This window comes from Musa acuminata, chromosome BXJ2-8, assembly GCF_036884655.1.
Source record: "Musa acuminata AAA Group cultivar baxijiao chromosome BXJ2-8, Cavendish_Baxijiao_AAA, whole genome shotgun sequence".
NCBI lineage: Eukaryota > Viridiplantae > Streptophyta > Magnoliopsida > Zingiberales > Musaceae > Musa > Musa acuminata.
The window spans coordinates 9,895,984-10,036,816 of NC_088345.1; the positions used below are offsets into that span (position 1 = coordinate 9,895,984).

The window sequence follows — 140,833 nt, forward strand, 5'->3', positions numbered from 1 at the left end:
TAAAGGATTAGACTTGATGGAGACGGCATCTTCTTCTTCTTCTTCTTCTCCATTCTCCTTACTTTCACTTTGTGCAGGCAGTGAAAGCTGTGTTCAAAAGCCATTGCAAGAAGCAGAAGCCTAAAGCAATTCTGACTCATTGTTGAAGCCCAGTCGCTTATGATTGGCGATCACTATCATCCAGCTTGTTTCAGCTGTGAGTTGTGATCAGAGTTTGCACGGCCAGAAGACACAAAAAAGCTTAGTGTTTTCTTCCTCTTCTTTCGTTTCTTGAACTGCTGTTCCAATTGCAAGTACATGAGATGACATGCCAACACTCACTCCTCTTCTCAGCAGTTGGATCTGGAGACTCCTCCCCACACCAATCATTATTTTTCTTCATTATAATCTTCCCCAATCGCATTATTACTCGAAAGACAACAGTAAATCCATCTAAATTTTGATTGCTTGCATTCTTAGTGGACGAAACAGGAGGAGAACAGTAGACTAATGTAACCTCTACGTAGCATCGCCTCCACAACTTGCAAAGATCCGATGAGCATCTATCCCTATCGCAGCCATTGTCGTCGAGCACAGTGCTTCCTGCTACATTTATGGAGCCATCGTTGTTCTCTCCATGGGCAGCGAGTGGGCGCACTTCACGCAAACAGATGCGTCGTCGTCCCCACATCTCCCCAATCATTCAAGCTTGAACAGTAGTAGTCTTCTGGCACTCGGCGGTACATTGCAGGAGCGATGTGGAAGACACGTACACAGTGTTGGCTCGAGCAGCTTAGTCAATTTCGATGATATATCCATCCTACTATATTATTGCTAGTAGGAGATTTATTTCCTCTCTTATTTAAGTAGTTTCTTGTAACGATAAGATAAACATGACTAATTAAAACTAATATCGAGTGGATTTTAAGTTAGATAAATTAAAAATAAAAATAAAATAGGGTCTAACATCGATCACTATATAGCAACAACTATATATTTTTTCGACAACGACTTGCAATTCTCAGCCAAAAAGCTTTTTCGTTTGAGCAGAAAAGTCATGAAAATTGACCCACTTTGACATCTCATTGCCCCCTTAGAACTGGTATTATCAGCTACAACATGTTTTTTTTCCACAGACACGTAGAATTCAAAGTCAAAACCTTGTTCGATTAAGCCCAGAAGTCATGGCAAAGAAACCCATCATCGACTTCGACATCTCATTCCCCCCTTCAGAATTGGTGTTAGCAGCTACTACATGATTTTTCTACAGTGACTTAGAATTCCAAGTCAAAACCTTGTTCATTTGAGCTCACAAGTCATGGCAAGGCAACCCACCACCATTGACTTTGAAAGGTGATTCCCCGCTTAGAATTGATGTTAGCTTCGACTGTATGTTTGTTCCACGTTGACTTAGAATTTGAAGTCAAACCTTTATTCATTTGGATCGAGTAAGTCATGGCAACTGCAACCAATACGACGACTCCGAGTGCTGCAAGGCCGGGAAGCAGTACCCCAGTACCGTTGCTGGCCGCCGGACACCCAAGCCACAAAGGCTCACATGACCATCGACGACTTCGGAGTGCGTCAGATGCACGACAGTGAGAAGGAAGCGTGAGTGTCTTCTGCAGTAGCCCGTAAGGGCAGGCTCAGCTCACAATAAATGGCAACTCTTGTGCGAGTCGTCAGCATGATTTGAATACACGATTGAAAATTATCTATTGAAAAATATCTCTTCCTCAAATCTGTATAAATATATATTATATTAATAAATAAAATCATTAAGCTTTTATAACAACTTCTTCAAATATAACATAAATCTGTTTTTGTTTGGAGGTAAAAGGCTAGTAAAGAGATAACAAGGAACGAATCGGTCCAACTAAGGCCCAACATAGGCCCAAACGGAGCAACCCATACTGTTTCTTGTGCTTCTATTTTTATTTGAATAATCACCTTATTAATTCAGGAAAATTTGCATTTATCTCCCTCAAAAGTAAGTGATTTTTACATGTTTAATCTAATTCTATTCCCAATGCTTAATGGCTGTTAGTTGTCCATTGTTTTACTATCAACCAAAAAATTCAAGTCTCTTTGGATGTTTTTATATTTATTTAAGTTTTTTTAATTTGAAATAGTAAATAATATTTTTTTATGAGACATATTGGTATAGTCATATATAGTGTTAGGATCGAGTTGGCACCTAGGGGGTTTAATTAGTTCAGCAAAAAATAAAATAGTGCTCGGAAGGTGCTTCACTTTAGAGTAAATAAACTAACAATTAACTTAGAAAGTAATAGTGGTAATAAAAAATAGAATGAAAATGAGCATATCAGAATTTATAGTGGTTCGATCGTTGTGACCTACATTCACTTCTGATTCCTTCTCCTTCGAGGTCACCGATATCCACTAATAGTCTTCCTTCAATGAGCAAATACCAACCATCCTTTTTATAGTACTTTTTTATTTTTATGGGTTTATGAGACAATCCTTATAAGCCTTACACATCTCTTGAATGATCATAAGACTTAGAAAGGAATGGATGAGAAGGACTTTTAGTACTTTTACAACACTTAACAAGACTTCAAGATATTGTTCATTCTTTCGTATCCTTTCATATAGAAAATGATGAGGTATTTATAGGCTCCAATAGCTTCAAAATTGGAGTAAAAAAGTGTCTCGTCTCGAATTTTCTGGGTACTAGAGATACCACTGTTATTATTGGACGGTATCACCGTCTACATACTGACATTGGATGGTACCACCGATTAGTTTAGGCGGTATGATCGCTTGATAAAGCTCGGAGACCGAGCTCTGGCGGTACCACCACATGACAGGGTGGTATTATCGCATGACAAGGCGGTACTATTGCCTTGTAGCATTAACTGCTGGTAGTACTATCGCCCAGTCTGGGCAGTACCACCGCCTAGTCCACTTGGGAGACTGAGTCTCAAGCGGTGTCACCGTCGGCTGTGACTTCAAGTGCTGAATGGGCTATTCAACCAACCCAATTCAGCCATGTTAAGGGCCTAGTTGGCCCCTAACTAAATTAGTGAGATTACCTCCTAATCCTAACTTAACTTATGGTCTAACTATGATAATTAATATATTTAACTAAGTCATCTCTGTCCGGTATGTCAATTGTTCTCTCGACGAACTTTCGACAAACTTCTCGACGAACTTCTAACGAACTCACGACGAACTCTTGGCGAGCTTCTGATGAACTCTCGGCGAGCTTCTGATGAACTCTCGGCGAGCTTCCGATAAACTTCTGACACATAATTCTAATCTTCGACATATTGTCTGATCTTTTACTTCGGCCTAACATATGTTTTATGCCTTATAACTATCGTAGTTAATCATACACACTTATTTTAATATATAGATTAGATTAAATAATTTATCAATTGATTTGATAGTCAAAATCCTTCATTCCACATATAATACTTCCAAACTTTGAAATATTGTAGTGATAAGACCATAGTTAATATATATCAACACTAATTCAACCAACATGTATCAAATCAAACAATAATTCAACCTAAAAATTTATACTTAATATTCTATGGGTCAAAGATGTTATATGTGATCTATCGCTTTCAATCGCTAGCAAAATGAGCACATCCTCTGAGCTCATCTCTTTCATTATTTTTAAAGATTCAAACTTAGTCTATATCTTTCTAATATTACGAGACGTTTCACTCGTTCGTATCTATTCGTTGCAGTATGATTCAACTTCGATTAGTCAAATCTTAATTTAACTAGCTCATTTCTTTTTATCCACCTAGTTCAAATATTATATCGTATAATTAAGAAGCGATGAGCCTGAATCAAATTCATTAGAGTTAATATATAAAAAAGATAAGGCTAATTAAATCCAAAAGGTTAAACTTCTATATATATATATGACTTGAGCTTGTTAATCCTTAGCAATATATGATTATCATCTCAGTTAATTTATCTTAAAAAACAGTATGTTGTCTTTTTGACCAAAGGAAATCTTATGATTTCAGCTTAATATATACATAGTTCAAAGGAAGGCCAAGTGGTTCTCGGATGAGTCTAATCACAGTGGACCTCTACCTTAGCTGTAGCATTGAAGAAGATGCTGAGTTTATAAAGGATCTCTTCCTAAGCCTTGAATGTTTGGCCATTCAGTCAAATCTCCAATAGCGTAAAGACATTCAAAGGAAAGAAGGAAGAAGAGAACTATAGAAGAAAAAACAAGAGAAGACAAATATATGGATGGAGACATTCGGATTGCATTTAATAGAATGATTCATTCGTATGATAATATCTCCAACTATACAAGAATTTATAGGATGTCGTCCTCATATATCATGTTATCATCCTTCAAGCCAAGCTTACATGCACAAGCATCTAGCCATTACTGTTCTGTAAAGATTACACACAGCTGGTCTTGTTTGTCCTTGAGTTTGAGGGAGAAGAGAGAGGGAGGTTTAGTGATATGCAATGGTGTCAACGTGAGAAAAGCCTCATGATCATCATCAACTGTTCTCTGTTCATTAGGCTCGTTTCTAATCCAAAACATGAGCTCTGTGCACTCTTGCCGATCTATTTTACACTGGTCTACAATCCGAGTCACATATTAGATCTGCGAGATGCATCTCCCATGGCAGGCGATGGGTCTCCTTGCCAACTTCAGTTCCTCTTTCCACATACTGCCGATGTCGTCGGCTATCCTCACTGCATCCGAGGAAACGCCAGAGAGGCCTCTCCTCGTGAAACCGACAGTGTAGAGTCCACACTGTCCTTTCCACCCGTTTGGGAATGGCGTCTTGGGAAACCCATCTTTGGAGAAGAAATCACATCCCTGCAAACCCAAACAAAGAAATGTAGGTCAATCTCCCGTTCTTCTTCTCAAGCCGACATCGAGGTGTGTCGTCATGTTCGTGCACTCACTGTCGAATTGAAAGAGAAGAGAATCTTTGCTAGTACCTGAAGCCACTGAGGGACGTTGCTGCGGTATCCCGTCGCCAAGATGACGGAGTCAATGTGGAGGATTCGGCCGTCGACAAGCTCGACTTTTCCCGGGGAGAACCTCTTGATTCCGGGGACCACTTTGATGTCACCGGATCTTATCTTACCGAGAGCTCCTACGTCCAGAACAGGGGTCCTCCCCTCTGTGTTCTTGAGCTCCACAGGACCGGTTGAAGGCCTCCTCAGGCCGTACTTCTCTACGTTGCCCAGCACAAGCCGCGCCAACACCAGCAAAGTCTTGTCCACTAGCCACAGCGGCAGCCAATTCATCAGGAGAGCGGCCAACTCGAATGTCGATTTCCCGAGAACCTCCCGCGGCAGAACATGAACCTGTAATCACGTTTCATGAACAAGCTCGATCCACGCTAGGATATGTTTGGGGTCGTACGACAATGGCCACTTACCGAATCGCGGACCACCATAGCCGGGAAGGCACCGTAGTCGCAGAGATCGAGGCAGATCTCCATGCCGGAGTTGCCACAGCCGACCACCAACGCGCGCTTCCCGCGGTATGCCTTGCCAGACTTGTAGTCGCAGACATGCATCACGTCGCCGCCGAACTCCCCCAGGCCCACCAGCTCGGGGACTACCTTCTCTGCATTCTCGCCGGTCGCCACCACCAGCCACCTGCTAATGTACTCTACCTCGTGGCTCCGGCTTGCTGCCGCGGTGCCGGACCCTACAGTCCTCACCAGCCACAATCCGTACGTTTCATCGAACCTCGCCGACTGCACGGACTGGTTGAACCGCGGGCGGATCTGGAAGTGCTGAGCGTACGACTCCAAGTAATCTATGAACTGCTTCTTGGTAGGATACTCGGGTAAATCATCGGGGAAGGGGAACTTGGGAAGCTGGCAGAACTGCTTGGGGAGGTGGAGCTTCAAGCGGTCGTAGGTACGCTTTTGCCAGAGGGAGGCAATGCAGTCGGACCGCTCGAGGACGACGAAGGGCACGCCGTGCTCCTTCAGGCACGCTGCGACGGCTAAGCCGGACGGGCCAGCTCCGACGATGATCGGACCGTTCACCCACACACATCTTGGGGGAAGGCACTGTACTCGATCGGTCATGCCGGCCATTCTTGGCTGTTTACAGGAAACAGGACAGAGCTGGAGAAGGTTTGGAAGTTGTGATTGGAATAGTCGTCGGAGTACCAATGGGATTTCGGATAGCGAAGGTGATAGTGAGTGGGAATTAGAAGAGAATGAGGCAATGGAGACGTGCTGAAGTGGGGAAGGGTGGGATGATGGGGAGGGGTTTAAATAGGGGAGGTTCTCAAATGATGACCCTGCAGCATGCTGATCTCTTCAATATCTAAGACGAGGTTCCCAGCAAGATGCAAGTTTTCTTTCTTCTATTCTGTTCATGAGAATCGAATGAAGTGATTTATCGGTGTACAGAAATGGTGGGATCGACCCCCCTTTTTTTTTTCTTTTTTAATGTTTATCCACTGCACAGCACCACACTCGAGTCTTGACGGAGGATCCATTTCGAGCACTCATTGGGAAGCAGTAGCTGTCTGATCCATCATTAGTGAGATCGATAGGGGTTATCGTTGTGATTTCATGCTGCATTAATGTCGATCGACAGCGTTCTTCGCCTGATCCGCAGTGTTCCTCCCGAGAGCCACAAATACACTTTTCATGCCTTGCTTGTTGGCCAAAATTGCTTCTTGGCGTCGTTTAGTCAAGCGGTGGTCGAGATCATTATTATTGCCCGATAGCGAGGATAATGGTACAGCTTTGTCCCTCATCGTCGTCGTCGTCGTCGTCATCATCTCGACGCGAATGGCTCTGATGCAATGATCTGCTACAGTATACGCTTCCTCTCCCGGGCGGTCAACGCCCGAGCCATATCAATTAGATCCGCGGATGCGGTGTGGATCCCACTGGGGAAATCTGACGGCGGACGGGACCCACACGGCCTCATTGGTCATCCGCCCTGGATGTAGTCGGCGCTTCCTCACCACCCACAATATTAACTCCGGTTGGATGCACAATTATCCACAATTTTCTTCGAAGAAAATAAAAGAAAAACTCTATTCCAAAGTTAATTTAAGCGGTGGCCGATTCACAAAGCAATTTGGATCGCTCGCGTAGTGCCTGCCAGCTTTGGTTGGGAATGATGGAGTAGGAATTCTTTCATTAATGGTGAAGGCATGTGCACGAAACCTCGAGGTTTCGTGAGCAGCTCTTCTTTTCAGGCATGTCATGAGGAGACGAAGAACTCGCCGCCCTTAACTAAGTTCTCACTCCATCTGCCTCGAAATGAGCATGAGAATATTGGTCACCACCACCGTTCGTCGATGTGCATTAGTTCTGCGCTAGACAAATGGAGGAAGAGCGCCATGGCCACGTATCTTAATGCCTTTGTTTAAGCGTTTATCAGCTCACCAAAGCTCGATGACACAACTTTCCGGCAAAACATAAGCACGCGACTCGTTTTTGTGGCTTCCTAGGAATGTGATGTATGCTTGTAGCAAGGACGGCATACAAGATTTAGCATCCATTCTCGATCATCGCAATGTAGTAGCAAAAATAGTTTCTCCCTCTTCAAAAGAGGCCTAGTAGTAGAACAAAGGATATTACAATGGTGCTGAGATATAGTTCTTGATCGTCGTTGATGATTAGAGAGGACCCGTGCACAAGATCTCTGTGAGAGGTTAGGTTATGCTAACTCATCGAGAACATTTTCTGATCGATTCTAAATGGATTAGTTGCTCCCACACGAAGTTTGATGGGTCCATGTGATTATAAATAATCCAATATAAATGATGATCGAGTTAAATTAGATGGCCACTAATCATGCTCGATAAAGTTAACGTACTTCGTCTTCTTAATATATAGATCGAGATGATAAAAGATTATAGTGACATACTGACATATGAATGAGGATGACTTCATGGCTTACGCTCTACTGAGTTCCCTTTCTTGCGGTGCTTTCGATTAGTCTAAAACCAGTTTCCAAAGTGCACCATCACATGGTAAGTGAGTATATGATACTGATACGCTTAAGAGTAAAGCACATTGGAAAGCTGCTTGCACCGGTTTCTACAAGGCTTCGTGGGGTTTCACCAGAGCTTCCTCTTCCTCTCGTGGAGCATCTTGCTCCACGCATGAGGAGGACAGATGTTTAGGGCAGCAGTCCTCCATTGTAATGTGTGCCCTCATGTTTCGAGGGCATGGTGTTGATGCTACGTTGCACTGTCTTGGAATAGTTGCATGGATTTGGGGAATGACACGTAAAAGGATTTGATTCACCTATCCTGTGACATGATTCCCTAGGAAACCAAATGTAATGTGCTTGGAGGTTTGTGCTAAGCTGGTAGTGTGGTATCAAAATCTCATACTTCGTGATTGGGTTTGTGCTAAGCTAATAGTTTAGTCTTTGTTTTCAAACGGATCCTATTATTTTGGACTTCATTGTTGCTCATTCCGGTACATTTAATTAGATGATCAAAGAATACCCCTCATCTCTTTGAGATTCCCAATCATGATTGTTATTTTGGTGATCGAGTCTTTACTACATCTGAAATGTGCTATGAGGCGCGATCCATATTTCAAATATAAATTGATGTTTAATAAGATTTAAAATAAAATTATTTGACTTGGATGCTACATTATAAATACTTAAATATTGATATTATCTTAGGATAATATTAGTATTTTAGTATTTACATAATGTTAATGAATTTTTTTTTATTTTCAAGGTACCCTATGATATTCTCTAAATCACAAGATTGCCAATATATAATAACCCTAACCCTTGTTTTCTCTTGCTCTCATAAGGCTGTCACTTACTTCATTGGTTGCTTACTTTGTCGGGTAGCTTGCTCCATACCACTACTAATCTCAAGAATAATAGCAACTCTAGTACCTAATTTTTAACATATTTTTTTTATATGTCTTTTGATTTATTCCCTATAAAATAATTTTATTCGGTCATTGACTTGAGCATCATAATGATCACGATGAAAAATCCTCTCAATCTTGATTTTTATATAGATCGATCATCAAACAAGCATCCGAATATCCCTTAGCCATCGGGCAAACATTCTTACACCAAATCTGATTGATCTAGATTTTACTCACATCTATCACACCATGCAGGAAAACATGCCTGTACTGGTCACATCTACTGTCGATATGTTATCGAATTGAATGATGTATGCCTCATTCTACTATCCGGATGGATGAGGATGGGGATCCAAAAACTTTGAGAAACTCAACTCTTTGATTAGGGTTAATGCACTAGCTTCGATCGTCGAATTAATACTTCAGATTCAAGATTTCTAATACATTCGCCATGATTCAATTAATGAAGAACCCAATCAAGTCCCAATTAATTCCTCAAGACCATGAAGTCTATGCATCCACACAACGGTGCTCGTTTTGGGCCTTTTAGGGTTTTAGCACTTCGTACAATGTGGCGATCTAAGTCACGATTTTGGTAGATCATATATTCAGTAACATACGTTTTCTGAGGCCCAAACAATCAAAATGTTTCTTTGAAATTTATATAAACCATATTATATATAACATTATTATAAAAATTATGTATTAAAATTATATTTTCCTATAAACACCTGAAATTCCCAAGAAAAACTTTAAGTTGCATTATTCCTAAAATATCTTCATAAAATTAATACTTTATATAAAAAATAAGATATTAAATCTTACCAAATTAGATTTATGTCGTTTGGATCATTTCTAGAGTCGATGATGTACTCGTGGTGGGATAATCCAACTCAGAAACCACGCTGTGGTCCAACGCAGGCACGCGCTCTCGGCCCCGCGTCACGTGGACTCACTCGCCATCCCTGATCCGCTGTTTGGTGGTCGTTCAGAAAAAACGACTTTTTGCGTCGACTATTAGTGGCATAAGATGGGTCCCGATGAGGACAGAGCGTTTGCCTCCAGCAGTTGGATGCGGCGCGTGGAGAGGGGTGCAGCAGAGCCCGTCTCCGCGGGCCATACTCCCTCCACCCCACGTGGACTCCGCGTCGCGGCGTACTCGACGGGTCCCGCCCATCTCGGATCCTACCCACGTAGCTTCGTAGCGTGTGACCCACTGCCTCGGCCAACACCGTGATCGACGCTTGTGGTTGCACGTGTTCGACGCAATTGCATGCAAACTTTGTCCGGCGTTCAGCGCACTTAGCGGACGAATGGGAAGTCCAGATTTCGTGGGACCACCGCGCGAAACCATCGGTGATCGATGGATTTCAGCGGGCTATGCATGTAGCTTGCTGTTCCACCGGGTCGGCGCTTTTAAAAGGAGCTTAAAATGGTTTCAAATCTGTAGATCCGAATGCTTATCCCCTAAAACATTTGGTCAAATACTCGATCATCAACTTGGGTAGTTAGCCGATACCACATCCGATGGTGGAAGGTGAACTGTCGTGTGCCGTTTCGAGAACGCTGCACCACCAAGCGGACGCAAGGAGGACGAAAGCCCATACTTATCTCACTGCTACTATGAGTGTCATCACTTGCTCTGGATTGCTTGCACTCATTGTGCTGTTTTCAAAGCATTCCTTACTGTCAATCTCACTGCTACTGCGAGTGACCTCATTTACAATGGATTACTTGGACGCTTCGGGCTTACTGGTGTGCTGCTGTTCTTGAAGCATTCCTCACATACTGCTGGTTTTTGTTTCGGAACAATGGAATGCGACGAACCCGATTTGGCTCCAGTTATGATCTATCCGTTTAATGAACAGCTTCGATCTATCCACCCCTTCTGTCGATTAGGTTCCTGTCAAAAATGATTAGTTCTTATCCGCAAGCTTACCATGTTTCCTCCGGACGTGTACCATTAGAATTGTCATCTTGCCGAATCGCCCTGGAAATTTGCAGTCGACGACAAGATTAGACCGGGGGGGAGGAAGACAGTAGTACATGTGAGGTGGATGCAACGAACGAGCGCGAAGAATGGGCAGTATTGACCGTATGAGTGGATGCAGTCTCCGTCACCAGTCACAAAAGAATCTTACTAACAACTTTTCACTGTTCTACCGCTTTGGTGCATCTTTGTCTTTTATACGGCCACGTCGACTAGAGTGGTGTGGGTCCCGAATAGAGGCCAATCGACGTGCGCCTACGTCAGGGCGGTCAAACCACCGACGGGTGTCGAGAGTACTGCCGGGACTTTATTGTCGAAAGGCGACCGAAGACTCCGCTGGCTGGATGCGCTGACGGGACCCACTCCCCAACGCCGCCGACGTGAAACCTGTGTACGAGCGCGGGTTAGATGCTCCTCTCGTCCAACGGTGTGCGAACTAAGAAATCCACGTGGCAATCTGCCGCTCGCGGGCGACGCGGGCCCGCCGCGACAGATGCCTAACGTGGCATGTGCACAGTCGATCTGGGACTCCGAGGTTGAGTACGCTGCTCCGGGGATGCAGCTGATCTGCGCTTCCTCCTTTTAAACCGTAGTACCCACTCGGATGGCACGTGCACTTCGATAGCCCGAGCAGTTCGTCCCGCCTGGCTCAACCTGCAGGTGGTAGCCCCGTCTCATAGCAGCCTTTCCTTCGAACCAACTGTAACCGATCGTGGTCGTTCCACGTGTTCGTCTATGTATATCATGCAAGTCGGAGGTCCATTTATGCATTCTCGAAAGGCGAACTGTGTTACTACATTCGGAATAATGCAATACACCGAAACCCCCCAAACGGAGGCAGTTGTGTGACTCACCCGGCTCTTGACCCCACCACATCCTCGATTTTCGTTGGCCATTTTTATGTACGGCATCCCGTAGTATCCACCCCATCTGCTATGTCGTCATCGCAAGAACCATAAACCTGGAGAGGTTTTAAAGCCCTAACCCCTAGGGCTCATCCGCACAGAAGCAGTAGCTATGGCTCAGGCCTCCCTTCGCGTCAGTCGCTCGCTCCACTCTCCGCACACCGAGAGTACTCCTCCTCAGAAACCCCTCGTTTCTCCCTCTAGGAGGGACCTCCTCATCTCTCCTTCGAAGGTCCCAGTCCTTGAAGGGTTGACTCAGAAGAGAAGAATGTCACAATTGCTTCCTCCTCTAGAGAAGCCCAGAGGTCCACCGCTATCTCATCCACTAGTTAGCAGTGCCCCTCCACTGAACCCTGTACAGAAAGTGCTAGCTTCCATTCTCGACGCCGTGGAGAGCGGTATCGTTGCAGGGTTGGAGGGTAAACGTCCTCTCCCTCGCTCTGTCGACCCAGCCGTGCAGATCTCTGGCAACTTCACGCCCGTTCCTGAGTCGCCGCCGGTCCACGGGCTGGAAGTCACCGGTCGCATTCCGCCAGTGCTGTTCGGCGTTTACGTGCGCAATGGTGCCAACCCGATGTTTCCACCAGCTGGCGGGCACCACCTCTTTGACGGCGACGGCATGATCCATGCCGTCTCGCTCTCTGGCCCTGCAGATGCTTCCTATTCTTGCCGGTACACCCGCACGAGCCGCCTCTTGCAGGAGGCAGCTCTCGGCCGGACCCTGTTCCCCAAGGCTATCGGCGAGCTTCACGGTCACTCGGGAATCGCTCGACTTGCTTTATTCTACCTTCGAACCGCGGCCGGGATCGTAAATCCCGCGAATGGCACGGGCGTGGCGAATGCCGGACTTGTGTACTTCGGCGGCCGTCTTTTGGCCATGTCAGAAGATGACCTCCCGTACCACGTGCGCGTCACCGCCGACGGAGATCTCGAGACGGTGGGACGGCATAGCTTCGCTGGGCAGCAGGTTACTTCGATGATAGCGCATCCGAAGATCGATCCGGTGAGCGGCGAGCTGTTCGCGCTGAGCTATGACGTGATCTGCAAGCCCTACTTGAAGTACTTTTACGTGCACCCGATGACAGGGAAGAAGTCAGGCGACGTCGCCATCACCCTCCGCCGGCCCACCATGATCCACGACTTTGCCATCACCGAGAACTACGCCATCATCCCCGACCAACAAGTGGTCTTCGAGCTCTCAAGGATGTTGCATGGCGGCTCGCCCGTGCGGTGCGACCGCAGCAAGACCCCCCGGTTCGGGGTGCTGCCTAGGTACGACGCCGACGAATCCAGGATCCGATGGATCGACGTGCCCGGCTGCTTCTGCTTCCACCTGTGGAACGCGTGGGAGGAGACGTGCCGCGAAGGGAAGGGGCGGACGGTGGTGATCATCGGGTCGTGCATGTCACCGCCCGATGCCATATTCTCCGATGTGGAGGACGCGGCGGCGCCCATCCGGACGGTGCTATCGGAGATCCGGCTCGACTTGGAGACGGAGGAATCGAGCCGGAGGGAGATTGCACCCGGGCTGAACCTGGAGGCAGGTCAGATTAACCGGGCTCGTCTCGGCAGGAAGACTCGGTTTGCGTATCTGGCGATCGCGGAGCCGTGGCCCAGGTGCGGCGGGGTGGCGAAGGTGGACCTGGAAACCGGGGAGGTCAGGCGGTTTGACTACGGGGATGACCGGTTCGGTGGCGAGCCGATGTTTGTTCCCCTCCGCGCCGACGGAGGCGGGGAGGAAGACGAGGGGTTCGTGGTGGAATTCGTGCACGATGAGAGTCGAGGCATGTCGCAGCTTCTGATCGTGAACGGGCGGAGCATGGACTTGGAGGCGACGGTGAGGTTACCGTCGAGGGTACCGTATGGATTCCACGGCACGTTCGTAAGGTCCGATGATCTCCGTCGGCAACAGCAGTAGTGTTCCGTTCGTCCCTCAGTTTTGAGATTTGCTCTTCGGTCGGGCGATGGTGATCGACCGGACTACACGTACTCTTCTCTGCAACCTTCTCGTTTCTGTTCCTCGCCGCATGTACACATCTGTCATCTAGTAGATCGTTGCCTTTACACATACACACCTGCCATCAAGTAGAAAGTTTCGATTGAAGAACATCAATTTTCCTCACAAAAAATACGTTGACTGGATATATATATATATATATATATATATATATATATATATATATATATATATATATATATAATTCTGACATAAAATTACATGATAATAATATAATTATAATTTTATACTTATAAAAGTGTTAGTGTAAACAACTTTAAGCCGTGGTCTCGAGGCCGACGTGGCTTGGTTCGGGTCCGAATGTCGGGGATCTTGCTCGGAGTCCCTCGGGGGTTGCCGATGCGACCGTGCGGATCGGATCACGTCGAGGCTCGTTGGGACGCCCCGCGTGGAAAGGTCCTCTCCTCGGCATTGATGGGGAAGTAGCTCCGTCTTTGTACCTGCACACAGGTCAAGTCAAAGCTTGGCCCGACCCCTCCGATGATCCAGTTAGATGATGTGAAGAGGCCTTTTTTTTGTGTGTCTTTTTCCCTCCCCTCTCGTTTAGAACACGAGGGTATTTATAAGGGAGTTTAGTGTTACCTGATGCGCCTGCCCGCAAGGAGCAGGATTGTACCTCTGATGGCGTCTGACATCGCTATTGGCGTGGCGTGAGGGATCGAGTCTTAGCGGTCATTAATGGGCCTCGGCCTGCGTTCTGGTTCGTTTGACCAGGTTCTGTCGAGTTGATCGAGGTGTGAGGCGTCGTTTGGGACAGTTGACGTCAGCCCGAGTCTTGTCGCCATTTGTTACCCTCATCAAAAAGTAATATAACAGATTATGGCACCAACTACAACTTGGCAAAACATATGTATCCACTTCTTCCCGACAAAGGAATCATCGAAGAAAGAACTAAAAGGTTACACAAGACGATCAAATGTGGTGTGTGCCAATTATATAAGTTGGAGGTCGCATCCCTTTCAGCTCCCATGGTGAATCTATGAGAATATCCGAAGACAATGACACGCCACCAACTAATAATGCTGCTCTCCGTACGAATTGTAGTTTGTTATATGTAGCATGATGAAGCACACTTTCTCTAATACCATGCAGCGAGCAACATATAGATATGTTTTTCTGCCCAGTGATCTCAGAAAGAAATATTAGCATAAAATCTGTAATCATGCTATTTATAATGCAGAAAAATTTTTATGTTAAGATTGAAATCAAATAAATTGGATCTAACAATATTACGATACGTACCTTTCTTATTGTTCAGTAGAATAAACTTATCTGATCTATAAGAGCTTCATCTTCAGATATGAAATATCAATCTGCAAGAATCTGCAAGGAAAACTAGATCCTTCTCCTCTCTTATCTTTTTATAGGACCACCTAGATTGATGGATTAGGGGATTAGAGGAGAGGGAGATTTAGAGAAAAACCTTAATCTCTCAATTGCTAAGATGCTACTCAGATGCACTCTCGAAGTCCTGTCTATTTATAGGTGAGAGCAGAGGGTCTAGGATAAGTTATTAGGAGAGTTCCTCCCATCAAGGTTATCTCCTAAGGAATCCTAATTTAATATGGACTTCTTTTCTATTGGTCAATAACCAGAATCCAATCATATTTATAATATATCTTACCTAATTAAATAGGACCACATAATCTAACATTCTCTCACTTAGCCCAATAATTGATAAGATACAAAAAGACTTAAAATCAAAAATAAATAAACAAAATTTATTTAAAAATAATTTGGCTAAATTGGATTCTGAAATTTTAGAAAAACTATATGCACGCGTAAAATTTTAGAAAATAGGCCAATAAGTTCAATAATAATAATAATAATACTACATTAAGTCTGACTAACAATATGAGTCATAGCGGTTGTATGCCATCAGTGTCACACTTCCTTCTATGTACCACAATACTATTAGCCTTTCCTAATGCAGTCCAAAATGACCCCTATAATTTGTCTTGTCAAGACAATTATGTCATCACATTCAACCATAATATGTACATACATAATTGTGAACAGGATAGCAGAAATAAATAACTTTAAGTATGTAAGTAAAAATATCAATTATAGTATCCACTCAAACATACATCACCATATCCTTTATGGGTTGCTCACAAACCAAATCATAAAAATATGTTCTTTCAAAATACTTTAGAATATAAGTCTTAAGTGAATGGATCAGCAATCAATATAGTGGAACTCAAGTAATTAATTGACATTTGATGTTTCTGGACTCATCTTCTCTAACCATCAAGTATTTTATACCATAATGCATATAGATGTAATAGTACTTGTCATTCTTAGAGAAGAAAACTACTACAATGTCATAAAATATCTTCAATGACTTGATAATTGAATCTGACTATATCAAGTCCTGAGATAAAAATTTTACAGTAAAAAATTTGATTAGTGGCCTCAAAGCATGCCACAAAATCAACTTCTATTAATAATAATAATAAATTACCCCTCTAATTGATATAGATATTAACCGTAAGGTGGACTTCCTATTATCGAGGTAATTTATATAATCAACATATGAAAAATATCATTATTTCAAGCTGATATAACTTCATACATCTAAGCATATAATCCTTTGTCCCTGTAGTCCTTTAGTGTTTTTACTTCTAGGTAACTCCAATATATACCCAACATTTTAACTGTGAAAACTGATATATTTTCTAATAGAGGCTTGAGCATAGAGTTCCAATTGCACACATACAAAGAATATCTTTTTTATCTGATTCTTTTCAAATTATTTTCAAGCATTTACTATTGACTAAAATTTTGCTTTTATGATTGACTGAACAAAGCTGTATATTAAACTCTTTTCAAGACTCGATTGATATATCATTTTTAAGACAATCTTCATAATCATTGAGGTCTATCCTTGAATTACTCAATGTTAATAATATAAGATGTCTTATTTATATCAACCATCTTAAAACTCTTAGTGATAGATTTTTGATTTAGTATAATAAATTAAGATCACTATTGGTAAGACAAAATATTATCCATATATAAGACCAATATAATAAACTTGCTTCCACTGATATAAATACTGATTAATAGTATTTGCCTTAAATATGAAATAATGATATCAACAACCTTTATATATCATTATCTTGAAGCTTGTTTAAGGTCATAAATGGATTCCTGAATTTGCATACCAAACTTTATATTTCTTTCATTTTTCTTTTTAAATCATTTAGAGTAACCCATATAAAGCTAGATCTTAAAAAATATATATATTTTTCATATCATTATGATATAACTCAAACTCATAATGAATCACTAATGTCATGATGATTCTTAACGAGTTTATTAAAAATCTCGTTATGATCGATACATTCTTTATAAGTAAAACTTTTAACCACAAGTCTAATAATTATATTGTTCGACATTGTCCTTTGAGTCACATTTATATAATACTCTTTTACTATTATTGGACAATTCGATAAATTTATCAAACACCATTATGGTTATTGATTTTAACTCTTCTTTTATTGCATCATATTACTTTTTAGAATCAATACTTTTTATGACACGTGACAACAATAAAAGATTCATTCTGATTCCTATATCATAATATAATTCTTGTAAATATACAACATAATAACTATAAATGATATGATTCCTTCCCTTTGAGATATTCTCAAAGTTGTCAATTATGGTTGTTCTACAAGACCATTAATAATGATATCAATATAATGTGGGAGTTTAGTAATGTTATTTTGTTGTTCACTTTTATCAAATCATTTAATGATTTGAGTAACAACAATCTCTTGAATAATAAAGGAGTATTAACTTGTATCTCCTCTATATCAAAATTAAATTTCGAGATTTTCACTCCCACTGATTTACTATTTTATAGGACTCTTACATTACCAGATTTAATTCTCCTCATACTATGATTAGAGCAATAAGATATATACCTCTTTAAACTTTTCTGAATAGATAATATAATATTCAAAAATAATTATTAAATCTAATTTTCTTTTATGTGAGTTGAAGATACTTATCTCCGTAGGATAATCTCAAATATGTAAATATCTTAAGTTAGGTTTCCTATCATTTTATAAATTAAAAAAAGTCATGTAATTTACTTACTAAGAACACCATTCAAGATATACATATGTGTCCTTGGAGCTTCTTTTCACATTGATTTGGGTACAAAAGAATAACTTATCATTGGCCTTAACCACATCTATAAGGTACGACGATATCTTTCAGCAATCATATTCTACTGTAACACATCTGATAAATCATATACCTTATTTTTCTAAGAATCTAGCAAAATAAATATAATTGGATTCATCATAAATATCATAAAATTTATCACCCTTGTCAGATATGATGATCTTGACTTTTCTATCTAATTGTCTATCAACTTCATTTATATACACTTCTAAATGATCATAGACTTTACATGAATTAGATATATTTAATCATATCTCAACAGATTATTTATATGGTGATAAAATGTCTATCTTTAATGAGACGAAAGCATAGAGTGATAGACATAACCTCAAGGAGTTTATAAAATTATATTTCACTTCAATATTTAATTATGTGATCATTATAAACTTATGATTCATATTAATTCTATATAGACTATTATACAGAATTCAAAGGTTAATTTTATTGAATCATAGTAAGTTTACAACCACTAAAAGGAAATTAATATTATAATAATTCTAGGTAAAGAACTTAAATTCCCATAATTATAAGAACACAACATGGATTCTCAAGATTTATCAAATTGAATCATCTTTAGATATAAGCGATAAATACAAACTAATATCGCTTTCACTTTAAGATGATTCCCTATAATAATAAATATCTCATTCTCTTTTGGTTTTATCCCTCTTCATTTTCCTTTTATTTTAATGAATATCTATTATTGGTAACATACGATGAAGCATCAAATTAATCAATCAATAATATCTATAATATTTGATTTGAACCATATAAAGGTTATATTTATATCTTTTTCATTTTAAATCAAATCTTATAGTATATTTCTTCTTCACATAACTTTATTTGCTACAAAAGTAACACTTTATTGTGAAGATATTCTTTTATGAGTTTATATAGTAATTATAAACTTAGGTAGACTTACGCTTCATCCTTATTTTAGTGTTACCTACTCCTTGAGTAATACTCAAAATATTATGAGTCTTGAGCTTACAGCTTTATCATTTATTTTGAGGATATAATCTTAATTTCCTCAAATACTATCATAGTAAGGTGTCAACTAATGACTTATCAGATAATTTAAATTGATTATTAGATACTCTGATGCGCTAGTTGTAAACTGTACTAAAGTCGAAGTATCATAAAATTGAGTATTTCATACATTTCTTGATCAATCACCTCAATTATTTATTTCACAGAATTTTCAGTAAGTAAGATTATGTTCTATTCAATTAATATGATCAAGGTCTCACTCACTCAATATAACTTGTACATGCTCAAGCCATTTATTTCACAAAGTATATGGACATTTACATAAATACAATAAAGGAAGTACCACTATAATAATATAACATTGATGTTTTGAGTTTCCAAAATATGATGAACTATTAATATCATCTATATTTCACCTTTGATAAAATATTAACATATCTAGTGTTCACTCAAGATCACTTATGGAGGACTGATACCATCCTTGTGGGATAGTGTTGTTACCTTTGGGTATACAACCCTAAACTGCAAGAATATCCAAAATAGTATAATCCTACCCCATCATATAATTATTTGAAATATATTTTCCTTTAGGATTATCTAAATCTCATAATTATATGTGCCATCGTGAATATTATTTTATTTAATATCATTTAGGATGAATTCCATAATGTATTTTATAAATTATTAGTCTAGGTCACTTTGGTGGCTGTAAGACCAATACAAAAAGATAAAATACAATCTAAAATATCTCATGAATGATATGAACTTTATTATAATTCATATCCCATAAGCTTATCATCCCAGGCTATTTTGGTAGCTACCGATCAGATAAAACTTAGGAAGATAAATTACAAATAATATTCACTAAATTTCTTTATCCTGATTCATACTATCATTGTGAATATTATTTTTATTTAATATCATTTAGGACTAATTTCATAATGTATTTTATAAATTATTGGTTCAGGTCACTTTGGTGGCTGCAGGACCAATACAAAAATATAAAATATAATCTAAAATGTTCTATAAATGATAAGACTTTTATTGTAATTCATATCACAAAAGTTTATCATCCAAGGCCACTTTGGTAACTACAAGTCAGATAAAACTTAAGTAGATGAATTATAAATAATATTAATCAAATTTTTTTAATTTATGCTAAGCAGTTCAATAATAGAATAACAACCATAATAATTATTGAACATTAATCAGTAAAAGAAAACTCATATGATAATCATGATAACATATAAATCATACCTTCATGTGAAAGGTAAACATTATTTCATAATTTCAAATATATACATGTGAATAACTAAATAAATATTCAAGAACAATAATTAGATTTTATTTATCATATGTATAATCAATAATTCATATGAGAAAACTATAAAGTAAATCATAATTTATAGTTTTTTAATCAAAAATTAAATCCAATCAAATAACCAAAATATAATCATGATTAAATTCAATCATAATTATAATAAATCATATTTATCAATTTGATAATTATGAATATAAACCAAAATTTTCAATTTCATAATGATAAAACTGTAAATATTTGATAGGATATAAATCAGAAATATGCAATTTATGAATGGCAGAAATGTAATTTGGTAGAAATTAGACCCGAGGGTAAAATTATAAATATGTTGACTGGAATTACGAAATTTACAAAGAGCAGAACTGTAATTTTGTAAAACCCTAGCCTCGAGGTTAAAATCGTAATTATGCCAAAAACCCTAATCTGCCTTGCTGCCGCCGTCGCCTGTGCGTGCGGCGCTGCCGTTGCGGTGCTGCGTGCGCGCGGCTGAAGGGCTGGCCACGGCTGTTGCGGCGGCACGTGCCCGCGCGCGGCCGCTGCCTCTGCCCACGAGTGGTCGCTGCGGCGGTTCCTGCCCACGCGTGGCTGCTGCCAGCGCGCGGTTGCCACGCCGCGGCGCTGCCGGTTCCGCCCATGCCCGTGCACGACCGCTACCACTACCTGCGCGCGGCTGCCGCGGTTCCCGCCCGCGCTTGGCCTCCGCCTTTACGCCTCTGTCTACGGGGGGCAGCGGCTACCGCCATCTGCGGCCACCGCCCTTCCACAGGCACCTTCTGTGGGCGCCACCATTATGCGTGAGGGCGGCCGTCGCCTTCACACGGGGTGCAGCCGCCACTTTTCGCGGTCACCGCGTTCACAGGCGGTGCGGGATGCCCGTGGTGCTGCCACCGCTCGCAAGCGAACCGCTGCCCACACATGACCGTGATGCGCGACTGCGGGGTGATACACGGCCCTTCATTGACAACGATCAATAGAGATGATAGTCTCAATAACATCGATGATAGTAAACAGTAAATTTATCGATCAAACATAAAAGTATACATTGCTCATAATCAATAATAGAGCAAATCATATAGAAAAAACAGATCAATAATATCTGACGAATCATTCAGACATCGTAAACAAAAATAATAGATCTAATATATTTGATCTCAAGAACCTAGCATACCAATTGTTAGCATAAAATCTGTAATCATGCTATCTGTAATGCGAAAAAACTTTTATGCCAAGATTGAAATAAAATAAATTGGATCTAACAATATTACGATACGTACCTTTCTTGATGCTACTCAGATGCACTCAGATGATGCACTTAGCCCTTAGAGGTCCTATCTATTTATAAACTAGAGCAGAGGGTCTAGGATAAGTTATTAGGAGAGTTCCTCCCATTAAGGTTATCTCCTAAGAAATCCTACTTTAATATGAACTTCTTTTCTATTGGCCAATAACCATAATCAGAATCCAATCATATCTATAATATATCTTACCTAATTAAATAGGGTCACATAATCTAACAAGAAATGTTTATAGGTTGGGATAACATTGTTCCATCAGCATAGTAGAGAGATGGATATCACAGGACTCGCTTGCTATAAGTGGTGATCCTCGTCAGATGACTGATGCGCTTGAGAACGCATAACAATGAATAAGACCATTGAATCTGGCTCCGAATGCACCACTAGTCAAATGAGATGATTTATAAAAGAGGTAGAAAATATGAGGTGATAGCACAACTGTAAAACAGTATTACCGGAGGGTCATTATGCTTAGGGGTCATAAAACAGATTTATCATTATTTTTGAGAGGTCTTGATCGATATGTATTACTATAATAAATAATTGATAAATTAAGCTGTGGTTAGCAATTTATTTTCTCATTGTTTATCTCATTATCTTTGGTTTATAGCATCATCATTATGTCACGACTCTCATTGATCGCGTACAAGATGTCTAATTCTATCAATAATCCTTCATAATCGATAATCTTCAAGAAAAAGTGGAGGGCCGAGAGAGAGAGGAGACCTTGCACTCCTTATGAAGACAAAGACTCGAGAAGTCAAGTTGACGAGGAAGCTAAATAAGGTTGAGCGATACCTTGCTGATTACAGTAGTTGAGAGGGGTCTGAAGCAACAACCGAAACACGGAGAATAAGTTATTGGGACTTACTTGAGAGTTGGATTTGATGAGGGCCTATAACTCAGAGCTCGTCAAGTAAATTGTCATAAGTCATGAGCAAGTCATGAGCATTACTGAGCAGGTTCGAGGCCTGAAGGAGGCATTGGAGACCGAGCAATATATGATATCAGGATATTGGGAAGAGACGATTGTCAACTATAAGACCTTTGCCTGGTTCAAGAGGGGCTTGGGGAGATTGAGGGTAGTCTCATATTAATACAGGTACTATATCGCCTTAGCCTATTTCAAGACGAGGTATCTTGAAATGGAGCTCGAGGAGGATCCGTTCACAAATAACCCTAAGGATCAGCATATCCCAATAGTGCTCGAAATATCTTTTAACGAAAGTCCTAACTTGCCACCTCGTCACGATGCCTAGCCTGCTACCTCATACTATGGTGGTCTAAGTCGCCAAGTTTGTCTACCCTACTTGTTCCTTGTATCTTCTATTTATGGTATCTTTGAGATTGTTTGTTCGATTAGTCAATTATCTTGGTAAGTTGGAGCCTCATTTTGGGATGTAAAGGCTCAACGTAGTCAATACAATCCTTTTTAAGGCAATAAAACTTTCTTTCTTTAGCTTGCAACTTGCTTCTTGATGATTCACACTAATGGCTCGACCTCTACTTATTTTGTAAAATAGTCAACTTCAATAATAAGGAACCTCCGTTGGCTCAAGGCCGACAAAAAAGGCTCAAGGATGTCTATTCCCAATTGGGCAAAGGACTATATGTAATCGATCAATGTTAAAGGAACTGCTAGTTGATGTTTTATCCATACAAACCTCTACCACTTGGGGCATTTTTAGGCATAAGCAATTACATCCTTATATAGTATTGGCTAGTAGAAACCTTATCGAAGTACTTTGAATGTAAGGGCCCGTTCACCAATATGTTCCCCGCAAATAACCTCGTGTATCTCGATAAACACCCTCTTAGTCTCTTGGGGTTTCAAGCATCTGAATAATAGTTGACTAAAATGTTGAGAAATCGTAGAGAGCATCATATGCGTAGCGAAAAATAAAAACAAAATTTGGTTTCCTAAATCAATTTTATCGAATCATCGTATAAATATCGAGAGCGTAAAACTCAAAAGCGATAAAACTGTGTAACTACATAAAATAGTTGAGATATCCTCACATATGGGAGATTGTATATCTTCAAATATACAGATCTCAATCTATGGATGAACAAACTCTCACAAACTCCTCTTTAGCAGTGATCCACATAGTAGATGTGGCGATGACGTACCTCCTCTCACAGGACATTCTTTCCTTGCATTCGTGTAGCACCACAACACAACAACTAAAGAGGGATTGATCCCTCTTACTATCCTCTCGTACCAAATAGGGGATAGTTGCCTAGAGGAAGGGGTAGAGAGGAGATGAAAGAGGTGGTGATAATAGAGGTCTAACCTATATAATCTCTTTAAGCCCCAACTCATATATATAAAGAGCCCTCTTTACTTACTCTAATACCTTCTGCCTTAATGGTATTGGATCTCTATCAAATTATCCTAGTTTAATAGATATTGGATCCTCATCTAATAACAATTCTAAGCTCTATTGGGCCTCACTTAATAGATCCAATAAAATAGTGACTTATTGGATATCTCATATCCAATCCTTTACCCATTGCGTTGTACACCATATGTGTATGACCCTCTAGTTATACTTATTAGAACTTATTCTAAATCAGTGAATTATTATTCACATAATAATTTACTAAACTCATTTATTATGGATGTACTAGGCCACTACGTTATAGTCCCTAGACGACATAGAGAGATCTAATCCAACTTGTCCACTCTTAGTTATCGTATATCTATAGTCTCTCATCCATCTAATATCTTATATATCATATATCATGATGTTATCAAGCCCATACGAGATCTATCTGAGTCTCACTCTTAATCGGATTCTCCTAAAGAACTAATTTCTCAATCTAAGTCTCATGCTTATTAGATTCATCATGATTCGATTGACCATAAGAAGGGATTTGCTTGAGTGAGAATATACGAGATATTCCTCTCATGATACCGAGAGTGGATGATCCTCTATTAACACTCAATTGTCTTCGTAAGGTTGACCGTTATTCATAATAATTATTTATACTAGACCCGAAACCTCTAGACCTATAAGTCTGGTATCAAAGAACGGAGTACTTAAACAAAGCATTTTTGGTATCTCAAGTCTAAGGACCAGATATACAATTGAGACTACAGAATCGTTGTTTGATAATAAGATATCATTAACCATCTAGCATTCTAAAAGCGGATCATTTAGTGAACTTATTCTCCAATGAACACATGTCCTATATCCCGAGTGTTCCCACATAAAAAACTATGACTAATTATCTTTAACATATGGACAGATATATAACACATCAGTCTGTCCGATTATCTCGATGTCCCTCTCGAGTAACCTATGATCAAGAATATTTATGATATGTGTTTAAAAATAAATTAATAATATTATTATAATATCGTGATGATCTAATTCTTATTATATATATACAAGAATATCACAATATATATATTAATCAATCAATATAAAATAAAAAAATAACATAATAATAATAATAACAAAAAATATTATGCCAACGTATCACACGTAACATTACTCATAACAACAAATACATCAAATTTATAAAAATGCAATACTACAACATTGCATCAAATCATCTTTATCCAAACGTCACTTGTTCCCAAAGGCAATAAGTGAAGTGATAAGGTAAACTATAGATGACCTAATGACAAAAATATGCAGCTAAATTTAAAGTACAACCCGAACGCACTTATGTAGAACTAGGATTGCTAATGATCCTGTTTATAAATGGCTACATAGCATCCTTGGACAAGAAGCTATTGGACTCGACCTGCCGTGCATTGGTGAGCTGATCCACGACGTCTCCACGCTCAAACACAGCTGCAGCTCCCATACCAGAACCTGCCATGGTTTATGAAGGAATTAGATACATTGCTTTAGGAGCACAAAGAGATTAGGGGCATAGGCACGATGTGTTAGCCTCACCTATGCACATTGAAATGACTCCAAACCGGCAATCCTTGCCTCTTTGCTTCATCTCATTTAGAAGTGTGCTCACACATCGGGCACCTACAACATGGGACAAGAAAGTAGAGAAAAGATGCGTTCAATCTCCACAAAAGAAAAAGGAGTTAAGAGCATCGCAAATGATGTGGGCATATATGCATTAAGTACCTGTAGCACCCAAGGGATGTCCAAGAGCAATAGCACCTCCATTGACATTTACTTTCTCAGGATCCAACTCCAGTTTTTTGCAGCAATACACAAATTGAGAAGCAAAAGCCTAGAACAAAAAAGAAGAGTTTTTTGCCTCGTAGTTTTTTACAATGCGTTTAGATTTAAGCCCTAGACTATTACCTCATTTATTTCAAAGATGTCGATGTCATCAGGCTGAAGGCCAGCAGCCCTCACTGCAGCAGGAATTGCAACAGCAGGACCAATGCCCATTACACCAGGTTCCACTCCAACTGCAGCAAAACTCCTGCTTACGCAAATTCCATCGCTTATTAAAAGGTTGAATCACTTGAATTAGTGTACCGAGTTAAATGTCAAAATGATAAGCTAGATACAACAAGAATTTAACTTACAATGCAAATTTCGATTTTACATGAAATCAACTGATGCTAAGGAAACAATTGATTCTTAAAGTACCATGTGACCTGTTACAATATTTGAAACAGGCCAACCATTATGTTCCTTATAAGGTTGCTATATGATCAATATTTGGTAATGGAAAATGATGGAATCAAACAGAAACAGAATCAATATTAGACAACACCCCCACTAGATCAGACACACAAACAGAACATCTATATATTGAACTATATATGGTCGGGGACTAAATTTTTCTATGGCAATTTAATAACTTGGACAAACAAAAAATTTAGCACATGGTGACACTGCATGCAGTATCAAAGAACAAACCTAAATACACCCAGTATTGGGAGCCCCTTTTGCATTGCTACATCCCTTCTCATGAGAAGGACTGCTCCGGCACCATCACTCACTTGACTAGCATTGCCTGCACATATGCATCAATTTTAAAATGCACAGGGAAAGAGTAGGTTAAGGAAACAGTATACACGGAATATATGCTAATAATACCAGCAGTAGTGCTTCCATCCTTCTTGAATGCTGGTTTAAGTTTTGCAAGGACTGACATCGATGTATCCGGACGAATTCCGTCATCTACAGAAATTGTTACTCGCTTGTGCTCTCCAGTTTTTGGGTCTACGATCTTCAGAAGGAAATAATGTGGAATCAAAATTAAGACTAGTGATAACATAAGGAGAAAATGGTTATGGAACCTGAAATAGACGTGACAAATTCAGTACTTCATTGTTTCTATAACAAGTACAATTATTTTTCCCTATTATTCATGTTAAAGGTCAAATGCTATCGTGGCATCCTATGTTTCAGCAAAATCCATTTGAATAATTGGCCCTTTTTCCTGCAAAATCTTTTTTATTCTCGACTTCTTATTCCTTTTTTTTTCCCATATGGTGTTAAACTACTTATAACAGAAATATATTCTGTTTTGGGTACCTTTGTAACTACAGGAATGATTTCCTCTTTAAATTTCCCAGCAGCAGTTGCTGCAGCTGCCCGCCTATGAGATTCAACCTAAACATAGAACAAAATTATAAGAACAGAACTTGACATATGGAATCTCTTAGATGGATAGTAAAACAATAGCCACAAAACTCACAGCAGCATAATCTTGCTCCTGCCTTGTTATGCCATAACGGTCTGCAACATTCTCTGATGTAATGCCCATTGGAAGTAGGCAGTCTCGGGCTTGTGGAAACATCTCCACCTGAAGCATATGAAGTAGATGTTTGATGCAAAAGGATCTTCATAAAGTCTATTTTTTTGAAGTGCTGCTAGAACATAAATACAAGAAGCAATTGCAATCTAGTGCAAGTTATACTTTGGGGTTAACAGGCCCATTCAGACCAACTGAATTTACGGTCATTGATTCCAACCCTGCACCAATGCCTGCATAAGTAATAAAGTGTCAATAAAACTAAAAGATCAGCCAGAAATTTTCAGAATCATGAAAACCACAGGAAGACTTACCGATATCATAAAAACCGGCTTTTATAGCAGCAGCAACATCAGCAACAGCCTGAAGGCCAGACGAACATTGCCTGTTCACAGTTCTGAGTGGGACGGTATCTGCTTTTCAGGAAAGAAAATTGTAAGACGGGAAAATTTGGTGAAGCCATGACAAATGTAAAGCTCATGGAAATCAAACAACCAGGAAATCCAGCATAAAATGCTGCCATCCTGCACTCAATTGCCCTTTGAGATCCTGGTGCCAGTACAGTGCCAACAACAATATCACCAACTTCGCTTGGGTTTAGTTGAGTTTTATCCAACAATGCCTAGAGTACAAAATGTGGAACTCTCATCAAGAAAATTCGTATCTAACTAAAAGCAATGCTTTCAATGACATCTAAATGAATCATTTTCTATTTTAACAAAGTCATTTCATATCAGCAATTAGCATGGCAGGGGAAAAAACTATGCATCAGACCTTAAGAACAGGTGCTAGCAGGTCCTCCGGGTGTGTATCCTTGAAGCCCCCTCTTTTGGACTTGCAAATAGCAGTTCGGCAAGCACTATCTTGCATGAAAAATACAAAAAAATAAGGAATAAGCAAGATAATTGAAAAAGTTGTGATGAAGAGCTAAATGATGTAGAACAAGGTTGAATCTTCTCTCCCTATACATATATTATGTTTGCTGCATATCATGGTATAGAAAATTCTATCAACCCAGATCTGGATCAGTCCATCGGTATAGGGACAAGCCAACAATGAATCACCGAGCCAGTGATTTATACTAGTTCACCAATCAGAGCTTTCAAGACCACAAGCATTAACCAGGTTGTTGTTAGTCTGCTATGGACATTTAGCTTCCAAATTTTCCCAGATGTATAGTAGAATTATTTGAGTCAAATATCTTCGCCTTGTTGAGTATCAAAATAATATTGGATTTCTTACTATGATTCACACACGTTACCTCTCTCAGAAATTGAGGTCACAGAAAACACTTTTGTAAGAATAAACATTAATGAAAAGTCAGCTTGACTAAATTGTGTTGTTGTTACTATCATAAAGGCACGAACATACTGGAATAATAACAGGGCATCTTATAGAGGCATACATTAAAGCCCATGCTTGAACTTTGTTTCAGAAGTCCTTAAAGGGAAGCATGCGCGCGCGCTCACACACATAAAGGAATCTTCAGACTAAATTGGGTTCAAAAAACTAGGTAGTAAAAGAAAAAAATGCAAAGGTGATCAGTAAAAGAGATGAGACTTTTTGTCAATCATGATGCAGTTTCTAATTAACCTTTCTCGTGTATTATGATGAATGACCAATGAAAGATTCTTCTTTATCCAACAAGGACAACACAAATTCACATTGCCCCTTGAGCAAAACAGAGAAAAAGAGGGATTTTTAGGGCATAACCAAAGCGAAATCCAGAGAGTAGGAAGCCTTACGCCACGATAACCACATCGTCACCGAAGCAAGAACTCCTCTGGTATTTTGCGCTATCACCGGCAGCGCAAACGTCAGCCTGCGAAGATGACGAAAACAAGCAAGAAAGAATTAGTAAGGGAAATCTCTGACGTAGGTATCGAACCAATCTACTCTACGCTGAAACCAAGATCTAACATTGCAAGAAAACTCGAGACCAACGAAACCCTAACTTTCCGAAGGCTAGCCAAAACCAGAAGTTAAGAGAGGATACCGAGAGGATAGGAGAACGGAGGGGGGGCGAGGGTTGCAGGTGGTGGAGGAGGACGCGCTGCCTCTCGATCGCCTTCTCCATTTCCTCGATCTCTCTTCCTCCCCGATCTCAGTGGTGTCTGGCCGCTGTGGGTGCGGCTGGAGGAGGTGGAGAACCCTGTCTTAAATGCACGAGCAGCGCAGAGCTGCAGAGGCGATGAGGGGGAAGTTTCAGATCCATTTCAACACCTACCGGCAGTAAGAAAACGGTCCACAGAGGGAAAGAGGAAGTCTTGTGGGTTCACACTTGTATCTCAGTACTATTGGCCCTTTATTCTCGTGCCGAAGGAGAAGGAAGATTCATGCTCAACACATTCCGCGGGCGAAGTAAAATTAGTCGGACGGGTAATTGTGGCAAGCAATGATATATGTAGATCGGCACTTCCCACAAAGAATTTAACTCGACCAAAATTTCCATGGAATCTTGATGGTTCTTCGCTCGCAATCTCGTGGAACTCGTGAATGTAGAAGAAGAAGACGAAGAAGAAGAGGGAAAGACTTTGACTCCAGCGTCAACGCCTTGGAAAGTTGTCGTGCAGGTGCAGGGGACTACGAATCACGCGTAGCCCTGCACTAAAGAAAGACGAGATGAACGGTCTACAACAACCGGCCGTCTACGAGCTGATCATCACTCGAGGCCGCATGGATTTCCTGATTAAGACAAGCACTTGATGTAGGGATAAAAATACCGTCGATATTTTAGTAATTTATGACCCATATTTTAACATGTTTAATATCAAGTTGATTAATATCTCAATATCATGTGATCGACACATAGATACTTATGAATGATATCTTAACGTAATATGATCGATACATTAACATTATGTGCTAAGCACATGACCAATGTAATAGGGTCGGAACATGATTGATACATTAGTACTAGACTAAATTAATTAAATATTATTATATATCGAATTTAATATATCACAAATCGTAATTAAGCTCGGAAGTGTGCAACCCTCTCTATAATCAATGTTAATCATGGGAGTAACAGTATTAAGAGCCTCCTATCAAATGATTCCCCGAGTACATCTCTATATATTACTTCCAATACGACTCAAAGCATAAATTGAACTATTTAATTTTAAAAATTAACTTAGGTATCGATGGGATATTTTTTAGGATGCCTTCGATTACTGTGTTCGATATTATTGAAGTCGGACAAGTATAGTATCAACCAAAATTGATTTGAGACTAGATTAGCTCTAAATCAGCATTCAGTTCTTACAATCAAATTCTAACTTAATAATTTTAGAAAACTCAATTGGTTTCAAGTCAGTATTCAATTCAGATAATCAAATTTTGACTTAACAATTTGGCTCTAAAATGAGAGTCGTAAAACCTCAGTTCTTGTATTGTATTGAGAATGAAAACTAATGCCTCATAAGTACTAAAATTATCCTCTCCTATCATACATATCTTTTAGAGCTCACCTAAAAGGATAAAATTATATATGCTCACTAAAAACAGAAAATTCCTCATTAATCTTCATGCTACACCTGTGTTGTATCATCAGTTATCTAACTGACAATGGAATGCATGAAGTTTCTATCGACATGCGGTTAGAAAAAGGATCTTTGACGTACATTTGCAAGCAAATAAAGAATTTAACCATAGGAGGTGGTGGTTGAGTTGACTCGAGCTTTCGAGCTTTTTAACTAATGCGATAAACATGAAAGAGGAGAAAGAAGTCAGTCCTGCAGACAAAGACCTTCCATTTTTGTAGGTTAATTTCTTGTTCTTGGTGGAGTAATTCTAGAGGATGATCCGAGTAAACTCTTGGCTCTGTGCATCGGGTGGATTTAAGTCGAACACTAAGGCCGTCATTCCTCATGTTTCGAGTCGAGTACAGACTGCACCGAGTTGGCTCTTTCAACCATCTTCGATCCCCAACTTCTTCTACTGAAATTATAAATTAAAATGTACATATGAACATGTGGCATGTCAATAATAAATATTCTCTTCAGTATGCATTCATCACCCATGGTAGCTCATTAACACTTCTTCTGTGAGATCTTTTCAATTCTACTGATTTTTTTGCTAACGCGAGTTCGAACCAATCAGATTGATCGAGATATCATCAATATTTCTAGTATCTATTACAACAAGCTACCGGAGCTAACCATAGATATTAAAAGATGAGAAATTAGTAGTACATGATATTGCGTAGTAAGTAAAATGCACTATAGAGACAAAGGAGTTGCAATGGGGAAAGAAAAAAAAAGGAAGAAAGGAAGAAGAAAACAAAACAATCAGCAACGCTGCCACCTGATCCACGGACTATGTTATAGCGGAAGCAGGGGAGGTTGAGAATGGGTGAAGGGTTTGGTGCAGCTCTAATATGACGGGTTTCTTTATCCTCTATCGTGAAATAGAAACCTTAAATCATCATCATCATCAAAGGTATTGCATCAGCAATGGGAGCCCCTGCGGCAGTTTAGAGCGCCCGCATCAGAAGTGATGGAGCCGACCATGGACGAGGACTTGGCTCCCAGGCTGGAGGCCTTGGCATAACTCGCAGAGGCTCCAGCTCCGGAGGGGGTGAAGTAGGCACCGTTCAGCAACAGGTCACCCTCTGATCTCCAATTCCAACCCTTCCACTCACTTTCATCCGTGTCCACCCTCTTGGTGACCTGTTCAACGCAAGAAACCCATGTAACATACGGATCGACTCGAGGAGTGTAAGACATCGATGTTGTCTACCTCCTTGGCAGACTGGTCGACGGGGGCAAGGTATCTATTGCCTTGGCTGTTGATGGTCGGGTCGGCACTTCCACCGATGGCGTACATCTCCCAGTGGGTGTAGTCGTTGTTCACCACATGGAAGTAGCCATGCCTGCACCTGTAATTAACTTGGGAACTCCAGTAAAACTTGCAGACTTGTGGGTAAAGCTGAAAGGTATGTCTTGGCTAAGAAGGTTTTACCTTGGCATTCTTTGAATGAGACCTTCGCCGAAGTGGTTGTAGGCGATGGTAACTTGCATGGCCTTGTCCCTGACATAAGAATCACTGTGGCCCAAAAGCATCACCTGCATCAGGCGAACAGAGTTGGCTGAAATTAGAACAACCCCCGGAGCAGCTTTGCATTTTGCGAATACAAAAGGGAGGGATCGAGGAGGGTACCTCGTCGTGGTGGGTGAAGTAATTGTTGGAGATGGTGATGGCCGTGGATCCCATAATTGCATCGACGAGGCCGTCGGCGCAGTTGGACAGAGAGTTGTGGTCGACCCAGATATGGCTCGCCCCGAACATGGACACCGCGTCCCCGTCGGCCATCGTCCTCCAACCATAGTGGGAGGGGGAGCTGCGGACCATGGCGTTCCCGGTGGGCTTGCAGTCGTGGATGTGAAGGCCGTGGATGATGATGTTGGTGACGAACTGGATGGTGATGCAGGCGCCGTTAGCGATGTGGACGTCGACGCCGCGGCCGTCGATGGTCTTGAAGCTGTTCATGATGAGCTCCTGCTTGAGGGTGATGACCATGCTGCGCTTGAACACGATCCAGAGGGGCTCCTCCTGGATAACCGCGTAGCGGAGGGTGCCGTGGCGTGGGTTGACGGGGTCGTCGTCCCCGGGGTCGGTCACCACGTAGAAGCGGCCGTCGCGGCCGCCGATCGCGTTGCGGCCGAACCCGATACCGCAGTCGGCCAGCCGCTTGCGGTGGCGGTGCCACTCGGGGTCGCAGCGCCAGCAGTCGTCGATGGGGTTCCCGGTTCCGCACGACAAGTATCCGAGGGCCCGACGGGACGTGCTGTTGCTTATCATCCTGTCCCAACAAAATCATGATTTTGATTTCTTAATGCTAGTGTTCATCCATGGTGAATACAGAGGGGGTGTTGATGGATGGGAGGGCGTAGGGGTTAACTGCAACATTACTTCTCGCCCGGGGGAGAGTGCGGGAAGCAGGCCATGTTCCGCTGACATGGTTGCGTGGGGGCGACGGGATCCATCCATGGTACCACCACATGGTCGAGGTACGGGCAAGAGGTTAACTAAATGGGGAGGTGGGGTAACACTTAGATTGGCGATTGGCGAACTAGAAATGGGATTAGTATCTGGTAGTCGACATAACAGATTTCCATATTAGCCTTCCATTTAATGGCCCGTACAAACCCCAAAACCTGGATTGATTTATTTATTTTATTTTAATTATTGTATCTTTTTATTTAATAGTAATAATAATAATAATAATAATAATAATAATAATAATAATAATAATAATAATAATAATAATAATAATAATAAATGTGGATTACTTAACGTGGAAAAAATGTGACCTAAATTTCAAGAGAGTTTCGGCTCGAGATTGAATACGGAAAAAAGAAAGTCCGATTAATCATAATCATGGCTAAACTTGTAAATTACTGGGAAAAAGAGTGAATTCGAAGGAAGGTGGAAACGAGAGGACTTACATGTCCACTTCGGATGCGACCAGTTCTGGATCGTCCACGGCTCCCACCCCCGCTTCTCGCCCAGCAGTACTGTTCAAGAAAAAGAATCCAAATGATTAAGTTGATGTTTCTATACGATCGACAAAAGTAATGCGTCCGATTTGGGAGAAAACAAAGAGTTAAACCGCTCGGGATGGTGTCCGTCGTTCCGAATTCCAACGAGAATGAGAACGACGGATATAGAAATTGTGCTGTGGATTCCAAGAAATGGACCAAAAGAATTCTGAGTTCTGGTGGTGGTTCGAGATCTTGGAGGAGGGAAGATTCGACTTGGCTGCGACTTGTTATTCTCAATAAATTGATGTCCTAACTTTCCTCCCAAAGAAAGCGAAAACAGGGGATTTGATCAAGGGATTCAAACGGTTTTGGCTTTGCGAATGACACCGCCTCTAGCGACAATGGCGGTCCAGATCTCTTCTCCGGCGACATCGACGGTCCAGTTTAATTGAAACATGATGAAGGTGATGTTGATTCCAGTACTGACCTCCTGGCCGCAGGGAAGGACTCGTTAGCCGCCTTCGCTCTCGAGTTCTTTCTCGCCACGGCCGTCGCCGCTGCTCCAATTCTAGAAGAGGAAAAGGTGGTACATTAACGCTTTATATTTAGCTACAGTCGATCTTAGTTACTACAGAAAAGAATGTGGAGGATGAATGGAGAATGGCGAATCTTGAAGCTTTGCCTGATCCCATTACAACAATTAATAGTGACATGATTAATCGGAGATGAATCGCTACGGGATTTTACTCTTCTAGATCATTATATCAGAATCTCTTTTCTGGAAGGTGAAGTATCTTCTCTGCTCTTTCTTTTCTTTTGCCCTGTACTGGTGGCAACACCTCCCAATTTCCTCGAGAAAGTAAAGAACGTGGAATTCATGCTGGAAAGGGCCGTGGGAAATCCTCTGTTCCATGTACATTGCTTTCGTTTCGCCTAAAATCCTATCATTAAACCTTCTAATAAAGCCAAAACCAGAACTTCTCGATTTGATTCCTCTCAGAGCACAAATATCGTGAGATTACTTGGAACAAGAAGCTCTTCCAGCAAATGAAGGAAGACGAGAAGGGAATCTACCTCGAAGCGGACACGGTGTCGCCTCCGAGCCACCACCCCATGCCTCCGGCAATGATCACCAAATGCCCAAGAACTAGCAATAGGGAACACCGCATTGATCCCACCGCCATTCCTCTGTTAGAATCTCCTAGATCTAGTCGGGGAAAGAAGACGGGCGAGGGAAGAGAAGAGAGAGGAAGACTATTAAGAGAGCAGAGGAACTGCCGTCTTATAGAGAAGTCGGGCGTTCCGCTACTTGCCATCACCGCCACTCCTAACTTAACCACAGTCACAATGGTTCGGTAATTACCAGCACGAACTATTCTAACTGCCGCTAACGGAATCGTCAGGAAGGGCACCGACGGGGTGGCGTCCGCACGCGACATGTGCGAGCGGTGTCGGTTGGTCACGTGCGAATCTGACCGACTCCGTTATACTTTTCCTCGCTTCCGTTATTTAACGTCTCGAATTATACTTTTAAATGATCAACCAAAGTGGGGGAAATAAAGGGGCTTTTTGCCCGTAGGTGCGGTGGCCGGAACCATGCAACGCTCCACCGTCATGGTGTCGCCTTGGATCAACTCGATCACCATCCCATCTGCTTGTGAGTCGCATCTCAGACGTGGAGTGTCGGTCATTCAATTCGATGTCGACCGTTCTCTTCCCGGAACATATCAACGTCTGTCTCGAGACTCCGTCACCAGTAAAAAGCGAAAACAGCTCGATCTACATCGTTTTTATTACTTATTACCCGATAGTTCCAGGACTCATGTACCTCAATTTGTGTCGACGTCATTGAGCAATGATTTGTTTGTGACAACTCGGCGCAAGCATTCTCGAGTGCCTTGTAAGACTGTAAGTCGCAGGAAGCATGTGAATCCGTGAAAGAAACAACACAGTCTGCACAGACCCATGACTCGGATCGGCGCCTCAAATAATTCTTGCGTCCATGTCTTCTGATGGGTGAGAGATCTGAGAACGTCAAGTTCTGTAACTTGTTCTTGCGGCATCCTGATGGAACCCCAGTAGTCCTTTATGGGGACACACGAGCAAATGAAAGGGGAGCATGGCGACAATGAAAAGGAAGTTGATGAACCTTTGCTTGTTCGATAAGCAGGTGGAGCTACTGTCAGTGCTGTGATGATCGCTTCGGTTCACGATGGCACACAAAAATCAACGTCGCACCAAACATCGATGAAGAGATGGCACAAGCAGTAGTAATTGGTTCGTCGAGCTTTGTTTCAGATTGAGTTATTGCTCCAACCCCAAGTCAAAAGGTTTTAGTTGTAGTTCTGACCGACTCCCGCCATTAATGACGGGGCCGAGCTTGATTACCGGGGAGCCAATTGAAGAGGGAAGATTGGAGTAGAAGGTGTTCGGTGAAGCCTACTCTAGTCTATGCAATGATACCCACCAAAAGCTTGGAGCCCACAGAAAGAATTAGATGGATGCATGCTCACATGGCAAGTAACGAGCATTAAGGCTGGATTGACGCCCCAGAGCTGGTGACCTCCTCCTTTCTTCATCCTTTCCTTTTCGCTCATGAGAAGTCTGTAGATTTAGTAGACTTTGTTCAGAGAATCTGACGGTCACTGCCGAGTCTCTTTCTCTGTTTTTGAGCACCACATGGTACGGAAAACCTTTCCGATGCCATGCTACCTAAACCGTACTGCTAGCGACATCAAACCGTCCGTCTTATCCTGTCATCTCTTCCTTCTCCTGTATGCTACAGCATCAGTGACAGCACTGTGTATGATCGATGGGACTGTAGACTTTCTTAAAAGAAGAAGAAGAAGAAGAAGAAGAAGAAGAAGAAGAATGTGTAAGTCTGCATTTAATTGCATAGCGCTGTTTAGCTCTCTCTCTCTCTCTCTTTTAATTTTATGTTGATTCACACTGGTTGTCATGAGTCGTAGCTTCATGTGGGAATGAAACACGAAGATTGGAATGCGACATACAGGATGCTTAAGCCTGAACGAGTCCACCAACAAGCAAGAGATCAGTGGGATCCTAAAAGAAGAAAGTGTGTGGGAGAGAGTCACCTAATTTGAGAAGAGAGATTCACTCACTCCATTTAGGCGCGTAGAGGATTAGATCGACCTAACATATACGGAAAACATTACAAAAGCGTACGAGCTTTGGTTAGATTTGGAGTAACGAATGCTTCGAAGATAACCAGTAACATGATCAGATTAGCTACTTTTGGATGGTGACCAGCTTTTCTTCCATCTTTCTTCCTTTGAGAAAAATGTACACAGAAAAGATATCAAAAAAAGCTGCCAAAGATTCAGGTTTGTCCTTACGAAACCATCTTCCACGACCAAAAGGAAAGCATGATTGCTGGAAATGGAACAAGTTCTCACGTCTTTGCTGGTAATCTTGTGCACATAGTCGATCCTATCCCAGGGTCAAAGGTAGAGAGCTTTTGAGAAGGTCACTCCGTAGAGAGTGCTTCTACTACTGCCTCCTGCGTTCAATCTTTCACATCGTGTCCCGAGTCTTGTGGGCAAGGCGAGCCATATGGATCCATTTGCTCACAAGAACACAGTTCGTATGACTAACATGATGAGCATCTTCCACCGGTAGTTTCAGAGCTGGAAATACAATTTGAGTCAGAGCAGCTGCTGGGTGCAATGGATCATCAGCTGATCCATGGCTTTCATACTTCATATCCTTCTGAGTGCTAACCCAAATTATGATGCTACGTATGAACCTGACAAAAGCCTATGGTTTGGTTTCGGCTAATTTGGCTCGATTAGTCCAACCGGTTCGATCCAACATGATCCATTTGGCAATTGAATTAATTAGGTCGATCTGCTTAACCCAAACTAACACGTATTGACACATCTAAATCTTTAGCTCGATGCAAACCCAAACACCTTTCTGGCCCACATAAACGGGCCACGGGCGCAGGTGAGGGACGGAGACTGCGGCCCATCTCCTCATCACGCGATGGCGACGTGTAATTGGCGGACGAGGCTCGTCGTCGTTCGCGGCTGCCACTGCTGCTTACTCGGAAGTGCTTCCGACGATCTCGACCGGCCAGCGCACACGCCACCTGTTCACCTGAACCGTTGCTTTCCTGCGATCACGGGTGCATCGATCTAAATCACGTCCCCTTAGTAGAAGCGTCCTGCCTCTCCCCTTGGGTAGTTCGGAGGTCGATCATGGCTTGCAGCATCCCTTCCCAGGGAACCCTCTTCCTCCGCGTCCCCCTCAAACCCTCCCTCAGATCTCTCTTCTCCTCCTCCGCTTTAACCACAAGTACTTCTTGGAAGCCTCTTTTCCGTTCCTCCTCCTCCTCTGTTCTATCCAGGAACGATCGATTTCTCTCAGCCTCCGCATCCTTCGCCGACGACCTCCGCCCGGACCTCGGCGAGAATCCCGAGGGCATCATCTCCGGGGAGTGGCCGGATAATATGTCCCTCATCAACTACGACGATCTCCGCGCCTACCTCGAGACCCAGATCATCAGCCATAAGGTCTCTGTTTTTCTTTCTTCTCTCCTCCTCGTTTCTTCGTTTGGTTGATGTCGATGACTTCCTTCGACTTGTTTTCCTTTGGTATCGACGCAGACGAAGCCGTCGGCCAAGTTGGGGACGGTGATGTCGACAGAGATCCGGACGGCGAGGCCGGAGCAGACGCTGGAAGAAATCAACCACAAGTTCGAGGTCGTGTCCGGTCTTCCTGTCGTCGATGATGACCTGAGGTGCATCGGTGTCGTCTCCAAAAAGGACAAAGCCAGAGCATCCAATGGGGTTTGTTTCTTCCCTGTTCTTATCCCGCCCTTTTTTCTTTCTATAGTCCAAAAATAGGGTTTGCTTTGTGCTAATCGAGTGAAATTGATCTGCCTCAATCCTATCATGTTCTGGCTAACCCTAGGAGGAGTCAACAGTTGTCACCATTGGAGATCGTTTCTCATCCATGGAAAGACAGTCTGACGTTCATATCCCTTACGCCAAGGCATTCCAAGAAGCTAACATTTAACTCATAAATTTGAGGATCAATCACGTTTGTCGAGCATAGTTAATTTCTTGTACTTAATTGAACTTCATTTGGTTGGGGAAGGCATTTAAGACTGAGACTGAGCATCTGAGACTTACAACGAGGAACTCATAACTTCTCTTCTTGAAAATGTAGGATTGATGTCATGTTTTTTGAGCAGAAAGAAAGGAAAAAATTATTCTATCTGGTTCATATAACTTTCTTGCCATCAACATCTTATCTCCACACTTGTCTGAAGATATTTCCCTGGACGTTGATAATAATGTTTCTAGGATTACATGGCTTGAACAAGTTTGTCCAGAGAACTGCATCATTGGTAACCTTGGTTCAGTCATCATTCATATATGACTCTGTATGAAGAAGCATTTATTTGTACTAAATAGTCATCGGATACTCAATTTTTAGGATAAAATTTTGTTGTGAGCATATTTGATACTTGTTCATTACCGGAGCGGGTGACAGCGGGTGCCAACTTGAATGTATAGCTTACTGATGATGAGGATATTAACATTATTTTGTTTTTTCATTCTCCTCAGACTCTTCTCAGCTATATTTTGTGCTAACTTCCAATTATTGTTTAAGCAGTTGAAATCCAAAGTTGGTGAAGTCATGTCTTCTCCGGCAATCATGCTATCGCCTGAGAAGACAGTTTTGGGTAACCTTCTTTACCAAGCATGGTTCTTTGCATGCATTTCTATGGTCAGATTTGGATCAAAATGTTTCCTACGTTCATAATTGTGCAGATGCTGCGGCTTTAATGCTTAAGAAGAAGATCCACAGGATACCAATCGTAAATGAGGAACAGAAAGTTGTAGGTAAGAGCTTCAAATTAAGAGAAGTAACATTTAATGTTCTTTGAGATTTTCAATGACGTACATGATTCTAATTAAGTAATTTGAATTTTCTTAAACCAGGAATGGTTACCCGAACCGACATATTCCAAGTGCTCGAAACATAGGAGGTATAGTCCGTCCTTTGAGCGTGCCCTTCTGTTATGTTTATGAGGAATAAAGTTAAGGAGATGATTAGAAGACTATGTGGCTCCGACTCGTGGGTTGTGATGTTGTTATTTACTGTGATGAAACTATCTATTGCGGTTGTGGTTGTTAGGTCATAATTTTGTAAAGCTTACCATGCTGTTTCCCACTGTCCTACAACTGTTCTTTCAATTGGTATTGTTATCTGATGCTTAGGACAAACCCTTTGTATGTGGGTCCTTTTGCTGTCATTGAAAGCTAAACTTAAGTGCAGCATTAATCGAAACCGACATACATTTAAGAAAATCCAGAAACTAAGCATTTTGGCTCCATCCACTTAAGTCTCCATACTTTGAAGTAGTGATTATATTGTTATGTGTGCCCTGTTTTTTCTCTCTTGCATTGTTGGTTTAGCCATGAGGTTGTATCGTCTGATCTAAGATCTTTATACTAATTGATGTGGTCCGAGGGCAGTGCTTAATTTCAGGCTTGTTTTATGAGAACTCTATATGTCTTGTGATAAATTATACAATATTGTATTGTTGTAGAGCATCTAGAGTTGTTTAGGGGAAGCTTAACAAAGACCTCGTGAAGGGACAAAAACATGAGGACAATGGACCAAGTTTTCTTCATTGGATGAGCTGCAGGTTCTTTTGATTGAGTACTGTATCACAAGGATAGATAGCCAATCATGAACCTTGTGGTTAATTGTTCTGATAACTACTAGTCATAGACTCAGTGGATGCTGATGCTGCTGGTGCTGGGTAGCTTCAAGGCCCAAATTATATAACGAGCATGTCCATTAAATTGGTTGCCTTGCAAAATTATTTTACATTTTCACTTGGTCGGCTGCTTTCATAAGCAACGAAACTCGCCCAGAGTGGCATATGCTGTTTGGGTATACTTCCTTGGCTGGCCTTTTATGTTTCTAGAGAGGAATAATTCATATTTAAGCCGCTCTCTACTTAAAAGCAGAATCATAGCAAGCTAATATTGATGGCATTCTGTAAATTGTCAGCCGACGGCCGGGAGCTTCAGCGGTAGCATCGCCACAATGCTGTTCCGGCCGGCATGGTGTTGGAAGACCGCATTGTTTCTTTTGCGTTCTGAAGTGAAACAAGGACTCAGGGGAAGGATAGAGACGGGTAAATAAATGACAGTAAAATTTATAATCATATTTATTCGTCGAGCCCTTCTTTGTTGGTTTGGTAGTCACCTCTGTAGCTCAATCAAGGAGCTCTTCTTCACATCGTGTCTTGCAGATGCAAGGCAATGCTTAGTAGAAGAGCATAACAAAAGAAGTAGAGCAAATTACAAAGGTAAAAAAGAAAAAGGAGCAGAACGAAGAGGTACAAATTGTTGTCAGGAAGGAGAGGCCGAAGGTGATTTGGACTTGGCGGAAGAGCGGATGCTGGAAGCAGATAAGCCGGAATTGTTACCGGCACTATGACCCTATTGGCACACCCAACGCACTGCTTGACGCCGACGTCGTAGCATCAACTGCCGCACTTGGTTCTGCCTTCTTGAGGAGGAAATCTACCTTCGCATACTCCTCCCTTTCATGGCGGATCTCTTTGAGCATTGCGGCCACGTCCTTCATGGTCGGCCGCTCGTCCGGAGTGGCGCTCACGCACAGGAGTGCCACGCCGAGCACCTGCAGCATCTCCTGCACGTCCGTCTCCGGCCGACCTTTGAGGCTCGGATCGAGCACCTCCAGGCTCCCCCTCCGCCGCTGCACCCAGTCCACCACATGCAGCCCCTCGGGGATCGTGGGGTCGATCGGCTGCTTCCCAGTTAGCACTTCCAGCATCACCACGCCGTAGCTGTATACGTCGGTCTTCTCCGTGATCTTCATCATGTATCCATACTCTGCAAACGATTCACCGCAATCAGGCATTGGTAGGTATTCCCTGCAGCAACGAGACAGCAAAATTCGAAACAGATACCAACCAGGAGCAATGTAGCCGTAGGAACCCGCGACGGTGTTCGAGGACCGAGCAAGATCCCCGTCCTCCACGAGCTTCGCAAGCCCGAAGTCGGCCAGGTAGGCCTCGAAGTCGAGGCCGATGAGAATGTTGTTGGCCTTGATATCTCTGTGAACTATCGGCGGAACACAATCATGGTGGAGGTAGGCAAGACCCTCGGCGGCCCCGAGGACGATCTGATACCGCAAGTCCCACTCCAGTGAGAACCCGGTGCGCTCGTGGAGCAGCCCCCCCAGACTGCCGTTGGCCATGTAATCGTACATCAGCAGCCGGGTGTTCTTGTTCCAGCAGCACCCGAGGAACCTCACGATGTTCTTGTGCCGGATGGAACCGAGCGTCCGCACCTCAGCCGAGAACGAGTCTCTGACTCTGCTGCTGTTGCAGTCCTCTTTGGCCGCCATTTTCCCGGCCGATGCACTCGTTGGCCATAGCTTCTTCACGGCGATGGCTTCCCCGTTATCCATTTGGACGCGGTAGACCACTCCGGAGCAGCCTTTCCCGATAACGTTGGCATCCACCAGGCTACGCACAACCTGGTCCACCGAAAAGCTCAGCTTCTGGAAGGGAGTGAACTGCCATGGCCAAGACATCCCGCCGCCCATCTCGGAGTCATCGTCTTCGCTGCCATTCCCTGCTGCCAGTCTTTTCGCCCTTATAGTTGCGATCAACCCGAGAAGCATCGCGACCGTCGAAGTGATCAGCAGTGCTATGGCTAACTTCAACCTGTGCACTCTTCTGCTCTCCGCCTCTGCCGTCATGATTGGCCGCCCGTTGGCGTCCAAGGTGACGAAGCACACGTCTCCACCGTGGGTGCAGAGCCCCTGGTTGCCGGCAAGATCGGAGGCCGAGAGCTGGCGAAAGAGCTTGGTGTCGGGGAGGTAGCCGGTGAAGTTGTTGTTGGAGACGTTTAGTGTGACCAGGTTTTCTAGTTCAGAAAGAGGTGCGAGACTACCGTCGAGCAGGTTGTACGATACGTCGAGAACCGATAGTTTACTGAGGATAGAGATCTTCTCCGGGATCGGTCCGGTGAGCGCATTCCTGCTGAGATTTAGAGCAATGTCGAGCCCCTCGATGAGGCAGAGGTCAACGGGGATCCCGCCAGTGAGTTGGTTGCTACTAAGGTCAAGCAATTCGAGGTTCGAGCACCGGCCAAGCGAAGGTGGTATCGGGCCGGTGAGTGAATTCCCACTAAGCACCAGCTTGTTTATGGAAGCCAACTTGCCAAAGCTACCGGGGATCGGCCCCGTAAGCTGGTTGAGCGACAGATCGAGTACCTCCAGTCTGGTGATCCAAGATAAGGAATCGGGTACGGCACCGGAGAGCGTGTTGTTACTGAGGTTGACCATTTGGAGCTGGGAGCAGTTGCCGATGGAAACAGGAACAGGGCCGGTGAGCCGGTTGGCGGAGAGGTCGAGGAAGTCGAGGCTCTTAAGCCCGCCGATCTCGACCGGGATGGGGCCGGCAATGCGGTTGTTGGCGAGGCGGAGTCGAATGAGGGAAGTGCACCTGCCAATCTCGGCGGGTATCGGGCCGGAGATGTCGTTGGAGAGCAGCAAGAGCTTGGTGAGGTTGGGAAGGAGGAAGAGGCCGGGGGGCATGGGGCCAGTGAGGTGGTTGTGGGAAAGGTCGAGTGCCTGGAGGTTCGACAGCGAGGCGAGGGAGAGAGGTATAGCGCCTTCGAGCAGGTTCTGCCACGCGAAGAAGACGGCGAGCGACTTGAGCCCCGCGAACTCCGCGGGGATGAGGCCGGAGATCTGGTTAGTGTCTATCTGGAGCTGGAAGAGCGACGTGAGGTTGGCAAGAGAAGGCGGTAAGGATCCGGAGATGTTGTTGTCACTTAGCATGAGATCTTGGAGGTTCGAGAGCGCGCCCAAAGATGGCGGGATGGCGCCGGAGATGGAGTTGATGGAGAGGTCCATGGATCGGAGGGAAGAAAGGCCACCGAACTCGTCCGGGATGGGGCCGGAGAGCACATTCTGCCACAGAAGAAGCCTCTCGAGCTTCGGCAGCCGCCCGAGCGACGGTGGCAGCGGACCGGAAAGCGAATTCTCGTAGAGGTAGAGGTTGACGAGCGACGAGCAGTTGCCGAGCTCCGGCGGGATCGACCCGGACAGCATGGTGGTGTAGATGGACAGCGTTTGGAGATTGGACAGCCGGCCAAGCGACGCCGGAATGGGGCCGGATATCTTAGTATCGGCAAGGCCGAGGACAGATAGGTTGGCGCAGCGGGAGAGGGAGTCGGGTATGGATCCGGAGAGGTCGCGGTTGCCGCCGGCACGGAGGGTCTCGAGGAGGGAGAGGTCTCCGAGGGAGTCCGGGATGGGGCCGGAGAGACGGTTGTCGAAGATGATGAGGTGGCGGAGGCTGGCGGCGGCGCTGAGCTCCTCCGGGATGGGGCCGGAGAGCTGGTTGGAGTTGATTATGAGGGAGGCGAGGTATGGGAGGCGGGAGAGGGCGGGGGGTATGGCACCGGAGAGGGAGTTGGAGCTGAGGTCGAGGAGGGTGAGGAGGGAGCAGGCGGCGAAGTCGGACGGGATGGTACCGGTGAGGTTGGCATCGGAGACGACGAGGGTGGTGAGGGAGGGTAGGGCGCTGCACAGCCCGACGGGGAGGGGGACGGTCAGGGGAACGGATTGGATGGTGATGGTGGACACGGAGCCGGCGGCGTTGCAGGTGATGTGGCTCCACTTGCACGGCGTCGCGTGCGCCGGGTTCCAGTCAGAGAGCGCTCTGGATAAGGGGGAGGAGGAAGAGGAGTTGATCCACCGGTAGAGCGCAGTGACTTCTTGGCTGGCAGAAGCTAGCGAAGAGGAGGAGATAGACGGCAGTAAGAGTAGCAGCGGCAGGAGGAAACAGAAGCGGAAGAGAGGGAGGAGGAGGCAGTTGTGGCATGGGAATGATGGAGGGTGGCCAGCCTGCCTCGACCTCGACCTCGACCTCGGCATCATCAAAGCCCCTCCTCGGCTTCAAATCCCAACTCGCTCTCCTCCCCCGGTGCTCTCTCACTTCTGGTTTTGCATTGGGTATCCCCTCTTTGTTTGCTCTCCCTCCCTCCGCTTCCCCTCTTTTAAATCTCTATTCCCTGAGCACCTCAAAGCCTTTTTCATTTGGGTACGATCCACCGAGTTCAATTATTCGGAAGGGTGGGACCCGAGTCGGGCGCACTGGGTTGCTTGCGACGTCGGATCGCATGACGCGCGGGGCAGCAGCAAAGTGACGACGTGCCTTGGTGGGAGGAACTGTTGTGCAGGTGGCTACTGTTGCACTCCCTAAACAAGTTCTATGGATTCGCGCGGTGTGTTGAAACGGGATGCTCTCTCTCTCTCCCCCCCCGGTGGCGAGTGTCGTTTCGGAAGACACGGAGCATCTCAACGGCAGTGTTTCGTGTGGGATAGATAAAGAAAGATAAACACAGTAACGACACGAACAAAACGTAACTTGTGAGAGTTACTGATATGATTCTTCGATCTTGCTCCTTGCGGTTTTTGCTATTGTCTCTTCCACAGCGAGACGGTGCTGAGCTCAACTCACCCTTCTCTCCCTTTCTTGTGGCTGTGGCTTAGATGGCTTGTTGGGATAGGCTCTGAGCTCCCTCGTTCGAAGCTCCAAAGCCTAATAAATATGCAGTGCTTGCGACGGTGAAGCGTGTCGCTATACTTTTTAGAGGCCGGTCATGTTCGCGTGGGTGTGTCCTTTTCTGGTCAAAGTAGGTCATGATGTGTCCCATACAGATAGATCATATTGTACAGAACAAGGTTTGGCCTATAGCCTTAGGACTCCATGAACTCTGACTTCCTTCTTACGATGCATACAGAGTAAACACTCATAGTAACTACACACTGTCTTTATTATGTTTGTCTACTGATAAGAACAGGCTGATTGGTCTGTGGCTTCACATGCACTGCACGTGCTGCACACTGATATTATCCACCATTACAAGGGCCAATGCGAGAGAAGAGAGATAAAATAGAATACCCGATGTCCAAACTCTCCATAGTCATCCATGTTGAGCTCACACCCCATGTTCGAAGTTACCAGTGCATTTACCCACATCCCAAGGCCTAGACCACATGGTGGTGGATTCCACCGTTTCCCCTCCTCCCTCTCTGCTCTAACCTCGTCGATACCGCAACGCAAGAAGCAGTGAGGTTAGTGGATGCAATGCAAAGGGGGGTCAACTTCAGCTACAGTTCCTTGGCCCATACAACATAAAGCTAAGCGGCGGTTTCCGGTGACGCCCTTGTTTTAAGGGTCTTCCGCCTCGGGCCACACACTCCCTACTCGAATCTATTGGGACCTCAGTAGGCATATTGAAAGAATGGGGTTCCTCGCAGGATACTGGTGTGGGAATAGGAGGATCCATGCATATAAAGAGTCTCACGTGACCGAGACTTAAACAAGCGATCCATCTACTTAAAAGCATACAAAAAGAAGATCGGATAAGCTAAAAGAAAACAGAGGATGGTCCTTTTCGATAGCTATAAGCCATGGGGGAAGGTGTGAGGTGGGAGAACAAACCTGATCTTGGTCCAAGTATCCCGGGCTAAAGCAAAGGAAGCATGGACTGGAGCTGCAAGCCGGAGAGAGGGTGTTATTATTAGCCAGAAAAAGCAGCAAGGCACATGGTGGATCACTTGTGCTTTCCTTGACCACCATGGCTGATGTGATGCTGCTTCATCGCCAGTCTTGCCGCTGAAGCAACTCGGTAGCGGTTGGTGGTGGTCCGTGACATGGTGCATGAACTACTCCCAACTCGCTTGACCCAATAATAGCATTCGATTGGGTTCGAGTCCATCGGATGGTGGAGGAAGAAGACCCACCAAATTACATGGGTCAATGTCGAGTCTCGCCAGCCTAGCGAGTAGAGTCTGCTGAGAACGAGGCTTAGGGACAAAAAGGTTTCCTATATTGCAATCAAAAACAGAGCAAGCATAAAGTATTGATCGAATGATGAATGATTGCTTCCGTTCTCGCACGCACAGATAACAATTTGGTTGTTTATCTCCTTTGCACTCACATATATGACTACTTCGAGTCAACGAATGCATACTCCTGTTCTGTATCAGGCTCCTTAATGCTTATTAGTAATTGGGAGGCAACCAAACATGGTCATTGATCACGCAAAAGGGCATGATTGGGTGGCCAACAGTGGGTGACAGGGTGCAGAATTGGCCATGGTTGGATCACAGCTTCAATATCTTGTAATATTATTAAGCTCAGAGCTGTATTCGTGCAAGGAGAGGAAATAGCAGATAAGATTTCCTCAACTGCACGAGGAAATCTCTGAGCAGTTGAGGAAAATCCTCTCTGCCTGCTATCCGCCAACGCTGCCCACACCGAGCTAACGTTCCGACTCAACGGAGGACAGTTCATCGCTGCAGTTCATCGTCACAGCAGCTGTCGCAGCAAGGCAACTCGCTGCTCACGACGCCGGACTTCGCGGGCGTCGTACGTGTCGTCCGCCTCGGAAACAAAGGCGCTGGCCACACTGTCTTCTTCCACCGCAGCGACGCTTCCACCGCTGGTTCCCCTGCTCCACCACCGCCACTGCTTCCCGGACAAGGCAACTCATCGATTCCTCTTCTTGCGCCACCATAGCTTCCTCTTCTTCCTCACTGCTCCGAGCGTTCTCTACCTCAGCAGCTAACCTCGCATCCCAGCAGTAGGGATCGAGATAGGCGGTGGACGTGTGTGGGGCGACGTCCACGGAGCCGTTCTTCTCCCTGACTCTGCAGTTGGCCATCGGACACATCTTGATGCTGTCGATCTCTCACATTGCTCCCAGATCTGCAGCCATCACCGCAAAGCACCAGATCTAGCCAATCCGGCGACTTCGAACTGCTACCTCGGAGTTTTTCTCTCTAACAGTGACAGCCTGTGAACAACACCAAAGCTGTTATCTTCATCAGCCACCCCAATCTCGGTAGCATAGAACATTGGAGATCAGCATTGCTGCAGCTCTCTTGAGCATTGCTATATCTCTCTTCAGCATTGCAAACCGTATTGCAGTCCTGATCTACAAAATTGTAGCAACTTAGCCTCCAAATGCAGCGATCCTACAGCTGACAACTCCCTCGTATACGTATCTTCAAATGTCTTCGTCGTCTACCTCTGATATCCCAATTGTTGTCCCTGTAGGGAACCAGAGCACTTTTCAATCTACTGGCCTTATCACTATCAACGTAGCAGCACTCATTCCATTCAAATTATCCAAAAGCGGAAACTATGCATCTTGGCGGGCACAACTTTCTAATCTTCTATTTGGATATGATCTCCTAGGTTACGTTGATGGCTCTCTCCAATGTCCATCTGCAATGGTTAATATCCCAGGAGAACCAAGTCCAGTACCAAATCCAAACCATAAATTATGGTTACGTCAAGATCGACTTATCCTTCAAGCTATTCAAGCCTCCGTCGCTGGGTCCGTTGCTCCACTGATATCTTCATGTACGACTGCTGCAGAAGCATGGTACAAGTTGCAAACCACTATGGTAAATCACTCCCGTACAAAGAACTGGCAGCAGCAGCACAAAGGTTTGGTTATGTTGCCTCCTGACTCTATGGGTCACAAACCAAACCCCCTTCATCCACATCATCAACACTTCAATCATCACTATCAAGATGGAAACTTCCATAATCATCAGCCCTGGAGTTCTAACCTTACTAGCCAACAAAGAGTCATTTGCCAACTGTGTGACAAAGTTGGACATTCTGCGAAGGTCTGTCGGTCTCGACCTACTCCTTCACGATGGCCTCAGGCGAATCTCATGACTACACCAACTACTCACCAACCTAATTGGATTATGGACTCTGACGCCTCTCATCACATTACCTCTGATCTTCAAAACTTGTCCATCCACAACAACTATGACAACAATGAAGATATCATCATCAGTGACGGTAAAGGAATTCTCATTACTCATACTGGTTCCACATCGCTTAGTTCACATAACACAACATTTACACTCAATGATGTTTTGTGTGCTCACATCAAACACAATCTTATTTTCGTTTCTCAATTTTATAATTAAAATAATACCTCCGTTGAATTCTTTTCTAACTCATTTCTTGTTAAGGAATTGAGCACAGGGGCATCTTTGGTCTGAGGCCAGAGTAAGAATAACATTTACGAGTGGCCATCAGTTACACAAATCACCCCGCCCACTGCCTACTCTTCCGTCGCAGCTCCAATTGATGTGTAGCATCGTCGTCTTGGTCATCCCTCATCCTCTATCTAGTAAAAATTATTTTCTCATTTTTCTTTTCCTACTATTAAAAACAGTAGCATTATATCTGATTGTGATACTTATTTAAGAAATAAAAGTCATAGGTTTTTTTTTTGAATCTCCTCCGTATCATGCTCTAGACCTTTTGAAATTATTTATACTAATGTTTATGATCTTGCCTCAATCACTTCTTTTGATAAATTTAGATTTTATGTCATTTTTATATACTACTTTATCAAAATATACATAGCTATACCCTCTCCATCATAAATATGAAGTTTCAATAATTTTTTTCAACTTTAGACGATTAGTCAAGAACTTCTTTCGGTCCATAATCAAAACAGTTTACTCTGGAGATAGTGAATATCAATCCCTCACATCCTATCTCTTAGCTTGTGATATACAACATCTTAAGCCGCCCTTAAATACTCCTCAATTAGTTGGTTTTGCTAAATACAAATATTGATATATAGTTGAAATCAACCTCACACTCCATCAAGCTTCTATGCCAATCATATTTTGGTATGTAGCTTTTCAAACTGTCGTCTACCTCATCAATCGTATGCTCACTCTAGTCATTCAATACCGATTACCATTTGAAAAACTGTTTCATAAATCTTCAAACCTTCAAAAACTCAAAGTATTTGGTTGTTTGTATTATCCATGGCTACGTCCCTATGCCTCGCATAAGCTAACATCATGATCTAAACCTTGTATTTTTATTAGATATTCTGTTGAACATAACGCTTTTCATTGTTACGAACCCCAAACTCAAAAAGTCTGTATATCATATCATGTTATTTTTATAGAGTCTATCTTTCTGTTTCAAAATCTTGAGTCTCCTACTGTCCGCCCTTCTCCGACAACTATACATCACTAGAGTACATTGTCGATCTCGTCAAACGAGTCTCTGACTACACCACTCGATCATTCTTCTCAAGATCCACACGCTATCATGTAATCAGTGAAGTTGGTGGCCAATTTCCATCGACAACAATTTGTAAGCCGGTTGACCGGAGTAAAGATCTAGCTTTTTCGATTGTTGATGATGCTCATGCAACCAGAGCTTCCTATGGGCATACAAAAAACCTAGACAAATGAGGGAAGTGAAAGTTTCCTGAAGACACAGAGCAGATGAAATGCAACCTCCGGTGTTTCACAAGTGAGACCATTGCAGAAAAAGCTAGATTTGCGGAATCGGAATCGAATTCGAAACATAATAACATAACCTGAATGAGACCAATGCAAATCACACATCAACCTTTCATGCTCACCACTCAACAGTTCGACAAAGATGGACTGAACTTGTAAAGCTCTACTCAAGAATCAGAACCCTCCTCGCTATCATAACATGGGGCTCTGGACTGAATGGTTACACGAGCTCCCGATGTAAGTCTGCAAGAAGCAAGTACAATCTATCAAGTGAAGAAGCAGCACTCGATCACAATAATGGTTGATTAAGGGCAAGGAGAAACATAACTTTCCTCGATCATAATCACCTTCTCCTTTCTTTCTTTTGTAGATTCTACACCAGTGGATGATTCATTGACTGACAAGGTGATCCTTTGGTTTTCACTTTGAGATGCTTCCCTGCAGTCTAGTCCAGCAGAAGATTTCCTCGAGCCATCTGAGATAGATGACATACTTGCTTCACTTTTAGGTTGCTTGTTAATCGTCCGAGGGAGACACTTCGAGGGTGATGAATCCATTAGCTTAGCCGTGCCCTGCTCTGAGTCTGGTGTCTTGCAATTCCTTTGAATTATCGAGTTATATATATGAAGCGCTAATTTAGCAGCATCATCAAAAGAGTAAGAAGAACAGTGCAAGCTACTACGGAGACTAAACACTTGGATGTATGTGTCTTGCTAAATAAAAACTAGGATAAGAATGTAAGAATAAGAATCAAATACACAAGTAAAATTCTTCAACCGTATTCATATAAGAATATGACTTCTTGTCAAATCCCAGCTTATCCTGCCATATTACTGACAGCATTTGCTTCTTTGGACTCAACTTATAATGATTTTAGTTCATCAAGTCAAGAAAATTTATAGTATGCAGTAAATACCCTACATTTAGATGATAATGGAAATACTCGCACCAATAAGTGCTTGACATGTGGTAACCTAGTCAACATGAGGAGATTAAGAGACAAATACTAAGGGACTATTTTGCTTATATCTCAGAATATTTTTCAGGTAAAACCCATCAGGCCATAGAAATTGAAGTCGGTTATTGTTTACTAAATTTACCCCACCTCATTGATTATTGACTTGAACATCGAAAGGACAGTCAAGAAACCCACCCGACCCCAGTCTTTATATAGATTAGGAGTGTGCACACACCTGAGACCACCTTAGCCCCCGAGCCAGAGTCCAAGTCTCCCTTTTGACTGCATTAGACTTTTTGCGCACGCGACCGAAATCGAGTCGGGCTAATTTGGACATCACCAACATCACTACCATTAATTTGGTGTTAGAAGAAGGGCTCATGCCATAAGAACATCATTTAGTTAACCCACTCAATGGTCACTCTAACAAGGGTCCTCCCACCCCTCACCCACAACGTGGCCGAAATGACCCAAAGTGCTACTTATGATGATAACATGGCTCGAAGCATTCTATATGACGATAGCTCAATCAACACAACCCGAAGCACTCCCCTACAATGAAAACACAACTAAAATGGCCTGAAGTGCTCATATGACAATAATATGATCAACACAACCCAAATTGCTCCTCTATGAAAGCAACACGATTGACACGACCTGAAGTGCTCATATACAAAAACAACATGACTGACACAACCCGAAGCACTCCCTAAAATGACAGCTTAGTCGAAATGACCCGAAGCACTCTCTATGATTACACTGTGGCCAACATGGCCCAAGCGCTCCTCTACGATGATAGCATGACTGAAATGGTCTAAAGTGCTCCCTGTGATGACAGCACAACTGATATGGCCTAAAGCACTACTATATGACAATAGCACAATCGACACGATCTAAAGCACTTTCCTGTGATGATAGTGCAACCAAAATGGTATGAAATGCTCCATACGATGACAGCATGGCTAACACGATTCAAAGCGCTCCTCTATGATAACAGTGCAACCAAAATGACCTGAAGTACTCCCTACAATGACAACGTGACCAACACGGCTTGAAGCACTCCTCTATGATGTCAATGTAACCGAAATGGCTCGAAGCGCTCCACTATGATAATAACACAAACCAAAATGGTCCAAAGTGCTCCCTATGATGACAGTATGACCAACATGGCCCAAAACACTAACAATTTCGACCAAATGATCAAGGTGCATAACTCGACGAGTGCCCAAGGCAACCAGGTTGATAGGTGCCCTAGGTGCCTTGGTCGGTTGATGCTCGAGATGGCTAGATTAGTCAACACCCGACGTGGCCAACTCGGTCGAACGCTTGAGGCAACTAGGTCGGCCAGTGCCCGAGATGGCTAGGTTGGCTGATGCTCGAGGTGTTCAGGTCGATCATGTTCAACATGACTAGGTTGGCCGATGTCCGATGCAACTAGATCAATCAGAGACAATTATAAGGGTTTGACATGTGGTAAACAAATGATATGGGATCTCTTAAAGAGAGTTATCGAAGTACAAATGATATGAGAAATATTTACACCAATAATGAGCTCTAGATGTGGTAGCCTAATCAATAGGAGAAAGACAAAAGACAAATGATTAAGGAATATTCTACCTATGCTTTAGAATATTCCCCAAGTAATACTATTAAAAGTCTATCAGGCCATAGAATTCGAGTTCGTTACTATTTGCTAAATTTACCCCACCCTCATTAGTTATTGATTTGAACTTCAAAGGGAAGTAATTAAGAAACCTCTCCGACCTTGGTCTTCATACAAGTTAGCTATGGAGCACGCACCAAAGTCTACCTTAGCTCTCGAGTGAGCATCCGAGCCTCCCTTTTGATCACATCATATTTCTTACACATGCGATCCAAAATCGAATCGAGCTGATTTGGACATCATCAAGATCATCACTTTTCAGCTTATCACTTGCCCACTACAAGCTTCAAATATCAAAATCCAAGGGCGTTGTTCATTATAAAAAAAAAACAATCTCATAACACAATTGACATTTGCCACTGTGGACACAAAGATTAGATGATTTCAAATGGATGTAAGTAATTTTTCTTTCTTCATTTTGATAACCAACACAGCTCATGTCAGAAAAAAAAAAAACAGTTTAAAACTTGCTCAAGGAGTAATCAATACTACCATCTAAATCGACCAAGATTTAGATCGACCAAGATTCTCTAGTTATCTAATTCAGAGTGGACTAAGATGTAACATTAAACTTCTCCTTGAATAATACCTATAATAATAAAAATAAATAAATATGGCAGTTCAACTTAAATATGCATTTGGACACAAGAAAAAGCCCAGAAGTACCTATCTGCATTGTATGAAGAAGAGCGTTTTAGAGTGGGCAGCATCATTTCTCTTACTATATTCTTGTGCTTCTTCAGCTCAATCAAGCTCCCACTGAAATATTCCTTGTTTTCTACTCTCGATCCCATTAGCCTCGGATGCTCCGACAGGTAGTCAATCTCTCCAAGCATCATGGATCCACCAAACATTGGCGAAGATAAATTTACATGGGAGAGTCTCGGCCTGTAGGTCGGCACCAGACCAAAGCTGTGGTGATCCTTCACAGAGATTGATCCACATGTAATTAATTGCATCAACACATTTGTTGGCCTTAACTTTGGCTTTGCATGAAAGAGGGCCTCCTCTTCCTCCTCCTCCTCCTTATGCATCCGAAAGCTCTTTATCTTACTGGTATCAGCTCTAATTAAAGATTCCAAGGTCTCCATCTTCCCACTAGAGGATGAATTGCTCCACGAAGTTGGTGCCGGTGAAATTGCATCCCCACCAGTCTCTAAGCGCTCTTTGGATCGCTGGTCATGGCTCCGCAGCCTCTTATCGAATTCAAGATCCACCGAGCTGTCATCAGTTGAAATTCCTCGGGTGAAGATGGCACGACCTCCACGGGCATTCATCTCTCCATCGTCATCCGTCTGAGTCGAAGCATCTGCAGCATTGACGGACTTATAAGCTCGGGACTCTGTTGGACCCACCAAACTCTTCTCCCATGCTGGAGGCCTTGGGGGTCCGAGACCTGGACAATGAAGCAAAGGGGAATGCTCATCGTCGCGAGGGGAAGGCGGTGACGGCGGTGGCTTTGGCTGTTCGATTGCAGACGAGGCAGGGGAAGAGGAGGAAGAACCGGCGGCTTCTTGAGTTCTTGAAATCGCGGGGTTCTCTTGCTGCTGGGGCTTCAAGTTCAGCAACCTGCTGTTGCCATTGCTTTGATGAATCCGATCTAGATGAGCAGAAATACGAGACAACATTTGTGATTACACTTCCTTGGCTTTCTATCACAAGTACAATTCCGAAACAAGTTTCATGTTGGGAAAAATGATACTACGTTTTTAGGTACCTGAAGGAGACTGATCTAAGAGCTCGGAGCCCTTGAGAACGTACTCGTTGCCATTAGCCGGGAGCACGAGATCATCCTCGGCGAGGTCATGCCACACGAATCCATTCTTGTAGCTCCTGAATCATCATCCCCGTAGACATTATTATAAACTGAAGCAAAAAAAGAAACGATTTTTACCACCCAACTACCTCTTGCAAGACCACGAATACATGGCGGGCATTCCCTTTCCTCTCAACACGTTGAGCCGATCGATCACATCTACAGAACAAGACAGGATGTAACCCCATTCAGCGCAATGATGATCACGATAAATCAAAACTTTTCCACTGGATTGGGTTTGATTAGTACAGCCGACCTCTCAGGTACAGCCCGTCGGGGGAAGAGAGGGGGACTTCGATGAAATGAGGGTGCTCGAGGTGGCGGTTCCGACAGAGGTAATACACCACGGGGATCTTCCTCCCCTGGGGCAGCGGCGGCGGCGGAGGTGATGGCGGCTCCGCCCAATCGCGGGCGCTCTCCGGACTGGCAAGGCCGCCGTACTTCCTCGCTCGCTCCTCCATCACTTGCTTCCTATCACTCTCAACGGTAGTGGAGAAAGGGACTCGATAAATGTGGGATTTTGAAATGCGTATGGATAGGGACTGTGAAGGCGAGCAATAAAGCGAGATGATGAGGCGTTGCTCCTGCCCTGCGTTCCCAGCCAAGCTTGGTGGCGTTCGCGGAGGGGGCGAAGGAAAAAGAAAGCGGTTGCGTTCGAGCAGCGGAGCATTGATTGCTCATGGGGAGCGGGGGAGGGACGAAGCAAAAGGCCTCGGGAGCCCCAACGCTCGTTGGAGCCATTCTGTTGTCCAACCTCCAACGAACGACGACGACACGTTCGATGATCCATTAAGATTCGGAAAAACAACCGTTGATCTCATATCGAATCTTATATTAAAGTATTGTCCGTCCAACCGTGGCCCACCTGGCAAGTTTGGCCGACTTACGGTACGATCTACGCCATAACTTGAATCGGGACACGAAGCGACCCTCATTACTTCAATAGGTCATCCCAAACTTGACGTCCGACGGAGTCAATGCAACCACCACTTCGATTTGACATAAAGGAGAGAGAGCAAACGATTCAAACATTAGGATCCAATTTGGATCAAAAGCGGATGTCGGTACCCGATAATGGTCTCGCGTGGGTGAATGCGGACTACATGACTCGGATCAATTGGGGAACAAATTCTCGCGCATGATTCGAGTACATTTTATGGTGCGCACGGACGTGCCGTCGCTCTCATGAGCTTTTTCGTTGGCATGGGGGCGTGCGTGAATCCCGAGAGGACCAGTGATTGACTCCTGTAATGGGATAATGATGAGAGAGAGGCACATGGGAGGGAGTGATTCAATTGTGATTGATGATGACGAAGGGAAGGCTCCGTGATCGACGAACAAACAGTGTGCGAGCGATTGGGTTCAGTCGCTCGGTGTACCGTCGAGCGCGGCCGTAGGAGGGACGGAAACAGCTCCCGCCGCTGCTTACCGCACTGCGGGCAAAAGCCTGTGCGTCCGACATAGTTTCATAGCGATGAAGCGTGGTGGAGAGGTGCTACTGCAGCAGCCAGTAGGGCTCGTGACGAGTTAAGTGACACTTTCTGGGCTGTGCTTTTCAAAGAAGACAAGAACACATTGCATGATCAGATTACTCCAAGAACGAGACTACAAGTGCTTTGATGCATTAACAGCACTGTCATTGTTCAGAAGTTCCAATCTAATAGCAGATACGCGGGTACCTGATCAGGAGTGGATCGCATCCAGAATGATACTTCTCACAGGTTTTTGTTGTTTCTTGTAGATTTGTAGCTCAAGCCTTGTGCTTTTCTACCTCTTGATCGTGCACTCTAATAGACAGAAACCACGACCAATTTGCGACTTCGAAGCCTCGCTCTCCAACCCACAGCAATTCTGAATTGGAGAGAAGTAGACACTAAACTGTAGAAAAACTTGTAATCCTTTCGATTCAGTATGATCATGAGTGACACGAGTATTCGGAGTAGAAAGATCTCCAATGACTTCGTGCATTGATTCATTGGCAACAAAAGCATAACGGAGCAATAAAGCGGAGTGAACAGAAGAAAACCAAACAGGAAAGGTGAAATTGATATTCGAGCAATAATGCATTAGATAATCGGTTGAGGAAGACGAGGGAGAAGGAAAAGTGGGACCGCTTGGACTGTAGTCCCACATCGCTTAAGCAAGCAGGTGGAAGGGTCAATGGTTGTATATAAACATGGGCTTCAGGCTGTGAACAATCCCGCAGCTGCGTGGTGAGCACAAAGCGAGCTATTCTTTCGCCTTTTACTAACGAATACCGTGTGCTCGCCATAAAGCAGTGTACGCTAATTTTTGAAGGGTTCCTTTTCGGTTAAGATTTGAACCCCAATAAGTCAATGTTAATCTTTTTGTACTTTCTTATGTTTAGTCAGATTAAGTGGCTAATTGGTTCCTTTCGAAACACTTTGAACACCAACAAGACCAAATCGTGACAGTGAACCATTCAGCCACCAACCCCATCCAATGTGCGTCGGAGAGAGCGTATCGAATGGGGTTACGACATTGAAATTAGGTAAAACCACCAACAGTGACGGTTATGACATTGAAATTAGGTAAAACCACCAACAGTGACTTGCTACGTTGCACAAATACACAATGGGCAAACTTTGAGAGTCATACGGCGAAGGGAACTTCTAATCCTGACGATTTAATCTCATCATCGGCAAATAACAGAGCAACAAAGCGGAACGAATACAGAAATTTATACTCAACGCATGAGATTGTGATTCGATGCTCAAATGATTAGTAGGTTGGGGAAGAAGAGGGAAGTGGGAAAAGTGAGGCCGGCTCGGAGCTATAGTCCCATATCGATTAACCAAGCTGGTGCACGGGCCAATGGTGTGTCTATAACATGGGCTTCTTTCAGACGCAACTCACGCTGCTGCGTGGTGAGCACAAAGCGAACTATTCTTTCGCCTTTTACTAAAGAATACCGTGTGCTCGCCACCTTAAGCAGCATACGCCAATTTTTGGAGGGTATCCTACTCTTTTTAGGGTGGGCCCCGTTAAGTCAAAGGCAAAACGTTTTATCCTCCTTGGGTTTCGAGTTGGATGAAAACTGGGTTCTCTTTGTCTACTCTTAACGCATCTACGATTTTTAATTTTGGAATAAATTTTAATCGTCTATTTGATGTAGAATTAGAAGCGAATTCAACTGACTTTTATGCGATTATGAATGCAAAGTTTTCCTATATAAATATATGAGATATTCTATCCAAGAAATTTATTTGTGTTTATGAAGCATAATCACTCACAAATAAAAGCATGCTAATATCTAAGTATCCTTCACGGGGTATCTTGACTTCTAACATGTCGTTTATAAGTCTCACGATGGTTTATAAGTCTCCAATGCACGATGAGTCCTTCGCAAACAAAAGCATTCTAAGTATCTAACATGTCTTTCATGATAAAAAAGCATCCAATGCATCCTTTGTGAACATAAGTGTATCTAATATGATAAGTATATCTAACATGTGATGCATCTGAAGTGTCTGTTGTGTCCCTCACAAATAATCCTAGACACACAAGAGAACTAAAAAATGTGAAAGATAATCCTAGACACACAAGAGAACTAAAAAATCTTTCACATACAGTAGTAGCCTGATCATTCAAGAAAGTGGCATCTTCCCAAAGATCAAGTTATTAATGTCTTCCAGGAAAGTTTCATTAAAAAATCTTTCATGATTTTTTCAGGAAAATTTTGACCTATGCTTTAAAGACAAAAGATCAAATTATTAATGTCTTCAAAGAGTCTCATGCTAGGGTTGAAAGGGAGACAGAAAGACAATTGAAATACATAAGATCATATAATGGTGATCAGTATACAGGATTATTTAATGATTATTGCAGGTCATATGAGATCCAACATGAGATGACAGTTCCTGATACACCTCAGCATAATTCATTTTTCATGAACAAAAACATCCAAAGTGTCTGATATGTCCTTTGCAAATGAAAATATTTCAACATCCAATGTGTTCTTTGTGGATATAAGTATCTTCTGTTAGGATTAAGAGCACTAAGAGGGGGGGGGGGGGGGGGGTGGGTGAATTAGTGCAGCGGAAAACTTTCTGCGATTAAAACGAAACTGCATTCGAACGATAAAAACGATTTCTATGTGAAAGCCGATTCTAAGCAAGATGATGTTAAAATCAATCTATGAAGGTAGTTTGCAGCTATGATGAAAACCAGAATATATGCGCAAATTGAAATACGACGTTCGTACGAAGAAACTGATTTACGTCTAAATGCTGATTCGTAAATCACTTGATTAGGCAAGATGCAGTTTAAGCTAGAGTATAAAGGCAGTTTGCAGTTATGGTAGAGCTCAAAACGTAAACGCAATCTGAAATATGATGATCGTACGAAAAAACAGATTAACGTCTAAACGCTGATTCGGAAAGTGAAAGGCTTGAAACCCGATCGTATATGCGCAGAAAGCAGTAAGCTTCAGAGGAGGTTTGCAGTAAAGATAATATGCTTAAAGTAAATGCAAACCGAGATTTAGAGTGGTTCGGTCAATCATGACCTACTCCACTTTTGGCTTCCTCCACCGACGAGGTCACCGACGTCAACTAGAGGCCTTCCTTCAATAGGCGAAGGCCAACCACTATTTTACAGTTTCACTCCTTTTGACGGGCTTAGGAGATAACCCTTACAGAAATTTTCTCTCCTCTCTTTACAACTTAGAACTTGGAAGAACAGAGGGAGAAGAACTTTTGGCCTTTACAACAATTTTGAGCTCTAAGAATCACAGAAAGGATCAAGATTTCGGTGTAAAATTTGTTGCCTATCAGTACTGAATGGGTGGGGTATTTAAAGGCCCCAACCCAGTTCAAATTTGGAGCTCAAAACTGTCAATTCCCGGAATTCCGGGATCAAGCGGTTGCACCTCCTGACTGGAGCGATTGCACCACCTGGCAGAGCTCGAAGACTGAGCCTCTAGGCGGTGCTACCTCCTGTCAGGGGCGGTTGCACCTCCTGACAAAGCTCGAAGACCGAGCTCAGGCGGTTGCACCTCCTGACTGAGGCGGTTGCACCGCCTGGCAGAGCTCAAAGACTGAGCTCAGGCGGTGCTACCTCCTGTTAGGGGAGGTTGCACCGCCCAGTCTCGCTCGGAGACTGAGCCCCAAGCGGTGCCACCGCCTGGCTGGGGTGGTTGCACCTCCCAGTCTCGCTCGGAGACTGAGCCCAGGTGGTGCAACCTCCTGCCTTGGGCGGTTCAACCGCTTGGCAGAAATCAGGGTCCGAATGGGTTGATCCATTCGGCCCAATTTGGGTTTTTCAGGGGCCCAATTGCCCCAAGATTAAGTTAATGGGATCACCTCCCATTTCCAACTTAATCAATGTGCTAACTACGATTTTTCCTAAGACATTTACTACAACTTGCTCTGGTGCGTCAATCGCTTCTTCCGGCGAACTTCCGTCGATCATCCGATGAACCCTCGGTGATGCTCCTACGGACTTCCGACAAACTCCTGGACTTGTGACGATTCACTTGGCGAGTTCCGACGAGCTTCTTTGGCAAGCTTATGGACTTCTCGGATTTGTTCCCGCAGAACCTTCGACGACTGTCGGAACTTCCGTCGAACTCTCGAACTCCCAACGTGATCATTGTCTTGACTCCGGCGTAACTCCTGCTACATGTCTTACTTTCATCGTAGTTAATCCTGCACATTTATCTCAACATATAGATTAGATAACAAATGACAATTGACTTCATCATCAAAATCCGAGATTCAACAATCTCCCCCTTTTTGAAGATGACAATCAATTGATAATGCAGTGAACCTTAACTCTCCCTGTCTATATGCCATACTTGAGATAAATCATTCTTGAATTCAAGACCTAAGAATTCAAGCGACATATTGATAAGTTAAATCATTTGAACTTATCAATACTCCCATCATGATTTCCATCATGATGTATCTCTCTGAAGATGATGTCAAGGCTTCACATTCATTTTCAAATTTTACATAACAATTTTGAATGATTGTAATTGCAGCAATTCATCATATTGTAAGATATCAATATGTAAAGCTATGAAGTAAGATTTTGATATCATTACATGATGTACACATTTCAAATATTTTAGCAAGTGTTGCATTTCTTCACATGGTAAGATATCAACTCAAGGCATAATGCAAATTAATGCATGGCGTCTGTTCATATATCTCTTGGTGATGCAAGCATGGCATAATCATAACATCAATATTTATAACATCAATTCATATATTTCTCCCCCTTTGTCATCAACAAAAAGCATGGTAGATGTGATACCAGGAGAACAATATAAGCAAGTTATCAAGCATATAAAGGAAGGCATGATACGTAGATTGCTTTGAATACTTCTTCCTTTCTTTTTTTTGTTATAATCCTTTGTGCATGAAGGAGGAAAGCCATTTGTGATTCTAGCTATTTGTGAGTTTACTTTGAGTCAAGATATGTGTTTGAAATAACTTTTTGCAAGTAAAAATACTATCATTCATATTTCAAGATGAAATTCATAAGCAGGAATCATTTCATCAAATCCATTTAAATTTTTTTTTTCATAAGAGTGTATGAGAAAATTTGATTTTTATCATTCTAACTGTTAAGCGAATCCGAAAATGAGATGAATTCTTTCATGTATTCGGACAAGACTATGCTACAGATTTTCAAATACAATCATGAAGACAAAACACATTTTATGTAATGGCAATCAAGTGATTTGATCATTCAATAAAGTCCGAAAAATAATTTTAACTAGTTTATCTATTCGGACACATCAACATTCCTAATTCTCTTCTTATGAAATCAAATTGTTCTTCACTTAGAGGTTTTGTAAAAATGTCAGCTAGTTGATGTTTAGTATCAATGATAATGACTTATCAACTACATTGGTATATCACTTTTTCAAACTATATTTATCATGGAAATCAAGGCACAAGGTTTTCAAAACATTTAGTTTCAATGTAAAATCCGAGATAAACAACGATAGATGTTTACAACTCTGCATATGCTCAAAATATATCAGGTAACCATATCAAGGATCGAGGCAAAGCTCATCATGGTGAGTAACATAAGGAGTTTACAATAACAACAGATGATTGTGTTCATACAAGCTCATTCATGAGGTGGAAAATTAAAGTGCCTAAACAAAGAGTCAAATTGTCGATGAATTTGCTACAGCTCAGATAGGATTTGATCTTGTCGATGTTCAAGCCGTTCTTGTCTTTGTTCGAATCGATCCATCCGAATCCCAATATCTTCGATAGATGATGTATGAGTTTGTTCAAATGGATGTGTTTCCTCAAAGGGACAGATCGGAGGAGATTGGGTACCCCTAAAGACTGGTGTTTCCGATTCTGGTTCAGGTTGAGGGGGATCGGTTCTTCTTGGCATTCTAACCCAGTTACCGTTTCTATAAAAACATCTTAATCAGTGAAGTAGATTTTTATGTATTATGCTAAATCTATCTACTTTTATTACTTCTTATTCCGGTGGTATTAGAATATCGTAGGCTTTCATTATTCTAGTGATTATACCACCATATGGGAGCATCATGTCTTTCTTAGATAGTTCTAACATGTTTTGTTGGATAAGATAACCAAGACAGATGTCATGTCCTTTCATGATCAAATACATAGTTCCTAATTCTAATTGGCTTACTTCATCATGGTGGTATTGTTTAGGGAGAATGATGCTAGTTAGGATATAATGAAGTACCTTAGTGTTTAGAGGCAGTAGATGTTCACAACTTTTAGGAACAAATGCTAAGTTGGGATTGGCAAAAATTGTTCCTAAGGCTTCAACATATGTTGTTCCAACAGTTTCATCATCTCATGATTCTCTAAAGTAAAGTCCTCTACTTTTCATGGGAATGCCTATCATGTCGCAAATGAATTTATCCGTAATTGAGATGTGTTGTCCTAAAAGATAGGTAGACATTCTTTCTTCTTCATCTATTTATATGTTGTTGTAAAATAGTCTAACAAGTCTTGGATAGATGGGTTCGTTAATTTGTAAAATAGGAAGTAGATCTAATTTTGCAAACCATTGGATTGTCTCTAAGTCTCTTAGTTCATTTAAATCTACATATTTTCCTTTATTGACACTCCTAAGTTTGAAAGAGGAAAATTTTTCGGCATGGTATTTTGAATCGAAAAGGGTGAGATCAAAATCAACTACTAATCTCCTCTTTCCTTTGTCCCTTGAGGATTTTCTAGATCCCATAACTACTTAGTGAGATCTTCAAGAGAGGGAAGGATTGTTGATGTTTTGCTCCGAAATGAGGGGTATTTGGGATGCTATGAGGGGAGAAATGGGGATGGAGGAGGCTTGGAAGAGTAGAGAGGGGAAGGGAGTGAGTTGGGGTCGGTTTCACCGCCGGCCCTAGCTTGGGTTAAAAAGGGCAGAGTTGCGGGCAGTTGCACCTCTGGCTGGAGCGGTTCAACCGCTTGCAACACGTGACAGTTGGAGGTGCTACCTCCAGCTGGGGCGGTGCCATCGCCTGCAGGCGGTGAGCACTTGTTCTGATCGCTGTGTAATATGATTTGAGAGTTTTTGTCTTGAGAGGAATTTTCATTCAGAGTAATCAACTTTACTTACGTAATTACGTAAGAGTTTTCATTTTAAGGCAAGAACTTTTGCACGATCAAGATAGTTTTTTTTAATGTGCATACTCTCAATGTCGTACACATGTTTGTGACAATTTATTCAAGTTGGTAAGCCTTGCAAGTTCATGATAGACTTAGTCAGTTCATGATACAGAGTTGGATTCGAAAGTTATGAACGGATGAAGTTGATGGGTTCGAAAATCCAAAGGATATGTGAATTGAGAATCATACGTTTCTAATTCTGAAAAGTCAAATAGGATTGTATCTAAATCGCATTTGTGATTTTTAAATTTATAATCTCCATTTGTTATTTAGGCTAGAGAGCATTGCGAGTTCCTTTTTGGATCTTCGGTCATGAATATCGAGAATCCAAGGAGTAGAATATTATTTCTTGCTCCAGCTTATTATTATTATTATTATTTTTATTTTTATGTTTTTACAAGAAAGGATGATTTTTTAGGTACCCATTTGCTTTTGGGTGCCTCACAAATAGATCTACATTGTCTATCATGTTGCATAGAATTTATCATGGTTCCTTTAGGAACCCAAATCAGTTTGTTTGGACTAATTTTCTTGAATGGACAATAATGCGTCTTGTGTCCAAATTTGTAACAAAAGTTGCATTTATTTGTTTTGGTGTTGAATATGTAAGATGGGGCCTTTCATGAAGGTGGTTGGATTTTGGTGAGGACTTCTCACAAATCCAATTCCACTTCTTTTGGGAACGTGACCCTTGTTTGCAAGGATCATGTTCAATGACTTGCTACCAACCTCGAATTTCTTCGAGGTATCCTTAAGTAGCAAGTTTTCCTTTTGGAGAGTTTCTAGATCATGACATTTGATGCATGAACTTAAACTATCATGATATTCAGTTTTTAACTTATCAAAATTACAAGTAAGACTATCATGCTCCTTTTTTAGCAATTTATATTTTCTATTAATAATCTTGCATTCATCAAATAAGTCATGGAAGACATTTAATAATTCATCAAATGATAAATCTGCATCTATTAAATTTGTTACCTCATCTCCGATGGCCATTAAGGCGTAATGAGCAACTTGCTTGGTGTTGGACTCCTTTTCTTCGGACGCGCTCGAGTCATCCCACGTTGCTTTGAGCGCCTTCTTCTTTGATGTTCTCTTTTTGACTTGCGGACAATCATTCTTGTAGTGTCCCGGCTTTTTGCATTCATAGCAAATAACTTGGTCATTCTTGGGTTCAAATTTATTTTTTACGTCACTCTTAAACTTGTTTCTTTTAAAGAATTTTTTAAATTTTCTTGTTATAAGTGCTAAGTCATTATCACAGTCCTCATCACTTGAGTTTTCTCTCAAGTGGCCTTCTGAAGTTTTAAGTGCCATATCCTTCATGTTCTTTGGAAGGATGTCTTCTTGCTCTTCATGAGCTTTACAAGTCATCTCGTAGGTCATTAATGACCCGATTAGTTCTTCAAGAGGGAAGTTGCGTAGATCTTTTGCCTCTTGAATAGCAGTGACTTTAGGATCCCAACTCTTAGGAAGGGGTCTTAGAATCTTATTTACGAGCTCAAAATCCGAAAAACTTTTTCCGAGTCCTTTTAGACCGTTGACGACATCCGTGAAACGGGTAAACATGTTGCTAATGGTTTCACTCGGTTTCATCCGGAAAAGTTTGAAAGAATGTAACAGAAGATTGATTTTTGACTCTTTCACTCTACTTGTGCCTTCATGAGTTACTTCGAGTGTGTGCCAAATATCAAATGCGGTTTCACACGTTGAAACACGGTTAAACTCGTTTTTATCAAGTACACAAAATAAGGCATTCATAGCCTTTGCATTAAGAGCGAAAGCCTTCTTCTCCAATTCATTCCAATCGATCATTGGAAGAGAAGACTTCGAAAATCCATTTTCGATAAGATTCCAAAGTTCAAAATCCATAGAAACAAGAAATATCCTCATTCGGGTCTTCCAATAGGTGTAGTCTGTCCCACTGAACATGGGTGGACGTGTAATAGAGTGGCCCTCTTAGTTTCCGGCGTATGCCATCTCTCTTGGGTTTTAATCCGTTAGAGAGTTAACCCCGCTCTGATACCAATTGTTAGGATCAAGAGCACTAAGAGGGGGGGGGGGTGAATTAGTGCAGCGGAAAACTTTCTACGATTAAAACGAAACTGCGTTCGAACGATAAAAACGATTTTTGTGTGAAAGCCGATTCTAAGCAAGATGATGTTAAAGTCAATCTATGAAGGTAGTTTGCAGCTATGATGAAAACCAAAATATAGGCGCAAACTAAAATACGACGTTCGTACGAAGAAACTGATTTACGTCTAAATGCTGATTCGTAAATCACTTGATTAGGCAAGATGCAGTTTAAGCAAGAGTATAAAGGCAGTTTGCAGTTATGGTAGAGCTCAAAACGTAAATGCAATCTGAAATATGATGATCGTACGAAAAAACAGATTTACGTCTAAACGCTGATTCGGAAAGTGAAAGGCTTGAAACCCGATCGTATATGCACAGAAAGCAGTAAGCTTTAGAGGAGGTTTGCAGTAAAGATAATATGCTCAAAGTAAATGCAAACTGAGGTCACCAACGAGGTCAATCTTGACCTACTCCACTTTTGGCTTCCTCCACCGACGAGGTCACCGACGTCAACTAGAGGCCTTCCTTCAATAGGCGAAGGCCAACCACCCTTTTACAGTTTCACTCCTTTTGACGGGCTTAGGAGACAACCCTTATAGAAATTTTCTCTCCTCTCTTTACAACTCAGAACTTGGAAGAACAGAGGGAGAAGAACTTTTGGCCTTTACAACAATTTTGAGCTCTAAGAATCATAGAAAGGATCAAGATTTCGGTGTAAAATTTACTGCTTATCAGTGCTGAATGGGTGGGGTATTATAGGCCCCAACCCAGTTCAAATTTGGAGCTTAAAACTGTCAATTCCCGGAATTCCGGGATCAGGCGGTTGCACCTCCTAACTGGAGCGGTTGCACCGCTTAGCAGAGCTCGAAGACTGAGCCTCTGGGCAGTGCTACCTCCTGTCAGGGGCGGTTGCACCTCCTAACAGAGCTCGAAGACCGAGCTCAAGCGGTTGCACCTCCTGACTGAGGCGGTTACACCGCCTGGTAGAGCTCGAAGACTGAGCTCAAGCGGTGCTACCTCCTGTCAGGTGAGGTTGCACCGCCCAGTCTCACTCGGAGACTAGGCCCCAAGCGGTGCCACCGCCTGACTGGGGTGGTTGCACCTCCCAGTCTCGCTCGGAGACTGAGCCCAGGCGGTGCAACCTCCTGCCTTGGGCGGTTCAACTGCTTGGCAGAAATCAGGGTCCGAATGGGTTGATCCATTCGGCCCAATTTGGGTTTTTCAGGAGCCTAATTGCCCCAAGATTAAGTTAATGGGATCACCTCCCATTTCCAACTTAATCAATGTTCTAACTACGATTTTTCCTAAGACAATTACTGCAACTTGCTCCGGTGCATCAATCGCTTCTTCCGGCGAGCTTCCGGCGAACTTCCGTCGATCATTCGATGAACCCTCGGTGATGCTCCTGCGGACTTCCGGCAAACTCCTGGACTTGCGACGATTCACTTGGCGAGTTCCAACGAGCTTCTTTGGCAAGCTTATGGACTTCTCGGATTTGTTCTCGCAGAACTTCCGACGACTATCCGAACTTCCGTCGAACTCTCGAACTCCCAACGTGATCATTGTCTTGACTCCGGCGCAACTCCTTCTGCATGTCTTACTTTCATCGTAGTTAATCCTGCACACTTATCTCAACATATAGATTAGATAACAAATGACAATTGACTTCATCATCAAAATCCAAGATTCAACATCTTCGACACATGATCTATCCTTTACGAACAAAAGCATCCAAAACATTTGATGCTTCTTTCATGGACAAAAGTATTTGATGCATCACTTACAAATAAAAGCATGCTAATATCTAAGTATCCTTTGCGGGCATAAGCATCTCTAACACATGATGCATCTTTTGATGATGAAAGTATATTGACTTAAAACATGTCATTTATAAACATCGGTGTCTCCAATTCACGATGAGTCCTTGCAAACAAAAGCATTCTAAACGTCTAATGTGTCCTTCATGGTCAAAAAACATCCTAACATCTAATACATCCTTTGTAAACATAAGTGTATCTAACATGTGATACATCTGAAGTGTCTATTGTGTCCCTCACATAAAATCCTTGACACACAAGGGATCTAAAAAATCTTTCACATACAGTAGTAGCTTGACCATTCAAGAAAATGGCACCTTCCCAACAGTATGCCATATCGATGAAGACCCAACCTTCTCTCGAAGTGGACATCTATGTGACACTATACTAAATTAGTTGAGACCTAACCTCTATCGCCCGAAATGAGCATGAGCATCTCGGCAACACCATGCCAAATTGACTGAACCAATCTTTGACACTCGATGTGGGCACTTCGATAGCCTTGTAGTAAATGAACTCGATGGAGTCAACAAGATGCATCAACACTTCGACATGCTCTGGACAGACAACAGCACGCATAAAAAAGATGCAGGTGTGATTTGGAATGATAATGCCGATAAAGAGCATCAGCATCTCAACATTGCAATACAACCACAAGAGCTTACGAGTCATGGTATTCCAGATCTCGATGAGATACAACACGACAACATCATCAAAGGCCATCTGCATCAATTGAGCTATAGAAAGTGAAGCACTATGTGGTTATGTCTGACCCACATCATCAACTACTTATACGCAAGCCACGTGTTGGGCTCGCATCACCAACTAGCCATTCACAAAGGTGTTGGGGACTCGGGGTGTTTGACCCATATCGTAGGTAGAGATGCCTGATCCACATAACCTGCCATCCATCGATGAGAGACAAAGCATGGCCAAGGAGTACTCCACAAGCTTGCAATTGCAACATTTCATGCCTCAACTTGTTCCAACACTTAGACATGGGCATCTTGACACCCTACAACAGATTGATGATGGGTTTCCATCGTCCAACATGGGCTAGATCGGGCAACGATGGAGTCTCGTTGCTCGACGAGGATTTCTTGGCATCTTCACCTCAAATTAAGCGATAATGTGTTTTTTGAAAGTATAAAAACTATAACCATGTTATTATTATGTAAAAAAAATTAATATCAGAATAAAAATTAAATAACAATAGATCGAGATTAGGTTTACATATCATTCAAAAAATATTTATATGATATGCAAATGCATCATCATCGGATTCAAAAGTTATAACGATATCGATCTACAAAAAGAACTAGACTTACTATCTTCCTACTTTTTATCATTCAAAAAATCACTATAAGCGATATAATAAGAATTGATGGAGATTGAGAATAAATCTCGTATTGTATGTAATCTATAAGAGGTCATGTCTATCGATATATAAGAGCAAAGGATCTAGAATAAAGAAGTATGAGAGTCTCTCTCATCAATTTAATCTCATGAGGAATCCTATCATGGACTTCCTTTTTATTATTTAATAATCATAATCAGAATCTAATCAGATTTATTATACATCTAACTTAATTAAATAGGACCTCATAATCTAACATTCTTCAACTTAGCACATTAATTGGTAAGATATAAAAAAAATTTAAAATTAAAATAAATAAAATAAATGTTTATTTTAAAAATAATTTTACTTAGTCAGATTTTAAAATTTTAAAAAAATATATTATACATGGCTATTAATTTTAAAACAAGTCAACAAGTTCAGTATAAACAATAATGCTTCATTAAATCCAACTAACTATACAAAGTCCCTTTTATGTCATTAATGTCATAGTCCCTTTTATGTATCATAACATTGATAATTTTTTCTAATATAGTTTATAATGACCCCTATAATTTATATTGTTAAGACAATTTTGTCATTACATTCAACTATAATATGCATAAATATAAATATAAACAGGATAGTAAAAATAAATAACTTTAATTTAAAAATAAAATAATAATAATAATATTCATTTAAATATGTATCGTCATATAATTTATAACTTATTCATAAGCTTTATTCTAAGAATATGCTTTTTAAATATTTTAGATTGTAAAACTTTAGCAAATGGATCAACAATCATCAAAGTAGAGTTTAGGTTCTCAATTAATAATTATTTTATCTGGATTCTTTCTCTAATCACCAAATACTTTATTTTGATATGCTCAGAACTACTATAGTACTTAACATTATAGAAAAGAAAACTATTACAATGTTATCATAAAATATCTTTAGTGACCTAATAATTGAGTCAACCACACCGAGTCTTAAGATAAAATTTTAAAACTATAAAACTTGATTTATAACATTAAAGCATATTATAAATTCAGCTTTCATTATTGATGATACAATAAAGAATTGCTTTGTATTTTTTTCAAAAAATTACCCCTCCAACTAACATGAATAAAAATTATGAAGTGGACTTCCTATTGTCATGATAATTTATAAAATCAATATCTAAATATCCTATTACTTTAAGTTGATTTGATCTTCTTTATTAAGCATTATAGTCTTTCGTTATCTATATATATTTCATCATTTTCTTTATATATTTTCAATGTTACATTCTTGGATTGTTTTGGTATCTACCTATCATTCTTACTGCAAAAATGATATATGATTTTGTACAAGCTTGAGTATATAATCGACTTTCAACTGCACATGTAGAAAAATATCTTTCATTTGATTTATTTTCATGTCATTTTTTGTACACTAGTTTTGACTGTATATCAAATATCTTATATTTTTCTTATACAGTCCTAATAATCATTAAAATCTATACTTGAATATCTTAATAATAATAATAAGCTATCTCATTCATATCAACGATATTAAAAATTACTATTACCAAGCAAAATATTATCCACGTATAAGACTGATATAATAAACTTACTCCTATTGACTTTCATATATATATATATATATATATATATATATATATATATATATATATATCAATAGTATTTTTTTAAATATGAAGAAAGTAATAGTGTTATAAAACTTTGTATATTATTGTTTGGAAGCTTATTTAAGACCATAAATACATGTTTTAAGTTTGCAAACCCAATTTTTCTTTCCATTTTCTACTAATCCTTTAAGTTGTTTAATGTAGATTTTCTCATTTGGATCTCGATTAAGAAATATTATTTTCATATTATATAGTGAAACTTATAATTATAATAAGCTACTATTGTTATAACGATCCTCAATAAGTCTCTTTTAAAAACTAAAGAAAATATCTCAATGTAATCGATAACTTCTTTTTGAGAAAAACCTTTGGTCAGAAATATAACTTTTTCATTCGATATTATCCCTTAAGTCACATTTTATTTTCAAGACCCATTTGCAACTTACTAGTTTATATTTATTAGATAATTTAATAAGTTTCCAAACACCCATCAATTTCAACTCTTTTTTTATTGTATCATATCATCTTTCAGAATCATTATATTAGAATCATTTTTTATTCCTATATCATAATTTGATTAACGTAGATACATCACATAATCATAAAAAATTATATATCTTCCCCTTTGAAATCTTTTCAAAACTACAAGTTGTGATTGTTTTATAAGATCATTAGTAGTGACATCAACATCATGTATGAATTATTAATATTATTTCATTATTCACATTCAATATTTCATTCAGTGATTTGAGAAACAATAACATCTCGAATAGAAAATGATAAAGGAGTATCAAGTATATCCTCTATATCAAAATTAATTTTTAAAATTTTTTTACTCGCACTAATTTTATCATTTTCTAAGAATCTTATATTACTATATTATACTATTCATGTACTATGATTAGGACAATATAATTTATAACTCTTTAATTTTTTTTAGATAACTAATAAAATACATAAAAATAGTTATTGGATTTAATTTTCTTTCATGTGAATTGAAGATTTATCTTTGTAGGATAATCCTAAATATGTAGATTTCTCAAATTAAATTTTTAATCATTTTATAATATAAATAGAATTGATGGAATTGATTTACTAGAAATCTTATTTAAGATATACATAACTATCCAAAGAGCTTCAGCCCATATTGACTAAGGTATAGAATAATAATTTATTATACTTCTGACCATGTCTATAAGAGTGAGAACATATGAGATATTTCTCTCATGATACCGAGAGTGGATGATTCTCTATTGACACTCAATTGCCTTCGTAAGGTTGGCTATTATTCCTAATGACCGTTTGTACTAGATCCGGAACTTCCAGATCTATAGGTTTGGTCTCAAAAAATGAAGTACTCAAACAACGCATCCTTGACGTCTGAAGTCTAAGGACTAAATACACAATTAGGATTACATAATCGTTATCTGACGATGAAGTATTATTAACTATCCAATATTCCGTAAGTAGATCATTTAGTGAACTCATTCTCTAATAAGTACCTACACTATATTCCTAGTATCCCCACACAAGTAGCTATGAGACCAACTATCTCCATCATATGAATGAGTATATAATACATCGGTCTATCCAGTTATCTTGATATCCCTCTCGAGTAACTTATGACCGAAAATATTTAAGGTTTATGTTTAAAGACGAATTGGTTTCATTATCATGATCTCATTATGATCCAGTTCTCATTGCACAGATCTAAGGACATCATAATATATTCATCATCCAATATAAAGTGAAAAAATTCTATAATAATAATAACAACAACAATTATTCAGTATATTACAAGTATCATCACTCATATGATTGGCTAGTATGACACTTGTAACTAGTAATACCAAGATGAAGACCTACATGACACCCCTACCCTAGGTAGTTGGCATCACAGAGATCGTTAATGGGGAATTGAAGATGTGGTATGAGAGTCTAATGATGATGACACCAAGAATTACTAGTAGAAACTTGGATAGAGTTACATTAGAAACTTTTAAACTTAGGTACTAAAAGATAGTGATCAACTAATAAGGCACATCCACCCTTCATCATCCGAAGCGAATAGATAGACTAATCAACCAAGATACTCTACCTCCCAACATAAGTTTCTTAATAGTACTAATAGTTCGAGTAGTGTCATCTCTTGACTACTCAATATAACCTATCAAAGTGGTTTGGGTGATATCATCTCCTCTATTGCCCAGTACATTCTTTTGAGGCTAAGCATCAAAGTGAACCTGATGTACCCTCCTTAGGCTAAGCATTCAAATGCGTTTGATCTATTCTTCTCAAGCTAAGTATCCAAATGCACCTGATATATTATTCTCGGGCTAAGCATTAAAATATTCTTGATATGCTCTTCTTAGGCTAAGCACCAAAATATGCTTGATATATCCTTCTCTAGCAAGACATAAGAGGTTGCTTGATGTGCCTTTTTTCAGGCAAAGCTTCAAAAGTTGTCTGATGTGTCATTCTCAGGTAAAGCATCGAAGGTTGCTCGATGCATTCTCTTCAGGTCAAGCATCAACGGTGGTCACTCGATACACTAGTTACCTATATGTTGAGCCAACATATGGCCACACTTCCGAACCTCTTCGAGAGAACTTTCAAAGTAAGTCTTAGGGAGAGACAAATAAAAAAAAAAAATACTTACCTAATCATGGCTCGACATATAATAATATAGTCAACACGAGAAGGACAAGGCCCTAGTTAACAATTGAGCCACGTGAACATTAGCCTAATACAAATTATTATTATTATTTTTTATTTATAAATTAATTTAAGTATCAAAGAGGTCATGAAACCCATCCAATTTTGGTCTTCATAAAAATAAAGCATCAAGCGAGCCTCCAAACTCCATTAGTCACGTTAGAGGACTTTTTATGTACTTGGGTTTGAATCAAATCGGGTTGATTCGGACATCATATCTCTCATCACCATCTATTACACATGATGACCTGACTTGATCCTACCATTCCCACCATTTTCAACTTCCAGTATATCATTAGGTACGTACCATTTTGCAAGGATAACCAATCATTCTTTGCTTCTACACCATCTTTCTAACATTCCTACGTTCATATATTTCATTGATATATAATATACATATGTCTTTCCATATAATAACGTGATGCTTTGCCTCGATGATGTATGATCAGTTGCGCTCGCCACCATTAACACAGATGTTTTCTCCGACTAAATTATAAATCCAATTTGGCGGTCTCATGTCGTTGAATGCCTCGATCGAAAGAATAAAATCAATATATATAAAGCCCAACATAAGTAAAAGACCAATGACGTGACACCATCTCTACGGTGACTTCGGCAGTTGGCAAACACCATGATCATTTAACTAAACCTATGGAGCCACAAGGAAAGGGTTATCTATGATCTGAGCCACATCGAGGGTTATCTATAATCTTGTAGATTTTGTTAGAATTCAGCAGGATGTCGATCGGCGTGAACACGATTGATTGTGCCCAAAGGAGTTAACTGTTGTCTTTCTTACAAGACAGGAGGGTGGTGGGTTGCATGAATGCATCGTTAGCTTTAGGCGAGATGGGTAGCATTGAGTATTTTCGAATAAGAGTTAAATCATGATAAGATGATGTTCTCATACCTATAAATAACCAAATCCCTCTCGTCAGAAAAAAGAAAAAAAACACTAATAAATAATGTAGAGATCAACAATTTTCATGAGTTTAGCTCTGTCATTGTCTGAAGCAAGTCGTTTAGGGGACGACATATAGTATTAGCTATATCTCATTACAAAATCAAATGACATTCACACCTTTGTTCGTCTAAGTTGACGACAACCCGCAGCCAGTCTGAATTGGAGAGAACTTATTATAAAAATGACCACCAACAGTGACTTGCTGTGTTGCAGAAGTAGACACTAAACTGTAGAAAAACCTGTAATCCTTTCGATTCAGTATGATCATGAGTGACACGAGTATTCGGAGTAGAAAGATCTCCAATGACTTCATGCATTGATTCATTGGCAACAAAAGCATAACGGAGCAATAAAGCGGAGTGAACAGAAGAAAACCAAACAGGAAAGGCGAAATTGATATTCGAGCAATAATGCATGGGATAAGTCGGTTGGGACCGCTTGGGACTGTAGTCCCACATCGCTTAAGCAAGCAGGTGGAAGGCTCAATGGTTGTATATAAACATGGGCTTCAGGCCAGGAACAGTTACGCAGCTTCGTGGTGAGCACAGAGCGAGCTATTCTTTCGCCTTTTACTAAAGAATACCGTGTGCTCACCACATAAAGCAGTGTACGCTAATTTTTGAATGGTTCCTTTTCGGTTAAGATTTGAGCCCCAATAAGTCAATGTCAATCTTTTTGTACTCTCTTATGTTTAGTCAGATTAAGTGGCCAATTGGTTCGTTTCGGAACTCTTTGAACACCAACAAGACCAAATCGTGACAGTGAACCATTCAGCCACCAACCCCATCCAATGTGCGTCGGAGAGAGCGTATCGAATGGGGTTAGACATTGAAATTAGGTAAAACCACCAACAGTGACTTGCTACGTTGTACGAATACACAATGGGCAAACTTTGAGAGTCATACGGCGAAGGGAACTTCTAATCCTGACGATTTAATCTCATCATCGGCAAATAACAGAGCAACAAAGCGGAACGAATACAGAAATTTATACTCAACGCATGAGATTGTGATTCGATGCTCAAATGATTAGTAGGTTGGGGAAGAAGAGGGAAGTGGGAAAAGTGAGGCCGGCTCGGAGCTATAGTCCCATATCGATTAACCAAGCTGGTGCACGGGCCAATGGTGTGTCTATAACATGGGCTTCTTCCAGACGCAACTCACGCAGCTGCGTGGTGAGCACAAAGCGAACTATTCTTTCGCCTTTTACTAAAGAATACCGTGTGCTCGCCACCTTAAGCAGCATACGCCAATTTTTGGAGGGTATCCCACTCTTTTTAGGGTGGGCCCCGTTAAGTCAAAGTCAAAACGTTTTATCCTCCTTGCGTTTCGAGTTGGATGAAAACTGGGTTCTCTTTGTCTACTCTCAACACATTTACGATTTTTAATTTTGGAATAAATTTTAATCGTCTATTTGATGTAGAATTAGAAGCGAATTCAACTGACTTTTATGCGATTATGAATGCAAAGTTTTCCTATATAAATATATGATATATTCTATCCAAGAAATTTATTTGCGTTTATGAAGCATAATCATATTTATTTTTGTTTCTTTATTGCTGTCACTAAAAGTAAACGCAAAGGGCAACATATAGCGCCCGACGATTTCCAACGGTTGCACTCGCAGCTGTTCCGTATCTGCCAAGAAAACCTAATAGATTAGTGTTCGCCTTTGGTGAGAGTGCGAAGCACACAAAAGCTTTACGCCGCCACAACTGGTTGCTTAGCTGCACTTTTGGTGCCACCACTCGAAGGACCTTTCGAGATAAACTAGAGGGCAGTGCACACTATTATAGCTGTCGATCATAGGTGTAGATGGATTATGAACGGCAGCAGCCCAACCGACCATGTTCCATTGTCAAACACCTCCTCCCCCTCACCATCTAAACCTGGAAGACACATCTCATTCATTTCTGGCTTGATCAACTCAGCTCCTGGGTGCAGTTCTTGGACTTTCCTGGAACGAAAGCAGTGTGTGACACATTGGCGTGGCCTCACTGGTTATCTAACTCACGTCTGCCCTCGGCATCTCTCGACAGGGATTAATTGTCTTACAAACGAGACAAGCTCAAGGTAGGGTGAACTACTCAGCGACTCTTCGAAAGGGAGAGAAGAAAACAAGAGACTGTTCACCTTTACGTCACCGCAATGTCATCAGTCTCTCAATCCACAGATGTCAAGCATATCTCTTCTTAATTAGTGCCATGTACATCAAAGAAAAGAATTCAGAGAACCATTAATCGGTATGAAGTCGTGAAGAAACAAGGATGAATTGTTCACAGAAGCCACAACAACCCAAATTGTAATCAGTCAAAAGTAAAGAAAGAATTGTGATAATGGACATATTTTGCCTTTCGTTGGTCAACGCGGTGGCGTTAGTAATGGCAGTCGACCACCAAGGCCGATGCCGAAGCCCGGAAGATGAGCGGGCGCTTGCTGGCCAATGAGAGCGTCGGCGAAGGCGGCTTCTGGAGCCCGTCGTCTGCGGGAGCGGGGAGGTTCAGATCCAACGAAAGAAAGCTCTTGTCCTTCTTGGCTTCTTGGCTGTCTGCGGCGCCCAGCGGCTTGTGCCGCCTCATGTGGCCTCCGAGCGCCTGACCGGAGCTGAACTCTGATCCGCATATCGAGCACTCGTGGACCTTCGGCTTCGTGTTCGTCTGCCCACTGCCCGCGATCGGCTTTGAGAAGGAATTCATACTGATTTGAAGGATATCGTCGCCGGCCGCCAGCTTCTTCTCCTCCGCGGTCGTCCCGGCGGCTAGCTTGGTCTTCCTGTGGCTGGTCCGATGTCCGCCGAGCGCCTGGAACGACGGGAAGCATTTATTGCATGTCTTGCACTCATACACGTAAATTCCAGCCTTGCCGTTGGTCGTCGTGGCCCCCTCCGCGAGTCTTCGGCTGGTAAACCTCTCGGACCCGCTGCCGCCGGCGACAACACCGCCGGCATCGACCTTCTGCTCTTCTAGATTGGGCCCGGCGTCCAACGTTCGGCCCTGGGCGAGAAGGATGAGACAGTTGGCCATGTCCTCCTCCTCCTCGGTGACGGTCCCAGAGGCGGCCTCGGCCGAGGAGGCCGATAGCGAGTCGGCGACAGCCATGGACAGCACAGGCGGCGGCTGTGTCCTCTGGCGCTTGGTGCGCTTGCCCTTAACTACTGCATGAACGAATTCATCATTGGATGCGCTGTCGCTGTTGTTGGAATAAGCCGTGGCTTCCTCCGGAGTTTCCATCTCCCTTAGAACGAGAGGAAGAGGTGGAGGAAACTAGAGAGAGTGAGTGGAGGTGCTAAAACAATAAGAAGGCTTATTGCAAGACCTGTCTTTATGTATATATTTATACATCCACAGATGGGAGTCAAATGCCGCCCCTTGCTATTATTGTAAGAGGATAACCATGACTTGGCCTCACTTGCTCACATACATGGCCTTCAGCACTAAACATAGGGAAAATTAGGTGGACACAGGAGAGGTGTGGAGTGAAGGGAGGAACAATAGCAAAGGACAGAGGGGACGGACTGCACAACACCAACCAAAATGCCTAATCCTGGAGCTTGTTTGCTCTCCTTCTCACTTAGCTATGTTTTGTGGAGGAAGGAGTTGGCCGCACAAACTGTCACAGGGCCCAAGGATGGGGACATCGAGACTCGCAAAAGGTTGGCATGCACCATAAAAGTCATGGGGTGGAGGTCAGTAACAACGTGAGGAGGAAACGAGAACAACAAAGGAGATGATGGGGAGTACCTGACGATGCCCTCTGTGAAGAACCTACGCTCACACGGAAACTACGCTCCTCCTCCCTTTGCTTGCTCGCAGCTGAGTTCCAATTGGGCTTGTTTAGCTAAAAGCTTACCTTGTTTTAGTTTCCAGCCATCTAATATATCTGAGGTAAACAGAGCAAATACAATGGGCGATGCACGCCTCTCGAAGCCAACAGAGCTAACGATGATGGGGACTGGTAGCAGTGGTTCCTGCAGCTGTTGGATTGCTTGCAGTGGTTGATCAACTAAAGGACCAATTAGCACTCTCAAAAGTATATCACAGTCCCAAATATCACTTAGAATTAGTAGTTGACTCTTGATTTCTAGCAGAGATTTAAACTATATATACGGAAGCCACGCATAAAGAAAAGCACCATAAGGTGTTGGTTAGTATTACTTGCCCCTCAACTGCACTCGAACACACACACACACACCCACGTCTCTCTCTTCCATGATTGGATCGGGAAGGAGGACTCCGTGACTTTAGAATAGCTTGCCACAGGATTCATGGCTTCAAACAACTGGACGGTTTGTTGGTAACGATGACGGACACATAATTTATATAGCTGGTTAGATGTGTGATGCATGTTCCTACTGTGAGGCGGAGGTGATGAGCAAAGCTAAGCAGATTAATGTTTTGTTCTTTGTGTGAGGCATGAAAGTTTCAGCAACATTATTTTGCCAGCAAAGACATCAGTTGATGGATCCCTCTCTCTCCTCTCCTCTCAACTTGCAACCAGTGATCTCACTCGATCCTCACCTAAGCGATATTTAATGACAGAGACTCTCCTGTACTGGTTGTTGGCAGACATCGCCCAATGTGGAAGATACTAAACTCTTACTACCTTACTGTAATTAAGGGAGCAAGCATGCTATTATATCTGGGGTGAGATCCAGTTTGTAGCGTCATGCCGCTGCACTTTGTGGTGTGTGATCGACGTGCTCGGATGATCGATGTGCCATGTATTTTCCTGAACCCGATGTTATTATTGGAAACTATGCAGGTTTTGGTTGATAATTGTAATATCATAGAGAGATTGCATTCTAAATATGTGAGATGTTTGCTGGTTTCGTTAGTAAAGATGTTGTTCCTCTTTGTTGGCATCAACCTGAGCAGCGAAGTCAATGACACCTCTCACCTCTCCCCTCTTTATTATAAGACCAGTTCCTAAGTTGATGGGTACCGATCACCACCTCTCTTGCACGATCACATGCGTTCTTCCCTCTCCTAATTTTCCAACCTCGATGCTTCCCTTCCAAGAGAGCCAGAAGAGGCGTATAGTGGCCACAGGTGTTGCTCTCTGTCTTGGACATTAAGCCGGTGGGTGTTTTTGTGCCAAAGACATGCATGCTATGATATCACAGTGTTTAAAATCCATACATACATATATCTCACTCGTTCATCAGAAATATAACTTGTGGTGAGATCCTAAATCACTTGGATAGATGTCTTGGAGTGGAAGTAAGGAGCAGGTAGCTTTGTTGAACTTAATTGTTCTCTACCACTTGGATCTGAAGATGAGTTCATTAGTGTCGGATGGCATGTGATGTATTAGAATGGACAAGTGGGGTCTGAACACATCTTCCAAAGCCAAAGACCTCGTACCTACTCTCTCTCTCTCTCTCTCTCTCTCTATATATATATATATATATATATATATATATATATATATATATATCTTTGTGTCACTTGTACATCCAACGTTTGAGGAAGCTTATTCTTTGGAGAATAGAAGCCGATAACAATGGGAGACACGAACCTTTGGACTCGCCGATAAGTGAGCAGCGTCTTCGTGAGTACGTTGCTTTGTGATGCGTGAGAATTAGCCGAGGAGGGCGATTGGGCATACTTCGGCCGACCGGTTTAGGGGTCACGAGAACAAAGCTGTTCGCGGCCCAATCCGTAGAAGACGGATAGTTGGGCCTCACTTGGCCCACGAAGATAGGATGATGGTGGACACGATTTCTGACGAAATTGCACTGATCGTGACGCACACTTGGGTGCTGGAGATCCATCCGTCAGTCACGAGCACCTGTTGCGCACAGGCTCGTCGACTTAACGGATCGGATCTACGTTAATAGTAGAAAAATCAAGTCGACATGCGATCATTCAGTCTCGGAAGCCATCCAAGGCATCTAATGCGAAGCAACCGCTCCGACCGACGTCATCCTCGACGGATCACAATCAGGAGTTTGGGAATAAGGTGCTGACGATGTTACTAATCTGTGGACTGTTGGTGGCCCCCGCAACTTGGGATGAGGAGGCATCTTCCATCTCTCTCTCTCTCTCTCTCTCTCTGTCCCCACTACCCCATCACCTGCCCCTTTCAAAGCCCCTAATTTGACTTTGTTGCGCGTATATTCTAAAATAATGTTTTTAAAGATATTTAAATTAATTCGTGTATTATTGTACGTCTATTGATGTAATAAAAATTTTAGATAATTTTCTAATAAAAGATAATTACCGACTCGTTTGATCCTTTGAGATATGCTTTTGGGGGTTCAATCTTTTCGTCCGAACCAGGCCTTGATTTCTGCTACGGGACACGGGGTGGCGGCCGCCTTCGCTACATCCGCCTGCACGTAACCAACGTGGCTCTGCCTCCCCCGTCATTATCCTCTCGCTCCTCGAGTCTCACGACGACCCACGCGCCCACCCGCCCACAGATATGTATCTTTTCTATGTAGCGTTTATATATCGTGCCACCTCCGAAATCAATGTCAACAGCTCTGTTCTCTTCCCTTTCTTAGTTCCTCCCCGATAGTATAGCTTCATTGCACCGGACTGGTAATTGTTCCCTACCTCGATTCTGTCTTTGCTTTCTTTACCTTCTCCTTTCCCCCGAAAAGATCATAATAGAACCTCCCTTGCTCGTTTCTCTCTATCGTCAATTGATGGGCGTGGATTAATAGGTGACCGAAAAGAGGGACCTGTAAACGAAATTTGCGATCTTGGATCTGTTTCGTGGGTCGAATCTCGTTTCTTCTGCTTCGGTTTCTGAGTCCTTTCTCTTTTTGTTTGTTTCAGGTTGTGACGCAAGTAAGGATAGCAATCTTTGAGCAATCGCGGAAAAGATGGAATTGGGAGCCGGGCAGTACGGGTGGGTTCCTTTCGTCCCGATCCCTCTTCTTGCTTCTGAACAGGTAATGCCAGGTTCTGATTTGTGTCTGCAATGTCATTGTTTGGTGGAACAGCTGCTCGCACTACAGGAGGAGATGCAAGATTAGGGCGCCGTGTTGCGGCGAGGTGTTTGATTGCCGACATTGTCACAATGACGCCAAAGTGAGCCTTCTTGATTTCCTGACCGATGCTCTTTCGGGGTATTACGAGATTTTATTAGGAACGACCCAAATAAAAGTCTCAGTTTTGATGGTTTTTGTGCAGAATTTGCTTAAGGTCGACCTGCGTGATCGGCATGAGATTCCTCGCCATCAAGTACAAAAGGTTGGAGCTCTAATCGGTCTGTTGATAGTTTGCTTCTGGTTATCCTCTTCTTTTTTCACCTCTTTGAGATCTCATTTCCTTTCTGAAAAATTTCGTTTGTGTGATGTTACTTCGTGGATGAGAGAGGAATTGGCTTTTGTTTTCATTTCACAGATGTTTTGGTTTTTTGTGTAGATTTTATGATTCAATTCTACTCTTTGTTTAGCTTAGATGAGAATTATAATAGTTAATGCTGAAATAATTTGAATGTTGGAGATTACCTGTGATGATGAAATGTGGATATTTTTGGCTTGCCGTTGTTTGTGGATAAGGTTGATACTTTTGTAGACTCCCCATATCCTTTTATGTCCCTCTCAACTTTCTTTACAATAGTTTTTCTTTTTTGTTTTCCCTAATATTCCTCATTTTCTCATTGCTTAATATTCATCACTGATTGTTATTTTTCTTGCGTTTGCTGAATTTCTCAGGTTATATGCTCTCTGTGCAACACAGAGCAAGATGTGAGTTCAAAATCTGAACCACTTTAATCTCATACTTTATTATAATTCTGATGTGATCAGTTACTGAATTGGAGCTCTATCAGGTCCAACAATATTGCACAGAGTGCGGGGGTTGCATGGGAAAATACTTCTGTGCTAAGTGCAAGTTCTTTGATGACAATGTAAGTCTTGGAGTCTCAGTATGGCCTTTGGGAAAATTGTAGTGCAGTCTGTGTAGGAAATAAATGTAGACAGCATATTCTGTATCTCATCTTAACTTTGCGGCAAATTTTGTCTCTCTTGCTGCTTAAGAGATTTGCCCTTTTTGTGCCAGGTCTCTAAGAAGCAGTATCACTGTGATGGATGTGGCATCTGCAGGTTAGATTTGTTGAATGATGTTTGATGTCACCTACTTTGTTTTAGTATGAGACTCGGTTTTCTTACATCTGTTCGCTTGTTTAAATGTACAGAACCGGGGGTGAGGAGAATTTTTTCCACTGTGATCGATGTGGTACACTTTTTTTTTTTCCTCTGTGGTTTGGTATTGCTGATGCCTATTTCTTGATCGAGTAAATTGAAGTTATTTTTACACCTGGGATGAATGTTTCAGGTTGTTGTTATAGTAACTCGCTGATGGATTCACATCGGTGTGTTGAAAGAGCAATGCACCACAACTGTCCAGTTTGCTTCGAGGTAGACATGTTTGACCAATCAAATAAATTTGAACTGCAATACTGATTTGTTCGTGATCTGATATCATTGTTCCATTTGGCTAGTACCTGTTTGACTCGACGAAGGATATCAGCGTTCTGCCTTGCGGTCACACGATACATTTGGAGTGCGTGAAGGAGATGAGGCAGCATTCCCAGTAAGTGATCAGAAAAGGTCATTAGCTTCAGCAAACATAGAAGCTTTCATATAATCGATTTGAATGCTCTGCTGTGCTGTAGGTACTCCTGCCCTGTCTGCTCAAGATCAGTTTGTGATATGTCCAGTGTCTGGAAGAAGCTTGACCAAGAGGTATCCTATAATTTTCTGAAAACAATTGCTGATTTATTGGCTGGTTTTATTATTTTTTTTTCATATGCTTAATTCTGTCGCTCAAACATGTTCAGGTTGCTTCCATACCAATGCCGGAAATATATCATAACAAGATGGTAAGCCCTATATTAGTGTAGCAATGATATCATTTAGGTTTATGGTTTGACAAGATTGGTTCTTAATTAGGTCCCAATACTCTGCAATGACTGTGGAAAGAAGTCTAGTGTCCGATATCATGTCCTGGCTCACAAGTGTCCAGGCTGCAGCTCTTACAATACCAGACAAACAAGAGATGGTCCGTCCACATGTGTAACAGTCTGAGGATGTCACTCGATGATGGTGATTCATGGTCAGAGAACTTCTCAGAGATGAACTCACCTCTGCTCTGCACGATAAGGTTTGGCACGAGGGAAAGGTTGGCACGGCAGATCGGTGTACATATTCTTCTGTGTTCGTACGTCTTCCTTCAGTCATCAGATGCTGAGGAATAAAAGGTTATCTGTCGATGTATCAAGTAAGCTCTCCCGGCGACTAATTTCTATGGTGAATTAGTTTGTTGTAGCTCTTTTGCGATCAGTTCGGGGCCTTAATATAAGCTGCTTCTCTATCTTGATAGACATGATGCCTTTTGTTGTATCTGTTGCTTAGGCTGTGAGACTGTATCCGTAGTGCATTATTCCATGTGGAAGGGTGTTGTACACCATGTGCACAAGATGGTGAAACTGGCATTCCATCTCTTCCGATAATAATTTCACATGACTCACATAAAGGTTAGAATTTCTCTGGAATATATGAGTGTTCTTTATTATGTTGTGGTGCAAATTCATTTTTATACCCATTTTTCTGTGTCAAAATGTTGCCCAGTGATGAAAATGAGATTTAAACTTATGACTTTATGCTAGTATGTCAAAGTTTTTATCGATCAAGCTACTTGATACCTTCGTAATAATATATGAGCTTATAATAAATTGCTAAAGGGCCCATTATCTACCTTTTGAGCTTTAGGGTACAAGCCGATGTTGGCAACAATCCTAGCTCTCCAATTAAAGCTTGTAAGTAATTTTTGACTCTCTCTTAATGCCTTAACCTATGACTAATGGTGACAAGCTGTAAATTATTTATCATGGTCATGTGTTCTAGAAAACTTCAATTTTTTTTGAGATTTAAGGTAATCTAATCAAAATATTTGTCATTATTAAATTTGTTATCAATACCATTACAACAGACGTGATAGGTGAGGGATATATCTCCCCTATAATACAATCTTAAAATTCACATCACTCCTCCTATTGATGGGTTTGTAGATCGAATCATAAATTTAATAAATATATATTGATGGGTTTGTAGATCGAATCATAAATTTAATAAATATATAATATATGTTAGAGTAAAATATCAAGTTGATTCAACTTTGGATCATGCGTACAAGAAGTCTGATATGATTGTAAGAGAAACTCGAACACTCAAACACTTACTCAGGAATGAGTCGAGGTGAGGTGAAGAGAAACTCGAACACTCAAACACTTACTCAGGAGTCGAGGTGAGGTGAACTCATTTCCTAATATGATTCTTTCGATGATCCAGAGAGTAGCTAATAAAGGTATGAATAGTTATTGATCTCGATTTTTATGATCCAATAAACTTTTTATAATGAATTAAACTTTGATTGAAATGTCACATATCAAAAATATATTAGAGCAAATATTTTCTATGTAATTATATACGTGTGATATTTTTAGAAAAAAATAAGACAACGTGTGTAAGAAAGTATGATATAGTTGGAAGAGAGCCTTGAAAGTATTTTTATGAAAATCTATGTCGGATGATTTCTCGATATTTCTTTTTGACCCTTAGTCAGTAGTTAGCAAGGGTGTGAATAGTCACTAATCTCGATTTTTATAATCCGATGGGCTTTTTATAGTGGGTTAAACTTTGATTGAACTGTCATGTATAAAGTATAAATTAGAGTGAATATTTTTTTTTAATTATATTCGTATGATATTTACTAAAAAAAGAAGGACCATTGAGACAAAAAGGACAATCACAGTTAAGATGAGTCACAGCGGCGGAAGCAAAAGGGAAGGAGTCGAAATTCGAATACAGGCTTCGTTGTTTGGGGACGCGCCTGCGTTTGGATTCCCAGCTCTGAAGGCCTCCGTCGTCGCGCACATAAATGGGCAACCCCATGTGGGTAAGGGACCCACAACGGGACCAGCACTGCTGACCAGTGAACGTGCCAGCCTGGTCACGTGTCCCCCAGCGTCGTCCGCGAGGAGACGGATGAGACCGATGATTATTAGATCGGCGCCTGAGCCGCACTTCACGTGCGCTCTTTCCTATCCAAGCAGCAAATATGACTCGTCCATCGCTGCTACTGCTGGCAGGAGAAGGACGGGAGTCCATCGATTGGCACCACCGGCTGTCATAACGCCGCGACCCGTCCGTGAAGCAGATGTTGGGACGTGACTTGCCTGCTTTGGTGAGTCCATAGACTCCCACTCGGATCTCAGCATGTGTAATCCGTCAAGACAATATTGCACGAGACTCGATTGTGAGGACAGGTCTGCCATTTAAGAATCAGTCGCTCCGACGCACACATCATGGTTGTTCCGATTACCTTTGGATATCTCGTGAATCACCGTCACCTCTGTCTCCCTATCTATCTATCCATCTATCTATCTAGTGAGAGGATTAGAACCACCATGGTAAACAACTCGTCTCAGGTAGAGCGTCTGCATCCACGCACTATGGGACAGACAGGGTGGCATGTGCTTTGGCACATGTCCACGGCCATCTTCTCTGGGACAAATGATTCCTTCCATGTCTAGGGCTCCCCACAAGTTAGCCATGGGAGTTGTTGTCAAGGCTGGACTTTTGTTTGCTTGCCGAATGATGAGGGCAGGTACACTTATATTTGTAGTACCATTTGCACAGAGAGCACATTGGTTGTCTTCTAGAATTTGACTCCAATGTTTCATAAAATGGATGGTGTCAGCCACTAATCAATCACATTTGTTTGAGAGGAAATGCCATCAATTTCTGCATCTTGATGTAAGGAGATAGATAATTGACTTGGTCGTTGATAGTGAACCGGATTATTGCTAGCCGCATGTGTTAATTATGATTAAAGTACATAAAATCCTCATAAAAAGCTAAAATACTCGGTAATCATAATCATAGGTACCATTTCACTTCATGCTCGCCAAAACGTTGCATGCGAGACATACAACACGACAACAAGAGAACAAAGGTGTCGGTCTAAATAATTGAACGGTAACAAATTGACATTTGTGAGAGCACCAAAGCGATCTCAAGCTGCAAAATGAGTTCCTGAAATTAATTGCAAAGATCCCTCCCCTCCCTCTATGAGACAGCCATCCTCATCCAAATGGTTCAAAGCATTAAATAGAGTGATGTCACTTCTCGTTTATCCATACTCCGTCTTTTCATATAACTTTCTTTAAATCTAAATAAAAATGATGAAAGAGTTGGTAAGGCATTTGGCGGCCACGTCACGTCGTTTTTATTAATCGCCTGTCGTCTGTCTATTCCTTGTTTGTGCCACCATTAGAAGTGGACAGCTTAATTGACGAAAACAAAATTTATACCCAAATAAAATTGATAGGATTATTTATTTCGAGAGAGGGTGACCCCAAAAGAAAATTGAAGTTCCACTACGGTCCACCGTTCAATTGGGGGATAAGGTTATCCCCATAGTTAAAGATCGTATGCTTAGCTCTAATCCCGTCATCGACGTCGACTCTTCCCGGAAGCGGAACACAAAACACTCTTTCCACCCAACGTTTCCCGGCTCCGCGGGCGAAAGCACCGGCACGCGGAACAGCTGATCCCGGAGACGGAGGGAACCAGTCACATCAGTGCGCGTGTGGTCCTTTCCTAATCCACGTTGGACGGCTCCGGTGTCCGGACCGACCCGACACGTGGCGCTAGCGTAGCTCCGCGGCGGACGAATCTGAGCTGTACTGAATACAAAACTGGGGTGGACCGGATCACGTGGATCTTATCCATTGCGCCTCTCGAAAGAGGAATGAATTAATATAATATTGTCATGAATGGTTTTGGTTGGGCATGTGCTTACCGGCTACCGGCTATCCCGGTCATCGTTGTCGCTTCTTGGCAGTATATATATGGCGGGAAGCTTTCATCCTTCTCCACACCATAATCGAAGCGGAACAAGTGCTCCTTTGAGAGGGTTCAGACAGCAGAGGAGTAACGATGCCGTTCTCTCAGATCGCCATTGGACGTCCGGAGGAGGCAACTCACCCGAGTGCACTCAAGGCCGCGCTCGCTGAGTTCATATGCACCCTCATCTTCGTCTTCGCCGGCCAAGGCTCCGGCATGGCCTACAGTACGTTCTTCTCTTTGTGTCTTTCTGTCGCTTATCCTGCGTGGTCTTTGCCGGACCCCTGATGATCGTTCGTGTGGGTGCAGACAAGTTGACGAGCGACGGGGCGGCGACGCCCACGGGACTGATCGCGGCGGCGCTGGCGCACGGCTTCGCCTTGTTCGTGGCGGTGTCGGTGGGGGCTAACATCTCCGGCGGGCACGTGAACCCGGCGGTGACCTTCGGAGCGTTCGTTGGCGGGAACATCACGCTGCTGCGGGGCATCCTCTACTGGATCGCGCAGCTGCTGGGCTCCACCGTGGCCTGCCTCCTGCTCCGCTTCTCCACCGGCGGGCTCGAGACCGGCACCTTCGGGCTGTCCGGGGTGAGCGCGTGGGAGGCGCTGGTGCTGGAGATCGTCATGACCTTCGGCCTCGTGTACACCGTCTACGCCACCGCCGTGGACCCCAAGAAGGGCAGCCTCGGCACCATCGCCCCCATCGCCATCGGCTTCATCGTGGGCGCCAACATCCTCGTGGGCGGGCCCTTCAGCGGCGCCTCCATGAACCCCGCCGTGTCCTTCGGCCCGGCCCTCGTCAGCTGGTCCTGGACCCACCAGTGGATCTACTGGCTCGGTCCGCTCATCGGCGGCGGCCTCGCCGGGATCGTCTACGAGTTCTTCTTCATCAGCCACTCCCACGAGCAGCTCCCGACCACCGACTACTGAGGCGGCTGTCGAAGTCGTCGGCGCTCCTACGTACTTATTTCGAAAAGTCCGTGCACTTTGCTTCCTTCGATCATGCACCTTGTTGTTTATCCTTATTTCTCTCTGCTCCTGTTCCTTGATTCAAGTCCTCGATCCATCTCTGACTCCATCTCCATACATCCAAGATCACGAGATGGTGGTGTGCTCCTTCGTGTGTAATCTCCGGTCGATCATGATCGTGATGGTGGTCAGTGTTTGTTCTGATTTCTCGCGGTGATGGAGTCCAACTTTATGCGTAAATGTGGCCAAGAGAAAGATACCTCAGAAATCGACTTGATGGAACTGACAAACGGGTAGAATTAGCGAAAGAAATTAGCCTCATCAATGAACGCGATCAGAAAAAATCATACGATGAACAAACAAGTCATATTTACTAGAGAACAAAAAAATATTTAGCTACTATAAAACCAGAAGACGAAGACTTTGTGTTGACAAAAACACATTTATGACCGACGAAACACGGAACTGTGTATGTATATTGCAACTCTTTTCGTTTATATGTTAATTTGTGTCGATTTATCCAATTTCTTGGATGTAACCTTACTTCAAGTAGTTCAGACACCGACATGCTGCATAATTGGACGTAATCACTCAATTCTTATATAAATACGTTGCTATTATCACTTTATAGAGAGGCACACAAGGCAAGAGAAGCGTTGGCGATGGCTTATCCCCTCCACGACTTCAACGTTGCATCATTGTCTGTGGGTGTCCTTGTTCCGCGACTTTACTTAATGTCAAGCCGAGCTGTCCCAACAGCCCTTTCGTGCTCATCATTGACTCGATGAATTGTCTTCACGCTCTCGACCTCGCCTCCTCTCTCCAATAGGCCGCATATCTTCGGGTCTAGTCATGCTGGTCGTCGTATTATTAGGGTTATGGGGTCTCGGAGGACAGCGGTGAGCTTATGGAATGTGCACCGAATCGCTTTCTTCTTCGTGCTGTTGCGCTGACGTGAAAGGCGGTCGGGTCACCCCTCAGGTCTTGTCTCTTTCGAAGCCAGGCGGGTCTGCTTTCTTTTCCTGGCTTTGAGGTCCCACGTGAATCCATGGACATGCTTAGCCAGCCATCAGATTGAAAAAAATGATAGACTCACGAAATCGAGGTCATGCCACATAATATTCTTTCTAGTTAAATATCAAAAATATATTTTTGTTCATATAGTAAATATCCATTCTAATTAAATCCATTATAAATATCTTATTAAGCCATAATAATCGAGATCAATTAATATTTATTTAAAAAATTTATTTTTTATTATTAAATTAACTTGAGTATTAGAGGAACCACGTTGGATAACTCGCATGACTTTGGTCTTTATATAAGTCGACTATCAAGTAATTTTATTAAACCACAATAATCGAGATCATACATCGACTATCAAGTAATTTTATTTTTTATTATGAAATTAACTTAGCATTAAAGGAACCATAGTCGGATGACTCACTTGACTTCAATTTTTATATAAGTCGACTATCAAGTAATATTTTGACCACATCATTAAGATCACCGTCGAGGAATTTTTAACACATTTGGCTTAAATGAAACTTGATTGATCATGATATTATTGACATCTCTCACATCATTTAAGCGTTAAGAAAAGACTCATGTCACAAGAACATCATCCCATCGATTCGCTCAACAAGCGCTCTAGCGAGGACACTCCTCTCTGACCCACAATATTTTAAACCTATGACAGATGAAAGCATTTAAAGCGTTTGATGTATCTTTTATAAGCAAAAGCATCACAAGCGTTTGATGCATCTTTTATGAGCAAAAGCATCACAAAAGTATTCTAAGCATCTAACGTGTTCTTCATGGTCAAAAAGCATTCTAGCATCCAATGCATCATTTGTGAACATAAGTGTATCTAACATGATAAGTATATCTAACATGTGACGCATGTGAAGTGTCTATTATGTCCCTCACAGATAATCCTTGACACACAATAGATCTAAAAAATCTTTCACTTACAGTAGTAGCTTGACCATTCAAGAAAGTGGCACCTTCCCAACAGTATGCCATATCGATCAAGACCCAACCTTCTCTCGAAGTGGACATCTATGTGACACTATACTAAATTAGTTGAGACCTAACCTCTATCGCCCGAAATGAGCATGAGCATCTCGGCAACACCATGCCAAATTGACTGAACCAATCTTTGACACTCGATGTGGGCACTTCGATAGCCTTGTAGTAAATGAACTCGATGGAGTCAACAAGATGCATCAACACTTCGACATGCTCTGGACAGACAACAGCACGCATAAAAAAGATGCAGGGGTGATTTGGAATGATAATGCCGATAAAGAGCATCAGCATCTCAACATTGCAATACAACCACAAGAGCTTACGAGTCATGGTATTCCAGATCTCGATGAGATACAACACGACAACATCATCAAAGGCCATCTGCATCAATTGAGCTTTAGAAAGTGAAGCACTATGTGGTTATGTCTGACCCACATCATCAACTACTTATACGCAAGCCACGTGTTGGGCTCGCATCACCAACTAGCCATTCACAAAGGTGTTGGGGACTCGGGGTGTTTGACCCATATCGTAGGTAGAGATGCCTGATCCACATAACCTGCCATCCATCGATGAGAGACAAAGCATGGCCAAGGAGTACTCCATAAGCTTGCAATTGCAACATTTCATGCCTCAACTTGTTCCAACACTTAGACATGGGCATCTTGACACCCTACAACAGATTGATGATGGGTTTCCATCGTCCAACATGGGCTAGATCGGGCAACGATGGAGTCTCGTTGCTCGACGAGGATTTCTTGGCATCTTCACCTCAAATTAAGCGATAATGTGTTTTTTGAAAGTATAAAAACTATAACCATGTTATTATTATGTAAAAAAAATTAATATCAGAATAAAAATTAAATAACAATAGATCAAGATTAGGTTTACATATCATTCAAAAAATATTTATATGATATGCAAATGCATCATCATCGGATTCAAAAGTTATAACGATATCGATCTACAAAAAGAACTAGACTTACTATCTTCCTACTTTTTATCATTCAAAAAATCACTATAAGCGATATAATAAGAATTGATGGAGATTGAGAATAAATCTCGTATTGTATGTAATCTATAAGAGGTCATGTCTATCAATATATAAGAGCAAAGGATCTAGAATAAAGAAGTATGAGAGTCTCTCTCATCAATTTAATCTCATGAGGAATCCTATCATGGACTTCCTTTTTATTATTTAATAATCATAATCAGAATCTAATCAGATTTATTATACATCTAACTTAATTAAATAGGATCTCATAATCTAACATTCTTCAACTTAGCACATTAATTGGTAAGATATAAAAAAAATTTAAAATTAAAATAAATAAAATAAATGTTTATTTTAAAAATAATTTTACTTAGTCAGATTTTAAAATTTTAAAAAAATATATTATACATGGCTATTAATTTTAAAACAAGTCAACAAGTTCAGTATAAACAATAATGCTTCATTAAATCCAACTAACTATACAAAGTCCCTTTTATGTCATTAATGTCATAGTCCCTTTTATGTATCACAACATTGATAATTTTTTCTAATATAGTTTATAATGACCCCTATAATTTATATTGTTAAGACAATTTTGTCATTACATTCAACTATAATATGCATAAATATAAATATAAATAGGATAGTAAAAATAAATAACTTTAATTTAAAAATAAAATATTAATAATAATATTCATTTAAATATGTATCGTCATATAATTTATAACTTATTCATAAGCTTTATTCTAAGAATATGCTTTTTAAATATTTTAGATTGTAAAACTTTAGCAAATGGATCAACAATCATCAAAGTAGAGTTTAGGTTCTCAATTAATAATTATTTTATCTGGATTCTTTCTCTAATCACCAAATACTTTATTTTGATATGCTCAGAACTACTATAGTACTTAACATTATAGAAAAGAAAACTATTACAATGTTATCATAAAATATCTTTAGTGACCTAATAATTGAGTCAACTATTGAATCTCGGATTTTGATGATAAAATCAATTGATGAGTTATTTGATCTAATCCATATTATTGAGTTAAGTATGCAGGATTAACTACGATAACCAGAAAACACAAAGCAAGAATACCGGAGTCAAGTTCGATGAACATTTAAGAGTCCGAAGAATCGTCGGAGATGCTGATGGATCCAACCGAGAAGAAATCGGGAATCTGTTAGAAGTTCACCGAAGAGATCATCGGAGGTTCGCAGAGATCACCGAGAAGTCTCGGCTACTCATTAAAGTCATCACAAGTTCAGGAGCGTGCTTGGACCCCGTCGGAAGAAGTTCGTCGGAAAGCTCGCCGGAACAAGACTTGACGTTCGCGGTTGATAAAATTGCTTAGGATGTGTTTTGTTATGTAGTTCACTTGTAATTAGGATTAGGATTAAGAAGATAATCCTATATCCTGGTTAGGGGCCAATTGGGCCCGAGTTCGGACTAGTTTAGGCCAAGATTGAAGCCCAACTAGTGGCTGAAAACACTGTAGTCGGGCTGAAAACACTGTAGGCGGTGGCACCGCCTGGCTTGGCGGTGGCACCGCCCAGCACCCGAGAGCTGGGCGGTGACACCTCTTGGGCTGGGCGGTTGCACCGCCCAGCACCCGAGCGCTGGGCGGTGGCACCGCCAGCATCGGGAAACCAAAGAGAATTCAAATTTGGAGCTCAAATTTTGGAGCCCAAATTTGAATCCTCTTGAGGCTATAAATACCCCTCAAAACTCAGCAGAGAATACAACTTTTTGTGTAGCAAAAGTTTGAGAGAAAGGTCTTAGAAAAGTGTTAGCTTGTCTTCTTTTCAATTTGCTAGTGTTGACCTCATCTCTTCTCGAAAATCTGTAAGAGAGTGAACCGCTTGTAAAGAGTTGTAAGAGAGGTATTTACCCTTCCATTTCAAGAGACTTGCTAGTGGAAGGTGGGAGCCTCATCGAAGAGGGGCCTCGCAAGTGGAGTAGGTCATTTGACCGAACCACTCTAAAATCGGCGTGATTCTTGGTTTGTATTTCATTATTGCTATTTACATTATTGCAAACCTTCTTATATGCTTTAAGTTCCTTATTACTTTTGCTGCACATATTTAAGAATACGCTTTCAAGATTAAGCTTTTCAAGTTCCGTTCTTATCGTACGAAAGATTTTCTAAAACCGAAGTTTTAATCCGCTGCACTAATTCACCCCCCCCTCTTAGTGCCGCTCCGATCCTAACAATTGGTATCAGAGCAAGGTTATCTCTCATATTTGGTTTAATACCCAAGAGAGATGGCTTACTCCGGCATGCAAGAGGGCCATTCTATTGCACGACCACCTTTCTTTAATGGGTCGGATTACACATATTGGAAGACTCGCATGAGGATCTTCCTCATTTCTATGGACTTTGAGCTTTGGTCTATTGTCGAGAATGGATTTCAAAAATCTTCTCTTCCGATGAGCGAATGGAATGAATCGGAGAAGAAGGTTTTTGCTTTAAATGCAAAGGCTATGAATGCCTTGTTTTGTGCACTAGACAAAAACGAATTTAATCGTGTTTCAATTTGTGATTCGGCTTTTGATATTTGGAGAACTCTTGAGGTCACTCATGAAGGCACTAGCCGAGTGAAAGAGTCCAAAATCAACATCCTTGTGCACTCTTACGAACTTTTCCGAATGAAACCAAGTGAGTCCATCGGAGACATGTACACCCGGTTTACGGATGTCATCAATGGACTCAAAGCTCTTGGTAAAGATTTTACTAACTTTGAACTAGTAACTAAAATCTTAAGATCCCTCCCTAAAAGTTGGGATCCAAAAGTCACGGTCATTCAAGAGGCCAAAGACCTTAAAGTATTCCCTCTTGAAGAACTCATTGGGTCTCTAATGACCTATGAAATGACATGTCAAGCTCATGACGAGCTCGAGAACCCCCTTCCAAAGAACAGGAAGGATATGACACTCAAATCACAAGAAGACCACTTGAAAGGAACATCAAGTGATGAGGACAGTGACAATGACATTGTACTTTTGACTTAAAAATTCAAAAAATATTTAAGGAAGAACAAATTTAAAAATAATATAAAAAATAAATTTGAACAAAAGAAGGACCAAGTGATTTGCTATGAATGCAAAAAACCGGGACACTACAAGAACGATTGCCCTCAAGCCAAAAAGAGAACATCAAAGAAGAAGGCGCTAAAGGCAACGTGTGATGATTCAAGTGCATCCGAAGAAGAGGAGTCCAACACCGAGCAAGTTGCTCATTACGCGCTAATGGCTTTAGGAGAAGAGGTATGTGATTTATTTAATGAAGATTTATCTTTTGAAGAACTCTCTATCGCTTTTCATGAATTATTTGATGAATGTAGAACTGTTAGCAAGAAGTTAAGTATCTTAAAGAAAGAGCATGCTTTACTACAAGATAAGTTTGATAATATTCAAACTCCTCCATGCTCTAAGTGTGAGCATTTAGAAGCAATAAAAAATGAAAATTTTCTTCTTAAAGAAACCTTAAACAAGTTTAAGGTTGGTAGCAAAGGATTAGATATGATCCTTGCACACAAGGGTCACATCGCAAATAGAAATGGAATTGGATTTGTAAAAGGATTACATCAAAATCCTACCACTTTCATAAAAGGACCTACATTACATGTTTCCTCTTATATGCAATGCAACTTCTGTTGCAAATCCGGACATATTGCCTACAAATGTCCATTTAGGAAAATGAGTTCACAAAAATTAATATGGGTTCCTAAAGGAACTATAAAGGATTCGATAATAAATAACAAAGTTAGTGGGTCAATTTTTGAGGCACCCAAAATCAAATGGGTACCTAAAAATCATCCTCTTTTGTAGACAAACCCACAAGCTAGGAGCAAGAGATGGTATCTCGATAGTGGATGCTCAAGACATATGACTGGAGATCCATCTCATTTCTCTATGCTCACTAGCAAAGAAGAATGGTACGCCACCTTCGGAGACAACAACAAAGGCAAAATCATTGGCAAGGGAACTATTGGTAACAAATTTAGTTTTTCCATTGATGATGTTTTACTAGTTGATAGATTGAAACACAATCTCTTAAGTATTAGTCAACTATGCGATAAAGGTTATATCGTTAGGTTTGAATCAAATATGTGCATTATTGAAAAACCAAATCATAACATGACTATGATTGCGTTAAAACAAAATAATGTCTATACCATCAATCTTGATGAACTAAGTAATGAAATGTGTTTCTCCGCCGTAAATGATGATGCTTGGCTTTGGCATAGGAGATTAGGTCATGCAAGCATGAAAACAATATCTAAAATCTCATCTCAAAAACTAGTACGAGGGATTCCGAATATGAAGTTTATTAAGGATAAGGTATGCGATGCATGTCAACTAGGGAAACAAATAAAAACAAGCTTCAAACCAAAAAATCAAATTAGCACCACTAGACCGTTACAATTGATCCATTTGGACTTATTTGGACCAATTGATACAACAAGTCTAGGTGAAAGCAAATATGCTTTTGTGATTGTGGATGACTACTCTAGATACACTTGGACCTATTTCTTAACTCACAAAAGTGATTGTTTCAAGTGTTTCTCTAAATTTTGTAAACTCACTCAAAACGAAAAAGGTTTCATGATTTCATCAATACGAAGTGATCATGGTGACGAATTTCAAAACCATGACTTTCAAAATTTTTGTGAAGTTAATGGATACAATCATAACTTCTCCACTCCGAGAAATCCCCAACAAAATGGAGTAGTTGAAAGAAAAAATAGAAACCTACAAGAAATGGCAAGAACTATGTTAAATGAACATAGTTTACCTAAGTATTTTTGGGCCGAAGCCGTAAATACGGCTTGCTACATCATGAATAGAGTCCTAATAAGACCTTCCTTATCAAAAACTCCCTATGAATTATGGAATAACAAAAAACCAAATATTTCCTATTTTAAAGTTTTCGGTTGTAAATGCTTTATTTTAAATGAAAGGGATGCCTTTAGAAAATTTGATGCTAAATCCGATGAAGGCATCTTTCTTGGTTACTCTTCCGTTTCGAAAGCTTTTCGGGTTTTTAATAAAAGAACCTTAGTAATTGAAGAGTCTATTCATGTAGTCTTTAACGAAGTCTCAAATTTTAAGAAAAATAATTTTGACGATGATCTTGGTTTTGATAATTTGAATTTAAATGAACCCCTTCCTCAAAATAGCAACTTGGATGCACCTTCTTTCGAAATTTCCTTACCTAAGGAATGGAAGTATATAGATGCTCATCCAAAGGAGCTAATTATAGGGGATACATCTAAAGGGATTCAAACTCGTTCCTCTTTCAAGAATTTTTATGCTAATGCCGCCTTCCTCTCTCAAATCGAACCTAAGTGCATTGACGAGGCCATAAAAGATGATTTTTGGGTTATTGCAATGCAAGAGGAATTAAATTAATTTGAGAGAAATAAGGTGTGGGAGCTTATTTCTAGACCTAGTGACCATTTAGTCATTGGTACTAAGTAGGTCTTTAGAAACAAGCAAGACGAAAATGGTATCGTGGTTAGAAACAAGGCTAGATTAGTGGCCAAAGGTTTCAACCAAGAAGAAGGTATCGATTACGAAGAAACCTTCGCTCCCGTGGCTCGATTAGAAGCCATAAGGATGCTCCTTGCCTATGCTAGTAGTTATAATTTTAAACTATTTCAAATGGATGTCAAAAGTGCCTTCTTGAATGGTTTTATTTCCGAAGAAGTATATGTCAAACAACCTCCCGGATTTGAAAATACTCTTTTTCCTAATCATGTATTCAAATTGACTAAGACTCTCTATGGCTTGAAACAAGCTCCTAGAGCTTGGTATGAAAGGCTTAATTCCTTTCTTATTTTAAATAATTTTACCAAAGGCAAGGTTGATACTACATTGTTTATTAAACATTTTGAAAATAATTTTCTTATTGTGCAAATTTATGTTGACGATATTATTTTTGGCTCTTCGGATGAATCACTATGTGAATCATTTGCCAAATCTATGAGTCATGAATTCGAAATGAGTTTAATGGGGGAATTAACTTTCTTTTTAGGATTACAAATCAAACAACTTAAGGATGGTATATTTCTTAACCAATCTAAATATACGTTAGAATTGTTAAAACGATTTAACATGGATAATTCAAAAGCAATAAACACCCCTATGAGTATTGCGACTAAGTTAGATATGGATGAAATTAGTGAAAATTTCGATCAAAAAACATATAGGGGTATGATAGGTAGTCTACTCTACCTTACCGCGACTAGACCAGATATCATGTTTAGTGTAGGACTTTGTGCTAGGTTTCAATCAAATCCTAAACTATCTCATCTTAAAAGTGTTAAAAGAATATTTAGGTATCTTAAAGGAACTCCAAATTTAGGTTTATGGTATCCAAAATCTGAAAATTTTGATTTAATGGCTTATGCGGATGCCGATTTTGGCGGATGTAGAATAGATAGAAAAAGTACATCCGAAACATGCCAATTTTTAGGACATGCACTTGTTTCTTGGACTTCCAAGAAACAAAATTCAGTAGCACTATCTACGGCGGAAGCCGAATACATTGCTGCAAGTGCATGCTGTGCACAAGTTGTTTGGATGAAAAACACATTAGAAGACTATGGAATTCACTTTAAAAATATTCCCATAAAATGTGATAATACTAGTGCCATATGTCTTACTAAAAATCCAATTCAGCATTCTAGAACTAAGCACATCGACGTTAGGCATCATTTCATACGCGATCATGTCCTTAACAATGATGTTGTTCTAGAATTCATTGACACAAAGCATCAATTAGCAGATATATTCACAAAAGCCTTGAATGAAGACCAATTTGAATTCATTAGAAGGGAATTAGGTATGTTAAATTGTCCCTAAACAATAAACTTGTTTGATTGGATTTTCTGTAAAGTTTTTCATCTTCTTTCAATCTCTCGGTGAATCTAATCCTTCTCCTTCAAATTCCATATGACATGTTGTGAAATCTCGAAATCGATTTTGATGACTTGATTATGAATTTCAAGTTAGAAATTTGATTTAAATAAGTTTTATCTAAATCATAACCTTGATCTTGCAAAATTGGAATCACAAATAATATCTTTTGGCATTCATGAATTGATAAATATGAAAGTATTGGCATTCATGACTTGAATTTGATTGAAACATTGTATGCTTAAATTAATCATTCTCCTATGTTTCAAAATCCTTTAAATGCCTTATATGATAATTGAAAAGCAATATTGAGATTCTAATGTATTTAACGATTTAAATGAGTTTGTATTCGAATTATGATCTTGACTTCGTGAGATTACTACTTGAATTTTTATCCCAATCTCTCTCTTGTACATCTACAATTTCTGTTATTTATAGAAAGAAGAGATTAGATAATATGAATGCATGCTGAATTTTCCTCTAAAATGAACTCTGCGTAAATATTTTTGCATACTTAATTTTTCAATGATAAAATCGTTGTATGACAAAATATGTGCTTCAAGTCTCATTTCCCTTTTTGTTGATGACAAAGGGGGAGAAAAGAGATGACTTGTATCATTCTTAATAGCATGCCAAAATATGAATTGCAAAATCCTTGAAAATATCTTAAGATTGATTGATCATATTGAATGCATGTCTAAAATGTATAATCATGCAATTCAAGTTGAAAATCTTTATCTCTTGTCATAGTAAAATTTGTCTCTTATCTTTCGACTTGAAAAAGATTTTCATCAAAGTTTCGCATTTACATTATGCTTAATAAGAATAACGATAAGTTCTACGGTTAGAGCTTATCGATTTATACTTGAATTCAATGGATGAAATTGAAGTGTTTTATCTTCTCATAATATGGCATATAGATAGGGGGAGTTACGTTTAACTCCGTCATCAATTGATTGTCATCATCAAAAAGGGGGAGATTGTTGAATCTCGGATTTTGATGATAAAATCAATTGATGAGTTATTTGATCTAATCCATATTATTGAGTTAAGTATGCAGGATTAACTACGATAACCAGAAAACACAAAGCAAGAATACCGGAGTCAAGTTCGATGAACATTTAAGAGTCCGAAGAATCGTCGGAGATGCTGATGGAACCAACCGAGAAGAAATCGGGAACCTGTTAGAAGTTCACCGAAGAGATCATCGGAGGTTCGCAGAGATCACCGAGAAGTCTCGGCTACTCATTAAAGTCATCACAAGTTCAGGAGCGTGCTTGGACCCCGTCGGAAGAAGTTCGTCGGAAAGCTCGCCGGAACAAGACTTGACGTTCGCGGTTGATAAAATTGCTTAGGATATGTTTTGTTATGTAGTTCACTTGTAATTAGGATTAGGATTAAGAAGATAATCCTATATCCTGGTTAGGGGCCAATTGGGCCCGAGTTCGGACTAGTTTAGGCCAAGATTGAAGCCCAACTAGTGGCTGAAAACACTGTAGTCGAGCTGAAAACACTGTAGGCGGTGGCACCGCCCAGCACCCGAGAGCTGGGCGGTGACACCTCCTGGGCTGGGCGGTTGCACCGCCCAGCACCCGAGCGCTGGGCGGTGGCACCGCCAGCATCGGGAAACCAAAGAGAATTCAAATTTGGAGCCCAAATTTGAATCCTCTTGAGGCTATAAATACCCCTCAAAACTCAGCAGAGAATACAACTTTTTGTGTAGCAAAAGTTTGAGAGAAAGGTCTTAGAAAAGTGTTAGCTTGTCTTCTTTTCAATTTGCTAGTGTTCACCTCATCTCTTCTCGAAAATCTGTAAGAGAGTGAACCGCTTGTAAAGAGTTGTAAGAGAGGTATTTACCCTTCCATTTTAAGAGACTTGCTAGTGGAAGGTGGGAGCCTCATCGAAGAGGGGCCTCGCAAGTGGAGTAGGTCATTTGACCGAACCACTCTAAAATCGGCGTGATTCTTGGTTTGCATTTCATTATTGCTATTTACATTATTGCAAACCTTCTTATATGCTTTAAGTTCCTTATTACTTTTGCTGCACATATTTAAGAATACGCTTTCAAGATTAAGCTTTTCAAGTTCCGTTCTTATCGTACGAAAGATTTTCTAAAACCGAAGTTTTAATCCGCTGCACTAATTCACCCCCCCCTCTTAGTGCCGCTCCGATCCTAACATCAACCACATCGAGTCTTAAGATAAAATTTTAAAACTATACAACTTGATTTATAACATTAAAGCATATTATAAATTCAGCTTTCATTATTGATGATACAATAAAGAATTGCTTTGTATTTTTTTCAAAAAATTACCCCTCCAACTAACATGAATAAAAATTATGAAGTGGACTTCCTATTGTCATGATAATTTATAAAATCAATATCTAAATATCCTATTACTTTAAGTTGATTTGATCTTCTTTATTAAGCATTATAGTCTTTCGTTCTCTATATATATTTCATCATTTTCTTTATATATTTTCAATGTTACATTCTTGGATTGTTTTGGTATCTACCTATCATTCTTACTGCAAAACTGATATATGATTTTGTACAAGCTTGAGTATATAATCGACTTTCAACTGCACATGTAGAAAAATATCTTTCATTTGATTTATTTTCATGTCATTTTTTGTACACTAGTTTTGACTGTATATCAAATATCTTATATTTTTCTTATACAGTCCTAATAATCATTAAAATCTATACTTGAATATCTTAATAATAATAATAAGCTATCTCATTCATATCAACGATATTAAAAATTACTATTACCAAGCAAAATATTATCCACATATAAGACTGATATAATAAACTTACTCCTATTGACTTTCATATATATATATATATATATCAATAGTATTTTTTTAAATATGAAGAAAGTAATAGTGTTATAAAACTTTGTATATTATTGTTTGGAAGCTTATTTAAGACCATAAATACATGTTTTAAGTTTGCAAACCCAATTTTTCTTGCCATTTTCTACTAATCCTTTAAGTTGTTTAATGTAGATTTTCTCATTTGGATCTCGATTAAGAAATATTATTTTCATATTATATAGTGAAACTTATAATTATAATAAGCTACTAATGTTATAACGATCCTCAATAAGTCTCTTTTAAAAACTAAAGAAAATATCTCAATGTAATCGATAACTTCTTTTTAGAAAAACCTTTGGTCAGAAATATAACTTTTTCATTCGATATTATCCCTTAAGTCACATTTTATTTTCAAGACCCATTTGCAACTTACTAGTTTATATTTATTAGATAATTTAATAAGTTTCCAAACACCCATCAATTTCAACTCTTTTTTTATTGTATCATATCATCTTTCAGAATCATTATATTAGAATCATTTTTTATTCCTATATCATAATTTGATTAACGTAGATACATCACATAATCATAAAAAATTACATATCTTCCCCTTTGAAATCTTTTCAAAACTACAAGTTGTGATTGTCTTATAAGATCATTAGTAGTGACATCAACATCATGTGTGAATTTATTAATATTATTTTATTATTCACATTCAATATTTCATTCAGTGATTTGAGAAACAATAACATCTCGAATAGAAAATGATAAAGGAGTATCAAGTATATCCTCTATATCAAAATTAATTTTTAAAATTTTTTTACTCGCACTAATTTTATCATTTTCTAAGAATCTTATATTACTATATTATACTATTCATGTACTATGATTAGGACAATATAATTTATAACTCTTTAATTTTTTTTAGATAACTAATAAAATACATAAAAATAGTTATTGGATTTAATTTTCTTTCATGTGAATTGAAGATTTATCTTTGTAGGATAATCCTAAATATGTAGATTTCTCAAATTAAATTTTTAATCATTTTATAATATAAATAGAATCGATGGAATTGATTTACTAGAAATCTTATTTAAGATATACATAACTATCCAAAGAGCTTCAGCCCATATTGACTAAGGTATAGAATAATAATTTATTATACTTCTAACCATGTCCATAAGAGTGAAAACATATGAGATATTTCTCTCATGATACCGAGAGTGGATGATTCTCTATTGACACTCAATTGCCTTCGTAAGGTTAGCTATTATTCCTAATGACCGTTTGTACTAGATCCGGAACTTCCAGATCTATAGGTTTGGTCTCAAAAAATGAAGTACTCAAACAACACATCCTTGGCGTCTGAAGTCTAAGGACTAAATACACAATTAGGATTACAGAATCGTTATCTGACGATGAAGTATTATTAACTATCCAATATTCCGTAAGTAGATCATTTAGTGAACTCATTCTCTAATAAGTACCTACACTATATTCCTAGTATCCCCACACAAGTAGCTATGAGACAAACTATCTCCATCATATGAATGGGTATATAATACATCGGTCTATCCAGTTATCTTGATATCCCTCTCGAGTAACTTATGACCGAAAATATTTAAGGTTTATGTTTAAAGACGAATTGGTTTCATTATCATGATCTCATTATGATCCAGTTCTCATTGCACAGATCTAAGGACATCATAATATATTCATCATCCAATATAAAGTGAAAAAAATTTATAATAATAATAACAACAACAATTATTCAGTATATTACAAGTATCATCACTCATATGATTGGCTAGTATGACACTTGTAACTAGTAATACCAAGATGGAGACCTACATGACACCCCTACCCTAGGTAGTTGGCATCACATAGATCGTTAATGGGGAATTGAAGATGTGGTATGAGAGTCTAATGATGATGACACCAAGAATTACTAGTAGAAACTTGGATAGAGTTACACTAGAAACTTTTAAACTTAGGTACTAAAAGATAGTGATCAACTAATAAGGCACATCCACCCTTCATCATCCGAAGCGAATAGATAGACTAATCAACCAAGATACTCTACCTCCCAACATAAGTTTCTTAATAGTACTAATAGTTCGAGTAGTATCATCTCTTGACTACTCAATATAACCTATCAAAGTGGTTTGGGTGATATCATCTCCTCTATTGCCCAGTACATTCTTTTGAGGCTAAGCATCAAAGTGAACCTGATGTACCCTCCTTAGGCTAAGCATTCAAATGCATTTGATCTATTCTTCTCAAGCTAAGTATCCAAATGCACCTGATATATTATTCTCGGGCTAAGCATTAAAATATTCTTGATATGCTCTTCTTAGGCTAAGCACCAAAATATGCTTGATATATCCTTCTCTAGCAAGACATAAGAGGTTGCTTGATGTGCCTTTTTTCAGGCAAAGCTTCAAAAGTTGTCTGATGTGTCATTCTTAGGTAAAGCATCGAAGGTTGCTCGATGCATTCTCTTCAGGTCAAGCATCAACGGTGGTCACTCGATACACTAGTTACCCATATGTTGAGCCAACATATGGCCACACTTCCGAACCTCTTCGAGAGAACTTTCAAAGTAAGTCTTAGGGAGAGACAAAAAAAAAAAAAAAATACTTACCTAATCATGGCTCGACATATAATAATATAGTCAACACGAGAAGGACAAGGCCCTAGTTAACAATTGAGCCACGTGAACATTAGCCTAATACAAATTATTATTTTTATTTTTTATTTATAAATTAATTTAAGTATCAAAGAGGTCATGAAACCCATCCAATTTTGGTCTTCATATAAATAAAGCATCAAGCGAGCCTCCAAACTCCATTAGTCACGTTAGAGGACTTTTTATGTACTTGGGTTTGAATCAAATCGGGTTGATTCGGACATCATATCTCTCGTCACCATCTATTACACATGATGACCTGACTTGATCCTACCATTCCCACCATTTTCAACTTCCAGTATATCATTAGGTACGTACCATTTTGCAAGGATAATCAATCATTCTTTGCTTCTACACCATCTTTCTAACATTCCTACGTTCATATATTTCATTGATATATAATATACATATGTCTTTCCATATAATAACGTGATGCTTTGCCTCGATGATGTATGATCAGTTGCGCTCGCCACCATTAACACAGATGTTTTCTCCGACTAAATTATAAATCCAATTTGGCAGTCTCATGTCGTTGAATGCCTCGATCGAAAGAATAAAATCAATATATATAAAAGCCCAACATAAGTAAAAGACCAATGACGTGACACCATCTCTACGGTGACTTCGGCAGTTGGCAAACACCATGATCATTTAACTAAACCTATGGAGCCACAAGGAAAGGGTTATCTATGATAAGAGCCACATCGAGGGTTATCTATAATCTTGTAGATTTCGTTAGAATTCAGCAGGATGTCGATCGGCGTGAACACGATTGATTGTGCCCAAAGGAGTTAACTGTTGTCTTTCTTACAAGACAGGAGGGTGGTGGGTTGCATGAATGCATCGTTAGCTTTAGGCGAGATGGGTAGCATTGCATTGTAGAAGCCTATTGAGTATTTTCGAATAAGAGTTAAATCATGATAAGATGATGTTCTCATACCTATAAATAACCAAATCCCTCTCGTCAGAAAAAAGAAAAAAAACACTAATAAATAATGTAGAGATCAACAATTTTCATGAGTTTAGCTCTGTCATTGTCTGAAGCAAGTCGTTTAGGGGACGACATATAGTATTAGCTATATCTCATTACAAAATCAAATGACATTCACACCTTTGTTCGTCTAAGTTGACGACAACCCAATCTCTTGGCATCATCATCACGTGTTTGAAAATAATGATATATCATCACTTTCTCAAGTCGACCATATGGTCAAAATGATTGCATATCCTTCACGACAATTGTATTCTCAAGAGAGCTACTCTCAAAACAATCACCGCCAAGTTGACCTCACACTCAAAATGGTTGCACCATCGAGTCGCTTATGTTCTCAAGACAATCATGCTTTCAGGTCAACTATAACTTTCAATTGTTTTTTTCTTCAAGTTAGTCATGTCCTCGAGATGGTCGTCAACAAGTTGACCATAATGTTATGTTGGATGTGCCTTTAAAATAACTTGGAGATGATTGTGTCTTCTAGTTGGATCTTCGAAACTTTCTCTGACTGCTCTGCACCTCAAAGTCCCTCATGACCATAATCAAGATGATCACTTTGACTTAGTGAAGTCATGCACATGACATGCTCAAATCGATAAGACGATAATACGACTCAAGTCGAGAAGGGTTAATCGAAGGTACAACAAAGAGTTAATTAATTTTTTAGGTTTAATCTTTTTTTAAACATAAGAGAGTCTCAACACCAAGATGATAATAATTTGTTGCTCACATCAACACTACAAGTTTCGTAAGATTTGCCAAATCTTAGCAGGTCAACAAAGGCACGTTGCGTTCGTCTAAATCTATCTAGAAGAAAAACATCTGAAGCACCTAGTGCAATCGACCAAGTCGAAAGCAAAACTCTTGCGCATCTAGAAAAAAAGTGTCCAAAGTGATTGAGTGACCAAGGTGCCCCTCCTTGTGTACTATGCATTCACTCATGATAAAAAAGAATATTCCGACTATGCGATTAATGCATTTCTATTATATATGATATATCTATCAAACCATATTATCCACCTTCCCATTGCGATTAATGCGATTAATGCATTTCTATTATAACATAGATTTTTTTTGGGGATGTTAGAATAAATAGAAACCATATTATCCACCTTCCCATTTTGGATGGCAATCCAATCCAATATTTGGCGGACCTAACTAACTTAGACATCATGAATAATAACAATCCATGCGCACAACGTTGGCTCCGCTATAAATCATCCCTGACTTCGACATTTCATCTCATCCCAACTCCTCTCAATTCTTCGCAGCCTTCGTCTATGGCGCAACCACGACTCGTCTCTCTCGCCTTCTTCGTCGCCATCCTGATCTCAGGTCCGTGATCATTGGTTCTATGTATGCCTTCCCTTGACGTTGTTATGTCATTCGTTCATGCATGACACTTGTTGATGCTTCTTCAGGCGCACACTCCGCCACCTTTAGCTTCAAGAACAACTGCCCCTTCACTGTTTGGCCTGCCTCGTTGGCCAATTCCGACAAAGGTGCTCTTTCCCAGACCGGATTCCAGCTGGACAATGGCGCCTCCTTTTCACTGGATGCGCCACCCGCCTGGGGAGGCCGGCTGTGGGCTCGGCAAACGTGTTCCACTGACTCGGCGGGCAAATTCTCGTGCATCACCGGGGACTGCGGCACTGGGCAGGTGGCGTGCAATGGGGCGGGAGGAGCGCCGCCGACCACGCTCATCGAGTTCACCCTGCAGGGCGACGGAGGCAAGGATTTCTACGACGTGAGCTGCGTCGACGGCTTCAGCTTGCCGGTGTTGGTCGTTCCCAGCGGGGGGTCGAATTGCAACAGCACGTCGTGCCCGGTGAACGTCAACGCGCTGTGCCCCCAGGAGTTGCGGATAACAGCGCCGGACGGGGGCGTGGTGGGGTGCAAGAGCGCATGCTTAGCCTTCAACACGGACGAGTACTGCTGCAGGGGCCAGTACGGTAGCCCGGACACTTGCAAGCCCTCCTACTACTCCCAGATCGTCAAGAATGCATGTCCTCAAGCATATAGTTATGCTTATGATGATAGGACCAGCACCTTCACCTGTGTGGGGGCTAACTACGATATCACCTTCTGCCCTTGACAGAAGAAGAACATTAAAAGAGTTTTTGAATTCCTACCTAAATGTTATTTGACTTCTACTTTTTTTTTTTGTTCATCATCAATCTAGAGAACAAAATGCATGCAACAAAACTATGAAATTATACCATGTTGCGATTCTAAAATAATTTAAAATTTTTGGAGTTAATATCCTAGGAGAACAAGAGATCTTGATTTGAGAAATTTTTTTCCTAAAAGTAAACAATCCTAAAAATTAAGGTATGCCTTTTCTTATTTCTCAAGTATCTGTAGACTATGATAAGAGTTGAGAGCAAAATATGAGAAATACCATCGGTGTTTTTGAGAAAGTTATCATATAGAGAGAATGCAAGTATATACTTTTCAGCATTTATGTAAGAAAGTATGGATCCGATAGAATATAATCTTAATTGCTAACGAGAATAGGTTATCTTATAGAGAAGGTTAATTATAAATATATTTTTTAATTAACATAATTTGTTTGGATAGTAGTAAAAGGAAGGAAATAAGAGTTTGTTTTTCTGATTATAATGCATTAAAACTAAGATTATTTTTTAAATAAATTTAATTGACAGTAATATTTTTCTAAAATATAATATTTTGAAAATTTCATATAATATTAATTAATTATAAATATTTTTTTAATTGACCCCTCTAGGGATCTAGCGAGGATGTATGTATGTACTTTTCAATACGAGAGAGTATATATCTAATAAAATATATTCTTAACAACAAATGAAGATGCTCTTGGGCTTGAGTCTCTCCCAACCATAGATGAAATTCATATCATACTCCCAGTAGTAAATAAAATAATATTTCTTATCCATCAAAGTAAAAAAAAAAATATATATATATATATATATATATATATATATATATATATTAAAAAAATTATAATAAAGGGTTCATATATGGGAATCCATCCGATGAATGCTACCCACCATGTGATGATGGCCCCAAAGTTCTTACCATGTGAGGCATGACTAATGAAGATCCGAGTACATCATTCATCTATCAAGAAATTATAATCAAACTTGTAAATCAATCTCGACACCTCAAAACTTATAAATGATCTATCAACATCAAGAATCATACTTTAATTAACTCTTGATCGACCTAAATCATAGTTGAATTGGTCCAACCGATTCAAATCGAGCTTAATTAAAATAAATTTAATTTAACCAACTAATAATCCTCATAAGATTAGTTTTGAATCTATCATAACTTCGTCTAACTTAGAAGAATTGATTAGGTCTAATATGGGTCAAATGAGTTTAAATTCAGAAGCACTTTAAACCGATCAAAATCAAATAAATTGGTTCGGTTCGGATCTAATTTAGGAATCAATTAGGGCCAAACTCATAAAATAAGTCAAAATAAATGGGCCAACCTATGCAGAATACATGGAAATATGAACAGTGAAAACTTGGGTCGACACAGATGCCATGGGCTAACTCTAGTCCAAATCTGTGGTGAAACCAAAGCTGCAAAGGTTTTTGTAGGCTCGGATTTGGGCTCAACCCGTGTTTAGGCATCGGGTTAAGGTTTGATCCAACCCACCAACAACACATAATACATGTGAACTTAGTAGATCACTTATACTGATCTACTAATAGATGTCACGTTCATACTGATCTTAGTAGATCACTTATTCATAAAGCAATCATAATCAAACTTGTAGATCAAAACAAATAAGATTAATCCACTTTTGTTTTCATAAAATTTTAAAATTTCAAAACAAATCATATAATAGCTTTAAAATTCCATATAAAAATAAATAAAAATTCCAAACATCAGAGTTATTTAACTAAAAGCAAAAACATAATTTATTATATTACAAACCTGTTTTTCATGAATTAAATATCAATAACTAGTGTTTTTGAAATTATAAGTTCAATAAATCATGAATAATTCAGATAATATCATATGAACACATTTCAGGGTAGAGAAAATATATCCTAAATTATTCAGAGTAAATAGATAGATAACCAACAAGATTCAAAATATATTTGTTTCCAAATTAATGCCTAAAAATACTTGAAATTTTCTGACTAAAGAAATAAAATTCTAAACATGCATAGTAGTTTATTCAAAACAGAAACATAATTAAAAATATTCAAAATATATCTTTATGAATAAAAAATAGCATTCAAGTCCATAATTCCAACAATTCCAAATTATACACTATATAATGGGCATGAAGCTCATATCATGTAAGGCACAGGAGATGTCACATTTATACTAATCTTAGTAGATCACTTGTTCATCAAGTGATCATAATCAAACTCGTAGTTCAATCTCGATATCTTTAAACTCATAAATAATCTATTGACATCATGAATCATACCCTAATTAGTTTTTAATTTATATGAACCCTAGTTGAATCAATTTAATTAATTTGAATCAGACTCAATTCAATCATAATTTAATTAAACTAACATACAATCCTTATAAGACTAGTTTAAAAACTATTTCTATGAATAAAATTATTTAATTAATATAAAAATCCTGTAATACATAAAAGTTCCAGATAAAATATTATGAAACATTCAGATAGAGAGATCAAAATAAAATTAAATAATAATAATAATAATAAATCTGAATTTTTCATGTATTAAATCAAAATAAAATAATAAATAATAAATTTATAGAATGATTTCTAAATATAATAAATCAGAATTATGCAGAATTTTAATTATCAAAATATAAATTCACATATGATGAAATATAAAAAGTTAGGTAATCTATCTCTTCCACAATTGGCTCATGTCTCTTTTGCTCATATCATAACCTCGCTCCACTCGGATGAACATGGAGGGTTCTATGCATGCTATCCTTACGTAGGAGAAATAGAGGAGTTTAATACGATAATTTCATAATAAATTAAATATTATTTGTTTCATAACATAAAAGAATTGATTTATATTTAAAACTCCTTTTTAGATCAACATATCATCGAATCTACTTAAACAACAATTAAATATTTCACTAGGGATAGAGGATCTTAGTTGGCTTTCCTACGAGACCGAAGGGCAATGGGTTGTAAAAAGACAGTTAGCTTTGGGCCAGATGAGTTATATTATAAAAGTCTATCGAGTATTTTCTAAGAGTTAAATAAATGTAGCAAGATGATGTTCTCTAACCTACAACCAATCGTAAGAGCTAAAGTCCTCTATTAGTGAGTGTTGGGCTGGCAGCCCAAAGTGGGTTCAGCCCATGGTGGGCTTTATCAGCCCACAACCCACACCCCTTTAACCTAACCTTAGATCAATATAAGGGGGGTGTGGGGGTTGCGTTTTAGAAGCAGAAAAGAGGCAGAAAAAGGCAGCAACGTTGACATCCTTTTAGCAACAAAGAGAGAAGAACAAGGCAGAAAAACAAGAGAAAGAATGGGAAGAAGATAAGGATAACACAGAGAAACTGTTCTCAATCATCTAGCAGTGTTCTCATCTCAGGGTTTTGGGCAAGAGATTGAGATTTGTATATTCATTATTCTCATAGTGGATTATCTCTAGTTTGCCCCATGGTTTTTACCCTTCACATTGAAGGGGTTTTCCACGTATATCTTGGTGTTTTGTTTGATTGTGTTTCCATTTTATTCTGCTGCGTATTATGGTCTTCTAGTATTTGTTCCTATACAAAGGTTATTCCTCTTTATATCCCCATCAACTAGTATCAGAGCAGGATTTTGGTGATTTAATTTTTGTATTTGAACATGGAGGTCAGTAATATTTCTCGCATAATTAGTTTGAATGGAAACAATTGGATGATATGAAACCAAGAATGGAAGATCTCTTGTATTGCAAAGATTTGTATGGACCTTTGCAGGGGGATAGTGCAAAACCTACAACTATGACAGATGATGAGTGGAAGAGGTTAGATCGAAAAACAATTGGGTTTATTAGACAGTGGCTTGATGATAGTGTCTTTCACCATGTTTCTACTGAAATTTCTACATATTCTCTTTGGAAAAAATTGGAAAGTCTCTATGAAAGAAAAACAGCTGGCAACAAAGCTTTTTTGATCAGAAAACTTGTGAACCTAAAATATAGAGAGGGTGCTTCTATTGCTGAGCATTTGAATGAAATGCAGAGTATTACTAACCAGTTATCCTCTATGAAAATGTCTCTTGATGATAAGTTGCAGGCATTGTTACTTCTCAGTTCATTACCAGAAAGTTGGGAGACACTGGTGGTTTCCCTTAGTAATTCTGCGCCAGATGGTATTATCACTATGAGTCAAGTAACAAGCAGTTTGTTGAATGAGGAGTTGAGAAGAAAGAGTTCGGCAACATCTCAGAATGATTCACAAGCACTTATCTCAGAGAACAGAGGAATGTTAAAGTCTAGAAGCAGTTCACGTATGGGTAGGAGCAAGTCAAGATCAAGAAAAGATATTGTTTGCTATAACTGTGATGAGAAAGGACATTACAAGAATCAATGTAAGTAACCTAAGAAGAACAAGAAAAAGGGAAAAGGAGTGGAGTCTACAGAGTCAAAGGATAATACTACAACTACAGTGCAGGGTGGTGATTATTTGATTTTGTCTCCTTCTGATGATATTTTTTCTTGTGTGTGTCAGGATCTTGAGTGGGTGATTGACACAGGTGCTTCTTATCATGCTACACCACGGAGGGAGTTTTTTGCTACATACAGGTCTGGAAACTTTGGTGTTGTCAAGATGGGCAACTATGGCACAACAGACATCATTGGCATGGGTGATATCCATTTAAAGACCAACCTTGGCTGCAAGTTGGTACTTAAGGATGTGAGGCATGTGGTTGACTTGAGGCTGAATTTAATTTTAGTTGGAAGACTAGATGATGAAGAGTATGAAAGCAGATTTCACAAAGGGCAATGGAAGCTCAGTAAGGGTTCTCTTGTTATAGCTAGTGGAAAGAAATGTCATACTTTGTACAGGTTGCAGGCTAAAGCTTATGGTGAGTAGTTAAATGCTATAGAGAAAGACTTCAGTATGGAGTTGTGGCATAGGCGATTGGGACACATGAGCGAGAAGGGGCTGCAAGCTCTTTCCAAGAGAGAGGTATTGCTAGATCTCAGAGGTATACATCTGAACCCTTGTATTGATTGTTTGGCTAGTAAACAACATAGAGTTTCATTTGCTAGTGCTGCTTTGTCTAGAAAAATGCATACCTTAGACCGTGTTTATACAGATGTATGTGGTCATTTGAGGACAAAAACTCCTGGTGGATCTGTTGATGTTCTTGGTATAAGTGGTGCACTTTATTTTGTCACTTTTATAGATGATTTTTCCAGAAAAGTTTGGGCTTATGCTTTGAAGACCAAAGATCAGGTTATTAATGTCTTCAAAGAGTTTCATGCCAGGGTTGAAAGGGAGACAGAAAGGAAATTGAAATGCATAAGATCAGATAATGGTGGTGAGAATGCAGGATTGTTTAATGACTATTGCAGGTCACATGAGATCCAACATGAGATGACGGTTCCTGGTACACCTCAGCATAATGCAATTACAGAGAGGATGAACCGTACCATCGTGGAAAAGATCAGATGTATGCTTTCACAGGCCAAGCTACCCAAAAGGTTTTGGGATAAGGCTTTGAGGACTGCAGTTGGTGTGATCAACTTATCACCATGTACAACCCTAGATGGTGATGTTGCAGAGTATGTATGGTCAGGGAAAGATGTTTCCTACAGGCATTTGAGAGTGTTTGGTTGTCGTGCATTTGCACATGTTCCAGATAATGAGAGGTCCAAGCTGGATGGTAAGTCTAAAGAATGTATTTTTCTTGGTTACTCACATGATCAGTTTGGTTACAGGCTTTGGGATCCAGAAAAGCAGAAGGTATTCAGGAGCAGAGATGTGGTCTTCTTTGAGGATCAAACCTTTGAGGATTTGAAGAAGAAGGCACGAGCCAAGACTTCTGCAGAAGGATTAGCAGATTGTGACCCAGTTATTCCTCCAGTATATCAGGGTGATGGGGGAGATGTGCAGGAAAATAGTGTAGAGCCTGATGTTGATTTACTTGCAGGACATGTTGAGCAAGAAGAAGTAGGAGAGCAAGTTCCCGCAGAACCTCAGTTGAGAAGATCTTCTAGACAACGTCAACCTTCCAGAAGATACTCTACAGATGAGTATGTTATGCTTACTGATGCAGGTGAACCAGAGAGTTACCATGAAGCAGTTGAGAGTGAGCAGAAAGAGAAGTGGTTAGTTGCTATGCAGGAAGAGATGGATGCTCTTCAGAAGAACCACACTTATGATTTGGTGCTGCTACCAAATGGAATGAAGGCCTTGAAGAACAAGTGGGTTTTTAGGTTGAAGACTCAAGAATATTGTTCTCAACCAAAGTACAAAGCTAGATTGGTTGTGAAAGGCTTTGGTCAAAAGAAAGGTATTGACTTTGAAGAGATATTTTCTCCTGTTGTTAAAATGTCTTCTATTCGTGTTGCTCTTGGTATTGCTGCTAGCCAGGACTTGGAGGTTGAGCAGTTAGATGTGAAGACAGCTTTCCTTCATGGTGATTTGGAGGAGGAAATTTATATGAAGCAACCAGAAGGCTTCAAAGTCAAAGGTAAAGATAATTTTGATTGCAAGTTGAAGAAGAGCTTGTATGGGCTAAAGCAAGCTCCAAGACAGTGGTACAGAAAGTTTGATTCATTTATGATAGAAAATGGATACAAAAGAACGGCTTCAGATCATTGTGTGTACATCAAATGGTTTGGTGAGGATTTTATTATTCTCTTACTTTATGTTGATGACATGCTTATTCTTGGGAAAGATATGTCTAAAATTAACAGGTTGAAGAAGGAACTGAGTGAGTCTTTTACAATGAAGGACATGGGGCCAGCAAAGCAAATACTAGGCATGCAGATTTCTCGTGACAGGAAAAACAAGAAGATTTGATTGTCACAGAAGAAATACATAGAGAAGGTATTGGAAAGATTCAATATGAGCAATGCAAAACCAGTTGGTTCTCCTCTTGCAGGTCACTTCAAGTTGTGCTCTGAACAGAGTCCGTCAAGTGATGAGGAGAAGGAGAAAATGCAAAAGGTTCCTTATGCTTCAGCAGTTGGAAGTTTAATATATGCAATGGTATGTACAAGGCCAGACATCGCATATACAGTGGGTGTTACTAGCAGATTTCTTACAAATCCAAGCAAAGAGCACTGGGCAGCAGTGAAGTGGATTTTTAGATATCTCAAAGGGAGCTCTAAAGTTTGTTTAAACTTTGGAGGTGGACCACCTATGTTGACAGGTTATACAGATGCAGATATGGCAAGAGATATAGATACGAGGAAGTCCACTTCAGGTTATGTACTTACTTTTGCAGGGGGAGCTGTGTCATGGCAATCCAGGTTACAAAGGTGTATTGCTCTCTCCACCACAGAAGCAGAATATATTGCTACTACAAAGGTATACAAAGAAATGTTATGGATGAAAGAATTCTTACAAGAATTGGGGCTGAAATAGGAAAATTATGTGGTGCATTATGACAGTCAGAGTGTCATCCATTTGTGTAAGAATCCAATATTTCATTCAAAGTCAAAGCATATAGATGTCAGATACCACTGGATTCGAAATGTATTTGAAGAGAAGCAGTTGCAGCTTCAGAAAATTCATACAGATGACAACGGAGCAGACATGTTGACGAAGACCTTACCAAAAGAAAGACAAGAGATATGCCGACAGTTGGTCAGCATGGCTTCACATTGAGGAGTCATGGGACAGCCTCCCTTATGGGCTGAAGGGGGAGGTTGTTGGGCTGGCAGTCCAAAGTGGGTTCAGCCCATGGTGGGCTTTATCAGCCCACAACCCACACCCCTTTGACCTAACCCTAGATCAATATAAGGGGGGTGTGAGGGCTACGTTTTAGAAGCAGAAAAGAGGCAGAAAAAGGCAGCAACGTTGACATCCTCGTAGCAACAAAGAGAGAAGAACAAGGCAGAAAAACAAGAGAAAGAAAGGGAAGAAGACAAGGATAATGCAGAGAGACTGTTCTCAATCATCTAGCAGTGTTCTCATCTCAAGGTTTTGGGCAAGAGATTGAGATTTATATATTCATTATTCTCATAGTAGATTATCTTTAGTTTGCCCCGTGGTTTTTACCCTTCACATTGAAGGGGTTTTCCACGTATATCTTGATGTTTTGTTTGATTGTGTTTCCATTTTATTCCGCTGCGTATTATGGTCTTCTAGTATTTGTTCCTATACAAAGGTTATTCCTTTTTATATCCCCATCAGTGATAAGGAAGAACAACAAAATTAAAATGCGTAGAGATCAATAATCTTGATGACTTTGCCTCTCATCTCGTGAAATCAAGTCATATGAGAGATAGTGTATAATTCCAAAATAAAAAACATCAACGTCGTTGTACGACTAAATTGATACGACAACCTAATCTCTTAGGGCCATCATCAATACATCTTCCAAAATAATGATACACCATCGTATTTTAAGTTGATTGTATCTTTAAAAGGATTATATCTTTTACAATAATTATATTTTTAAGAGGATTACTCTTAAAATAATCACCATCAATCAAATCGACCTCACTCTCAAAATGATTGTACCATCAAGTCAGTCATACATAATCATGCTTTCAATTCGATTGCACCTTTAAGTTGATTATTTGCTCATGTCGATCGCACTCACAAGTGAAGGAGGATCGAGATTCTCTATCTCGATAGGTCGGAAGAGAAGAAATCGATACATTAGAATCTAGCTTCTCTCTCTCGACACTCAAACCCAGCCGTATAATCCAAGCAATTTACCTGTGAGCCCAACATCATACTCTTATTAGAACGAAAAATTGAGAGCGAAGCACTTTACCACTCCGGCAAGCATCTGCATATGATACAGTAGTGAGAGCAAATGTATAGATAGTACATATTTGCACCATATGATGTGTCGTCAGAAAATATATATATCTGTCGGATGTGACTAATATGTTGTTTCAGCATATGATACATTCACATTTGCTTAAGACATCAAAATATCTGAACCATCCGTGATTGACCAAGCCCAAAGCATTCCTTCTGCACTCGATTTATTTATTCAGGATAAAAATAACGTATCTAACGTGACCAATATATATATATATATATATATATATATATATATATATATATATATATATATATATATATATATATATATATATATATATATATATATATATATATATATATATGCTCATGGTGTATTTGTCATGGACATAAATCCATCCGAACCACCTAATACAAACCATGTCTCTTATGCCCAATTGATCCCTCTAGAAAAAAAAAAAATCTAAAGTGTTAGGATTAATAAATATTTTAAGATTTTTAAACCAATGTTTAAAAAGAATAAGGAATCTTATTACAAGGAGAAATCATTGTGAGAAAAACAATTATGATTTAGGATTTGACTTTTCTATAAATATATTATAGGTTTGGTGGGGAAACAGTAAGATACGATGAATACTTTGAGTACTCTTAGGTTTTTTTATTTCCTAGGGTGCACAAATCGGGTGTTCTATGAGGGTTTTAGAGATGATGAAATAAAAAATATAAATTTTGTAAAATCTATATGATTGGGTATAAAAGAGGATTAGGCTCGAGTGAGGATAACTTAATGATCTTATAATTGATCTCACGTACTAAAGAATTTGGTTTTCATAGTGGATTTAGGTTGAACCATAGTAAATCTTATATTGATTTTCTAGTATATTATATTATTATTGATCATTCACTTTGAATATTGATTTGGTCCAAGTCATTATATTACGTAATGAATTTAACATCGTGTATTATATTAGTCAAAGTCATTAAATTGATTAGGTCCAAGTCATTATGTTTATCGGGCATTATAGTTCAAAGTCATTAGGTCCAAGGCATTATAGTCATTAGATCCAAGTCATTAAATTGATTAGTTCCAAGTCATTATAGTTTCTAGAAATGAATTTAATTTTCATCGTGCATTTATTCATTCATTCAAGATTTAGAAAAAAAAAAACAACATCAAAAGCACCTAACATTCGCTTTGCCATCCAACACGGACGGACGGACGGACGGCTGCTTCACCAGAGACACAAGACATCCTATATGTATTTTTTTGGGTTAGTATCTTTGCCTACGTAGCTAATTCTATCTGGGATAGCAACACAGTTGATAGCTACGCGTAGTAATTAAACTGTGAAGACAACCAACCATTAACGCTCTTTATCTCATTTCTAATTTTAATGACTTGGTCATTAAGTATCAAAATCTTGATAAGTGTCTTTCATTTAGAATAGATGGAAAGAAATTAATGCATATGGACCATATTATTCACCTTCCTATGCTGGATGTCGATCCCAGATTCGGCATTCTGCATACGGTGCCACCTTTGGGTCGGTACACCTATCTCAGATCTCATGTACACAGTCAGTCCATGCACACGACAACTTGGCTCTATATAAAGTGCCCCTCACTGCGACGTTTCGTCTCACCCCAACTCCTCTTAGTTCTCCGGAGCCTTCCTCTATGGCGCAGCTACGACTCGTCTCTCTCGCCTTCTTCGTCGCCGTCCTGATCTCAGGTCTGTTATCATCACTGGTTCTATGCATGCCTTCCTTTGCCATTGTTACGTCGTGTGTTCATGCACGACACCTGTCGGTGCTTCTTCAGGCGCGCACTCCACCACCTTTAACTTCAAGAACAACTGCCCCGACCCTGTTTGGCCTGCCTCGCTGAACAATTCCGACAAAGCTGCTCTTTCCCAGACCGGATTCCAGCTGGACAGTGGCGCCTCCTTTTCGCTGGATGCGCCACCCGCCTGGGGTGGCCGGCTGTGGGCTCGGCACAAATGTTCCACCGACTCGTCCGGTAGATTCTCGTGCCTCTCCGGGGACTGCGGCACTGGGCAGGTGGCGTGCAATGGGGCGGGAGGAGCGCCGCCGACCACGCTCGTCGAGTTCACCCTGCAGGGCGACGGAGGCAAGGATTTCTACGACGTGAGCTGCGTCGACGGCTTCAACGTGCCGGTGTCGGTCCTTCCCAGCGGGGGATCGAACTGCGACAGCACGTCGTGCCGGACGAACATCAACGCGCGGTGCCCCACGGAGTTGCAGATGCTGGCACCGGACGGGAGCGTGGTGGGGTGCAAAAGCGCATGCGTAGCCTTCGACACGGACGAGTACTGCTGCCGGGGCCAGTACAATAGCACGGACACATGCAAGCCCACCAGCTACTCCAAGATGTTCAAGGATGCGTGTCCTCAAGCTTATAGTTATGCTTATGATGACAAGAGCAGCACCTTCACCTGCGTGGGGGCTAATTACGATATCACCTACTGCCCTTGAAACCAACGTACATCTATCACAAGCTTCTTCTTATCTCGCTTTGGCTCTCGAGAGAGCATAAATAAAAGAAGAGTTTCAAAGTTCTATTCGTGTCATTTGACTTCCATCTTTCTTGCTTTGGACATCGATCATTCATTTCTAGGGAACAAAATGCATACAACACGCTACCCCTTGAGATAAACAAAGGAACAAACTTTGTATACGAATAAATGTAAATCGATCGTAACACACAACAGAATTAAATGAAAATCACAATCAAATAGAACATTAAGATTTACGTTATAAAAATCACGGGGCAAATAAAAGAAAATTCACTATAAAAATAATGAATATATAAATCTTAGAGTCTCTTGCTCAAAACTTAAGTAATAATTATAAAAGAATAACTAAGATACAAGGATTATGTCACTGTACACAATATCCAAAATCACCCACGTAATCACAACAAAAATCTACTGTGAATCTAATATAACATTAGATGAGAATAATGCTTAAATTGGATGATTGAGAACAGTCTCGACGTTATCCTTTTCTTCTTCCCTTTTTCTTTTCTCCTGTTTTTATGTCCTTTTTTTTTTTTTTTTTTTTTTTTTTTTTTTCTGATTTTGAATCACGTTGCTGCTGTAGTTTTCTATCCCTTTTTTTAATAGCCCTCACACTCCCTTTATTAGATCTAGGTTTAGGTTAATAAGGGAAGTGAGATATAGGCTGTTAAATCCCACAATGGGCTGTCTGCCCAACACGACCTAGCCATACAACAAGGACAAATAAAGTAGAAAATTATACTCTGACAAGAACATAACAACAAGAATGGGACGAGGAGGAGCTTCTATGCTTTGTGATCTTATATGCTTCAAACATGTCTTTGTTCTTCGATATAGTCTATTCTTTCTTTTCTCACCTAAAGGATGGAAACGAACGACAAATAGAAAAAAAAAGAAGGAGAAAACAAATGACGACACTATTGAATAATGTAGATAAGGAGAGATCGAAAAGGAAGAGAAGAGAGAAAGAGATAGAGGAAAGGGAGATTTGATGATCGTCACTATAAGAATAATGAATATATAAATCTCAGAGTCTCTTGCTCAAAACTTAAGAAATAATTACAAAAGAATAACTAAGATACAAGGATTATGTCACTATACACAATATCCAAAATCACTCACGTAATCACAACAAAAAACTACTGTGAATCTAATCTAACATTAGATGAGAATAATGCTTAAATTGGATGATTGAGAACAGTCTCGACGTTATCCTTATCTACTTCCCTTTTTCTTTTCTCTTGTTTTAATGTCTTTTTTTTTTTTTTCCTGATTTTGAATCACTTTGCTGCTATAGTTTCCTATCCCTTTTTTTAATAGCCCTCACACTCCCTTTATAAGATCTAGGTTTAGGTTAATAAGGAAAGTGGGATATAGGCTGTTAAATCCCACAATGGGCTGTCTGCCCAACACGACCTAGCCATACAAGAAGGAAAAATAAAGTAGAAAATTATACTCTGACAAGAACATAAAAACAAGATTGGGACGAGGAGGAGCTTCTATGCTTTGTGATCTTATAGGCTTCAAATATGTCTTTGTTCTTCGATATAGTCTATTCTTTCTTTTCTCACCTAAAGGATGGAGACGGACGACAAATAGAAAAAAAAAAAAAAAGAGAGGAGAAAACGAACGACCGCACTATTGAATAATGTAGACAAGGAGAGATCGAAAAGGAAGAGAAGAGAGAAAGAGATAGAGGAAAGGGAGATTTGATGATCGTCATTATAAGAATAATGAATATATAAATCTCAGAGTCTCTTGCTCAAAACTTAAGTAATAATTACAAAAGAATAACTAAGATACAATGATTATATCGCTGTACACAATATCCAAAATCACCCAGGTAATCACAACAAAAATCTACTGTGAATCTAATCTAACATTAGATGAGAATAATGCTTAAATTGGATGATTGATAACAGTCTCGACGTTATCCTTGTCTTCTTCCCTTTTTCTTTTCTCCTGTTTTTTTGTCCTTTTTTTTTTCTTCTTCTGATTTTGAATCACGTTGCTGCTGTAGTTTTCTATCCCTTTTTGTAATAGCCCTCACACTCCCTTTATTAGATCTAGGTTTAGGTTAATAAGGGAAGTGGGCTATAGGCTATTAAAGCTCACAATGGGCTGTCTGCCCAACACGACCTAGCCATACAAGAAGGAAAAATAAAGTAGAAAATTATGCTCTGACAAGAACATAACAACAAGATTGGGACGAGGAGGAGCTTCTATGCTTTGTGATCTTATACGCTTCAAACATGTCTTTGTTCTTCGATGTAGTCTATTCTTTCTTTTCTCACCTAAAGGATGGAGACGGACGACAAATAGAAGAAAAAAAGAATAAAAAACGAACGACAACACTTTTGAATAATGTAGACAAGGAGAGATCGAAAAGGAAGAGAAGAGAGAAAGAGAAAGAGGAAAGGGAGATTTGATGATCGTCACTATAAGAATAATGAATATATAAATCTCAGAGTCTCTTGCTCAAAACTTAAGAAATAATTACAAAAGAATAACTAAGATAAAAGGATAATGTCACTATACACAATATCCAAAATCACCCACGTAATCGCAACAAAAATCTACTGTGAATCTAATCTAACATTAGATGAGAATAATGCATAAATTGGATGATCGAGAACAGTCTCGACGTTATCCTTGTCTTCTTCCCTTTTTCCTTTCTCCAGTTTTTATGTCCTTTTTTTTTTTTTTTTCCTGATTTTGATTCACGTTGCTGCTGTAGTTTTCTATCCCTTTTTTTAATAGCCCTCACACTCTTTTTATTAGATCTAGGTTTAGGTTAATAAGGGAAGTGAGATATAGGCTGTTAAATCCCACAATAGGCTATATGCCCAACACGACCTAGCCATACAAGAAGGAAAAATAAAGTAGAAAATTATACTCTGACAAGAACATAACAACAAAATTGGGACAAGGAGGAGCTTCTATGCTTTGTCATCTTATATGCTTCAAACATGTCTTTGTTCTTCGATATAGTCTATTCTTTCTTTTCTCACCTAAAGGATGGAGACGGACGACAAATAGAAAAAAAAAAAAGAGAGGAGAAAACGAACGATCACACTATTGAATAATGAAGACAAGGAGAGATTGAAAAGGAAGAGAAGAGAGAAAGAGATAGAGGAAAGGGAGATTTGATGATGGTGACGAGAAAGAACAGAGAGTAGTGGTTGGAATGCAGTAGAAAGAAATCGAAACATACTGGTTGAGCTAATGCATATGGACCATCTTATTCACCTTCCTATGCTGGAAGTCGATCCCAGATTCGGCATTCTGCATACGGTGCCACCTTTGGGTCGGTACACCTATCTCAGATCTAATGTACACAGTTCATGCACACGACAACTTGGCTCTATATAAAGTGCCCCTCACTGCGACGTTTCGTCTCACCCCAACTCCTCTTAGTTCAACGGAGCCTTACTCTATGGCGCAGCCACGACTCGTCTCTCTCGCCTTCTTCGTCGCCGTCCTGATCTCAGGTCTGTTATCATCACTGGTTCTATGCATGCCTTCCTTTGCCATTGTTACGTCGTGTGTTCATGCACGACACCTGTCGGTGCTTCTTCAGGAGCGCACTCCACCACCTTTAACTTCAAGAACAACTGCCCCGACCCTGTTTGGCCTGCCTCGCTGAACAATTCCGACAAAGCTGCTCTTTCCCAGACCGGATTCCAGCTGGACAGTAGCGCCTCCTTTTCGCTGGATGCGCCACCCGCCTGGGGTGGCCGGCTGTGGGCTCGGCACAAATGTTCCACCGACTCGTCCGGTAGATTCTCGTGCCTCTCCGGGGACTGCGGCACTGGGCAGGTGGCGTGCAATGGGGCGGGAGGAGCGCCGCCGACCACGCTCGTCGAGTTCACCCTGCAGGGCGACGGAGGCAAGGATTTCTACGACGTGAGCTGCGTCGACGGCTTCAACGTGCCGGTGTCGGTCCTTCCCAGCGGGGGATCGAACTGCGACAGCACGTCGTGCCGGACGAACATCAACGCGCGGTGCCCCACGGAGTTGCAGATGCTGGCACCGGACGGGAGCGTGGTGGGGTGCAAAAGCGCATGCGTAGCCTTCGACACGGACGAGTACTGCTGCCGGGGCCAGTACAATAGCACGGACACATGCAAGCCCACCAGCTACTCCAAGATGTTCAAGGATGCGTGTCCTCAAGCTTATAGTTATGCTTATGATGACAAGAGCAGCACCTTCACCTGCGTGGGGGCTAATTACGATATCACCTACTGCCCTTGAAACCAACGTACATCTATCACAAGCTTCTTCTTATCTCGCTTTGGCTCTCGAGAGAGCATAAATAAAAGAAGAGTTTCAAAGTTCTATTCGTGTCATTTGACTTCCATCTTTCTTGCTTTGGACATCGATCATTCATTTCTAGGGAACAAAATGCATACAACACGCTACCCCTTGAGATAAACAAAGGAACAAACTTTGTATACGAATAAATGTAAATCGATCGTAACACACAACAGAATTAAATGAAAATCACAATCAAATAGAACATTAAGATTTACGTTATAAAAATCACGGGGCAAATAAAAGAAAATTCACTATAAGAATAATGAATATATAAATCTTAGAGTCTCTTGCTCAAAACTTAAGTAATAATTATAAAAGAATAACTAAGATACAAGGATAATGTCACTGTACACAATATCCAAAATCACCCACGTAATCACAACAAAAATCTACTGTGAAACTAATATAACATTAGATGAGAATAATGCTTAAATTGGATGATTGAGAACAGTCTCGACGTTATCCTTTTCTTCTTCCCTTTTTCTTTTCTCCTGTTTTTATGTCCTTTTTTTTTTTTTTTTTTTTTTTTTTTTTCTGATTTTGAATCACGTTGCTGCTGTAGTTTTCTATCCCTTTTTTTAATAGCCCTCACACTCCCTTTATTAGATCTAGGTTTAGGTTAATAAGGGAAGTGAGATATAGGCTGTTAAATCCCACAATGGGCTGTCTGCCCAACACGACCTAGCCATACAACAAGGACAAATAAAGTAGAAAATTATACTCTGACAAGAACATAACAACAAGAATGGGACGAGGAGGAGCTTCTATGCTTTGTGATCTTATATGCTTCAAACATGTCTTTGTTCTTCGATATAGTCTATTCTTTCTTTTCTCACCTAAAGGATGGAAACGAACGACAAATAGAAAAAAAAAGAAGGAGAAAACAAATGACGACACTATTGAATAATGTAGATAAGGAGAGATCGAAAAGGAAGAGAAGAGAGAAAGAGATAGAGGAAAGGGAGATTTGATGATCGTCACTATAAGAATAATGAATATATAAATCTCAGAGTCTCTTGCTCAAAACTTAAGAAATAATTACAAAAGAATAACTAAGATACAAGGATTATGTCACTATACACAATATCCAAAATCACTCACGTAATCACAACAAAAAACTACTGTGAATCTAATCTAACATTAGATGAGAATAATGCTTAAATTGGATGATTGAGAACAGTCTCGACGTTATCCTTATCTACTTCCCTTTTTCTTTTCTCTTGTTTTAATGTCTTTTTTTTTTTTTTCCTGATTTTGAATCACTTTGCTGCTATAGTTTCCTATCCCTTTTTTTAATAGCCCTCACACTCCCTTTATAAGATCTAGGTTTAGGTTAATAAGGAAAGTGGGATATAGGCTGTTAAATCCCACAATGGGCTGTCTGCCCAACACGACCTAGCCATACAAGAAGGAAAAATAAAGTAGAAAATTATACTCTGACAAGAACATAAAAACAAGATTGGGACGAGGAGGAGCTTCTATGCTTTGTGATCTTATAGGCTTCAAATATGTCTTTGTTCTTCGATATAGTCTATTCTTTCTTTTCTCACCTAAAGGATGGAGACGGACGACAAATAGAAAAAAAAAAAAAAAGAGAGGAGAAAACGAACGACCGCACTATTGAATAATGTAGACAAGGAGAGATCGAAAAGGAAGAGAAGAGAGAAAGAGATAGAGGAAAGGGAGATTTGATGATCGTCATTATAAGAATAATGAATATATAAATCTCAGAGTCTCTTGCTCAAAACTTAAGTAATAATTACAAAAGAATAACTAAGATACAATGATTATATCGCTGTACACAATATCCAAAATCACCCAGGTAATTACAACAAAAATCTACTGTGAATCTAATCTAACATTAGATGAGAATAATGCTTAAATTGGATGATTGATAACAGTCTCGACGTTATCCTTGTCTTCTTCCCTTTTTCTTTTCTCCTGTTTTTTTGTCCTTTTTTTTTTCTTCTTCTGATTTTGAATCACGTTGCTGCTGTAGTTTTCTATCCCTTTTTGTAATAGCCCTCACACTCCCTTTATTAGATCTAGGTTTAGGTTAATAAGGGAAGTGGGCTATAGGCTATTAAAGCTCACAATGGGCTGTCTGCCCAACACGACCTAGCCATACAAGAAGGAAAAATAAAGTAGAAAATTATGCTCTGACAAGAACATAACAACAAGATTGGGACGAGGAGGAGCTTCTATGCTTTGTGATCTTATACGCTTCAAACATGTCTTTGTTCTTCGATGTAGTCTATTCTTTCTTTTCTCACCTAAAGGATGGAGACGGACGACAAATAGAAGAAAAAAAGAATAAAAAACGAACGACAACACTTTTGAATAATGTAGACAAGGAGAGATCGAAAAGGAAGAGAAGAGAGAAAGAGAAAGAGGAAAGGGAGATTTGATGATCGTCACTATAAGAATAATGAATATATAAATCTCAGAGTCTCTTGCTCAAAACTTAAGAAATAATTACAAAAGAATAACTAAGATAAAAGGATAATGTCACTATACACAATATCCAAAATCACCCACGTAATCGCAACAAAAATCTACTGTGAATCTAATCTAACATTAGATGAGAATAATGCATAAATTGGATGATCGAGAACAGTCTCGACGTTATCCTTGTCTTCTTCCCTTTTTCCTTTCTCCAGTTTTTATGTCCTTTTTTTTTTTTTTTTTTCCTGATTTTGAATCACGTTGCTGCTGTAGTTTTCTATCCCTTTTTTTAATAGCCCTCACACTCTTTTTATTAGATCTAGGTTTAGGTTAATAAGGGAAGTGAGATATAGGCTGTTAAATCCCACAATAGGCTATATGCCCAACACGACCTAGCCATACAAGAAGGAAAAATAAAGTAGAAAATTATACTCTGACAAGAACATAACAACAAAATTGGGACAAGGAGGAGCTTCTATGCTTTGTCATCTTATATGCTTCAAACATGTCTTTGTTCTTCGATATAGTCTATTCTTTCTTTTCTCACCTAAAGGATGGAGACGGACGACAAATAGAAAAAAAAAAAAGAGAGGAGAAAACGAACGACCACACTATTGAATAATGAAGACAAGGAGAGATTGAAAAGGAAGAGAAGAGAGAAAGAGATAGAGGAAAGGGAGATTTGATGATGGTGACGAGAAAGAACAGAGAGTAGTGGTTGGAATGCAGTAGAAAGAAATCGAAACATACTGGTTGAGCTAATGCATATGGACCATCTTATTCACCTTCCTATGCTGGAAGTCGATCCCAGATTCGGCATTCTGCATACGGTGCCACCTTTGGGTCGGTACACCTATCTCAGATCTAATGTACACAGTTCATGCACACGACAACTTGGCTCTATATAAAGTGCCCCTCACTGCGACGTTTCGTCTCACCCCAACTCCTCTTAGTTCAACGGAGCCTTACTCTATGGCGCAGCCACGACTCGTCTCTCTCGCCTTCTTCGTCGCCGTCCTGATCTCAGGTCTGTTATCATCACTGGTTCTATGCATGCCTTCCTTTGCCATTGTTACGTCGTGTGTTCATGCACGACACCTGTCGGTGCTTCTTCAGGCGCGCACTCCACCACCTTTAACTTCAAGAACAACTGCCCCGACCCTGTTTGGCCTGCCTCGCTGAACAATTCCGACAAAGCTGCTCTTTCCCAGACCGGATTCCAGCTGGACAGTGGCGCCTCCTTTTCGCTGGATGCGCCACCCGCCTGGGGTGGCCGGCTGTGGGCTCGGCACAAATGTTCCACCGACTCGTCCGGTAGATTCTCGTGCCTCTCCGGGGACTGCGGCACTGGGCAGGTGGCGTGCAATGGGGCGGGAGGAGCGCCGCCGACCACGCTCGTCGAGTTCACCCTGCAGGGCGACGGAGGCAAGGATTTCTACGACGTGAGCTGCGTCGACGGCTTCAACGTGCCGGTGTCGGTCCTTCCCAGCGGGGGATCGAACTGCGACAGCACGTCGTGCCGGACGAACATCAACGCGCGGTGCCCCACGGAGTTGCAGATGCTGGCACCGGACGGGAGCGTGGTGGGGTGCAAAAGCGCATGCGTAGCCTTCGACACGGACGAGTACTGCTGCCGGGGCCAGTACAATAGCACGGACACATGCAAGCCCACCAGCTACTCCAAGATGTTCAAGGATGCGTGTCCTCAAGCTTATAGTTATGCTTATGATGACAAGAGCAGCACCTTCACCTGCGTGGGGGCTAATTACGATATCACCTACTGCCCTTGAAACCAACGTACATCTATCACAAGCTTCTTCTTATCTCGCTTTGGCTCTCGAGAGAGCATAAATAAAAGAAGAGTTTCAAAGTTCTATTCGTGTCATTTGACTTCCATCTTTCTTGCTTTGGACATCGATCATTCATTTCTAGGGAACAAAATGCATACAACACGCTACCCCTTGAGATAAACAAAGGAACAAACTTTGTATACGAATAAATGTAAATCGATCGTAACACACAACAGAATTAAATGAAAATCACAATCAAATAGAACATTAAGATTTACGTTATAAAAATCACGGGGCAAATAAAAGAAAATTCACTATAAGAATAATGAATATATAAATCTTAGAGTCTCTTGCTCAAAACTTAAGTAATAATTATAAAAGAATAACTAAGATACAAGGATAATGTCACTGTACACAATATCCAAAATCACCCACGTAATCACAACAAAAATCTACTGTGAAACTAATATAACATTAGATGAGAATAATGCTTAAATTGGATGATTGAGAACAGTCTCGACGTTATCCTTTTCTTCTTCCCTTTTTCTTTTCTCCTGTTTTTATGTCCTTTTTTTTTTTTTTTTTTTTTTTTTTTTCTGATTTTGAATCACGTTGCTGCTGTAGTTTTCTATCCCTTTTTTTAATAGCCCTCACACTCCCTTTATTAGATCTAGGTTTAGGTTAATAAGGGAAGTGAGATATAGGCTGTTAAATCCCACAATGGGCTGTCTGCCCAACACGACCTAGCCATACAACAAGGACAAATAAAGTAGAAAATTATACTCTGACAAGAACATAACAACAAGAATGGGACGAGGAGGAGCTTCTATGCTTTGTGATCTTATATGCTTCAAACATGTCTTTGTTCTTCGATATAGTCTATTCTTTCTTTTCTCACCTAAAGGATGGAAACGAACGACAAATAGAAAAAAAAAGAAGGAGAAAACAAATGACGACACTATTGAATAATGTAGATAAGGAGAGATCGAAAAGGAAGAGAAGAGAGAAAGAGATAGAGGAAAGGGAGATTTGATGATCGTCACTATAAGAATAATGAATATATAAATCTCAGAGTCTCTTGCTCAAAACTTAAGAAATAATTACAAAAGAATAACTAAGATACAAGGATTATGTCACTATACACAATATCCAAAATCACTCACGTAATCACAACAAAAAACTACTGTGAATCTAATCTAACATTAGATGAGAATAATGCTTAAATTGGATGATTGAGAACAGTCTCGACGTTATCCTTATCTACTTCCCTTTTTCTTTTCTCTTGTTTTAATGTCTTTTTTTTTTTTTTCCTGATTTTGAATCACTTTGCTGCTATAGTTTCCTATCCCTTTTTTTAATAGCCCTCACACTCCCTTTATAAGATCTAGGTTTAGGTTAATAAGGAAAGTGGGATATAGGCTGTTAAATCCCACAATGGGCTGTCTGCCCAACACGACCTAGCCATACAAGAAGGAAAAATAAAGTAGAAAATTATACTCTGACAAGAACATAAAAACAAGATTGGGACGAGGAGGAGCTTCTATGCTTTGTGATCTTATAGGCTTCAAATATGTCTTTGTTCTTCGATATAGTCTATTCTTTCTTTTCTCACCTAAAGGATGGAGACGGACGACAAATAGAAAAAAAAAAAAAAAGAGAGGAGAAAACGAACGACCGCACTATTGAATAATGTAGACAAGGAGAGATCGAAAAGGAAGAGAAGAGAGAAAGAGATAGAGGAAAGGGAGATTTGATGATCGTCATTATAAGAATAATGAATATATAAATCTCAGAGTCTCTTGCTCAAAACTTAAGTAATAATTACAAAAGAATAACTAAGATACAATGATTATATCGCTGTACACAATATCCAAAATCACCCAGGTAATTACAACAAAAATCTACTGTGAATCTAATCTAACATTAGATGAGAATAATGCTTAAATTGGATGATTGATAACAGTCTCGACGTTATCCTTGTCTTCTTCCCTTTTTCTTTTCTCCTGTTTTTTTGTCCTTTTTTTTTTCTTCTTCTGATTTTGAATCACGTTGCTGCTGTAGTTTTCTATCCCTTTTTGTAATAGCCCTCACACTCCCTTTATTAGATCTAGGTTTAGGTTAATAAGGGAAGTGGGCTATAGGCTATTAAAGCTCACAATGGGCTGTCTGCCCAACACGACCTAGCCATACAAGAAGGAAAAATAAAGTAGAAAATTATGCTCTGACAAGAACATAACAACAAGATTGGGACGAGGAGGAGCTTCTATGCTTTGTGATCTTATACGCTTCAAACATGTCTTTGTTCTTCGATGTAGTCTATTCTTTCTTTTCTCACCTAAAGGATGGAGACGGACGACAAATAGAAGAAAAAAAGAATAAAAAACGAACGACAACACTTTTGAATAATGTAGACAAGGAGAGATCGAAAAGGAAGAGAAGAGAGAAAGAGAAAGAGGAAAGGGAGATTTGATGATCGTCACTATAAGAATAATGAATATATAAATCTCAGAGTCTCTTGCTCAAAACTTAAGAAATAATTACAAAAGAATAACTAAGATAAAAGGATAATGTCACTATACACAATATCCAAAATCACCCACGTAATCGCAACAAAAATCTACTGTGAATCTAATCTAACATTAGATGAGAATAATGCATAAATTGGATGATCGAGAACAGTCTCGACGTTATCCTTGTCTTCTTCCCTTTTTCCTTTCTCCAGTTTTTATGTCCTTTTTTTTTTTTTTTTTCCTGATTTTGAATCACGTTGCTGCTGTAGTTTTCTATCCCTTTTTTTAATAGCCCTCACACTCTTTTTATTAGATCTAGGTTTAGGTTAATAAGGGAAGTGAGATATAGGCTGTTAAATCCCACAATAGGCTATATGCCCAACACGACCTAGCCATACAAGAAGGAAAAATAAAGTAGAAAATTATACTCTGACAAGAACATAACAACAAAATTGGGACAAGGAGGAGCTTCTATGCTTTGTCATCTTATATGCTTCAAACATGTCTTTGTTCTTCGATATAGTCTATTCTTTCTTTTCTCACCTAAAGGATGGAGACGGACGACAAATAGAAAAAAAAAAAAGAGAGGAGAAAACGAACGACCACACTATTGAATAATGAAGACAAGGAGAGATTGAAAAGGAAGAGAAGAGAGAAAGAGATAGAGGAAAGGGAGATTTGATGATGGTGACGAGAAAGAACAGAGAGTAGTGGTTGGAATGCAGTAGAAAGAAATCGAAACATACTGGTTGAGCTAATGCATATGGACCATCTTATTCACCTTCCTATGCTGGAAGTCGATCCCAGATTCGGCATTCTGCATACGGTGCCACCTTTGGGTCGGTACACCTATCTCAGATCTAATGTACACAGTTCATGCACACGACAACTTGGCTCTATATAAAGTGCCCCTCACTGCGACGTTTCGTCTCACCCCAACTCCTCTTAGTTCAACGGAGCCTTACTCTATGGCGCAGCCACGACTCGTCTCTCTCGCCTTCTTCGTCGCCGTCCTGATCTCAGGTCTGTTATCATCACTGGTTCTATGCATGCCTTCCTTTGCCATTGTTACGTCGTGTGTTCATGCACGACACCTGTCGGTGCTTCTTCAGGCGCGCACTCCACCACCTTTAACTTCAAGAACAACTGCCCCGACCCTGTTTGGCCTGCCTCGCTGAACAATTCCGACAAAGCTGCTCTTTCCCAGACCGGATTCCAGCTGGACAGTGGCGCCTCCTTTTCGCTGGATGCGCCACCCGCCTGGGGTGGCCGGCTGTGGGCTCGGCACAAATGTTCCACCGACTCGTCCGGTAGATTCTCGTGCCTCTCCGGGGACTGCGGCACTGGGCAGGTGGCGTGCAATGGGGCGGGAGGAGCGCCGCCGACCACGCTCGTCGAGTTCACCCTGCAGGGCGACGGAGGCAAGGATTTCTACGACGTGAGCTGCGTCGACGGCTTCAACGTGCCGGTGTCGGTCCTTCCCAGCGGGGGATCGAACTGCGACAGCACGTCGTGCCGGACGAACATCAACGCGCGGTGCCCCACGGAGTTGCAGATGCTGGCACCGGACGGGAGCGTGGTGGGGTGCAAAAGCGCATGCGTAGCCTTCGACACGGACGAGTACTGCTGCCGGGGCCAGTACAATAGCACGGACACATGCAAGCCCACCAGCTACTCCAAGATGTTCAAGGATGCGTGTCCTCAAGCTTATAGTTATGCTTATGATGACAAGAGCAGCACCTTCACCTGCGTGGGGGCTAATTACGATATCACCTACTGCCCTTGAAACCAACGTACATCTATCACAAGCTTCTTCTTATCTCGCTTTGGCTCTCGAGAGAGCATAAATAAAAGAAGAGTTTCAAAGTTCTATTCGTGTCATTTGACTTCCATCTTTCTTGCTTTGGACATCGATCATTCATTTCTAGGGAACAAAATGCATACAACACGCTACCCCTTGAGATAAACAAAGGAACAAACTTTGTATACGAATAAATGTAAATCGATCGTAACACACAACAGAATTAAATGAAAATCACAATCAAATAGAACATTAAGATTTACGTTATAAAAATCACGGGGCAAATAAAAGAAAATTCACTATAAGAATAATGAATATATAAATCTTAGAGTCTCTTGCTCAAAACTTAAGTAATAATTATAAAAGAATAACTAAGATACAAGGATAATGTCACTGTACACAATATCCAAAATCACCCACGTAATCACAACAAAAATCTACTGTGAAACTAATATAACATTAGATGAGAATAATGCTTAAATTGGATGATTGAGAACAGTCTCGACGTTATCCTTTTCTTCTTCCCCTTTTCTTTTCTCCTGTTTTTATGTCCTTTTTTTTTTTTTTTTTTTTTTTTTTCTGATTTTGAATCACGTTGCTGCTGTAGTTTTCTATCCCTTTTTTTAATAGCCCTCACACTCCCTTTATTAGATCTAGGTTTAGGTTAATAAGGGAAGTGAGATATAGGCTGTTAAATCCCACAATGGGCTGTCTGCCCAACACGACCTAGCCATACAATAAGGACAAATAAAGTAGAAAATTATACTCTGACAAGAACATAACAACAAGAATGGGACGAGGAGGAGCTTCTATGCTTTGTGATCTTATATGCTTCAAACATGTCTTTGTTCTTCGATATAGTCTATTCTTTCTTTTCTCACCTAAAGGATGGAAACGAACGACAAATAGAAAAAAAAAGAAGGAGAAAACAAATGACGACACTATTGAATAATGTAGATAAGGAGAGATCGAAAAGGAAGAGAAGAGAGAAAGAGATAGAGGAAAGGGAGATTTGATGATCGTCACTATAAGAATAATGAATATATAAATCTCAGAGTCTCTTGCTCAAAACTTAAGAAATAATTACAAAAGAATAACTAAGATACAAGGATTATGTCACTATACACAATATCCAAAATCACTCACGTAATCACAACAAAAAACTACTGTGAATCTAATCTAACATTAGATGAGAATAATGCTTAAATTGGATGATTGAGAACAGTCTCGACGTTATCCTTATCTACTTCCCTTTTTCTTTTCTCTTGTTTTAATGTCTTTTTTTTTTTTTTCCTGATTTTGAATCACTTTGCTGCTATAGTTTCCTATCCCTTTTTTTAATAGCCCTCACACTCCCTTTATAAGATCTAGGTTTAGGTTAATAAGGAAAGTGGGATATAGGCTGTTAAATCCCACAATGGGCTGTCTGCCCAACACGACCTAGCCATACAAGAAGGAAAAATAAAGTAGAAAATTATACTCTGACAAGAACATAAAAACAAGATTGGGACGAGGAGGAGCTTCTATGCTTTGTGATCTTATAGGCTTCAAATATGTCTTTGTTCTTCGATATAGTCTATTCTTTCTTTTCTCACCTAAAGGATGGAGACGGACGACAAATAGAAAAAAAAAAAAAAAGAGAGGAGAAAACGAACGACCGCACTATTGAATAATGTAGACAAGGAGAGATCGAAAAGGAAGAGAAGAGAGAAAGAGATAGAGGAAAGGGAGATTTGATGATCGTCATTATAAGAATAATGAATATATAAATCTCAGAGTCTCTTGCTCAAAACTTAAGTAATAATTACAAAAGAATAACTAAGATACAATGATTATATCGCTGTACACAATATCCAAAATCACCCAGGTAATCACAACAAAAATCTACTGTGAATCTAATCTAACATTAGATGAGAATAATGCTTAAATTGGATGATTGATAACAGTCTCGACGTTATCCTTGTCTTCTTCCCTTTTTCTTTTCTCCTGTTTTTTTGTCCTTTTTTTTTTCTTCTTCTGATTTTGAATCACGTTGCTGCTGTAGTTTTCTATCCCTTTTTGTAATAGCCCTCACACTCCCTTTATTAGATCTAGGTTTAGGTTAATAAGGGAAGTGGGCTATAGGCTATTAAAGCTCACAATGGGCTGTCTGCCCAACACGACCTAGCCATACAAGAAGGAAAAATAAAGTAGAAAATTATGCTCTGACAAGAACATAACAACAAGATTGGGACGAGGAGGAGCTTCTATGCTTTGTGATCTTATACGCTTCAAACATGTCTTTGTTCTTCGATGTAGTCTATTCTTTCTTTTCTCACCTAAAGGATGGAGACGGACGACAAATAGAAGAAAAAAAGAATAAAAAACGAACGACAACACTTTTGAATAATGTAGACAAGGAGAGATCGAAAAGGAAGAGAAGAGAGAAAGAGAAAGAGGAAAGGGAGATTTGATGATCGTCACTATAAGAATAATGAATATATAAATCTCAGAGTCTCTTGCTCAAAACTTAAGAAATAATTACAAAAGAATAACTAAGATAAAAGGATAATGTCACTATACACAATATCCAAAATCACCCACGTAATCGCAACAAAAATCTACTGTGAATCTAATCTAACATTAGATGAGAATAATGCATAAATTGGATGATCGAGAACAGTCTCGACGTTATCCTTGTCTTCTTCCCTTTTTCCTTTCTCCAGTTTTTATGTCCTTTTTTTTTTTTTTTTTCCTGATTTTGAATCACGTTGCTGCTGTAGTTTTCTATCCCTTTTTTTAATAGCCCTCACACTCTTTTTATTAGATCTAGGTTTAGGTTAATAAGGGAAGTGAGATATAGGCTGTTAAATCCCACAATAGGCTATATGCCCAACACGACCTAGCCATACAAGAAGGAAAAATAAAGTAGAAAATTATACTCTGACAAGAACATAACAACAAAATTGGGACAAGGAGGAGCTTCTATGCTTTGTCATCTTATATGCTTCAAACATGTCTTTGTTCTTCGATATAGTCTATTCTTTCTTTTCTCACCTAAAGGATGGAGACGGACGACAAATAGGAAAAAAAAAAAGAGAGGAGAAAACGAACGACCACACTATTGAATAATGAAGACAAGGAGAGATTGAAAAGGAAGAGAAGAGAGAAAGAGATAGAGGAAAGGGAGATTTGATGATGGTGACGAGAAAGAACAGAGAGTAGTGGTTGGAATGCAGTAGAAAGAAATCGAAACATACTGGTTGAGCTAATGCATATGGACCATCTTATTCACCTTCCTATGCTGGAAGTCGATCCCAGATTCGGCATTCTGCATACGGTGCCACCTTTGGGTCGGTACACCTATCTCAGATCTAATGTACACAGTTCATGCACACGACAACTTGGCTCTATATAAAGTGCCCCTCACTGCGACGTTTCGTCTCACCCCAACTCCTCTTAGTTCAACGGAGCCTTACTCTATGGCGCAGCCACGACTCGTCTCTCTCGCCTTCTTCGTCGCCGTCCTGATCTCAGGTCTGTTATCATCACTGGTTCTATGCATGCCTTCCTTTGCCATTGTTACGTCGTGTGTTCATGCACGACACCTGTCGGTGCTTCTTCAGGCGCGCACTCCACCACCTTTAACTTCAAGAACAACTGCCCCGACCCTGTTTGGCCTGCCTCGCTGAACAATTCCGACAAAGCTGCTCTTTCCCAGACCGGATTCCAGCTGGACAGTGGCGCCTCCTTTTCGCTGGATGCGCCACCCGCCTGGGGTGGCCGGCTGTGGGCTCGGCACAAATGTTCCACCGACTCGTCCGGTAGATTCTCGTGCCTCTCCGGGGACTGCGGCACTGGGCAGGTGGCGTGCAATGGGGCGGGAGGAGCGCCGCCGACCACGCTCGTCGAGTTCACCCTGCAGGGCGACGGAGGCAAGGATTTCTACGACGTGAGCTGCGTCGACGGCTTCAACGTGCCGGTGTCGGTCCTTCCCAGCGGGGGATCGAACTGCGACAGCACGTCGTGCCGGACGAACATCAACGCGCGGTGCCCCACGGAGTTGCAGATGCTGGCACCGGACGGGAGCGTGGTGGGGTGCAAAAGCGCATGCGTAGCCTTCGACACGGACGAGTACTGCTGCCGGGGCCAGTACAATAGCACGGACACATGCAAGCCCACCAGCTACTCCAAGATGTTCAAGGATGCGTGTCCTCAAGCTTATAGTTATGCTTATGATGACAAGAGCAGCACCTTCACCTGCGTGGGGGCTAATTACGATATCACCTACTGCCCTTGAAACCAACGTACATCTATCACAAGCTTCTTCTTATCTCGCTTTGGCTCTCGAGAGAGCATAAATAAAAGAAGAGTTTCAAAGTTCTATTCGTGTCATTTGACTTCCATCTTTCTTGCTTTGGACATCGATCATTCATTTCTAGGGAACAAAATGCATACAACACGCTACCCCTTGAGATAAACAAAGGAACAAACTTTGTATACGAATAAATATAAATCGATCGTAACACACAACAGAATTAAATAAAAATCACAATCAAATAGGACATTAAGATTTATGTGATAAAAATCATGGGGTAAACAAAAGAAAATTCACTATAAGAATAATGAATATACAAATATCATAATCTCTTAACGAAAACCAAAACAACAATCACAAAAGAATAACTGGGATGTAAGGATTACGTTACTGTATACAATATCCAAATTCTCCCTAAGTAATTACAATAAGAATCTATTGTAGATCTGATCTAACCCAATATGAGAATACTGTCTAGATTGGATGATTGAGAACTGCCTATGTATTGTCCTTGTCTTCTTTCTTTTTCTTTTATCTTATTTTTATATTATTTTCTTAAGTTTTCTACATCTTTTTTCATAGCCACCATACCCCATTTATTAGATCTAGATTTATGTTAATAATGGAATATGGGCTGTTAAAACCCATTATGAGTTGAACCAATGGATCGTCTGCCCAACATTGTCAAACTATACAAGAAGGATAAATAAATAAAAATTTATAATTGACAAGAACATAACAACAAGATGGCTGACTCACCTTTGGTGGATACATTGACGTCAATATTGGGACGAGGAGGAGCTTCTATGCTTTGTGACCTTATATGCTTCAAACATATGTCTTTGTTCTTGAATGTAGTCTATTCTTTTTTTTGGCACATAAAGGATGGAGGCGACGATAGAAAGAATGAGAAAATGAACGACCGCACTATTGAATAGTGTAGGCAAAGAGAGATCGAAAAGGAAGAGAAGAGAAGAGAGAGAGGGAGAGAGAGGAAAGGGAGATTTGATAATGGGACCATAAAAAACAGAGAGTAGTGGTCGCAAATAAAAAAATGCAGTGGAAAGAAACCGAAACCCACTGCCCACATGGCCACAGCTCCGCAGGCGTCAGCCCACTGTGGTCATAGAATCGAACGTTATGTCTTCATACCGGTTGAGCCGATGCATTAATCTTAAGGTTGTGGTGTGAAGAGTTAAAAAAGTGCCATTGCAGGTCAAAAAACAATTTGATTTTAATTAGAGTTATGTTCTCAAAGAAAAAAATATGATTAATTAATCTAACACTACAATATTATGATAATTAGGTTGGACCCACGACTCGAGTAACACACAACAAAAGAAGAAAACCCACGAGTTGGCTCTGATCTGGACCAGCTACATACCAAAGTTGAGATTTGGCTGCGACATGACTTGCTCAAACTGGCCTTTCCCCTCTGCCCTTTGACGCCCACAGGCGAAGTAGAACTTTAGTCGTAGCACTGTCTCTCTCGCCTTCTTCGTCGCCATCCTGATCTCAGGTCCGTGATCATTGGTTCTATGTATGCCTTCCCTGACAATCCGCCATCTTTAGCTTCAAGAACAACTGCTACTTCACTATGTGGCTTGCCTCGTTGGCCAATTCCGACAAAGGTGCTCTTTCTCATACCGGATTCCAGCTGGGCAGTCATGCCTCGTTTCATACGGAGGAATCCATCTGATAACCTGCTAAACCTCGTAGCGTCACAGACAAACTTCTAAACACGATATTTGATATAATGTTTATGTATGTTCGTGTCTTTTGGTATGTTCATACTTTGTACAGCATGTAGAGGGACGGTCGAAGGTTTAATAGTCCCATTTTAGTTGGGTTGGTGGCCGCTTTAGGCTTGTAAATAAAGGTAGTGTCATGTGGACACGTGTGAGAGATTTTTAGTCTATAATGGACCATTTTACCCTTTATTGTGCAACTGTTCAGAGCTTGTAAAGTCTGTTTGTAATTTGCATTGCCTATGAAGTATTTTTCGGAGATGTTTGCTTGTGGATCCCGAGTGAGGCGTTTTCTCTATCATGTTCTCTCTTTTGTGGATCCTAAGGGACCATGGGAGGCTTCGGGGAGGTTGACCCTTGCGAACGGACACGTAAGGGTGCCGCACGACTTAGGCAAAACCAGCAAAATCCGTGACAGATGGTATCAGAGCGGGACAAGCACTCATAGAAACACTTAGCATGCAAACGTGGGGGACCTAGCGGGGCTGCGTTGAGGGCAGTCAGCACACGCGCGATCGTTTGGGGGAAAACGTGCATGGAGATGTAGGGAAAAGGAGTCGCTCGGAGGAGCGGGCATCTGAGATTAGCATTTAGAGGAATGACCAACCCTTCGCGCAAGAGGCACCACGAGAATAGACAAGCTTGGAAGAATGTGAAGCGCACAAAGGTTGGGATGGCTGAGTTTGAGCTACGGCTCAACGTTGACAACTATACTTGATGGTGCTCAAGGCAAGCGAGGCACTTGGTAAAAGATGAGACCATGTAAGGTGGAATAAGTTGCTCAACGACCAAAAGAGTTATGCGAAGCTGATAGAGGTTAGGGGAATTGCTAGCTCGAAGAATTTGGTACTCATACATGGGCTTGTATGCAGACGATGGAATGTTCGTGGCCATCCCAAGGCGACCGAAACTCGGCGCTATGGAGCATTGAAACTTTCTCTTCGGCATGTGAAGGATACGTTCGTAGGAGGCTGAATGGTGCAACTAGTTCAGCATGTTGCTAGGCCTTGAGGGGTGCAGCGGGGGCTATATTAACGTGGAGTCGCAATCTAGCAAGTGTATTTGCAGGAGGCAGAACAATGCACAGTTTTTTAGCAGATCAGAGTAGTCCAAGGGGATGGTGGTCTCCGAAACAAAGAGAGATGTTGCTCCAACGGGACAATTATCCAAGAGGGATAAGTCCCGGCTCACCAGAGGGAGAATCATGTGGGACGGACCTCACAAGTTGAGGAGGAGTACCTCAACAAACAACAACTCCACGAAGCTCAATGGACTGAGCAAGCGGCGAGGAGTTATCGCGTGATCTCGCTTGAGAGAATGCATTACGAGATCAAGTGGGGGAGCGATCCAAAGCAACACAAATGAAGGCACACTTGGAGTTGATATGGAGATCATACTCAAGGGAGGGTTGACCCGTGGAATGGTGAGCGCGAGGGCCACCATCAACTCAATGCAAAAACGAGGAACGGAGCAACTTGGGTGTAACTTGGCGAAGTACCCAAGCCATAAGAAGGGAGCCAGCATAGAAGATGGAACATGGAGTAGGGGCATAGGGCTTCCCTTGGACAGAGGTCAAGGACATGAACTCTTGTAGAGGCAAGAGTAGGATCATGTTGTTCCATGGGTCATTCATTCTGACGGAGCGGATTCATCTTGCATGGTGTCAAAGACGAATGGAGCTTTTGGGCACATGCACTTTATCTCAGAGGAGCATTTGATGGAGGAACTAAGGTGACTTAATTTGCGGAGGCGAAGTTGGGTTCAGAAGGCCTTAGCACGGGGCAAGAGGATGTAGAGGCGGTTACTCTTGTAGAATATGGCACAGTGTTGCCATTCAAGTTGCTATAAAGGAAGCAGTGCATAGAGAAGATTGTGCTGGTAGGGTAGAGGCCCAGGATCCAGACAATGGTGCACTAATTGCAGTGAAGTTGGGGGACTTTGGTAGCTACTTGGCGACGGAAAGTCCTAGAGCGGTGCTTCATCTTGGTGTGACCCAAGAGTGGGTGGATGAAGGTCGAATGCCAAAGGAGCGAACAAAATCGAAGGTGGAAGAGACCCTGCGATGTATTGGTAGAGGCCACATATGAAGGGTTTAAAATTCGAGTTCATCCCGCAAGGATCAGAATGCAATAGAGATGTCACTAGGATGCGACATGGTGCAGCGGATCGTGGTGGAACAGTTCATGGCAATGTGATTCACACAACCTAGCCCCGTGAGGGACTAGATCATACGGAGGTATGATCGGGAGCTACTGGAAGCTCCACTTCGGTGAACAACACGATGGCAAGAAGGGCTATGGATTCAAGGAGTGAAGGCCATGGTACCGCAGAGGCGGGTCTTCCGTGCGTGCATCGAATTTTGCATCGGATGAAAATCTTGGTCATCAGCATATGGGGGCTGTGTTCCACCAAGGAAAAAGTTCGAATGCAAGTACCAGTGAGTCTCATGGGTGGGACTTGATCATACAATGGTATGATCAAAGCAGCTAGAGAGTTGGACTGCTCCAGAGCTCATATTCGCTTAAGGGAGCCCGACAAGTCAGAGGAAAAGGTCGAGTAAGCGAACGTTGCTACCAAGGAAGCTAAGGAGAACAGAATCGGTGCAAACCCTACAACGTGATGGCAAAGGCCATGCATGGGAGTTACAGTCTGTCTTTCCATCAACCAAAGGGAGCTGCTTGGAGAACACAGAGGTGTCGAAACAGGGGGTCGAAAGGGGCGAGGAAGCGACGACGAGTCCAGAGGAACTTAGCTACCCAATATCAAGCATCAGTTAGAATGGAGGTAGACTCGGAGGAGTTCCATAGAGGCATATCTACTGATTGTGAAGAAAAGGGATGCAGATACGAGGCAACGGATAGTAGTGCCATGGGCATGGTAGCGCCATGGTACCGCAGAGGTAGGACTTCCGTGAAAGTCATTGATCCCTTGCTCTCATGGAGGGAGAGCGCTTGGTCGAGAAAGGGGCCGAGGAGGTGGAGCATGCAGAGGCAAACTCCAAGTACCGAGACAAAGCCGAAGGGCAGAGGCCAAGGAACTTCGTAAGACCGGAGTCAATGAGTTTCTCATCAAGATAGCCGAAAGTGAAGGACTTCGGGTCATGCAAGAGTGCACGACAAAGGAATGAAGTAGTCAGTACGTGGTGCTGTACCTTCGCTGCTCAAGGGAGTAGGCGGCAGGGTTGATAGAGAAGACGATACAATCCCAGAGGTGACCAAGTTTATTAGAGAATTACTCCAAGTTGGGGTGAAAACTTCCTGCATTCCAAAAGTTCGATAGCATTGAGAAGGTGAATCACAGTAGCTAACTCAACGCAATGAGTGCAAACACTTCAAGTGCTTCAGAAGTGTGAGCAAAGAGCAGGCGAAGGCTAGTAACCAGCTCGATACATGGAGTACAACCTCGAGGAGGCGGGTGAAGTCAAGTAACCTTTGCCTTCTCAACCCTTAAAAGAGTGGGTGAAACCGAGTACCCTAATTCTCCTATCTATCCAGCAGAGGAGCTCTGCATAAGTTAAAGACCATTCGAAGATAATGGAAGACAATAGTTGTCAAATCCTCACCAATAGTGATCAGTGTTACTGAGAGTAGATTGTCCGCTTCATTTTCCAACGAAATACCAATCGAAAGTGGAAGTGATGTGAACCTACTTGGATGTGACAACTAAGTGAAAGAAGAGTCAATGAGCAAATTTTGTGGAGGAAGGACCCAAAACTTCAAAAGTTTGCGAGACGATGCTCGTTAAAGCTCCAACAAGCATCTACCCAATTCAAGCAGCATGAGGCATTTGAGAGACTAGTACAGTAAGGATGGTCTTTTTCTTCATTTGGAGGATCCGCAGGAATCAATAAGGATCAACACAACTCAGCCACCCCACACCAGAGTTAGAGTCATTGGTGAGTTGAAGTAGCATGGCAGATCAAAGGTTCGACTACTCACAAACAGCAATGGAGAGCAGTTGGGAGCCAAGAGGTGCATTGTAGTTGGAGCAGAAGATTGAAGACTCAGCAAAGGCGAGGAGTTGCAGTGTCGGCAAAGGCTTCAACGAGGATGTTGAAGGAAGAAGTGGGGGAGAATGTCACGGACAAACTTCTAAACAGGATATTTGATGTAATGTTTATGTATGTCCGTGTCTTTTGGTATGTTCATACTTTGAACAGCATGTAGAGGGACGCCCGAAGGTTTAATAGTCCCATTTTAGTTGGGTTGGTGGCCGCTTTAGGCTTGTAAATAAAGGTAGTGTCATGTGGACACGTGTGAGAGATTTTCAATCTGTAATGGACCATTTTACCCTTTGTTGTGCAACTGTTCAGAGCTTGTAAAGTCTGTTTGTAATTTGCATTGTTTATGAAGTGTTTTTCGGAGATGTTTGCTTGTGGATCCCGAGTGGGGTGTTTTCTCTATCATGTTCTCTCTTTTGTGGGTCCTAAGGGACCATGGGAGGCTTCGGGGAGGCTGACCCTTGC

The 140,833-nt window shown here is 40.7% G+C and overlaps 16 protein-coding genes, 3 non-coding genes and 1 pseudogene across 23 annotated transcripts; 14 read left to right on the top strand and 6 right to left on the bottom strand.

Annotated features, from left to right (window-relative positions):
- Positions 1-4,478: 4,478 nt before the first annotated feature.
- On the bottom strand, positions 4,479-6,228 carry LOC135618280 (probable indole-3-pyruvate monooxygenase YUCCA5). Its single transcript, XM_065119159.1, has 3 exons — positions 5,379-6,228; positions 4,933-5,304; positions 4,479-4,807 (listed from the first exon to the last, which is right to left on the bottom strand). The coding sequence occupies exons 1-3, from the start codon at positions 6,048-6,050 to the stop codon at positions 4,583-4,585; spliced, it is 1,269 nt and encodes a 422-aa protein (XP_064975231.1). The 5' UTR covers positions 6,051-6,228; the 3' UTR covers positions 4,479-4,582.
- A 5,608-nt stretch (positions 6,229-11,836) lies between these two features.
- On the top strand, positions 11,837-13,771 carry LOC135618190 (9-cis-epoxycarotenoid dioxygenase NCED3, chloroplastic-like). Its single transcript, XM_065119050.1, has one exon. The coding sequence runs from the start codon at positions 11,989-11,991 to the stop codon at positions 13,636-13,638; it is 1,650 nt and encodes a 549-aa protein (XP_064975122.1). The 5' UTR covers positions 11,837-11,988; the 3' UTR covers positions 13,639-13,771.
- Positions 13,772-25,044: 11,273 nt separating this feature from the next.
- LOC135619120 (3-ketoacyl-CoA thiolase 2, peroxisomal-like) lies at positions 25,045-29,715 on the bottom strand. Of its 2 annotated transcripts, XM_065120818.1 has the most exons (15): positions 29,513-29,715; positions 29,228-29,411; positions 28,977-29,053; positions 28,006-28,090; positions 27,727-27,853; positions 27,546-27,644; positions 27,397-27,464; positions 27,175-27,282; positions 27,012-27,089; positions 26,571-26,703; positions 26,391-26,487; positions 25,824-25,947; positions 25,641-25,749; positions 25,452-25,535; positions 25,045-25,367 (listed from the first exon to the last, which is right to left on the bottom strand). In XM_065120818.1, exons 2-15 carry the CDS (start codon positions 29,306-29,308, stop codon positions 25,258-25,260), a joined length of 1,380 nt encoding a protein of 459 aa, XP_064976890.1. In that variant the 5' UTR covers positions 29,309-29,411; positions 29,513-29,715; the 3' UTR covers positions 25,045-25,257. The 2 variants fall into 2 exon arrangements, with proteins under 2 accessions (XP_064976890.1, XP_064976889.1); XM_065120817.1 differs by having other exon boundaries at positions 29,228-29,715.
- A 1,650-nt stretch (positions 29,716-31,365) lies between these two features.
- On the bottom strand, positions 31,366-34,955 carry LOC103993134 (probable pectate lyase 8). 2 transcript variants are annotated; one of them, XM_009413088.3, is made up of 7 exons: positions 34,791-34,955; positions 34,204-34,284; positions 33,681-33,749; positions 32,392-33,034; positions 32,194-32,297; positions 31,972-32,110; positions 31,366-31,901 (listed from the first exon to the last, which is right to left on the bottom strand). In XM_009413088.3, exons 1-7 carry the CDS (start codon positions 34,898-34,900, stop codon positions 31,680-31,682), a joined length of 1,368 nt encoding a protein of 455 aa, XP_009411363.2. In that variant the 5' UTR covers positions 34,901-34,955; the 3' UTR covers positions 31,366-31,679. The 2 variants fall into 2 exon arrangements, with proteins under 2 accessions (XP_009411363.2, XP_018686136.2); XM_018830591.2 differs by lacking the exon at positions 34,204-34,284.
- A 2,788-nt stretch (positions 34,956-37,743) lies between these two features.
- Positions 37,744-40,087, top strand: LOC103993135 (uncharacterized). Its single transcript, XM_009413089.3, has 5 exons — positions 37,744-38,251; positions 38,345-38,527; positions 39,360-39,429; positions 39,518-39,589; positions 39,689-40,087. The coding sequence occupies exons 1-5, from the start codon at positions 37,937-37,939 to the stop codon at positions 39,730-39,732; spliced, it is 684 nt and encodes a 227-aa protein (XP_009411364.1). The 5' UTR covers positions 37,744-37,936; the 3' UTR covers positions 39,733-40,087.
- Positions 40,088-40,905: 818 nt separating this feature from the next.
- Positions 40,906-45,048, bottom strand: LOC135619121 (LRR receptor-like serine/threonine-protein kinase RGI1). The gene is made up of 2 exons (XM_065120819.1): positions 41,702-45,048; positions 40,906-41,620 (listed from the first exon to the last, which is right to left on the bottom strand). The coding sequence occupies exons 1-2, from the start codon at positions 44,682-44,684 to the stop codon at positions 41,196-41,198; spliced, it is 3,408 nt and encodes a 1,135-aa protein (XP_064976891.1). The 5' UTR covers positions 44,685-45,048; the 3' UTR covers positions 40,906-41,195.
- A 5,066-nt stretch (positions 45,049-50,114) lies between these two features.
- Positions 50,115-55,313, bottom strand: LOC103994221 (protein SOSEKI 3-like). Its single transcript, XM_065120821.1, has 5 exons — positions 54,808-55,313; positions 54,641-54,710; positions 54,453-54,568; positions 53,402-54,335; positions 50,115-50,714 (listed from the first exon to the last, which is right to left on the bottom strand). The coding sequence occupies exons 1-5, from the start codon at positions 55,010-55,012 to the stop codon at positions 50,420-50,422; spliced, it is 1,620 nt and encodes a 539-aa protein (XP_064976893.1). The 5' UTR covers positions 55,013-55,313; the 3' UTR covers positions 50,115-50,419.
- A 1,442-nt stretch (positions 55,314-56,755) lies between these two features.
- Positions 56,756-56,869, top strand: LOC135621344 (U5 spliceosomal RNA; annotated as a pseudogene).
- A 561-nt stretch (positions 56,870-57,430) lies between these two features.
- On the top strand, positions 57,431-57,549 carry LOC135621340 (U5 spliceosomal RNA). The gene has a single exon (XR_010490507.1). It is a non-coding gene; the product is annotated as a U5 spliceosomal RNA (small nuclear RNA).
- Positions 57,550-74,263: 16,714 nt separating this feature from the next.
- LOC135621343 (U5 spliceosomal RNA) lies at positions 74,264-74,379 on the top strand. The gene has a single exon (XR_010490510.1). It is a non-coding gene; the product is annotated as a U5 spliceosomal RNA (small nuclear RNA).
- Positions 74,380-74,899: 520 nt separating this feature from the next.
- On the top strand, positions 74,900-75,020 carry LOC135621341 (U5 spliceosomal RNA). The gene has a single exon (XR_010490508.1). It is a non-coding gene; the product is annotated as a U5 spliceosomal RNA (small nuclear RNA).
- Positions 75,021-75,975: 955 nt separating this feature from the next.
- On the bottom strand, positions 75,976-77,605 carry LOC135619123 (zinc finger protein ZAT5-like). Its single transcript, XM_065120822.1, has one exon. The coding sequence runs from the start codon at positions 76,961-76,963 to the stop codon at positions 76,109-76,111; it is 855 nt and encodes a 284-aa protein (XP_064976894.1). The 5' UTR covers positions 76,964-77,605; the 3' UTR covers positions 75,976-76,108.
- A 2,544-nt stretch (positions 77,606-80,149) lies between these two features.
- LOC103993131 (E3 ubiquitin-protein ligase RZFP34) lies at positions 80,150-83,263 on the top strand. 3 transcript variants are annotated; one of them, XR_010489319.1, is made up of 14 exons: positions 80,151-80,278; positions 80,519-80,591; positions 80,686-80,773; positions 80,876-80,935; positions 81,403-81,435; positions 81,519-81,596; positions 81,749-81,792; positions 81,885-81,925; positions 82,025-82,107; positions 82,191-82,282; positions 82,365-82,434; positions 82,530-82,571; positions 82,642-82,969; positions 83,104-83,263. XR_010489319.1 is itself a non-coding variant. In XM_009413085.3 (13 exons), the coding sequence occupies exons 2-13, from the start codon at positions 80,566-80,568 to the stop codon at positions 82,774-82,776; spliced, it is 792 nt and encodes a 263-aa protein (XP_009411360.2). In that variant the 5' UTR covers positions 80,150-80,278; positions 80,519-80,565; the 3' UTR covers positions 82,777-83,263. The 3 variants fall into 3 exon arrangements, 2 of the variants coding, with proteins under 2 accessions (XP_009411360.2, XP_009411361.2); XM_009413085.3 differs by having other exon boundaries at positions 80,150-80,278; positions 82,642-83,263; XM_009413086.3 differs by lacking the exon at positions 80,151-80,278 and adding an exon at positions 80,287-80,403 and having other exon boundaries at positions 82,642-83,263.
- A 3,353-nt stretch (positions 83,264-86,616) lies between these two features.
- On the top strand, positions 86,617-87,770 carry LOC103993130 (probable aquaporin TIP1-1). The gene is made up of 2 exons (XM_009413084.3): positions 86,617-86,824; positions 86,908-87,770. Exons 1-2 carry the CDS (start codon positions 86,692-86,694, stop codon positions 87,525-87,527), a joined length of 753 nt encoding a protein of 250 aa, XP_009411359.2. The 5' UTR covers positions 86,617-86,691; the 3' UTR covers positions 87,528-87,770.
- A 17,532-nt stretch (positions 87,771-105,302) lies between these two features.
- Positions 105,303-106,117, top strand: LOC135620187 (thaumatin-like protein 1b). Its single transcript, XM_065122913.1, has 2 exons — positions 105,303-105,357; positions 105,444-106,117. The coding sequence occupies exons 1-2, from the start codon at positions 105,303-105,305 to the stop codon at positions 106,115-106,117; spliced, it is 729 nt and encodes a 242-aa protein (XP_064978985.1).
- Positions 106,118-116,580: 10,463 nt separating this feature from the next.
- On the top strand, positions 116,581-117,500 carry LOC135618282 (thaumatin-like protein 1b). Its single transcript, XM_065119161.1, has 2 exons — positions 116,581-116,653; positions 116,743-117,500. Exons 1-2 carry the CDS (start codon positions 116,599-116,601, stop codon positions 117,414-117,416), a joined length of 729 nt encoding a protein of 242 aa, XP_064975233.1. The 5' UTR covers positions 116,581-116,598; the 3' UTR covers positions 117,417-117,500.
- A 3,293-nt stretch (positions 117,501-120,793) lies between these two features.
- LOC135618269 (thaumatin-like protein 1b) lies at positions 120,794-121,798 on the top strand. The gene is made up of 2 exons (XM_065119146.1): positions 120,794-120,951; positions 121,041-121,798. The coding sequence occupies exons 1-2, from the start codon at positions 120,897-120,899 to the stop codon at positions 121,712-121,714; spliced, it is 729 nt and encodes a 242-aa protein (XP_064975218.1). The 5' UTR covers positions 120,794-120,896; the 3' UTR covers positions 121,715-121,798.
- A 3,320-nt stretch (positions 121,799-125,118) lies between these two features.
- On the top strand, positions 125,119-126,096 carry LOC135618247 (thaumatin-like protein 1b). Its single transcript, XM_065119117.1, has 2 exons — positions 125,119-125,249; positions 125,339-126,096. Exons 1-2 carry the CDS (start codon positions 125,195-125,197, stop codon positions 126,010-126,012), a joined length of 729 nt encoding a protein of 242 aa, XP_064975189.1. The 5' UTR covers positions 125,119-125,194; the 3' UTR covers positions 126,013-126,096.
- A 3,318-nt stretch (positions 126,097-129,414) lies between these two features.
- Positions 129,415-130,392, top strand: LOC135618258 (thaumatin-like protein 1b). Its single transcript, XM_065119127.1, has 2 exons — positions 129,415-129,545; positions 129,635-130,392. The coding sequence occupies exons 1-2, from the start codon at positions 129,491-129,493 to the stop codon at positions 130,306-130,308; spliced, it is 729 nt and encodes a 242-aa protein (XP_064975199.1). The 5' UTR covers positions 129,415-129,490; the 3' UTR covers positions 130,309-130,392.
- A 3,316-nt stretch (positions 130,393-133,708) lies between these two features.
- LOC103975034 (thaumatin-like protein 1b) lies at positions 133,709-134,686 on the top strand. The gene is made up of 2 exons (XM_065119131.1): positions 133,709-133,839; positions 133,929-134,686. Exons 1-2 carry the CDS (start codon positions 133,785-133,787, stop codon positions 134,600-134,602), a joined length of 729 nt encoding a protein of 242 aa, XP_064975203.1. The 5' UTR covers positions 133,709-133,784; the 3' UTR covers positions 134,603-134,686.
- Positions 134,687-140,833: the final 6,147 nt, after the last annotated feature.

Coding starts and splice junctions, on each gene's coding strand:
- LOC135618280 (XM_065119159.1), bottom strand. CDS start 6,050: ATGGCCGGCATGACCGATCGAGTACAGTGCCTTCCCCCAAGATGTGTG. Junction 5,305..5,378: donor CTATGGTGGTCCGCGATTCG/GTAAGTGGCCAT, acceptor ACGTGATTACAG/GTTCATGTTCTGCCGCGGGA. Junction 4,808..4,932: donor ACGTCCCTCAGTGGCTTCAG/GTACTAGCAAAG, acceptor TTGGGTTTGCAG/GGATGTGATTTCTTCTCCAA.
- LOC135618190 (XM_065119050.1), top strand. CDS start 11,989: ATGTCACAATTGCTTCCTCCTCTAGAGAAGCCCAGAGGTCCACCGCTA.
- LOC135619120 (XM_065120818.1), bottom strand. CDS start 29,308: ATGGAGAAGGCGATCGAGAGGCAGCGCGTCCTCCTCCACCACCTGCAA. Junction 27,645..27,726: donor ATTTTATGCTGGATTTCCTG/GTTGTTTGATTT, acceptor CCTGAAAAGCAG/ATACCGTCCCACTCAGAACT. Junction 27,090..27,174: donor AGGAGCAAGATTATGCTGCT/GTGAGTTTTGTG, acceptor TTCTATGTTTAG/GTTGAATCTCATAGGCGGGC.
- LOC103993134 (XM_009413088.3), bottom strand. CDS start 34,900: ATGGCGGTGGGATCAATGCGGTGTTCCCTATTGCTAGTTCTTGGGCAT. Junction 34,285..34,790: donor GACACCGTGTCCGCTTCGAG/GTAGATTCCCTT, acceptor TTCCTCTTCTAG/AATTGGAGCAGCGGCGACGG. Junction 32,298..32,391: donor ACTTCACCCACCACGACGAG/GTACCCTCCTCG, acceptor CGCCTGATGCAG/GTGATGCTTTTGGGCCACAG.
- LOC103993135 (XM_009413089.3), top strand. CDS start 37,937: ATGGCTTGCAGCATCCCTTCCCAGGGAACCCTCTTCCTCCGCGTCCCC. Junction 38,528..39,359: donor AAGCCAGAGCATCCAATGGG/GTTTGTTTCTTC, acceptor TTGTTTAAGCAG/TTGAAATCCAAAGTTGGTGA. Junction 39,590..39,688: donor TGAGGAACAGAAAGTTGTAG/GTAAGAGCTTCA, acceptor TTCTTAAACCAG/GAATGGTTACCCGAACCGAC.
- LOC135619121 (XM_065120819.1), bottom strand. CDS start 44,684: ATGATGCCGAGGTCGAGGTCGAGGTCGAGGCAGGCTGGCCACCCTCCA. Junction 41,621..41,701: donor CTACGGCTACATTGCTCCTG/GTTGGTATCTGT, acceptor AATCGTTTGCAG/AGTATGGATACATGATGAAG.
- LOC103994221 (XM_065120821.1), bottom strand. CDS start 55,012: ATGGAGGAGCGAGCGAGGAAGTACGGCGGCCTTGCCAGTCCGGAGAGC. Junction 54,711..54,807: donor CGACGGGCTGTACCTGAGAG/GTCGGCTGTACT, acceptor CTTGTTCTGTAG/ATGTGATCGATCGGCTCAAC. Junction 54,336..54,452: donor CTTAGATCAGTCTCCTTCAG/GTACCTAAAAAC, acceptor CTGCTCATCTAG/ATCGGATTCATCAAAGCAAT.
- LOC135619123 (XM_065120822.1), bottom strand. CDS start 76,963: ATGGAAACTCCGGAGGAAGCCACGGCTTATTCCAACAACAGCGACAGC.
- LOC103993131 (XM_009413085.3), top strand. CDS start 80,566: ATGGAATTGGGAGCCGGGCAGTACGG. Junction 80,936..81,402: donor CTCGCCATCAAGTACAAAAG/GTTGGAGCTCTA, acceptor TGAATTTCTCAG/GTTATATGCTCTCTGTGCAA. Junction 81,793..81,884: donor GATGGATGTGGCATCTGCAG/GTTAGATTTGTT, acceptor TTAAATGTACAG/AACCGGGGGTGAGGAGAATT.
- LOC103993130 (XM_009413084.3), top strand. CDS start 86,692: ATGCCGTTCTCTCAGATCGCCATTGGACGTCCGGAGGAGGCAACTCAC. Junction 86,825..86,907: donor AGGCTCCGGCATGGCCTACA/GTACGTTCTTCT, acceptor GTGTGGGTGCAG/ACAAGTTGACGAGCGACGGG.
- LOC135620187 (XM_065122913.1), top strand. CDS start 105,303: ATGGCGCAACCACGACTCGTCTCTCTCGCCTTCTTCGTCGCCATCCTG. Junction 105,358..105,443: donor CGTCGCCATCCTGATCTCAG/GTCCGTGATCAT, acceptor ATGCTTCTTCAG/GCGCACACTCCGCCACCTTT.
- LOC135618282 (XM_065119161.1), top strand. CDS start 116,599: ATGGCGCAGCTACGACTCGTCTCTCTCGCCTTCTTCGTCGCCGTCCTG. Junction 116,654..116,742: donor CGTCGCCGTCCTGATCTCAG/GTCTGTTATCAT, acceptor GTGCTTCTTCAG/GCGCGCACTCCACCACCTTT.
- LOC135618269 (XM_065119146.1), top strand. CDS start 120,897: ATGGCGCAGCCACGACTCGTCTCTCTCGCCTTCTTCGTCGCCGTCCTG. Junction 120,952..121,040: donor CGTCGCCGTCCTGATCTCAG/GTCTGTTATCAT, acceptor GTGCTTCTTCAG/GAGCGCACTCCACCACCTTT.
- LOC135618247 (XM_065119117.1), top strand. CDS start 125,195: ATGGCGCAGCCACGACTCGTCTCTCTCGCCTTCTTCGTCGCCGTCCTG. Junction 125,250..125,338: donor CGTCGCCGTCCTGATCTCAG/GTCTGTTATCAT, acceptor GTGCTTCTTCAG/GCGCGCACTCCACCACCTTT.
- LOC135618258 (XM_065119127.1), top strand. CDS start 129,491: ATGGCGCAGCCACGACTCGTCTCTCTCGCCTTCTTCGTCGCCGTCCTG. Junction 129,546..129,634: donor CGTCGCCGTCCTGATCTCAG/GTCTGTTATCAT, acceptor GTGCTTCTTCAG/GCGCGCACTCCACCACCTTT.
- LOC103975034 (XM_065119131.1), top strand. CDS start 133,785: ATGGCGCAGCCACGACTCGTCTCTCTCGCCTTCTTCGTCGCCGTCCTG. Junction 133,840..133,928: donor CGTCGCCGTCCTGATCTCAG/GTCTGTTATCAT, acceptor GTGCTTCTTCAG/GCGCGCACTCCACCACCTTT.